Consider the following 144,179-nt stretch of genomic DNA (forward strand, 5'->3'; position numbering starts at 1 on the left):
ATTGATGTTCCATTTAAGAGAAATTAGATGCTGCTCATTTATGCCAGATTGAAATGTTAATAAAAGAGTAATATTTCACCACTTTTATTTGCTTTACCTCTCAGAAACAGTTTTTTCGCTGGTACAGGTATGCGCAAAACGTTTGAACTATCTCGTATTAGACGATTAACATTTTGGTTCCTGAGGAAATCCAGCTAACTGACGCATAGTGTGGATACAAGATAAATGAAACTAGCCAGTATATCTCTAAAAATGTAATTTGTGATGATCTTAAATTAGCATAAATTACTATTTTGCCGGCACGGACCAGAGGGCTGGGTACGGGTTTGAGGTGCGCAGTGTATAGTGGGATTTGAGTTTGTAATCGGTGACAGTTGGCGAGGTGAGACATTCTATGGCCCGCCTTTGCCGTGTTTAGGTTAAGTTTGGTTTTCTTTTAATAATATCATCAGTTGTAATCCACTGTTGTACGTTTATTTAGTTCTCTTATTGCTATTATATCGCTGTATAAAGCCTTAGGTTTATTATTCTACAGTACTGATGTTAACTAAGGATACCCTAAAACCCCGAGGGTTGCACCACTGCCTTGGTCGGGGGTACACGTTCCCAATTTTCTCCACTTGCTGGTTTTAGGGTTTTCGTGTCCGGCTTTGGTGCACTTAGCAATTGTCTTTTTATTCATAGTTTGTATTATATGCTGAGATGGAATAAACGGGACGATGGCTTGGCTGGCCAACGCACCCAATTTAATCACTGTCTAGTGTGTTCGGATGTGTAGTGGAGGCAAAATATTCTCTTTTTTGATAGCTTGTACTAAAAGTTGAATATGTAATTTCTACTCAACTGAGCAACTTCATTTACGAAACCTTACTAAGATAAACCAACGAAACTACTGCTCAGAAAGAGTTGAGTTCCATTCTTAATGGTAAAAAACAACACTAAAAACCAAAAAAAGAAAACCACAGCAAAAGGACACCCTCCTTGGCTGTTAATAAGCTGTTGGATACATACTTCAGCGTAACAAGAAGTTGGCGACATTGAATTTTAGAAGTTCTTTGGACGAATCTTCATTTCAGACCTCTTGAAAGATTCACTGTTCTTTTTCCAGTAATACCACACCATTCCTACACTATCGACCTTACCATTGAGGTACAAACCATTGAGGTTTGAGTAATGGCAGTAGTTGTACCACCAGCCACCTTTATAAGACAATGCACAGTTGCTGCTTGGGCTACCGTCGTTATCGCGGTCTTTGGTGCTAAATGCATTGCCACGATGATAGCCGAGAGAATCACCAGCCGTGCCTGACAAAAGAAAAGCCAAATGAACTCTTTGGATTTATTGGCGGGGGGTCGCTGCTTTCTGCATTTTCCTTCAACATAGTTGCCCAGGCAAACCAGTAAACATCTACTAAACTAATTTTAAAATCCAGTACATTTTGGCGAGGAGATCAGAACAAATACCACAGAGGTAAGTTCACCTGTATAACTTCCCAAAGTCAGCCGGTATTTCGCCCCCTCACTTCCCACACAAAACGAGCTGTATTCAGCAAATGCTGTTTTACCATGAATGTCTTCCAAGTAAACACGAAGCTTGTTACTGCTGCTCCTAGTCAGGCGGCGAATCTTGTCCTGTCCGAGCCAAAACTCGCCGTTCAGATTGCCGAAGCCTCGTTTGTAGTCATCCCAAGCTCGGAAGAAATCTACAGAGCCATCCCGTCTCTTCTGAAACACTGTCCATCCTCCACCCGCTGTTTTGTGATCACAGAAGACGTCAAATTCACCCAAACCATCAGGATTGATTTTGTACACTCCACTGATCTTGACTCCGGACTTGTAAATTTCGGCACAGTTCTTAAAAACTGTAAATCAAATAATACACTCAGGAAAAGTCGTTTGCAGATCTTGCTCTGCTGGATATATTTATAGATATACTAGAAGCGAAAGATGTGACTTCACCTCCGACAAACTGTGTGAAAGTGACAATAAAATTTGCTTGCAGACCTTTGCTTGAAGTGCTGAGTAAATCGAGGTTATTTGAAAGTTGCACAGTACAAAGCTACGCACATACGCTTATGGCGTGATTATTAATGACAGGAGAGACTAAATTTTAAATGAAACATATAAATTAATAGACTTCCATTGATGGTGATCTCTACAAAGAAATTATTTAACGCTTGAATCTTCGCTAACTTCCAATTTGAAAGAAAGCAATTTGACTACTGAACAGAAAACAATTCTCAGCTATAGGTAAAAATTGTGGGTAATTAATTTCCGTTACGGTAAATTAACAATGAGACTACGGGTGCGAAATTTTTATGAGCAAATAGTCATCGAGGCGTATCCGAGTTGACCGTCGCCCACGAAAACGAGGGCGAGTAGTCCAATTCTTTTGGTAGACACTCCAAAGGATAACAGCACTTAACCTACAATTTTGTGCATTTTTAAGTATGAAATTAAAAATAATTTTCAGTTTCAAGAGCAGCGCGCTCGCGGTCGTTGTCTATCAGCGATTATACAATAAGTATTCTTGCAATACAATGTAAGTATTCTTGCATTTTGATTGGTTCTCACCTATGATCTATTGGAGGACAGACGGATAGATGACGTCAATATAACAAACACTCTCCCTCTGTTTTTTAAAATGGCGGAAATTTTTAAAATTTAAATAATATTTTACGTGACTGGGCGAAAGAAAATGAAAAAAAATATTGTCGAGGCTGTAAAGAAAGTGTATTGACGTCGTCTGTGATCTATTACTGAACAAACGCACGGCAACATGGAATCTTTTTGTTAATTCTTAAAATCTGGATCATCGTAAAATGCAGTTCAAAAGTTTGGATTGGCTTAGCCATCATGGTATATCAGGCATTATACCATGCTCTACAAATATGGTCAGGTGTAAGCGTACTTTTTGAGTTTTTTTGTTATTATTTTTGCTATTATACCACTATTACGCGGAAATAGTGATACTATCAACCAATCAAAACTCCGAAATTTCTCGGCTTATGTTATAACAGGCATTAGTATCACCCAACTAGTGGACTAATGCAAATCCTGCATTTTGATTGGCTACGCTACTAGGGGACTATTAGTAATAGTCATCGAGTAGCGAAATTGGCGCCATCGAGCGTGACGCTTTCTTTCGTTTTATTACCAAATAAATATTTCTTCAACTTGCATTTGCTAACTTTATTATTACCTTTTCTGTCCGACTAGTTGGGTGATACTAAAACAATTAGACCCTTCGCCCTCAAGGGCCACGGGTCAATAGCCCATTCGGCTTCGCCTCATGGGCTATTGACCCGTAGCCCTTGCGGGCTACGGGTCTAATTGTTAATTATACAATGCTCTACAAAGATGGTCAGGCGTACGCCTATTTTTTTATATTTTGGAGGCGTTTTTAATGGAACAATCATTCCATTCGCGCTTATTGAATATCAGATGGTAATAGCCAACTCGGCGCTACGCACCTCCTAGGCTATCTACCATCTCATATCCAACGCGTGCTCGTGGAATAATTGTTAAATAGAAACGATTAGAGATCCAATCAGATTCGCTGATTTTCAACAGAACACGACTGAGTGGCTACTAATTAAAGTTAAACAGTGACATCACGTTACATTTTTGAACCACCTTTCAAGGAATTGCAAGTAGTTTTTAATTTTCTTTTTCAGCTGGGAAAGCAAAAATAGTCCCTCTGGAATTCTTTGTTAATTGGGTTACAATCAGTCTCTCACAAAATTCATTTCCCCACAAGCTCGGAAGATAACCCAAACCCTGGGCTGTGACGGCTTATCCAAGAGAGCAAGATCGGACTGTCTTAACTGCTCGGGGTTGACCGCTCTTTTCCGCAAGGAAATGGCCTTCTATGAAATAGTGCATAGTTACAGTGGTTTACTGAGAGCGATGCCGAGTTCTGAAAAAGCTGGCATTTCAACGAACAATCAATCAATCAACATATTTAACGTGGTCGGTACGCTTAGCTAAAAAGCTAGTTCACAGGTACGCCACGAAAAAAAACAGAAAAAAGAAATTATAAGAGCCTTATGAAGGTATATGAATTTAAATAAATTAAGATTTAGAACTAGCTAATATTAAAATATAAGAATTAATAATGTAGTCACAAGTAAAATGTATAAGAAAATATGATCATTAAAAGAACAACTGTCTGAATTACATAAATCAAGCTTTCACAGAAAAAGTACTGATATACTTTCGAGTCTATTTTCCTTGTCATGTAAGCAACGAGCTGCCTACGCAAATATCCTTTTCTCAATTAATAAGGATATCAGGAAGTTGTATAATCACCAGCGCATTTTTTGCCTTTTCCAGTGTATCCAGGTGTACATATGCACTTGCAAGATCCTCTGCTATTGTGACACACAGCATTGACATCACAGCTGTGGGACTTGGTAGAGCACTCGTTTATATCTAAAACACACAAAAAATAAATTAATATGGATTCAAACGAAAACCGGTTTTGCTGGAAATTTTTACAGAGAGTGACAGCCTTTGTCTTACCAGAATTAAACCAATTTTATAGCTGTACATGTATATATGGGCACCTTTTGTACGAGTAAGATTATGAATATGATTACGAATACGAGATTTAAAGACAATGACACAGTACGTGCGTGTGAAAAGTGTAATTTTGGTGAGAGGAACGACGAAGTAGCCGTCATCATATCATTGCGAGCTTCTACATAAATGTATAAGTGGTACAGACACGTTTCGGAAAGGTAAGTAAGCCGATGATGATGATGATGATGATGATGACGACGATGACGATGATGATGATGATGATGCTGATGATGATTATGACCTTTATCAACGCGCCAATGAATTTAGCTTAACAGAACTAATTGAAGACTCTCATGTTTTACAATCACGGAAAATATAACTATCTCTAACATACTAACCACGTTAACAATGTTGGAAACATGGTCAAATCTTGAAAGCTTCTGATGTATAACTTCACGGAATATTTCGATAAACCTGCGATTAAATCTCGCATAGTCGCTCGTAGTCGAATCCGTTCCTAGATCCAAAAGTGTGGAAAATACTTAAAGATTCCATTACAATAGTAATTTTTCTTGCGACACCCTACTGACTTTGGTCCACTTTTCCCCTTAAAACTCTCAAAACAGTTACTGTAGAGCATCTCTGGCACAGATTATATCCAATGCTAAATTCATCCGTCAAATGATACTAGATAAAATAATGACATTAGGGGCGCTTTCTTTTCATTTGACCAAATATTACAGTTTGGATTTCCGGAAATTTCCAGTAGCTAAGGGAACAGCATAGTCCACAATTTACGGAAAAAAGAATAACTCCCCGAGGTATAAACAAATTTTCGAAAATTCCGGAATTTCCGTTCCATTTGATTTTCCTGGAATTTTCGGTTGAATGATTCGCATTTCGGAAATTCAACAATATTCGTATTTTCCGGAAAGTCGAAACTCTCGTAAGGCATTTCCGTACCATTTTTCTCTGTTTCGAAAATTCGGAAATTTTTGGTTGAATGGAAAGCGCTTAAAGGATGGCTGACATTACCAGTGCATGTTTTGCCATTTTCAGTGTAACCGGTTTTACATGTACGTTTGTACGATCCTTTGGTATTGCGACACACGGCATTGACATCACAGCTATAGGTCTTGGAAGTACATTCATCTATATCTAATTAACAAATGGTGAACGCCATAGCGTGCACTATTGAGTTATGGATGCACGCGGGAGGTTGCTAAGCACGAAAGAAGCGTAAGAGTCGCACTCGGCTATCGCCTCGTGCGACTCTAGCTTCTTGGGTGCTTAGCAACCCTCCCAAGTTTGCATAACATAACATAATAACATAACATTGAGACATTGGAACAACAGAAGTCCTTTTATTGAGCTACATCACAAAAAAATGTTCGTGTACTCTTACATGACAAGAGAAAACAAGCGCGCGAAAATTCATTCATGACAACCGCCTTCACACCAGTAACTCGATAAAGTTTCATCTTCAGACAACTGTGAAGACAGTTTCGCATTTCTGGCAGAAGAAAGTCGGCCATTACTTTGGAAACAATGTCAGTCAAAAGATTTGCTTTGTAAACATTAGCACACACGTCAGCAGCGTACACCCATGGGCAAATAGTAGGCGCTAAATTAACCAATCAGAGCGCGCGCTTTGCTTTAGGAATCAGCTGATTAGTGTTTAACCATTTAGTTTTGCATTCTAAGTAATTATTTAACTACGAAGACTTAGAGCCGCGACTCTCCGAGTATCGATAGCTACCTGTACAGTTTCTCCCATTTCCAATGAATCCATTTTTGCAGGTGCAGTTATGGCCTCCCTCCGTGTTGTTACAAACAGCATTGACATCACAGCTGTGGGAGTTGGTACTACACTCGTCTATATCTAATGAAACAAAAGAAAAAAAGATGAAGTCAGTTTGATAAAATGTTTCGATATTTTCTAGTTGCTTGCATGTTTTACACCAGGGTTACTGAGGTGTAGCAAGGGGCACGTAACGGAAGCTCGAGTGGAGTGGTGACGCTTACGCCTTCAAACCCTAATCCTGTATAAGTTAAAAATCCATTGATTTAATTACTCCGTTTAAGACAAGCTAGATTTATGTTCTTGTGAATTCATTTTATTTAAACCGAAGTATCACTTCGCTGTTTTAAGAATACTGAAACTTACAAGCGTTTTGTGCAAATACCGCACAGTCTTGTAATACATTTCAGGTAATATAGTTTCCAGTAATTCAGAGACAGAAATAGTATAATATAAGCGAGCTGGAACCAAGTTATACAAGGAACGGAGGGATAATATCTCCGAATAATAATATATAAAAAAATAGGGAAAATTAATTCCTTGCTCAAGAGGAAAGACCCTGAAAACGCGGCACGACCTCTTTCATCCACATGATGACGTACCGTCCACGAGGCCAAATATTTCGTTACAAAACAGCACTTCAAGGAAAGTAGCGAATTACTTGTTTTTCAAGACTCGCTCTTTTGTTTTAACACTCTAATTGTTACTTTATTGCGATTTTTTTTCGATTGACATAATAGGACATTAAAAAGTTTTTTTGTTACCCAAACATTTTCTTCCATTTCCATAGAAACCAGCTTTTCAAGTACAATTGTATGATCCCACAGTATTCCGAGAAATTGCGTTGATATCACAGCTATTGTGATTAGTAGCACACTCGTCTATAACAAAGGAGAATAATAAAAATTAAATTTAACAATTAAAATTTATATAGCACAATTTTCCAATTACATAAAATGATTCAAAATAAATAAAATATACAAGTAATTAAGACTGATAAAATTACAAGGTGAAAAGTAACAATTTATAGAAAATTATAACAAATTAAAAGCCTGTTTAAAAAGATATGTTTTAAGACAGCACTTAAAACTTGAAAGAGAGTCAAGACTGGAAATGCTACTCAGTAAATTGTTCCAGAGCTTCGGAGCCACATAGCAGAATGCTTTTCCTCCAAGTGTTGCGAGTATCTTGCCGCTTGGAACCTCAACCGTAATCTTTTAATTGGATCTGAGCGAATATCTAGTTGATATCTCGTCCTATATTGTCCTCAGCAAAATATTTATACCTAATCGTAACCAGTTTAAAAATAAAGCCAAAATAGTTTTGCTACTGCGAGTTTGGTTGAGCCTCGGTTCGAATTTTGTGGAGACGCAGTCGAGCTAAAACTTGAAGAATACGTATTCCTACAGTGGACTTACGGGGAAGCTTTGCTCGAAATGTGTACTCTTGGAAGAGGTATATGGAAGGGCAGAGCTTTCTTCAGCGGAAGTAAAGAAAAGGGTTGGCAAAACTGTAGTTTAAGCATCTATAAGGTTAGTGTTTTTAAAAAAATTCGAAGAGGCAAAGCTAACTGCTGATTTATCGAAGTATTTTAAGGGATTACGTAATCCTGGAGTAGCAGTGTGTCTGCTGAAGGTGCATGAAAGGGATATCTCCTATCCGAGGAACTTCAGAGGATTTTAACCGTAGCAGAATACATTTTGTTATTATTAGACATTTCAGTCGGAAAATAGCCTTTATCCACGTTCCAGAATTCAAAACGATAACGTCTACCTGGAGAAGCTAGTGTATGTAGATAGCCTCCAAAACGGAAAACGAAAACAATTCCACTGGTTTTCATGACAATATTGTGAGGAAATAGAAAATATCACTACACAAAGTATACACAAGATTTGACTCCTACTAAGTTTACGAAGGACTATAAAAGGAAGCAAAATAAGATTTCTTAGACTCCGTCATTAACAGACTGTTGTTCTAAACCATGAAACTTCATATTAGGTTGGGATTTCGCTTAGACTGTCTTAACTTTGAAACAAGTGAAGTTGCAACAGTTATTGCACGACACGTCATCCCAGGTGTACCCTTCCTCCGCGCCAAGAGTGTGTACGCAGTCCTGATTTTTGTGATTGTTTGGCTGCTGTGGAGCCCAGAACTTAAACCTACTTATCTCTCTGTTTGTCAATACAAACGAGCCTTCTACGCTCCGATCATTCAGCCCTACCCAGGATCTCTTGCCGTTATGACGGTGTTGAATGTAGACGTTTTCCTCTTGGTTGTGAACCGTCACGAGATGCGTGCCCATCGTAGAACAATTTGATACAGCAGTTAGCCAAGAAGAGCATTCAGAGCTGGTGAAATAGCAATAACCATTGAAATAACCCCATCCAGGCTGGCATATCTCTGCAGGTGTAAGGAAAAGGTAATACTTATTAACTAGCTTGTGATTATAGCACTGTTTAATTGCAAAAGGCATTTAAGAGGTTGGTAAAGGAAGGCTATGAATTAAGTAAGCCAGCGCGGGGCGATTATCACTCTAGAGGGAGGAAGGAACGTCTCTGGTTGCTTTAAATTGTGATTCTGTGAATGTCACCCGGATAGTCAACCGATTATTTAATTTTCCTGTAAAACGGGATTTGAGCCACCTCTGGCACTTCACGTCCTTTTTCAGCTCTTCTTTCTAGGAAAAATGCCAGTTGTTAAGAGCTGACTGACAATCTCTGGAATACCACTCGTTTATTGATCTTTTGTACCAGTGATCACAACTACAGACTATGCGGGAGATTTTGCTCTTCAGCAAGCTTATAGTAAAGATGAACTCCAAGACATTTCTTGGAATGTGTGGTTGATGGAAAGAATTCCTAGCCCTCCGAAGGACCTTACTTAGATCCGAAGTACTGGAGCTAGAACCTTTGCCTTGTTTCGCGACTAAATACAAGATAAGAAAGAAATGCCCCGCGAGAGTTGAATTTCCTTGAAAGAGCTAAACTTGGTCTTCTTAAAGCTTGGTGATAGCGTCGATATTTTGGTTAAGAAGGAGTCTGCCTCAAAATGTTAATTTTTACCGCGTGCCTGCATATAAGGCTACGAAGATGCACTAAGCAAAATAACTGTTCAAATCTGACCAGAATTACGAGATACCAGAGAGACGAATTTCACTTCGGAATACTTGCTTCAGTTATAGCCACGTCTGTGGATTATCTTATTGTTTCTTTATTTGTTGAAAACATTCATAATTTCAAAATTCAAGTATGGTTTTAATGGGAGTAAGAAAAAGTAAAAATTAATTAACACTACTGTGTAAAATAATTCAGCTCCTACCAGACAAAACAGTGTAAGAAATGGACACAGGGTCGTATTTTGCTTCAAATAATTCTTTGAAACAAACGCGGAATCCAGTCTTGTTGATATACTGTCGAATGAAAAGAATTTACCAAGGATTACTTATGTAGGAAGAAGAAAACCAAAATGTAAATGTTTTTGCTGCGACGTTGTTTCGAATATAGTATGCATCATCACAAACACAACTGTAAATCAATGATCCTACCTCTATCCAAGCAGTTATGCCATTTTGAACTGGACTTAGATTCCCTCCTTTTGATGAATGATCAGCAGAAACAAACACGTTTGGAGGTCCATTGTAAAAGTTGCGGAAGCTAACGTCCTTAAAAAAGAACATCAGTTGCTAAAATTCTAAGCGTCGCGCATCCACACCCTTAGATTTACGCGATACCCTTCAAGTAGAATAATTCGTGGATCTTTTGTAATTAACTATATATCATTACCTTCTGATAAGTTTCTGCCAGGAAGATTCACTTTGGGGTGAGCCGCCCGAATTGTGGTAAGTGACTCATTGTTGTATAAACTTTCATCGCGTTTTCTATTAAAATTGTCAAGTTGCTTCGGCGAGATATCTTCAATAGGAATTGTAAAGTCTTCCTGATTTGAAATCATGCATGTTGTAAGACACTGAATTTTTTTTAAAAATTTCATTGTTTTAACTTCGCTTATTTCAATAACACTTCAGTTGCTTTGTCAAAGTTGTTGTAAGTTGTATATTGTCGAGAAACCTTTTTTATGATTTAAAAGTGAACAGGATTTGCTACAGTGACGCTCGCACGTGGTTTTGCAAGGTATGGAGATTTCCTCCTTTTGTTCGTTCAATTTCTTCATTTGGTTACGTGCTGGGCTGAATTTCTTTAAAAGTTATTGGTAGAAGACCGGTAAAGCTAAGGCCGATAAAGTGATTGCAAAGCCGTCGGCAAAAGTAATAGTGAAATTCCGGTTCAGGGCTGAATAATTATTAAACTTGAACACCACGAGTCTTTGAAATTATGTTCTCCGGCTTCTAAATGCATTTCTTTAAGTGATAACGAATCTTAAACAAACTTCTTTAACAATTCTTTCATTCGGCCATCCTTCGTTAAGACAGGATTTGCTACTTGATACCCATATGTACTGATATGCATATTCTGTTGATGAAGATTTCCTTGTTTTGTTTGTTCAATTCATTCGGTTTGGTGAAATGCTCATTGGCGAATTTCTTTAAAGGTTATTTTGTCGAGAAGATGATCAGTATTTTATGGGAGTTCGGTTTTTAGGCTTGGCTATATCTATATATTAGGATATAAATGCGTACAAATATTCAATAAAGTAACCAAGCCGTTCTTAAGGTTACTTCCCACCTTCAGAGGCCAAAAAAATCGTTTTTTCTTTTATTTGACAAAATTTAAGTTCGTCACTTTATCTAGTGTTTCCAATGGAAAAACATTAAAAATCTCAAAAAGCGGCCGAGTTATTTAGGAAAAACGTATTTTCAAATAAAGTTAATAAACTAGGAAGGTGTCATAATCTTATCAACGGGCGAGAACCCTGGGGATATTTTCGCGGCAAACGCTCATCGCTCGTTTTTCATGTCATTTGCATATTTTTATTTACATCACGCACTTGACAAAAATTCCCACGTGAAAGCTCTTTACGCTAACTCCTATGGAAAAACCAAAAGCAGAAAAAAGCCCTTGGGTACTAAAGAAAACGAAAAAAACCAGCCCAAAGAAGAAAGAAAAACCTCCATATTGTCAAGGAAAGAAAAAAAACCTTGCCGGAAGCGACAAAAGCTCTTGGTTTGGCCAAACGCCTTCGACAATCTCGGCATCTGCTGAAGATCCGGAGCGTTCAAATATCCTTGGAACAAGTAGCTTAAAAATCAAAGTCAACGTCAGTGCAGGCTGCGAACAAGATTCTTCGTCGGAATCTGGCGGAAGCGATGAAGAAAATGAAACCTACCCAGGGGAAGTCATTTCAGCAATAAGGGTATTTCTTAAGCTGTCCGTCGATTCCTCAACGTCTTGTTTTTCAGCGGCACATTTTCCGCCTTGAACATTTTTGGCGCGGGTTTTGCCTTTGCCTTTGCCTTTAGCGTCTTTGCCCATTATATTACGTAGCCGTCCTAAATTGAACTCCACTGAGCGAGACAAAAAAAAACATGTTGCAATGCGATGCTTTTCCCGGGAAATCTTGATCTATTGTCAGAGACACTAGGAGGTCCTGTTGTTCCATTGGTTTGCGGTTTTATTAGGCGTGATAATCTCCGGGCGTGGCGCGAGTTGTTTACGAACCTTTACAAGCTAAAATCTCGCATTTGATTTTTGGCGGAATACATCCACTTTGAGCGAATTTATAGGGTATGCAGATTTGACGGATTTTCGTGAAATTTCGCCAGAACATTCCAGAAATAATGACAAACCAAAGTGTGTCGGGAAATTTTGATATTTAACACATTTTTCCCGTGGCGTCCATTTACGCAACACGTGCTCTCATATTTTTAGCTACTCTAACTTTAGATGTGGATATCTAGACAACCAATCAGAATATCGAAAAAGCCCGACACACGTTTGTTGATTGATGCCTTGTGAATAAGACTGGGAATAAAACCGGAAGTTGCACCGAAACGAGGCTTAATAGCCCTCGCGGTAAATATTCAAAGCAACATGGCGAACGAAGAAGAGAAGTCAATCTCTCTTCTGATGATATTACCGGCGTCAGTGTGAGCGAAGGACAGATTGAAAAATTGACACACAGCCAATTGAAATTCTGGTTTAAAAGTCGCCGTATAAATTAAAGTGGCAAAATAAAGGAACTTTTGGAAAGATATGTTTGCCATCCTTCGATTGTCTCGATCTCTAATGTGCGAAAAAACAACATTTTCTCACCATTTTATTGCCTAAAAGAACTTTATTCATGGTCGGTTTAGGAAAAAGAACCTGAATGAAATGAAAATTTTAAAAATCTACGATCCTGACCCGAAGAATAGCTGTACTAAAGCTAAAGTAGCTTAAAGTGGTAAAATAAAAACAGAAGCAAGAGCTCGAAAGAACATACGGAAGTAAATTTAAAAATTGTTCCGGATATCGGGAATATTGCAACAGAACATCCCAACGTAAACAAATTTCCTACGGCTGATTCATTTTTCGCTGACGACTTCAGTCTTCTCAAGTTAGAGAAAATCCGATCTCTCTTAACGAATTAACAATCGGTGCGAGAGAGTAGGACAAATCCTTCAGTTCAAAAGATGCTAATCAGAGTATCAAACAAGACCACGATCTACTCGCCAAGAGTGGTACAAACAAGGGTTCGGTACAGTGACAGCATCAATGCGTTGCAGGGTAGGACGCAATCACAAAGCTGATTCATTAGTGAAATCACCAATAAAATTATCAAAGAAATGTACCGCAGTGTAGCAAGACTATCAGCCACATGCCATGAAAGATGGCCTAAAATATTAGCAAGTGGTAAAAGACAAGTACATTGAAATAATGCATCAACAGGGATAGACGAAGGTGTAAGTAACAAAATGCTTTCTTTTTGATCAAGAGAAAACGGAAATTTTGGGGACTTTCCAGCTGAGCTGGTTACAGACCCAAGTAAGAGCAATCGCCATGAAATCATTGAAGCAAAGAATGTCATTGTTATGGATGGTGAGACCCTGAAAGATTGCCTTATAAAGTCAATATGCAAAATGTTTGATACTGGTTTAAAAGTAAACAAGAGTCGTATTTACTTCAGTTTATGAAGTGCAATGTACATCAACTACTCCTTGTTGTGAACAGACTTCGGAATGTCCTGGCTATAAATTAGAAGTAACTGAGAATTTTTAAGGAGCAAATTACCTTGGACATAGAATGGTGGAAGGAGATGCTAAAGAATATTGAACAATTTATGATACATATATTATATATGAACTGGCTTACCTAATGCTTAGAGATGGCTGTACAAGGTGTGATTATTGCTAAAGCCTGAGAATAAATAATGTATATCAAAGTTCCAATAAGTTTGTCCAGCATTTAATATGAGAGAATTCAGCTTCTTCTAGTTTTCCTCTGGTAACGTTGAGCGAATATTTCAAAATAGTTCAAAACAACTGGGAATCTATAAAATCATACAATGTAGGAAATTCTCAATGATGTCAAATTCAATTGCACTTTTATGTTATTAGCAAATTATACACCAGACCATGTGTCCTTCTATGTTACACCCTGTGCCAGAAAATAGAACATGAAGCCACATAATGCACAATTTTAGTACGGTGGAAATCACTAAATATTTAATTGCCACTGATGAACAATATCATATCATGTACTCTGTTTTCATTCACTACCAAATGACAAATTAAACATTACGTGTCAGGAATTATTAGATAACTAATTTTCTCCCAGTTTACAAGCAAATAGCTCACTATCCAGGGTTGATTAAACCTCTACACAACCTTTGTGGAATTGCACCATCAAATATGTGCCATCCATTTATTCTCCGAATAGCCATTTCAGCTTGTATTCTTACATTTGCAGTTCTGGTTAATGGTTGAAAAACTGTCTTCCTTAGAAAATTATCGTCAGCTTTGATTTACTTGGTCGCATAGAAGAGATGAAGATTATAACCTTCTTGCTTGCCAGTAAATGCTGTCTATCAAATCCCTGACATTAGGGAAATTCCTACAAGGCCTTAAAATGTGTTTTCAGACTTTTATTAGTTCACTCTGATTCTCCAGGTCTTGGGTGTCTGACCTTTTATCTCTCTGTAGTCTATTTTGCACTTTATGTTTTCAAATTCAGCCTAAAAATCTTCAGGTAAATAAATACTGGGCAGGCTCCCCAACATCAAATACAGGAAATTGGCCCATGCAATAATTTATCTGACACTGCTAGTTCTGAAATATTAAACCTAAAAGCCAGATCTTGCTGAAATATTAAGCGAGTAGAAAAGATTCAAAATTCATCAATGGCTGTATTTAAATCACTAATGTCCTTTCACATTCAACATTGTTTTTGGGAAACTTTTTTGGTTTATCTCAGAGGCACGAAACTGATTAATTCCTAAGTTGATTGAAGCTGATGGGTATTCACACCTGTAACCCACCTGTATTCACTTCTTCTTTGCCAGACTCAGATGCCTCGCATCTTTTCGTTCTACACAGAGATTCTTCATCAACTTTTGTGCAGGGGAAAACCGAGGGTACGGCTCCCAGTTTCAATAAGTGTACTCAGTGTAAAATCACTTGGCAAGAAGTGCTCGGAACAACAGAAATTATTTCCTACCGAGGTAAAAATAGACATCTCCCCTTTTCATAAGTATTTCCCTCTTTTTCCTTCTTTGTTTATCTGGCTTGTCCGAAGGAAACTCAGTCGTGGAAATGATAAATCAGGTCGGTTTTTGAAAGCTGGAGGGCTTTAAGCTTCGCTTGCATGCAACTTCCGGTTTTTTTCTGGAATCGGTGTATTATTAGATGAGGTTGAGCAAAATATCGTACGGCCAACTGCCAAAAATTATACAAAATGCCCTATTTGTAACTAAAATGATCTTTCTGAGGTGATATCAAAACATCCATTGGCCTAAAACATTTTGTACATCAATAAAAGTAGGTAAAAACAGCAATACGAACAATGTAACTAGTCGCCAAGTAGGCATATTTCTTTGTCCTTATAGCGATGCCTGGATATGGTGACTATACAACCAAAACAACCAAAGTTAAATTGATCTTATATGAAACAATTAGCTTGAACTTTTCATCTTACTCATAGTTTTGAATTTCGCTTTTCTCGGTGTATGTCGACGTGGAAATGAATTCATTTCTTTCGTGAGTTTATTGTTTTGAAAGTGGTTTCTACATATGCGTTTTGCTATTATTTTCTTATGTATTTTATTATTTGGGCGCTTATTTACCACGAAAATGCTTATGTAAAGTATGCTTTAATGTTTGCATGAATACACCTGATTGAAAAAACGTTGTCCGAACAAAGGTATGAACTATAAACTATACGAGTTTATAGAATTATGGGAAGACCGAAAAAGCATGCGCATGAACAGGAATACATGCACATGTATTCAAGACTGTTTCCCCGTGGCATTCAATAATCACAGGTTAGCTGCCCAAATTGGTGATTTAGAAAAGCATAGAACCCCCCTATGCCTTCCTAAAGGTAGCTAAGCGAGAAAACACAAGAAAATTTGAACGCTAAGAGCTTCGAGGTATGCCTAAGTTTGCAACAGTCAGTGAACACGAGATCCGTTTTAATACATGTACACAATCCGTAAAAATGCAAATTAGAATAAGGTCGCAAGTTTCCCGAGAAACCACTGTGTTGTATCGTTTATGATTTATACTTTTTTCGTGAAAGCGTTTTTGCAATTATGTGTATATAATCTTACTTGGCAGAGTGCGTGGTTATCTTGACCGGATCGTGAGCTGGTGTTATTAAATACAACACTATTAGTCAAGGTAAAGTTCTCAAGCCTCAAATCGATAAATGCCATCCAGATAAAGAAGAATCAAGGCATAAAAAAAAACGAGAAAAAGGCAAATAGACATTTCATTTAAGCAAAGGCCCTCATCAGCAAACTTTTACCCCACCTAAACGACACTCACACAATAAGAAATCGTTGCCGTTCCGTTTTACAGCATGCCAAGTGTATTTTAATGCTTGAAATAGAGCGGTTTCAAATTGACCGAAGCTAAAACCACGATCAAACGTTAACCAACCACTTACCAATTAGACTACTCGGCCAGTCTCAAACTGTAGTAAAAAAAGAATCAAAGTAATTGCTTGATCACTTTCTACACTCAATTTAAAACTGCTCTAAATGAATTAAAAAATTAAACATAACTTAAATCACCATTTTTGCGGTAACGCAAAGCCAAGATTCTATTCACTGTAAATGTACTCACTACTTTAATGTTTTTGTGGGTCCCGTCGAGAATCTTGGTTTCTCTGAGGCAAATTTTGAAGCTGTCTTTGTGTACGTCTTCTCCCCACATGGCCATTGCATTCTGGGGTCTCCTGGGAAATTGATGACTTGCAGTCACAAACAGGGTTGGCGGAGTCTTGAAAGGTTGAAATATTAAAGGTCATTGATTTGTCTCAGTTCTCTCATCATATCAAGTAAAGCGTTTCTATGAGACAGCAAAAGCAGCAACAACAACAACAGCAGAAAAAAAAGATTAGTAATGTACCAAGAAATAAGATAAATACAAAAGTAACGTCGGGAACAGACGAAGAGACGAGTCAACAGACAGCCACAGAAACAGGGAGAAGAAAGGAAGAAAACACACAAAAGAAACCGACTGATGAAAAAAAAAATGATGGGAGTGGAAAAAAAGAAATCGACAATCAACCTAACAATTCGATAAAGAAACAAAAAGAAGCAAATAGAAAATTGAAATGAAAGAAACAAATGAATGTAGAAATGAGCAAAAGAGGTGAAAAAGAAGAAAGTCAGGAAGTGACGATTTAGCGAGCCATCCAACAAGATAGCAAACATACACAGAAGGAAAAGTAGAACAATGCAACTGATCAGTTTCAACAAGGAATGTGAAATAGAAATAAAAAGATAAAAAAAAAAGTGATGGGGGATAATTAGAGTGACAGAGATCGAAAGAAATAAGGAAGAAATTAAATAGAAGGAAAAGAGGGAAAAAGTGGGGAAAAAGAAAAGATGAATGAAGACAAAAAAAGTGGAAAACAAAAGGAACAAAACAAATAACAACGGACAATTAAAAAAACACATAGAACGGGGCAAGGACCTATTGAAACAAGACACATGCGAAAAATGGGATTGAATGAAAAATTAAACGTAAAGGTGATTAAAAACGAGGGACTAATATAAGGATAGTGAGCAAAAGAAACAACAACAACAAAAATTTGAAGGTTAAAGTAATAATAGAAAAGGAAGAGAAATGAAAGAACATAGACATAAAAAAAGAAATGCACCGAGAAATTAAAAACTATAATGATATGACAGGAAAATATGCAGAGAAAAAGACAGAACAGTATCTGAAGAAACATACAAACGCGAAATTGTAAAAAGCATTATACTAGTCTCCAATGAAACAAACAAAAATTTGATGAGAAGAGAAATGAAGAAATAAACAAATGAAAAATAATAAAAAAATCTGAAAAGATAAAGAAAAAATATAACAAATCTGTTGCAGAAAGATGAAGACAAAGAAATAATAAGAAAGACAGGAATTCCATAAAGGGAAACCGCAAATAAACAATTAAAGAAAGAAAAAAATCAAAAAGAAAGAAAGAACCAGAGATAAAGGAGTAAACAATACATACGAAAATTAGAACTGAACAAAGAATAGAAAAGGAAAATTGAGAAACCGTAGGAATGAGAGAAGAGGAAAGAGGAAAGAGAAAAGAGGGAGGAGGGAAGAGGAAAGAGGCAAGAGGGAAGGAGGAAGTTCGTTTCCCAAAATGTTTCGTTCCTTTTTCTCTTTGGTTCAAGTATCACTCCTTCAGACCATTTACCAATCAGATTTGCGACCTACTGGCGTGCTCTCTTTCAAACTTTGATGCAAAATTGGCAACTGATGATAAGGGCGAAACGACTACAAGTTGTTGGGGTTACACTTGCAAACCAAACAGAACAAAACCTAAGCGGAACTTCTACCGTATAATTTCTAAAGATACTTACAGAAAAAAGAGCAGTAATATAATGACGGATTTTGGTTACTTATATTTCCATCAAATCCGTAAAATCCGACTTTTCCGACCCCCAAGTAAAGACGTTTGAAGCCTGGGAACTTGCAGTATGATTTAACAGCAAGGGGAATATATAAAGCCAGGAGGAGTTCATTTGAGATGGCGGAAAAGACGGATTTTCCGGATTTCACGGAAATGTGAATATTAAACACCATTATTATATTACTCCTGTTATTTCTGTAAGTATCTTAATAATAATAATATTAATATAAGATACTTACAGGAATAAAGGGAAGTAATATAATAATGGTTTTTTTAAACAAACGTGAATAATAAAATATTCACGTTTCCGTGAAATCCGGAAAATCCGTCTTTTCCGCCATCTCAAATAAACTCCTCATGGCTTAATATATTCCCCTCACCGTTAAATCATACTGCAAGTTTCAGGGCTTCAAACTTCTTTACTTGGGGGTCGGAAAAGTCGGATTTTCCGGACTCATGAATTTCTCTGACTGAAATAGCTTCAAATAACTCAGAGATGTTTGTACAACAAATTGAAAGTATGAAACTTCAGTCTTTAAAGACTCTAACAAACAGTTTTGAACTTTTTGAAAGCAGTTGTTTATGTAGTGAATTTATGATAATCTGCTATTTTTTTATGTTCAACGTAAATTAGCCTGAATGACTTGAAAACTCTCCAGAGAACGCAATCTTTTAGGTTCAACTCCAAGAAGGAAAGCAATGTCCTGCCATGAAAGAGCTTATAAAGTTTTAAAAGACCACAAAAACCAACATATGCAGGACCTCGTTCTATCATCGTATCGGCATCGCTATAAACAAAAAGCCAGGAAAGTTGTTGACGATGATATCGACTTAATCAGTACACAATTGGAAGAGTGTGGCAACGAGAATGTAGTGCGAGTTACCATCATCAATAAGAAGTTTCAATCATCTTTGGCCAGCGCGATAGGACACCCTATCGAGGCAAAGTTACAAATTGGCAAGTTCGGATTCACAGCCTTGAACATCGCAGCGCAACCACTCAGCCCTATGGTGCAAAACAACGAGAAGAGGTTCTCAGATAAGTTGACAATCCTGGTAAACGACATTTCCATTGCAATGGAAAAGCTCAATTATGCCACTTACAGAGGAAAGGTCTACGAAAAGGAAAGCAGGGCAAAGTATACGTTTTCGTACAGATGTGAGGCCTGCGCGTTCGTGAATTAACTCTCGCCACCAATGAATTCTTCAAGCCTAGACTCATTCGAGAAATGAGAAAAGTGGTGGAGCTATTAGCCAACCCGTACTGCGAATTGTTTAGACCACTGGCAATTGACTATGACCTAATTGAAGTGAACCAAGGCGTCTGTTGATCACTAAAAGACAGGTCCTTCGTGAATGATGCCATCCAAGAAGATAAAATTGGAAAAGTGTCTCCCAGAGCGTTTTCTCCCTTTGACTTGACGCAAGAACCAGATCCAAAATACTTTCGCCAGATCCTCGAAAACAGCCTGAGTCCAGAAGAACAGTCAAACTTCTGCAAAGATCTCTTGAAGTTGCTTAGGTGCAACAAGAAGAAGCACAAAGATAAAGTGCCTTGTTTAGTCAGAGATGCTAACAGCGGTAAAACAAGTCTGCTTTTTCCAATCCTGAGCCTTGTGCACCACGGAAGCATTGCCACGGTGACTAAACAACGAGCATTCAACAAGTTTATTATCTCTAAGTTCACCGAAGTGATATTCATAGATGAAGCTACAGAATCTACACTTGACGTCGACGACTGGAAAACGTTGACGCAAGGAGGTTACTCAGCACACGATGTCAAATACCAGGCGGCAGAATCATTTAACAGATGCCCAATGATCATCACAAGTCAGCGGAAGCTCGACTCTGGTCCCTCCGACCAGCCTGCAATGGACAGATGATTGTCCACGTATGAATTCTGTAGCCTGCCAAACCCACAAAAGAGCACAGCCACATGGCTAAAGAACCACCCCATGGACTGTGTACTCTGGGCCACCGAAAAGGCCAAGACACGTAGAGATGATGGTGAAGAAGACCCAATTGAAACAGATGAAGAGCAATCTTTCCTCAAAGACAGAATCTTGCAGGAAAAGGAAAAGGACGAACTACGCGCTTTGTGTTTAGACCAGGGAGCGGACGACAACAGCAATCAATCTGTAAGGGAAGACGAAACCTCACAAGACGCCATGCCAGACACTGAAAGTGAGTCAGATTTGTGCAGCCAATCAGGCGATATCGTAGATATCTTGGAAAATCAGCTTGGAACGCTGAAGCCAGAGAGTCTTCAACATGGGATAATAACCCACATGCTGGAAACGGAGCAGGCAAAGCAACAAAGACGAGTCCTGTTTGAGCAGGAGCGCTATGCTCAGCGAAAAGCCTGGTTAAAGGACAAAGGCGTGTCTAGTCTGAACGCAGAGCTTCTTTCTGAGGAATCTGACGAACCAACGCCCTCGCTGATCGTGAGAGATCATGAGAGGTTTACACGCGCCCGAACGGTAGCTGAACAAGACATGCATTGCCAAGCTGCCCGGGAAAGCCTTCGAGGGTGCGTGGCTCAAGGAGACGGAAAAAGAGTTGTAGGACTATGTAAGGCGCTTGCCCTCTACCCAACATCCCCCGACGAGAAATTCATTGGAGGCATACCGAGAAGTATTGGAAGATAAGCTGAAGAACCAGCACAAACACCTTGGCATGTTTGGCTCTAAAGAGGCCTTGGAGGAGCGGAGGCGCACATGCATCTCCCTTGGTCTACTAGACAAGGGACACCAGCATTTGGTAAATGCATCTTTGAGGCCTTGCCAACCAAAGAAGAACTCGGACCTTTGCCTACAGGCTCACAACAGGAGACACCATCTCCAGTAGATGACAACGAGAAGAACAGCGACGACGAGGCTCACCTTTTCATCACATAAGTGCCAGCCTCACCTGCGCCAACTTCGCAGGTCAGAAACACGGCTTTAGTATGTTTGTGCTCAGCCTCTCAGAGGAAGAAGAAGAGAAGTTCCACTGGTAACGTGGAAAATCCAGAAAAGAAACCTCGTTATTCCATTATTCCACAAACCTGAGTAACTTACCGAAAGCCTGATTGTGCACTGTATCTAAGAGTTAAGAGTTCGATTGTGTATGTAAGAGTTAAGAGTTCGGTTAAGAGTTCGATTCAGGGTCCGGTTTTATGCTACATCAGTCCAATAGTAAGCAGACTGATTTGTCTGTCAAGAATTGCCTTCTTTTCCTTCGTGGATTGCATAATAGCTCATAGGTTGATTACTACCTGAGTTGAGAAAATTTTGCAAGAGGCTATGTAAGTGAAACCCGAATTAAAAGGATGTCTTTTTAGGTGCAACCGTGCTTAGAGTTTCTTATCTCATTTATTAAAGTTTGTTAAGGTGGATCGAAATAGGGTCTCTTTAACCTCTTTCCCCGTTGCCATGGCATCCAATGTTGAGACCATGGCTATCTGAATTTATCATTGTTTTGGTTTTTGTTTAGAGATGTGTACTCAATGTTGTTTTCCTGATCAATTCTGGTGTAATTGAGATCCAATACCAAAGATATGTCACGATGGAGATGTTTAAACTGTTTCGATCCACCTTAAGCTAGGGCCATTTTCATTCCAGCCCTTTTCTTTAGGGAGTCCGCTGTTCTTCCATCTTGAAATTGGAAATCATCATCTCTAAAAATAGCAGTCCACTGTCCAAATCCGTGCTTAGTTATCCCTTCCTTTAGAAAATTGTCCTCCTCTTTTGTGAATTTCAAAACATGACGAATGTTCCTCTAAGAGCGCAAGTTTCTTTTAGGTAGGGAGTCCTTTTTGGGGGAGGAGCTGATATTTTGCACTCTTTCAACTGAAGGCCTGGCGTCGGAAGTTGAATCTCTGAGTCTTGCATGGACGTCCTCGTCCACTTCTGAACCATTGGCACCTTGAAGTTTTTGTAGGCACTTGAGACCCTTCAAAGCAACTTCACGGGATCGTTGCTTTTGATAGTGATCTTTGGCAACAGCAGAGCTGTGTTTTTGGTCCTCCGACAAAATCCTCTGCTTCTCGCTAGTGAGCTCATTCAGGCTCTGCGTTTCAACAATTTGGCGATAACGCGTGAGATGGATGTACTTTCCAATTGAATCAAACCCCAGTTTGCTCAAGATCTCCCCCAATTTACCATGTCGACCTCCATTTCTGTTGACGAGAACAAAATCGCATTGGGGTTTAAGCAAAGGTCTGACGTACGAGATGTAGCCATTGAGAACTTGCATGTTTGCATCGGTCAGAATCAAAGAATCAAATCCATACTTTCCAGCAGTCTTGAACGTTTTCTGATCAATGAATCCACCTTTTTCCTTAGCTGTGGCAATCATGTCCACCGTCAAATTTTGATAAGTCATGGGACGTGACCCTTTCACTTTGATGAACAGATACACGGCAACGAATTTCGTGGCAAATGTCAAGTCTAAAGGGTTAACTTGAGCTGGACTCAATTTGCAAATCTTCACGGTATTTTCGTACAAGGCAGATGAAATTTCACCACCTCCAACAGCTCCTCCATTGTTGCCCAGTGGCCTCTTGCTTCCAGTGTCTCAATGTCAAAATCTTGCATCCACTGCAATCTCATCATTTTTGCAACCGTCTTTTGCGCTCTTTTGTGGTACAACTCTGTTGCAGAGAACTTTCGAGGAACTGCCTCCGGCGCGCCATGAAGTTTTCTGAAGACAATCATTTCAGAAATGACATCTATGTAGCCTAAACTCCCACCATGTCCAAGCTTGCATTTGTCTTGTAAGAAGTCGATAAACTTCAACAACAAATTTGGAGAACACAGACTAAAGTCCACCACGTCAAAAGTCAACTCCTCCTCCTCTTCACAACAAAATCTAAATCTCGGGAATACTTCGCCAATGTCACACGACAAGGAAAATGAGGGAGGTAACGTTCTGGCATGTTTTGTAGTCTCAATTGTCTGATCTTGAATTGTGTTCACCATTGAAACATTTCTTGCTACCTTTAGCAAATCTGTGATTTCTTTCAAATTGGGCTTTTCATCGAAATAAAAGAACCAACTTTGCTTGGTATTAACATGTTTTCTGCACCCTCTTTGACTTTGAAATCCATCGTGGTCACACTCTTGTATTGGGCAGTGATACAAGCTGTCGGTTTCTTCCTTTTCCAAGTGAAGCTGTTTTGGTTTGGGTTATGCTACATCGATATCCAACCAATCGACTTTGCACTTCTTGCTCATTTTGCCTTTTGAAGAGCATTTGGGCAACACGATCTCCTTTAAATCTGAACCTTAACCAAGGAGTCGATGACTAATAAAGGAACTGCATATATGTTTGTATTTGCCAAGTCATGCCCTTACTTGCCCGCCCTCATTACTATTGTGCAAACTTCATGACAGTGAGATGCAACCAACCTTGCCCAAGCAGGTCTGAGTGCACCCTATTGTTTGCCTTATTCACAAAGGACACCTTAATTTGGGAACAAAATCAGAATGCGTAAAAAAATGACCCGAAATCTGTTCCCAAATGACCAATTTGGGGACAATATGTTCCATTTACAGATAGGAACTCGGAACAAAACAGTCCTAAAATTTGGTAATAAATGGCCAATTTGGGAACAAAGTGTTCCATTCAAAGATGGGAATTCGGAACAAAGCGGTCCTAAAAATATCAATTTAGGAACGATGTGTTCCATTGGCATATGATAATTCGGAACAAAACAGTCCTAATTTACCAATTTGGGAACGAATTGTTCCGTTTACAGAGAGGAACTCGGAACAAAACAGTCCTAATTTACCAATTTGGGAACAACGTGTTCCATCAACAGATAGAAACTCGGAACAAAACAGTCCTAAATGACCAATTTGGGAACAACGTGTTCCATTTACAGATAGGAACTCGGAACAAAACAGTCCTAAATGACCAATTTGGGAACAGTGTGTTCTATTTACAGATAGGAACACGGAACAAAACAGTCCCAAACGACCAATTTGGGAACAATGTGTTCCATTTACAGAGGGGACCTAGGAACAAAACAGTCCTAATTTATCAATTTCGGAAATGTTTTCCATGCACAGATAGGAACCCAGAACAAAAAAGTCCTAATTTATCAATTTGAGAACAATCTGTACCATTTACAGTTGGAAACTTGGAATGAAATGTTCTTTTACACTAGTGTGAACGTTTTGTTCCTACCTTGTAAAAAATCTGGTCCTCTTATGGTCAATAGGAACACAAAAACGAGGAACAGTCGATACTAGAGGAACATTCGTTTTGGACTATAGGAAAAGCCAACGAAACTTAAAATCAGCGAAAAAACAAGGCAAAGACTAAAGAAAAACTCAAAAAAGCGTAGGTCAAATGCTTAGGTGAAATGGAAACAACATTTAAAATCTGGTGAAGTTTGTTTCACTCAAACGTAGCAAAACACGCAAATGACAAATTTTGGGGAAATGTGGAAGAGGGAAGAGAGAAGAGGAAAGCACGAAGAGGGAAGAGGGAAGAGAGAAGAGGGAAAAGGGAAGAGAGAAGACAGAAGGGGGAAGAGGGAAGAGGAAAGAAGGGAAAAGGGAAGGGGGGAAGAGGGAAGAGGACAGGAGGAAGAGAAAAGAGGAAAGAGGGAAGAGAGAAGGGAGAAGAGGGAGAAGGAGAGAGGCAGGAGGGAGGAGGGAAGAGAGAAGGGGGAAGAGGGAGAAGGGAGGAGGGAGGAGGGAATAGGGAGGAGGGAGGAGGGAAGAGGGAGGAGGGAAGAGGGAGGAGGGAGGAGGGAAGAGGGAGGAAGAAAGAGGCAAGTGGGAAGAGGGAGGGAAGAGGCAAGAGGCAAGGGGGAGAAGGGAGAGGGAAAGAGGAAGGGGAAGAGGGAAGAGGCAAGAGGGAAGAGGGGAGAGGGAAGACAAAAACAAAGAAATAAAAATTGGAGAAGGGAAGAAAGGAATAACAATGGAAAAAAGAAACAGAAAAAAGGGAGCAAAACATATTTCCAAAATGTACACTTGGAAGAAGAACCTCCATATTTCACTGAGAAACCTATCTTGTGCACTTTTCGTATTTGTACGCCCTATTATTATTAGTTCACTCAAATTTCAATTCTACAACTATAGCCCTTTGCAGTTACGTTTTATACACAAAGAGGAGGGAGAACCGAAAAACAAAAAATGAGGAACGTCAGTATTTCATACCTTGGCTGGTTTGAACAACCAGAAAGACCATTAAGAAATTAAGGAAAAACTGCTTTAGCGGGAGATGATGATCGGAAGACATCTTGCTAAAACTGAGCGAACAATTTACTTGCTTGATGTCTTAAACCCCACGTCACTGTTACACGTTAATTTATGCTTACAAGTGCAGATAAATATTCATATCAGAGGGGAAAGGACGTGGGGTACTGAGTGGAAGATGTACATGACCCCGTTTTTCTTAAAGATTTGTTTCGATCAAACAGATAGCCAAAAAACGTAGACATGACCCTTTTAGCCATATACACTCTCTCTAAGCTTGACTTTACTCATATAAACACTCTTCAAACTTACCTCTAACTTTGACAGGCCAGTTCATTCACCTAACTCTAGTTCATATTTTCCCTTCTCAGCTGTACAGGTCCTGACGTGTTGTTGACTCACTCACCAAAGGTTTTAGATCAGTGGTGCATTGTTATAGAATGACATAACTTTCAAACAAGTCATCTTTGCGTCGGCTATTGGCATGGTAGTTATTGCGAAAAATTTCTGTCAATGAATTTATAATTTTTGATCAACATACTTCATGCAGAACTTAGTTCCTAAATTTACAGACTTTCTTGAATGTAAGGTCCAGTTAGGTAACCCTACTTTTTGGTGCCACAAAGGGCTTCGTAAGCCTAATGCTTCCGTACTTTGTAGGGATGGAATCCACCTTAATCATAAGGGTCAATATGCTCTCTATGGGAGTTACAGGGGTGCCATTTTATGCGCTCTGAGATCCATTTCACTGTCATTGCTTTCATTGTCATCCAGGGTGGATCAGTTGATCACGCCCCCAGCTTATTTTAGGTCACGGTTACTCCCCCTTTCTTCGGTTTAAGCCCGAGCTCGTGCATAAACAGATGGCTGTTCCCCTGGCCTCTCGAATCCCTGAAAAAATTCAGTCAAAAATTTGGGCAAACGAATATGTTGATTTTGGGACACTGTTACAGAGGTCATATGCGAATGATTTGAAGTACAATTTTGTTGTCCAGGCGTCGCCATCCGCGGATCGGCCGGTCATAAGTCTAGAGCCAGCACAAAAACCGAAATGTATAGCCACGGTAGTTTAATGGATCACAGCCTTTCAAACCTTTGTAGCGATTTATACTGTGCGGTTTCCGAACGACGCACCCGCCTTAATGAAACATAGCGAGACAGTGCGGGATCTGGCCGCTAAGAACGCTCACTCGCGCTATTATTATGAAAATTTCCGCTTCTTGCGACAAAAAACTCTTCACTGGGAATTGTGGTTGCAGGCGCACCACATGAACAGAACGGCCCCTGCAGTTTCCTAGGGAATCGCACCAAAAAAATTCTAGGCAGCCCTTTCCGTCTGGATTCTGCTGGAAATTTCACCGGGGGGGCAAGTGTTCAGGCTGCAACTTCAAACGCGAATGTTTCAAATGTGGGACTCAACATCCCGCGAACCACTGCACGTTTCCCAGCCGACAGCAATCAGATCCGCATAAAAATGTGTCCTGATCAGCAGGACCATTTGTATCTAACAAATCCACCGCTGCATCCCGCCCTGTCTCATCCACTATCAACACCAATTAAAGTTGATAAATTAGTTGTACCTCAAGGGATACCCCGCTCGCTCTCAGCAATACCTACTCAACGGCTTTCATTTTGGTTTTTCCATTGATTATGTTGGACCTCGTCAGAATTTTTCATCTAAAAATCTTTTATCCGCCATTACCAATCCTAAGGCCGTTGACAACAAACTTGACAAAGAGATCCAGCTGGGCAGAATAGTGGGTCCATTTGATACTCGGCCGTTTTCAGTGTTTCACATCTCTCCGTTACGATTAATTCCTAAAAAGTTACCCGGGGAATTCCGCCTAATTCATCACTTGTCTTTTCAAGAAGGGCACTTCATCAATTCTCATATTCCAAAAATTGCGTCTAGTGTTCATTATGCTAATATCGATGACGCGATTAGGTTAGTTCGGCGCACAGGTAGGGGCTGTGCGCTAGCGAAAACTGATATCAAACATGCTCTTCGATTGATTGCGGTCAGCCCTTCTGATTACAATTTGCTTGGGATTTGCTGGCACGATAAATTTTATGTTGATCGAAACCTTGCCATGGGGCTATCCAGTTCCTGCAAAATATTCGAATGTTTCAGCTCTGCTCTTGAATGGATAGCTCACTTCAAACTAAATATAGCGGGGATTCTTCACCTTTTAGACGACTTTCTTATCGTCAGCAAATCTCTTTCATCGTGTGCTACTAATTCTACTTCGTCATTGGTCAATGTCGCTAAGGAGTCACGTGAGATATGCACGCGAAACCAGAGCGGTCACTTGCAAGCGAACTTTAGAGTAGTTGCACGTAGAAATATTTATCATGGCGAAAACAAACCATCCAGAAGATCCTGACGAAATACCGAAGGAAAATCCCACCGAGGAAGTCGAAGACGACCTTCTAGAGGATCCTACACTCGACAATAGCGACTTGCTATTGAGAGTACTCACTAATTTGGATCGAAACATGGATCACATGGCGGGTTCATTGTCCGCCATGGGCGAAGCTTTCGCTGCTTTGTCGAAGCAGCGTCCAGCGAAGCGAGACGCTCACTCTGGGACTTTAGACCCTTTAAATGGGGAAACAAAGAAACCTAGAGTTGATGCCGGTGATGCTGTTGAAACTGGCGGTGAAAGCGATGATTCGGACGTTCAAAAGCTTCTTGCAACCAGCGCTGAGAATGACTCCGAAGGCGCCAAAACGTCGTCCGCCAAAACGCAGGACTCCTGCAACAATGAAGGCGAAGACGATCTTTTAAAGAAATTGGCCCTTGACTTCTCAAAAGATGACAAGGTGAGCAGCCCAACATCCAAGCAACTTGCAGATATTATCAATAAGAGATGGGCTTCGAACCTGAGTGAGAACAAGGTCAAAGAGACGGTCGAGAAATACGCTCGCCCTGAAAACTGCGAGAAGCTTGTTGCCCCCAAAGTGAACCCAGAGATTTGAGGAAAATTAACCCATCATGGGAAAAAGCAGGACCTCAGATTGTCCGCTATTCAGAACATGATAGTAAAGGTTGGAGCCATTATTGCTCAATCAACCCAGAAGCTCATGGATTTTCGAGGCCAGGGCACGCAAAGTGGCAAGCTCGACACAGGCGCCTTAGTCACAGCACAAATTGATGCCATTGCCCTGTTGGGTCACACCAATTACGAGCTCTCGCTTCGTAGACGGGAAGCTATCAAACCCAACCTTAACAAGGAATACGGCTCGCTGTGTTCTTCGCAAACGCCGGTTACCAACTTGTTATTTGGTGACGAGCTTCAGTCGCAGCTTACTGCAATTCGAGCCTCAAACCGAATTAGTCACATGGCAGTGCACAATAGCACTAATAAATCTTTCACCAAACCTCCTTATCGCCAGAAACAGGACCAGCCTTTTTTAGGCAAGGGCCATTTCCAGTCCAGGTGGAAGCCCCGGAAAACCTGGAAGAAAAAGGAGGAAACCAGCAAGAAATAAATACTGCCGATGACATCATGTCCAAGCTCCACATGTTACAGGTAACCCAATTTGAAGGCTTTATTCCTACACTCATAGCTTACCTTGTTGCCCAAACAAGTTGCTTCAAAAGCGGTAGGCTGGCACAATTTGTCCATTGTTGGCAAAGAATCACCTCAGACACTGAGATTCTTCAAATGGTGTCAGGACAATACATTGAATTTGACACTAAGCCTTGCCAAACACGCCCCCCTGCAGTGAAATGTTTTAGTGTAGAAGAAAATGCTATTATTTCCAAAGAGGTTGCAAGCTTGCTTCAGAAGGCAGTTGTTGTTGAAACCAGTCATGAACCAGGGGAGTTTATCTCTTCTGTTTTTGTGCGACCCAAAAAAGATGGCTCTCACCGAATGATCCTGAACCTTAAAAACCTGAATAAGCATGTGCAATACAACCACTTTAAAATGGATACCCTTCAAAGTGTAATAAGTCTTATTACCCCTAACTGCTATATGGCCTCTGTTGACCTCAAGGATACATATTACTGCGTACCTATTGCGGTTTCAGACCAGAAGTACCTTAAGTTTGAATGGGGTGGCAAATTGTATCAGTTTACCTGTTTTCCTAATGGTTTAGCTTTCTGCCCAAGGAAGTTTACTAAACTAATGAAGCCAGCCTACTCTGTTTTGAGACAACTTGGGCATATAAACTCACCGTATATTGATGACTCGTACCTACAAGGTGGAAGTTATGAAGAATGCCTAGCTAATGTTCTAGACACTGTGAAAATGTTCCTCTCATTGGGTTTCATTTTTCACCCTCAAAAGTCAGTTTTTATCCCTTCACAAAACTTATTATTTTGGGGGTTTGTCTTGGACTCAGTCCAGATGAAAATTTATTTGACCAATGAAAAAGTCGACAAGCTCAAATCAATTTGTACCAAGCTTATCAAGGCCAAAGAAACCACTATATGGGAGGTTTCAAGGGCCCTTGGGTATATGGTATCTAGTTTCCCAGGTGTCATGTATGGCCCGCTCTATTTCCGTCAGTTAGAGAGGGAGAAAACTCTTGCTTTAAGATATAGCAAGGGTGATTATGATGCTTGTATGGTAGTATCAGACAAAGCTGGTACAGAATTATTGTGGAACACACACCTTGAAGCCAGTTACAATGTCATTAGTCATGGTGAGCCTACTGTTGTCATGTCAACTGATGCCTCATCCACTGGCTGGGGCTGCGCCCTAAACGATACCAGTACAGGTGGACATTGGACTGCAGAGGAAGCCAGAAACCACATAAACTATTTAGAGCTCCTAGCCATATACTTGGCTCTTAAATCTTTTTCACCTATCATTAATGGGCAGCATGTGAAGGTCATGGTGGATAATATGACTGCCCTGTCTGATATTAACCATATGGGTACTAGTAGCTCTGAAAAAAGAAATGACCTAGCCAAAGAAATTTGGTTATGGTGTGCCCAAAGAAATATTTGGCTGACAGCTGTCCATATCCCTGGTGTAGAGAATGTGGAAGCTGATAGACAATCTAGATGGTCTCACTCGCAACTTGAGTGGACACTAGACAGAACTATTTTCAGGGACTGCATCAATGCAGCAAAGGTTGAGCCCAACATTGACTTATTTGCTTCCAGAATAAACCACCAGCTTCAGCCCTATGTATCCTGGCATCCTGACCCAGGGGCTGTGGCAATTGATGCATTTCATTTATCATGGAAGCAATATGTGCCTTACATGTTCCCTCCATTTTCTCTTATCTCCAGAGTATTGCAGAAGTTCCAACAGGAGAAAGTTCAAGGAATTATCATTGTGCCAAAATGGCCAACCCAAACGTGGTGGCCTGTCTTGATGAGAATGCTGATCGACAATCCAGTACTACTACCCAAAAGAAAGAAACTGCTGTTTCTTCCGAGCAGTCCAGAAAAGACTCACCCTCTGTATCCAAAACTGGAGCTGCTGATGTGCCACTTGTCTGGAGATCCCTTGAAAGCCAAGGAATTTCGACAGCAGCTTCCAGAATCATTATGCAGTCCTGGAGACCGGGCACCACAACCCAGTACCAAACTTACTACAAGAAGTGGGAATCATTCTGCTGTCGACGGAAAATTAATCCCCTTCAGGCCACTTTACAGGATGGCATAAATTTCCTTGGAGATCTCTTTGCTACTGGTGTTGGATACAGCTGTGTTAACACTGCACGTAGTGCCCTGTCCTCTATTATTGTGCTTCCTGGGAGTGTTCATTTTGGCAGCCATCCGCTCGTTACCAGGTTTGTGAAAGGCGTTTTCGAAAGTAGGCCTTCCCTCCCACGATACAAAGAAATATGGGATGTCAACTCTGTCCTAAAGGTACTTGCCACCTGGACTCTTGGAGTGGATTTAAGTCTGAGAGATCTGTCCTGGAAGCTTACCATGTTGCTTGCCCTCTTGTCTGGCCAGAGAGTACAGACGCTGAAGGCGCTTAATCTGACCTCAATGAATTTAACTGCAAACACATGTGTATTTACCATTGAAACACCACTGAAGACCACTCGGCCGGGCAAGCACCTAGGTCGAATTGAGTTTTTGGCATACGAGGCTGACTGGAACCTGTGTGTTGTACAACATTTGCACGCCTATATCGATAGAACATCTCACTTACAAGGAGAAACTGACCAGTTGCTGATTGGCTATCAGAAGCCTCACAAGCCTGTGTCAACTGACACTATCGCTCGCTGGATCAAGAATGTCATGGCCAAAGCAGGAATTGACACTAGTGTATATAAAGCACATAGCACAAGAGCAGCCGCCACATCAGCTGCAAAAGGGAAACAGGTCCCTATTGACACTATCTTGTCTGCGGCAGGTTGGAGTAGTGTGAGCACCTTTGCTCGGTTTTATGATAAGCCTATCCAAGACACTGCCGCAAACTTCGGACATGAACTGCTGCATAGTCACCGTTAAATGCTTTTTACACAGCTGTTTCAACCAGAATTGTTTACCATATTGTTACTGTTACTGTAAGGTTACTTGAAGAGACATGACATTTTGATGTGGTGTGTACCTTGTTACAGCACCCTGTTGTCATCTATATTGCATTAAATAGATTGATGTTCATGGTTTTGCTCATGATCATGACGCTTTAAAGTCTCACGTGACTCCTTAGCGACATTGACCAATGACGAAGTAGAATTGTAAAATTAAACGAAACTTACCTAAGTTGAAGTTTGATTGAGATTCTACGAAGTCATTGGTCTGGAGCTAGGGAGTCAGGTGCCCTCACATCTGGGCTACCCACCCTACTGATTTACAACAGTCCTGATCATTCGCCTTTAAAGTGTGACCGTTCTGGTTTCGCACGCATATCTCACCTGACTCCCTAGCTCCAGACCAATGACTTCGTAGAATCTCAATCAAACTTCAACTTAGGTAAGTTTCGTTTAATTTTACAATTAAACACACGTTTGTAATCACATTTCTAGCGTGACAATCTTCAAGAACGAGGATTTTACACACATTTGTGATCGCATTTCTAGCGCCACACGCTTAAAGAACATGAGTTATGCTCCACACGCTTAAAGAAGGAAGATCATACACCAGGCACTTAAACAACGGGCAGCACACATTTGTGATGATTATGGTTTTTATCAAATATCATGATAATGTCAAAAATATCACAGGCTTAAAGAACGTGAGTTATGCTTCCCACGCTTAAAGAACGAGGATCATACATCAAGCCCTTAAAGAACGAGGCAGCACACATTTGTGATAATTATGGTTTTTATATCAAATATCATGATAATATCAAAATCACTGTGAGATGGCAAACCAAAGATACAGCAACAATCATTTGATAATATCAAATAATATCATAATAATATCAATGTCTGAAATTCTCAAAATCTCACAGTTAATTTGATATTCTGATATATCAAAATATCATGATAATATCAAAATATTACCGTGAGTTGGCATACAAAAGATACATCAACAATCATTTGATAATATCAAAATAGTATCATGATAATATCAACGTCTCAAATTCTCAAAATCTTACAGTTAATTTGATATTTGATATATCAAAATATCATCATTATATCAAAATATTACCGTGAGATGGCATACAAAAGATATATCAACAATCATTTGATAATATCAAAATAGCATCATGATAATATCAACATTGCAAAATCTCGGAATCTCACAGTTAGTTTGATATTTTGATATATCAAAATATCACCGTGAGATGGCATACAAAAGATTTATCAACAATTATCTGATAATATCAAAATAACATCATGATAATATCAACGTCTCAAAATCTCAGTTATAATATCAAAATATCATGATAATATCTACATCGCAAAATCTTGGAATCTCACAGTTAATTTGATATTTTGATATATCAAAATCATTTGATAATTTCAAAATATTATTATGATAATATGAACGTCTCAAAATCTCAAAATGTCACAGTTAATTTGATATTTTGATATAGTTATCACGATAATATCAAAATCTCAAAATCTCAAAATCTCAGTTAATTTGATATTTTGGTATTCTGCAATCCTGCACCTCAGTGCTCACTGCGTACCGCGTACAGCGTAGCCAGCTACTAAGACAACTTCCTCTCTTGTATATGTCACTCACTGCGTACCGTGTAGCCAGCTACTAAGACAACTTAATCTCTTGTATTCTGCAGTTACTACCGTTGTGGAAACAACAAGTTTGCTATTCCTTTCCAAGTTTTGAAAACTGTAAAAACTGAGTTTGGAAAAACTGAGAAGGACCCCGTAAAGCCAGTTAATTTTGAACCCGGGCATTCATCTTCTGATGCTAGTGCAATGAAGGACGTGAAGGACTTCAGGAAGTGTATCCCCAAGCTTTGCCAGAGTCTCTAGTAGCTTAAAACATATAGCTGATAATAACAATGTTGAAAGGTATGAATCTGTAGAAAATGTAACCTTGTACACCCTAACAGAGTATGCAGATATCTTTGCTCTGATGAGAGAGTGCAGACATTTATGGACTCTTTGTCTATTGATGAGAAGCAGTGCAATATCATTTGTGCATAAACTGTCCAACAGGCAAATGGTCAGTTCTGGTTTGATAGATAGATAGATAGAAACTTTATTAAGAATGTCATCAACCACCTAGCTGGGGAAAAACTCCCCTACTAATACGGGGACATAACAAAAACGAGTTAAATTAGAAGAAAATACTAAAAAAAAACAAAAAAAAAACCTATAGCTATTTACAATAGTAAAATTTAAATCCAAGATAAAAGATGTTATGGGACTATGTACAGTGGATTTTATAATACAATAATACACACTTAAAAAAGTTCTTTAGGAGGAGCAGAGGGGACAGCCTCTGCAGCCATCATCTAGTAATGCATCAAGATTGTTGAGATTTCTGATGTTCGTCTTAAAAGTGCTGAGAGATGTGGCCTCTCTCATGCTCTTTGGTAATTTCGACCACAATTTGGGTCCTAGATATCTGATCGAGTGCTTACCATATTTCACCAAGTTAAACCTTGGCATTGTAAAGTCAGATTGTCTTAAGTTATACATACTAGGGTTATTGCTGAAAAAATCACAGAGATAATAGGGGCATAACTTATGTTTAACTTTATACATCAAAGTAGAGAGGTCTTGAAGTCGTCTATTAAGTAATGTGGCCAGACCGGCCCTCGCGAGCAGTTGATTATAGCTTGAGCTGTTGTCCTTAAAAACTGCTCTGAGGCCTCTTTCTTGTATTCTCTCCAGTTTTCTAGTATCGCTAGCTTTACAAAAGTGCCATACTAAGTGACAGTAGGTAACGTAGGGTAAAATGGCGCATTTGAACAATGTTAGTTTTGACTGCGTAGGAATTAGGTTTCTTAATCTCATTAAAACGCCTATTCTTTGACTAGCTTTTTTACAGCTAAGATTTATGTGGTCGGAGAAACTAAGATCGGAGTCTAGTGTCACGCCTAAAAGCTGAAGATTATCCGTGGTCTTGATTTCCTCTCTGTTTACATGGATGTTACCATTGCTCTGACTAAAGCCAATGTTCATGGCTTGGTACTTCTTGATATTCCCGGCTAAGAGATTTGAGCCGTATCAATTTGTAGCAAAATTAGCACTTTCCTTGAGTTGCGATGTAACGGCTCTCTGGTCGTCCCCGATATGATAAATTTGGTGATCATCTGCGTACATCGACAATTTCGCATTGAGGCCATAGGGTAGATCATTTTGAAAAATGTTCCATAGCAGCGGGCCAAGGGCGGAGCCTTGTGGACAGCCGCGGTTTACCAGTCGACTCGAACTGACGTGCCGACTGATCTTAACTCGATATTTCCGGTCTGTGAGGTAGCTATTTAGCAGTTGTACGGTATTCTCTCGAAAACCGTATGCCCGAAACTTGCTCAATAGTAGCGGTGGGTGGAGAGAATCAAACGCCTTAGACATGTCTGTTGATAATATACTGACTACTTTTCCTTGATCCCTAGCAAGTCTCCAGTTTTCTACTAAATTGATCAGTGTTGTTTCGCAACTATGCGCTTTACGATAGGCGGAAGAATGCAGATATATACGATCATGGAAGCAGAAGTTCACTTGCACCCCTACTAGTTTCTCTAGGACTTTACTTGCGGATGGTAACAGTGTGATTGGCCTGTAATTTTCTCTCACCATTTTGTCATCCTTTTTATGTATTGGAACCCAATCTCCACTCTTCCACTCAGTAGGCCATACACTTTTGTTTATACAGGAGTTGAACAGAGTAGTCAAAGAACTTGATAACTCCTCAGCGCCAGATTTTAAGACCTTTGTTGGGATACCATCGTTACCAGTGGCTTTGTTCACGTCAAGTGATTCGAGGACCCGAAGGACTTCTTTCTGCGTGACTGGTTTGATTTCTAGAGCTCCTTCAGAACTCCTGTGTTCTTGTTGTATCCTTTGAACAGAAGAGTGCTTCGTAAAGTCGTCAATAGATCTTAGATCAGCCGCTTGGCCTCCAATACCGTCTGCAACGGTAGCGAAATACTCCACCAGTTCCTCAGCCACTTGTTGTTGATCAGTGATCGTGGTACCGTTAACGTTCAAGTGGATATCGTTTTTTTCTGCACAGCCCTTGGAGCCTAAGAAAGGCTTAAAAGTATTGAAAAACGCCTTGGGATTGTTCTTAAGATCCTCTGACTTTTTACCCCAGAAAGATTTAATTGCTATTCTTCTTTGTTTAGTTGCCTCGTCCCTTGCAATGCGCCGTAATTCCCAATTTTCAGCGGTTTTATTTTTCAGGTATTTGTTATTGGCTTTACGTTTAGCCCTGATTGCGTTTTTCCAAAAAGTTTTTCAAAAAGTTGGCAAACTCGTACCTTCACACTTCAAACTCGCATCAAATCACAACACACGGTAATTTACAACATGGCCCACTTAGTGCAGTGGCACTCACGTAGAACAGTGAAACAGAAGAGAAGAAAAGACACAGAAAGCAGTGGAGAAAAAGAAAGGTTTGGACGAAACCCAGCTTGTCCGCTAGCTCCTCCATTTTTTTTTGTTTGTTTTTAGGTATCTTTGTAGACTACAGATGAAACGCCCCACACAGCCCGACAATTGTGAACGTCTTCAATAAATTCAAAAGTGGCCTCATGTTTATCTTGAATTGCGTCCGCCATTTTGTGAAGTGTCACGTAGATAAATCACGTGAATAGAGCCCGTGTTTTGATTGGTCAACAGTCAACAACACGTTTACCAATCGTTCACATGTCACAAACAAGTCTACTAACACGAAAAAGGTGGTAAAAAAGTTGGCGAGAATAAAGACAAGTTCTATTTGTCGCCAACGGTTTGCCAACATATTTACCGACTGTTTTTGTGCCGTTCACACACACCAACTTGAGTTTGCCAACTTTAGTTTGCCATGTGAAGGCCGCTTTACACAAGCAAGGGTATCCTGATTGTCCCAATGGAATTCATTGAGCAGTTTTGTCTTCGAATAATGGATAACAGTGCACTTGTTTTTCGTAAAGTTCATGGTGCCTGAACTTCTTTCTGGAATCATTTTCCGTGGTCTCAATCCTTAGATGAATGTTGTATACTGAAATAAGTGTATATGTTGTAGGTCAAAATAAAGATCAGTGTTAGAATGATTTTACCCAAGTTTGTGTTTATTTCCCTTTGTTTTTTATTTTATGACAATGAAATATGGAGAAAAGGGAATGTAAAAACAAACCTAGTTGAAATCATTTTTGTATGACCTACAGTTGGCAACAAAATTATTGACACATTCACACTTTTAATCCCCTATTTCGTCACTGTGATCCCTTTTTGCCCTCCTAGCTTCTCCTTTCAACCCCCTCACCCCCAAACAACGTTGTGTGGCAACTGCTGTGAACTTGAGCCACAAACAAGCAACATTGAAAGGGGGAGCAGGGTCTTTTTCACAGTTTATTGTATGGTAAAAAGAGTCATGTTATTTGGCGCACTAAAAGTACTATTGAAAGACAATGTCTGAACTAATTATGTCGCCGATTGTAGCTTCACTTCAATCTGTAAGATATCTATTCTCTGGGAGGGATCTCAGGTTCAAAGGCTTGTAGAGGTGTAATAGAAACTTGTTCATTATGGAAAACAAGGTTGGGAAGTAGTAATTAACCCATTGACTCCCGCACTGCCCATAACTGCCCGTGACGAGCCTTGGCATTTGTTCCACTTCTGACGTCATCACCTTTGACCAAAGTTGGCATCATCTATACTAAACTTCCGCAGGAAGAAAAGATGTTTCCAATGATACCCAGATCAGAGTGATTGGCTCAATGGAGCCTGAAATATGCATGAAAATCCTCAGAAATTGGAGTGAAAAACTCGGAGCAAAATTTCCTGTCACTACACGTTTCTACTCCAGGGTAAAAATTGCCCGTCTTAATGATGCTTTCTCAGACTTTTTTGAACTGGAAGCAAGCCCAGTAGAAGGTCAATCACTGCAGCAAAAAGATAACAAAAGGAGAAAAAGGAGAGGCGAGAAAAAAATTTTAAAAAAAACCGAAAAGCCTAAAGACGTAGGTCACTTTCTCGTCCAAAAACTATCTGGAAATTTTGATTTCTGTGCATGCCCGAGCAAACATGTCATAAAACGCAATGCTAGTGGAAAGAAAAGCATGCTGTCATGTTCCAAATGCATTTTTGAGTAGATTGGAGCTAATTTGGCCCATATCTAGCCTGAAAATCTCCAAAATGTCCAAAAAATGCGTTTTTGGCAAAAAGCTCTGGGAGTCAATGGGTTAAGTAACTCTATGAAAGTTTATGATTGTTTATAATATGATCACCATCGTCATTAATTTTATCCCTAATCCTATTACTATATCCTTATTTAGTGAGGCATGTAATTGAATTCCTAACTTATGGGATTTTGGTACACAGTGCCTCGCAAAGAGTTTTAAGATTGAGAATGGCCATATGGCTGTCCTTTTGGTACCAAACCTTCAAAGCTTAATTATTTCTCACTTTTAGAGGAAATGACTTCAGACCTGATTAAAGGAACTTCGCGTACTTGCTTCCCTAAACTTGGTAATCTGTTTTGCCAATGTACTCAGGAAGGGAAATGATTATGAAGGTTATGTTAACATTCTGCGACCAGTTGCCACATCTCTACTGGAATACGGTACTAATTACCATTAACATTAATTCATCTGCCTCAAAAGGCTTATAAGCTGTTTGCAAACATCCTTAAAGAAAAGCAACATGGCCCAGAAGAGGGACCTTTTATACCTGAAAATTGATTATTTGAGCAGTTTTATGCTCCAGAGACAGTAAGAATGAAAGATACAATTTTGAGGCGACTTTTTGGCCCAGAGAGCAAATAAATGGAGAGTTGTTTTTGTCACTATGGCCCTTGGATGGGGTAGAAAGGTTTCATCTGTAAGAGAAGACATCCGCATTGGTCCACCAATCAGTGCGTGAGTACTACCAAGAGGCGGGCTTTGCAGAGAGAGACAACCAACAGTCCCAGGTACGGAGCCCACTTAGTGCCATGAAGAGTTTTCGCACTAATTTTAGTTTCTCCACTTTTTTCCCCGACTTTTCTCCCTTATCCCGACTTTTTTCCTTACTGTTCCCGACATTTTCCCGACTTATTTCACTACTTTTTTTCCCGCCTTTCATTTATACCGCGGGCTCAGAACCAAAATGGCGGAAGAGTTGGCGGAAGACTCCTCCTCTGTTCTCACTGCATCAATAATTAGCGCATGGTGGAACTGATATAATCCCTCAAAGTCCGCCAGGCTTTTATGCCCCAGGGCGGGCATGATGCTTTGCGGTCTCTTTGTTTAAATTGTCGGGTTTTGCCCTGATCACGGTCATTTTGTTGGCGGTGTATGACATTTGCAGCTGCAGACTGCAGACTACAGTTGGGCTTAAATAGCTTTCTGGTTGGCCTGAATAGAACGCAGGTTAGCCTGTTTACGGTTAGCTCTCGGTAATGGAAATGGGAATACTTGAGAATACGATGGGTTAAAAAGTCCGCATTCTGCGGTCTGCAGATGTCACACATCGTTTTTGCCGGCGGTACGGTGGAGGAAGCTTTTGTCGCTGTGTTTGGGCCAGTCCATTCAACATCCGCACCCGCCTATTGAGGAAGTTTATATTTTATCCCCTCCCCTCCCCGAAAAGCAAACTTCCCCCCTTCAAGAAAGGAAGATCAAAGTGCCGACACACTTCCCTCGTCAAAATTTATTAAAAGATCAAAGGCACCGCCATAGTTGCCCCCCAAGGAAACGACCTTTTAAGACTCTTCCTCCCTCAGATTTCCTAGTACCTCAATAGGGGGGGGGGGGGGGGGAATATAAAATGGAATGGTTCTACACTACCGTCAACCGGCATCAGCCTCAATGTCGACGATGGTCTTTATTCTCGTGACTGATTTTCCAGGCAATGTATTGATGTTCCATTTAAGAGAAATTAGATGCTGCTCATTTATGCCAGATTGAAATGTTAATAAAAGAGTAATATTTCACCACTTTTATTTGCTTTACCTCTCAGAAACAGTTTTTTCGCTGGTACAGGTATGCGCAAAACGTTTGAACTATCTCGTATTAGACGATTAACATTTTGGTTCCTGAGGAAATCCAGCTAACTGACGCATAGTGTGGATACAAGATAAATGAAACTAGCCAGTATATCTCTAAAAATGTAATTTGTGATGATCTTAAATTAGCATAAATTACTATTTTGCCGGCACGGACCAGAGGGCTGGGTACGGGTTTGAGGTGCGCAGTGTATAGTGGGATTTGAGTTTGTAATCGGTGACAGTTGGCGAGGTGAGACATTCTATGGCCCGCCTTTGCCGTGTTTAGGTTAAGTTTGGTTTTCTTTTAATAATATCATCAGTTGTAATCCACTGTTGTACGTTTATTTAGTTCTCTTATTGCTATTATATCGCTGTATAAAGCCTTAGGTTTATTATTCTACAGTACTGATGTTAACTAAGGATACCCTAAAACCCCGAGGGTTGCACCACTGCCTTGGTCGGGGGTACACGTTCCCAATTTTCTCCACTTGCTGGTTTTAGGGTTTTCGTGTCCGGCTTTGGTGCACTTAGCAATTGTCTTTTTATTCATAGTTTGTATTATATGCTGAGATGGAATAAACGGGACGATGGCTTGGCTGGCCAACGCACCCAATTTAATCACTGTCTAGTGTGCTCGGATGTGTAGTGGAGGCAAAATATTCTCTTTTTTGATAGCTTGTACTAAAAGTTGAATATGTAATTTCTACTCAACTGAGCAACTTCATTTACGAAACCTTACTAAGATAAACCAACGAAACTACTGCTCAGAAAGAGTTGAGTTCCATTCTTAATGGTAAAAAACAACACTAAAAACCAAAAAAAGAAAACCACAGCAAAAGGACACCCTCCTTGGCTGTTAATAAGCTGTTGGATACATACTTCAGCGTAACAAGAAGTTGGCGACATTGAATTTTAGAAGTTCTTTGGACGAATCTTCATTTCAGACCTCTTGAAAGATTCACTGTTCTTTTTCCAGTAATACCACACCATTCCTACACTATCGACCTTACCATTGAGGTACAAACCATTGAGGTTTGAGTAATGGCAGTAGTTGTACCACCAGCCACCTTTATAAGACAATGCACAGTTGCTGCTTGGGCTACCGTCGTTATCGCGGTCTTTGGTGCTAAATGCATTGCCACGATGATAGCCGAGAGAATCACCAGCCGTGCCTGACAAAAGAAAAGCCAAATGAACTCTTTGGATTTATTGGCGGGGGGTCGCTGCTTTCTGCATTTTCCTTCAACATAGTTGCCCAGGCAAACCAGTAAACATCTACTAAACTAATTTTAAAATCCAGTACATTTTGGCGAGGAGATCAGAACAAATACCACAGAGGTAAGTTCACCTGTATAACTTCCCAAAGTCAGCCGGTATTTCGCCCCCTCACTTCCCACACAAAACGAGCTGTATTCAGCAAATGCTGTTTTACCATGAATGTCTTCCAAGTAAACACGAAGCTTGTTACTGCTGCTCCTAGTCAGGCGGCGAATCTTGTCCTGTCCGAGCCAAAACTCGCCGTTCAGATTGCCGAAGCCTCGTTTGTAGTCATCCCAAGCTCGGAAGAAATCTACAGAGCCATCCCGTCTCTTCTGAAACACTGTCCATCCTCCACCCGCTGTTTTGTGATCACAGAAGACGTCAAATTCACCCAAACCATCAGGATTGATTTTGTACACTCCACTGATCTTGACTCCGGACTTGTAAATTTCGGCACAGTTCTTAAAAACTGTAAATCAAATAATACACTCAGGAAAAGTCGTTTGCAGATCTTGCTCTGCTGGATATATTTATAGATATACTAGAAGCGAAAGATGTGACTTCACCTCCGACAAACTGTGTGAAAGTGACAATAAAATTTGCTTGCAGACCTTTGCTTGAAGTGCTGAGTAAATCGAGGTTATTTGAAAGTTGCACAGTACAAAGCTACGCACATACGCTTATGGCGTGATTATTAATGACAGGAGAGACTAAATTTTAAATGAAACATATAAATTAATAGACTTCCATTGATGGTGATCTCTACAAAGAAATTATTTAACGCTTGAATCTTCGCTAACTTCCAATTTGAAAGAAAGCAATTTGACTACTGAACAGAAAACAATTCTCAGCTATAGGTAAAAATTGTGGGTAATTAATTTCCGTTACGGTAAATTAACAATGAGACTACGGGTGCGAAATTTTTATGAGCAAATAGTCATCGAGGCGTATCCGAGTTGACCGTCGCCCACGAAAACGAGGGCGAGTAGTCCAATTCTTTTGGTAGACACTCCAAAGGATAACAGCACTTAACCTACAATTTTGTGCATTTTTAAGTATGAAATTAAAAATAATTTTCAGTTTCAAGAGCAGCGCGCTCGCGGTCGTTGTCTATCAGCGATTATACAATAAGTATTCTTGCAATACAATGTAAGTATTCTTGCATTTTGATTGGTTCTCACCTATGATCTATTGGAGGACAGACGGATAGATGACGTCAATATAACAAACACTCTCCCTCTGTTTTTTAAAATGGCGGAAATTTTTAAAATTTAAATAATATTTTACGTGACTGGGCGAAAGAAAATGAAAAAAAATATTGTCGAGGCTGTAAAGAAAGTGTATTGACGTCGTCTGTGATCTATTACTGAACAAACGCACGGCAACATGGAATCTTTTTGTTAATTCTTAAAATCTGGATCATCGTAAAATGCAGTTCAAAAGTTTGGATTGGCTTAGCCATCATGGTATATCAGGCATTATACCATGCTCTACAAATATGGTCAGGTGTAAGCGTACTTTTTGAGTTTTTTTGTTATTATTTTTGCTATTATACCACTATTACGCGGAAATAGTGATACTATCAACCAATCAAAACTCCGAAATTTCTCGGCTTATGTTATAACAGGCATTAGTATCACCCAACTAGTGGACTAATGCAAATCCTGCATTTTGATTGGCTACGCTACTAGGGGACTATTAGTAATAGTCATCGAGTAGCGAAATTGGCGCCATCGAGCGTGACGCTTTCTTTCGTTTTATTACCAAATAAATATTTCTTCAACTTGCATTTGCTAACTTTATTATTACCTTTTCTGTCCGACTAGTTGGGTGATACTAAAACAATTAGACCCTTCGCCCTCAAGGGCCACGGGTCAATAGCCCATTCGGCTTCGCCTCATGGGCTATTGACCCGTAGCCCTTGCGGGCTACGGGTCTAATTGTTAATTATACAATGCTCTACAAAGATGGTCAGGCGTACGCCTATTTTTTTATATTTTGGAGGCGTTTTTAATGGAACAATCATTCCATTCGCGCTTATTGAATATCAGATGGTAATAGCCAACTCGGCGCTACGCACCTCCTAGGCTATCTACCATCTCATATCCAACGCGTGCTCGTGGAATAATTGTTAAATAGAAACGATTAGAGATCCAATCAGATTCGCTGATTTTCAACAGAACACGACTGAGTGGCTACTAATTAAAGTTAAACAGTGACATCACGTTACATTTTTGAACCACCTTTCAAGGAATTGCAAGTAGTTTTTAATTTTCTTTTTCAGCTGGGAAAGCAAAAATAGTCCCTCTGGAATTCTTTGTTAATTGGGTTACAATCAGTCTCTCACAAAATTCATTTCCCCACAAGCTCGGAAGATAACCCAAACCCTGGGCTGTGACGGCTTATCCAAGAGAGCAAGATCGGACTGTCTTAACTGCTCGGGGTTGACCGCTCTTTTCCGCAAGGAAATGGCCTTCTATGAAATAGTGCATAGTTACAGTGGTTTACTGAGAGCGATGCCGAGTTCTGAAAAAGCTGGCATTTCAACGAACAATCAATCAATCAACATATTTAACGTGGTCGGTACGCTTAGCTAAAAAGCTAGTTCACAGGTACGCCACGAAAAAAAACAGAAAAAAGAAATTATAAGAGCCTTATGAAGGTATATGAATTTAAATAAATTAAGATTTAGAACTAGCTAATATTAAAATATAAGAATTAATAATGTAGTCACAAGTAAAATGTATAAGAAAATATGATCATTAAAAGAACAACTGTCTGAATTACATAAATCAAGCTTTCACAGAAAAAGTACTGATATACTTTCGAGTCTATTTTCCTTGTCATGTAAGCAACGAGCTGCCTACGCAAATATCCTTTTCTCAATTAATAAGGATATCAGGAAGTTGTATAATCACCAGCGCATTTTTTGCCTTTTCCAGTGTATCCAGGTGTACATATGCACTTGCAAGATCCTCTGCTATTGTGACACACAGCATTGACATCACAGCTGTGGGACTTGGTAGAGCACTCGTTTATATCTAAAACACACAAAAAATAAATTAATATGGATTCAAACGAAAACCGGTTTTGCTGGAAATTTTTACAGAGAGTGACAGCCTTTGTCTTACCAGAATTAAACCAATTTTATAGCTGTACATGTATATATGGGCACCTTTTGTACGAGTAAGATTATGAATATGATTACGAATACGAGATTTAAAGACAATGACACAGTACGTGCGTGTGAAAAGTGTAATTTTGGTGAGAGGAACGACGAAGTAGCCGTCATCATATCATTGCGAGCTTCTACATAAATGTATAAGTGGTACAGACACGTTTCGGAAAGGTAAGTAAGCCGATGATGATGATGATGATGATGATGACGACGATGACGATGATGATGATGATGATGCTGATGATGATTATGACCTTTATCAACGCGCCAATGAATTTAGCTTAACAGAACTAATTGAAGACTCTCATGTTTTACAATCACGGAAAATATAACTATCTCTAACATACTAACCACGTTAACAATGTTGGAAACATGGTCAAATCTTGAAAGCTTCTGATGTATAACTTCACGGAATATTTCGATAAACCTGCGATTAAATCTCGCATAGTCGCTCGTAGTCGAATCCGTTCCTAGATCCAAAAGTGTGGAAAATACTTAAAGATTCCATTACAATAGTAATTTTTCTTGCGACACCCTACTGACTTTGGTCCACTTTTCCCCTTAAAACTCTCAAAACAGTTACTGTAGAGCATCTCTGGCACAGATTATATCCAATGCTAAATTCATCCGTCAAATGATACTAGATAAAATAATGACATTAGGGGCGCTTTCTTTTCATTTGACCAAATATTACAGTTTGGATTTCCGGAAATTTCCAGTAGCTAAGGGAACAGCATAGTCCACAATTTACGGAAAAAAGAATAACTCCCCGAGGTATAAACAAATTTTCGAAAATTCCGGAATTTCCGTTCCATTTGATTTTCCTGGAATTTTCGGTTGAATGATTCGCATTTCGGAAATTCAACAATATTCGTATTTTCCGGAAAGTCGAAACTCTCGTAAGGCATTTCCGTACCATTTTTCTCTGTTTCGAAAATTCGGAAATTTTTGGTTGAATGGAAAGCGCTTAAAGGATGGCTGACATTACCAGTGCATGTTTTGCCATTTTCAGTGTAACCGGTTTTACATGTACGTTTGTACGATCCTTTGGTATTGCGACACACGGCATTGACATCACAGCTATAGGTCTTGGAAGTACATTCATCTATATCTAATTAACAAATGGTGAACGCCATAGCGTGCACTATTGAGTTATGGATGCACGCGGGAGGTTGCTAAGCACGAAAGAAGCGTAAGAGTCGCACTCGGCTATCGCCTCGTGCGACTCTAGCTTCTTGGGTGCTTAGCAACCCTCCCAAGTTTGCATAACATAACATAATAACATAACATTGAGACATTGGAACAACAGAAGTCCTTTTATTGAGCTACATCACAAAAAAATGTTCGTGTACTCTTACATGACAAGAGAAAACAAGCGCGCGAAAATTCATTCATGACAACCGCCTTCACACCAGTAACTCGATAAAGTTTCATCTTCAGACAACTGTGAAGACAGTTTCGCATTTCTGGCAGAAGAAAGTCGGCCATTACTTTGGAAACAATGTCAGTCAAAAGATTTGCTTTGTAAACATTAGCACACACGTCAGCAGCGTACACCCATGGGCAAATAGTAGGCGCTAAATTAACCAATCAGAGCGCGCGCTTTGCTTTAGGAATCAGCTGATTAGTGTTTAACCATTTAGTTTTGCATTCTAAGTAATTATTTAACTACGAAGACTTAGAGCCGCGACTCTCCGAGTATCGATAGCTACCTGTACAGTTTCTCCCATTTCCAATGAATCCATTTTTGCAGGTGCAGTTATGGCCTCCCTCCGTGTTGTTACAAACAGCATTGACATCACAGCTGTGGGAGTTGGTACTACACTCGTCTATATCTAATGAAACAAAAGAAAAAAAGATGAAGTCAGTTTGATAAAATGTTTCGATATTTTCTAGTTGCTTGCATGTTTTACACCAGGGTTACTGAGGTGTAGCAAGGGGCACGTAACGGAAGCTCGAGTGGAGTGGTGACGCTTACGCCTTCAAACCCTAATCCTGTATAAGTTAAAAATCCATTGATTTAATTACTCCGTTTAAGACAAGCTAGATTTATGTTCTTGTGAATTCATTTTATTTAAACCGAAGTATCACTTCGCTGTTTTAAGAATACTGAAACTTACAAGCGTTTTGTGCAAATACCGCACAGTCTTGTAATACATTTCAGGTAATATAGTTTCCAGTAATTCAGAGACAGAAATAGTATAATATAAGCGAGCTGGAACCAAGTTATACAAGGAACGGAGGGATAATATCTCCGAATAATAATATATAAAAAAATAGGGAAAATTAATTCCTTGCTCAAGAGGAAAGACCCTGAAAACGCGGCACGACCTCTTTCATCCACATGATGACGTACCGTCCACGAGGCCAAATATTTCGTTACAAAACAGCACTTCAAGGAAAGTAGCGAATTACTTGTTTTTCAAGACTCGCTCTTTTGTTTTAACACTCTAATTGTTACTTTATTGCGATTTTTTTTCGATTGACATAATAGGACATTAAAAAGTTTTTTTGTTACCCAAACATTTTCTTCCATTTCCATAGAAACCAGCTTTTCAAGTACAATTGTATGATCCCACAGTATTCCGAGAAATTGCGTTGATATCACAGCTATTGTGATTAGTAGCACACTCGTCTATAACAAAGGAGAATAATAAAAATTAAATTTAACAATTAAAATTTATATAGCACAATTTTCCAATTACATAAAATGATTCAAAATAAATAAAATATACAAGTAATTAAGACTGATAAAATTACAAGGTGAAAAGTAACAATTTATAGAAAATTATAACAAATTAAAAGCCTGTTTAAAAAGATATGTTTTAAGACAGCACTTAAAACTTGAAAGAGAGTCAAGACTGGAAATGCTACTCAGTAAATTGTTCCAGAGCTTCGGAGCCACATAGCAGAATGCTTTTCCTCCAAGTGTTGCGAGTATCTTGCCGCTTGGAACCTCAACCGTAATCTTTTAATTGGATCTGAGCGAATATCTAGTTGATATCTCGTCCTATATTGTCCTCAGCAAAATATTTATACCTAATCGTAACCAGTTTAAAAATAAAGCCAAAATAGTTTTGCTACTGCGAGTTTGGTTGAGCCTCGGTTCGAATTTTGTGGAGACGCAGTCGAGCTAAAACTTGAAGAATACGTATTCCTACAGTGGACTTACGGGGAAGCTTTGCTCGAAATGTGTACTCTCGGAAGAGGTATATGGAAGGGCAGAGCTTTCTTCAGCGGAAGTAAAGAAAAGGGTTGGCAAAACTGTAGTTTAAGCATCTATAAGGTTAGTGTTTTTAAAAAAATTCGAAGAGGCAAAGCTAACTGCTGATTTATCGAAGTATTTTAAGGGATTACGTAATCCTGGAGTAGCAGTGTGTCTGCTGAAGGTGCATGAAAGGGATATCTCCTATCCGAGGAACTTCAGAGGATTTTAACCGTAGCAGAATACATTTTGTTATTATTAGACATTTCAGTCGGAAAATAGCCTTTATCCACGTTCCAGAATTCAAAACGATAACGTCTACCTGGAGAAGCTAGTGTATGTAGATAGCCTCCAAAACGGAAAACGAAAACAATTCCACTGGTTTTCATGACAATATTGTGAGGAAATAGAAAATATCACTACACAAAGTATACACAAGATTTGACTCCTACTAAGTTTACGAAGGACTATAAAAGGAAGCAAAATAAGATTTCTTAGACTCCGTCATTAACAGACTGTTGTTCTAAACCATGAAACTTCATATTAGGTTGGGATTTCGCTTAGACTGTCTTAACTTTGAAACAAGTGAAGTTGCAACAGTTATTGCACGACACGTCATCCCAGGTGTACCCTTCCTCCGCGCCAAGAGTGTGTACGCAGTCCTGATTTTTGTGATTGTTTGGCTGCTGTGGAGCCCAGAACTTAAACCTACTTATCTCTCTGTTTGTCAATACAAACGAGCCTTCTACGCTCCGATCATTCAGCCCTACCCAGGATCTCTTGCCGTTATGACGGTGTTGAATGTAGACGTTTTCCTCTTGGTTGTGAACCGTCACGAGATGCGTGCCCATCGTAGAACAATTTGATACAGCAGTTAGCCAAGAAGAGCATTCAGAGCTGGTGAAATAGCAATAACCATTGAAATAACCCCATCCAGGCTGGCATATCTCTGCAGGTGTAAGGAAAAGGTAATACTTATTAACTAGCTTGTGATTATAGCACTGTTTAATTGCAAAAGGCATTTAAGAGGTTGGTAAAGGAAGGCTATGAATTAAGTAAGCCAGCGCGGGGCGATTATCACTCTAGAGGGAGGAAGGAACGTCTCTGGTTGCTTTAAATTGTGATTCTGTGAATGTCACCCGGATAGTCAACCGATTATTTAATTTTCCTGTAAAACGGGATTTGAGCCACCTCTGGCACTTCACGTCCTTTTTCAGCTCTTCTTTCTAGGAAAAATGCCAGTTGTTAAGAGCTGACTGACAATCTCTGGAATACCACTCGTTTATTGATCTTTTGTACCAGTGATCACAACTACAGACTATGCGGGAGATTTTGCTCTTCAGCAAGCTTATAGTAAAGATGAACTCCAAGACATTTCTTGGAATGTGTGGTTGATGGAAAGAATTCCTAGCCCTCCGAAGGACCTTACTTAGATCCGAAGTACTGGAGCTAGAACCTTTGCCTTGTTTCGCGACTAAATACAAGATAAGAAAGAAATGCCCCGCGAGAGTTGAATTTCCTTGAAAGAGCTAAACTTGGTCTTCTTAAAGCTTGGTGATAGCGTCGATATTTTGGTTAAGAAGGAGTCTGCCTCAAAATGTTAATTTTTACCGCGTGCCTGCATATAAGGCTACGAAGATGCACTAAGCAAAATAACTGTTCAAATCTGACCAGAATTACGAGATACCAGAGAGACGAATTTCACTTCGGAATACTTGCTTCAGTTATAGCCACGTCTGTGGATTATCTTATTGTTTCTTTATTTGTTGAAAACATTCATAATTTCAAAATTCAAGTATGGTTTTAATGGGAGTAAGAAAAAGTAAAAATTAATTAACACTACTGTGTAAAATAATTCAGCTCCTACCAGACAAAACAGTGTAAGAAATGGACACAGGGTCGTATTTTGCTTCAAATAATTCTTTGAAACAAACGCGGAATCCAGTCTTGTTGATATACTGTCGAATGAAAAGAATTTACCAAGGATTACTTATGTAGGAAGAAGAAAACCAAAATGTAAATGTTTTTGCTGCGACGTTGTTTCGAATATAGTATGCATCATCACAAACACAACTGTAAATCAATGATCCTACCTCTATCCAAGCAGTTATGCCATTTTGAACTGGACTTAGATTCCCTCCTTTTGATGAATGATCAGCAGAAACAAACACGTTTGGAGGTCCATTGTAAAAGTTGCGGAAGCTAACGTCCTTAAAAAAGAACATCAGTTGCTAAAATTCTAAGCGTCGCGCATCCACACCCTTAGATTTACGCGATACCCTTCAAGTAGAATAATTCGTGGATCTTTTGTAATTAACTATATATCATTACCTTCTGATAAGTTTCTGCCAGGAAGATTCACTTTGGGGTGAGCCGCCCGAATTGTGGTAAGTGACTCATTGTTGTATAAACTTTCATCGCGTTTTCTATTAAAATTGTCAAGTTGCTTCGGCGAGATATCTTCAATAGGAATTGTAAAGTCTTCCTGATTTGAAATCATGCATGTTGTAAGACACTGAATTTTTTTTAAAAATTTCATTGTTTTAACTTCGCTTATTTCAATAACACTTCAGTTGCTTTGTCAAAGTTGTTGTAAGTTGTATATTGTCGAGAAACCTTTTTTATGATTTAAAAGTGAACAGGATTTGCTACAGTGACGCTCGCACGTGGTTTTGCAAGGTATGGAGATTTCCTCCTTTTGTTCGTTCAATTTCTTCATTTGGTTACGTGCTGGGCTGAATTTCTTTAAAAGTTATTGGTAGAAGACCGGTAAAGCTAAGGCCGATAAAGTGATTGCAAAGCCGTCGGCAAAAGTAATAGTGAAATTCCGGTTCAGGGCTGAATAATTATTAAACTTGAACACCACGAGTCTTTGAAATTATGTTCTCCGGCTTCTAAATGCATTTCTTTAAGTGATAACGAATCTTAAACAAACTTCTTTAACAATTCTTTCATTCGGCCATCCTTCGTTAAGACAGGATTTGCTACTTGATACCCATATGTACTGATATGCATATTCTGTTGATGAAGATTTCCTTGTTTTGTTTGTTCAATTCATTCGGTTTGGTGAAATGCTCATTGGCGAATTTCTTTAAAGGTTATTTTGTCGAGAAGATGATCAGTATTTTATGGGAGTTCGGTTTTTAGGCTTGGCTATATCTATATATTAGGATATAAATGCGTACAAATATTCAATAAAGTAACCAAGCCGTTCTTAAGGTTACTTCCCACCTTCAGAGGCCAAAAAAATCGTTTTTTCTTTTATTTGACAAAATTTAAGTTCGTCACTTTATCTAGTGTTTCCAATGGAAAAACATTAAAAATCTCAAAAAGCGGCCGAGTTATTTAGGAAAAACGTATTTTCAAATAAAGTTAATAAACTAGGAAGGTGTCATAATCTTATCAACGGGCGAGAACCCTGGGGATATTTTCGCGGCAAACGCTCATCGCTCGTTTTTCATGTCATTTGCATATTTTTATTTACATCACGCACTTGACAAAAATTCCCACGTGAAAGCTCTTTACGCTAACTCCTATGGAAAAACCAAAAGCAGAAAAAAGCCCTTGGGTACTAAAGAAAACGAAAAAAACCAGCCCAAAGAAGAAAGAAAAACCTCCATATTGTCAAGGAAAGAAAAAAAACCTTGCCGGAAGCGACAAAAGCTCTTGGTTTGGCCAAACGCCTTCGACAATCTCGGCATCTGCTGAAGATCCGGAGCGTTCAAATATCCTTGGAACAAGTAGCTTAAAAATCAAAGTCAACGTCAGTGCAGGCTGCGAACAAGATTCTTCGTCGGAATCTGGCGGAAGCGATGAAGAAAATGAAACCTACCCAGGGGAAGTCATTTCAGCAATAAGGGTATTTCTTAAGCTGTCCGTCGATTCCTCAACGTCTTGTTTTTCAGCGGCACATTTTCCGCCTTGAACATTTTTGGCGCGGGTTTTGCCTTTGCCTTTGCCTTTAGCGTCTTTGCCCATTATATTACGTAGCCGTCCTAAATTGAACTCCACTGAGCGAGACAAAAAAAAACATGTTGCAATGCGATGCTTTTCCCGGGAAATCTTGATCTATTGTCAGAGACACTAGGAGGTCCTGTTGTTCCATTGGTTTGCGGTTTTATTAGGCGTGATAATCTCCGGGCGTGGCGCGAGTTGTTTACGAACCTTTACAAGCTAAAATCTCGCATTTGATTTTTGGCGGAATACATCCACTTTGAGCGAATTTATAGGGTATGCAGATTTGACGGATTTTCGTGAAATTTCGCCAGAACATTCCAGAAATAATGACAAACCAAAGTGTGTCGGGAAATTTTGATATTTAACACATTTTTCCCGTGGCGTCCATTTACGCAACACGTGCTCTCATATTTTTAGCTACTCTAACTTTAGATGTGGATATCTAGACAACCAATCAGAATATCGAAAAAGCCCGACACACGTTTGTTGATTGATGCCTTGTGAATAAGACTGGGAATAAAACCGGAAGTTGCACCGAAACGAGGCTTAATAGCCCTCGCGGTAAATATTCAAAGCAACATGGCGAACGAAGAAGAGAAGTCAATCTCTCTTCTGATGATATTACCGGCGTCAGTGTGAGCGAAGGACAGATTGAAAAATTGACACACAGCCAATTGAAATTCTGGTTTAAAAGTCGCCGTATAAATTAAAGTGGCAAAATAAAGGAACTTTTGGAAAGATATGTTTGCCATCCTTCGATTGTCTCGATCTCTAATGTGCGAAAAAACAACATTTTCTCACCATTTTATTGCCTAAAAGAACTTTATTCATGGTCGGTTTAGGAAAAAGAACCTGAATGAAATGAAAATTTTAAAAATCTACGATCCTGACCCGAAGAATAGCTGTACTAAAGCTAAAGTAGCTTAAAGTGGTAAAATAAAAACAGAAGCAAGAGCTCGAAAGAACATACGGAAGTAAATTTAAAAATTGTTCCGGATATCGGGAATATTGCAACAGAACATCCCAACGTAAACAAATTTCCTACGGCTGATTCATTTTTCGCTGACGACTTCAGTCTTCTCAAGTTAGAGAACATCCGATCTCTCTTAACGAATTAACAATCGGTGCGAGAGAGTAGGACAAATCCTTCAGTTCAAAAGATGCTAATCAGAGTATCAAACAAGACCACGATCTACTCGCCAAGAGTGGTACAAACAAGGGTTCGGTACAGTGACAGCATCAATGCGTTACAGGGTAGGACGCAATCACAAAGCTGATTCATTAGTGAAATCACCAATAAAATTATCAAAGAAATGTACCGCAGTGTAGCAAGACTATCAGCCACATGCCATGAAAGATGGCCTAAAATATTAGCAAGTGGTAAAAGACAAGTACATTGAAATAATGCATCAACAGGGATAGACGAAGGTGTAAGTAACAAAATGCTTTCTTTTTGATCAAGAGAAAACGGAAATTTTGGGGACTTTCCAGCTGAGCTGGTTACAGACCCAAGTAAGAGCAATCGCCATGAAATCATTGAAGCAAAGAATGTCATTGTTATGGATGGTGAGACCCTGAAAGATTGCCTTATAAAGTCAATATGCAAAATGTTTGATACTGGTTTAAAAGTAAACAAGAGTCGTATTTACTTCAGTTTATGAAGTGCAATGTACATCAACTACTCCTTGTTGTGAACAGACTTCGGAATGTCCTGGCTATAAATTAGAAGTAACTGAGAATTTTTAAGGAGCAAATTACCTTGGACATAGAATGGTGGAAGGAGATGCTAAAGAATATTGAACAATTTATGATACATATATTATATATGAACTGGCTTACCTAATGCTTAGAGATGGCTGTACAAGGTGTGATTATTGCTAAAGCCTGAGAATAAATAATGTATATCAAAGTTCCAATAAGTTTGTCCAGCATTTAATATGAGAGAATTCAGCTTCTTCTAGTTTTCCTCTGGTAACGTTGAGCGAATATTTCAAAATAGTTCAAAACAACTGGGAATCTATAAAATCATACAATGTAGGAAATTCTCAATGATGTCAAATTCAATTGCACTTTTATGTTATTAGCAAATTATACACCAGACCATGTGTCCTTCTATGTTACACCCTGTGCCAGAAAATAGAACATGAAGCCACATAATGCACAATTTTAGTACGGTGGAAATCACTAAATATTTAATTGCCACTGATGAACAATATCATATCATGTACTCTGTTTTCATTCACTACCAAATGACAAATTAAACATTACGTGTCAGGAATTATTAGATAACTAATTTTCTCCCAGTTTACAAGCAAATAGCTCACTATCCAGGGTTGATTAAACCTCTACACAACCTTTGTGGAATTGCACCATCAAATATGTGCCATCCATTTATTCTCCGAATAGCCATTTCAGCTTGTATTCTTACATTTGCAGTTCTGGTTAATGGTTGAAAAACTGTCTTCCTTAGAAAATTATCGTCAGCTTTGATTTACTTGGTCGCATAGAAGAGATGAAGATTATAACCTTCTTGCTTGCCAGTAAATGCTGTCTATCAAATCCCTGACATTAGGGAAATTCCTACAAGGCCTTAAAATGTGTTTTCAGACTTTTATTAGTTCACTCTGATTCTCCAGGTCTTGGGTGTCTGACCTTTTATCTCTCTGTAGTCTATTTTGCACTTTATGTTTTCAAATTCAGCCTAAAAATCTTCAGGTAAATAAATACTGGGCAGGCTCCCCAACATCAAATACAGGAAATTGGCCCATGCAATAATTTATCTGACACTGCTAGTTCTGAAATATTAAACCTAAAAGCCAGATCTTGCTGAAATATTAAGCGAGTAGAAAAGATTCAAAATTCATCAATGGCTGTATTTAAATCACTAATGTCCTTTCACATTCAACATTGTTTTTGGGAAACTTTTTTGGTTTATCTCAGAGGCACGAAACTGATTAATTCCTAAGTTGATTGAAGCTGATGGGTATTCACACCTGTAACCCACCTGTATTCACTTCTTCTTTGCCAGACTCAGATGCCTCGCATCTTTTCGTTCTACACAGAGATTCTTCATCAACTTTTGTGCAGGGGAAAACCGAGGGTACGGCTCCCAGTTTCAATAAGTGTACTCAGTTTAAAATCACTTGGCAAGAAGTGCTCGGAACAACAGAAATTATTTCCTACCGAGGTAAAAATAGACATCTCCCCTTTTCATAAGTATTTCCCTCTTTTTCCTTCTTTGTTTATCTGGCTTGTCCGAAGGAAACTCAGTCGTGGAAATGATAAATCAGGTCGGTTTTTGAAAGCTGGAGGGCTTTAAGCTTCGCTTGCATGCAACTTCCGGTTTTTTTCTGGAATCGGTGTATTATTAGATGAGGTTGAGCAAAATATCGTACGGCCAACTGCCAAAAATTATACAAAATGCCCTATTTGTAACTAAAATGATCTTTCTGAGGTGATATCAAAACATCCATTGGCCTAAAACATTTTGTACATCAATAAAAGTAGGTAAAAACAGCAATACGAACAATGTAACTAGTCGCCAAGTAGGCATATTTCTTTGTCCTTATAGCGATGCCTGGATATGGTGACTATACAACCAAAACAACCAAAGTTAAATTGATCTTATATGAAACAATTAGCTTGAACTTTTCATCTTACTCATAGTTTTGAATTTCGCTTTTCTCGGTGTATGTCGACGTGGAAATGAATTCATTTCTTTCGTGAGTTTATTGTTTTGAAAGTGGTTTCTACATATGCGTTTTGCTATTATTTTCTTATGTATTTTATTATTTGGGCGCTTATTTACCACGAAAATGCTTATGTAAAGTATGCTTTAATGTTTGCATGAATACACCTGATTGAAAAAACGTTGTCCGAACAAAGGTATGAACTATAAACTATACGAGTTTATAGAATTATGGGAAGACCGAAAAAGCATGCGCATGAACAGGAATACATGCACATGTATTCAAGACTGTTTCCCCGTGGCATTCAATAATCACAGGTTAGCTGCCCAAATTGGTGATTTAGAAAAGCATAGAACCCCCCTATGCCTTCCTAAAGGTAGCTAAGCGAGAAAACACAAGAAAATTTGAACGCTAAGAGCTTCGAGGTATGCCTAAGTTTGCAACAGTCAGTGAACACGAGATCCGTTTTAATACATGTACACAATCCGTAAAAATGCAAATTAGAATAAGGTCGCAAGTTTCCCGAGAAACCACTGTGTTGTATCGTTTATGATTTATACTTTTTTCGTGAAAGCGTTTTTGCAATTATGTGTATATAATCTTACTTGGCAGAGTGCGTGGTTATCTTGACCGGATCGTGAGCTGGTGTTATTAAATACAACACTATTAGTCAAGGTAAAGTTCTCAAGCCTCAAATCGATAAATGCCATCCAGATAAAGAAGAATCAAGGCATAAAAAAAAACGAGAAAAAGGCAAATAGACATTTCATTTAAGCAAAGGCCCTCATCAGCAAACTTTTACCCCACCTAAACGACACTCACACAATAAGAAATCGTTGCCGTTCCGTTTTACAGCATGCCAAGTGTATTTTAATGCTTGAAATAGAGCGGTTTCAAATTGACCGAAGCTAAAACCACGATCAAACGTTAACCAACCACTTACCAATTAGACTACTCGGCCAGTCTCAAACTGTAGTAAAAAAAGAATCAAAGTAATTGCTTGATCACTTTCTACACTCAATTTAAAACTGCTCTAAATGAATTAAAAAATTAAACATAACTTAAATCACCATTTTTGCGGTAACGCAAAGCCAAGATTCTATTCACTGTAAATGTACTCACTACTTTAATGTTTTTGTGGGTCCCGTCGAGAATCTTGGTTTCTCTGAGGCAAATTTTGAAGCTGTCTTTGTGTACGTCTTCTCCCCACATGGCCATTGCATTCTGGGGTCTCCTGGGAAATTGATGACTTGCAGTCACAAACAGGGTTGGCGGAGTCTTGAAAGGTTGAAATATTAAAGGTCATTGATTTGTCTCAGTTCTCTCATCATATCAAGTAAAGCGTTTCTATGAGACAGCAAAAGCAGCAACAACAACAACAGCAGAAAAAAAAGATTAGTAATGTACCAAGAAATAAGATAAATACAAAAGTAACGTCGGGAACAGACGAAGAGACGAGTCAACAGACAGCCACAGAAACAGGGAGAAGAAAGGAAGAAAACACACAAAAGAAACCGACTGATGAAAAAAAAAATGATGGGAGTGGAAAAAAAGAAATCGACAATCAACCTAACAATTCGATAAAGAAACAAAAAGAAGCAAATAGAAAATTGAAATGAAAGAAACAAATGAATGTAGAAATGAGCAAAAGAGGTGAAAAAGAAGAAAGTCAGGAAGTGACGATTTAGCGAGCCATCCAACAAGATAGCAAACATACACAGAAGGAAAAGTAGAACAATGCAACTGATCAGTTTCAACAAGGAATGTGAAATAGAAATAAAAAGATAAAAAAAAAAGTGATGGGGGATAATTAGAGTGACAGAGATCGAAAGAAATAAGGAAGAAATTAAATAGAAGGAAAAGAGGGAAAAAGTGGGGAAAAAGAAAAGATGAATGAAGACAAAAAAAGTGGAAAACAAAAGGAACAAAACAAATAACAACGGACAATTAAAAAAACACATAGAACGGGGCAAGGACCTATTGAAACAAGACACATGCGAAAAATGGGATTGAATGAAAAATTAAACGTAAAGGTGATTAAAAACGAGGGACTAATATAAGGATAGTGAGCAAAAGAAACAACAACAACAAAAATTTGAAGGTTAAAGTAATAATAGAAAAGGAAGAGAAATGAAAGAACATAGACATAAAAAAAGAAATGCACCGAGAAATTAAAAACTATAATGATATGACAGGAAAATATGCAGAGAAAAAGACAGAACAGTATCTGAAGAAACATACAAACGCGAAATTGTAAAAAGCATTATACTAGTCTCCAATGAAACAAACAAAAATTTGATGAGAAGAGAAATGAAGAAATAAACAAATGAAAAATAATAAAAAAATCTGAAAAGATAAAGAAAAAATATAACAAATCTGTTGCAGAAAGATGAAGACAAAGAAATAATAAGAAAGACAGGAATTCCATAAAGGGAAACCGCAAATAAACAATTAAAGAAAGAAAAAAATCAAAAAGAAAGAAAGAACCAGAGATAAAGGAGTAAACAATACATACGAAAATTAGAACTGAACAAAGAATAGAAAAGGAAAATTGAGAAACCGTAGGAATGAGAGAAGAGGAAAGAGGAAAGAGAAAAGAGGGAGGAGGGAAGAGGAAAGAGGCAAGAGGGAAGGAGGAAGTTCGTTTCCCAAAATGTTTCGTTCCTTTTTCTCTTTGGTTCAAGTATCACTCCTTCAGACCATTTACCAATCAGATTTGCGACCTACTGGCGTGCTCTCTTTCAAACTTTGATGCAAAATTGGCAACTGATGATAAGGGCGAAACGACTACAAGTTGTTGGGGTTACACTTGCAAACCAAACAGAACAAAACCTAAGCGGAACTTCTACCGTATAATTTCTAAAGATACTTACAGAAAAAAGAGCAGTAATATAATGACGGATTTTGGTTACTTATATTTCCATCAAATCCGTAAAATCCGACTTTTCCGACCCCCAAGTAAAGACGTTTGAAGCCTGGGAACTTGCAGTATGATTTAACAGCAAGGGGAATATATAAAGCCAGGAGGAGTTCATTTGAGATGGCGGAAAAGACGGATTTTCCGGATTTCACGGAAATGTGAATATTAAACACCATTATTATATTACTCCTGTTATTTCTGTAAGTATCTTAATAATAATAATATTAATATAAGATACTTACAGGAATAAAGGGAAGTAATATAATAATGGTTTTTTTAAACAAACGTGAATAATAAAATATTCACGTTTCCGTGAAATCCGGAAAATCCGTCTTTTCCGCCATCTCAAATAAACTCCTCATGGCTTAATATATTCCCCTCACCGTTAAATCATACTGCAAGTTTCAGGGCTTCAAACTTCTTTACTTGGGGGTCGGAAAAGTCGGATTTTCCGGACTCATGAATTTCTCTGACTGAAATAGCTTCAAATAACTCAGAGATGTTTGTACAACAAATTGAAAGTATGAAACTTCAGTCTTTAAAGACTCTAACAAACAGTTTTGAACTTTTTGAAAGCAGTTGTTTATGTAGTGAATTTATGATAATCTGCTATTTTTTTATGTTCAACGTAAATTAGCCTGAATGACTTGAAAACTCTCCAGAGAACGCAATCTTTTAGGTTCAACTCCAAGAAGGAAAGCAATGTCCTGCCATGAAAGAGCTTATAAAGTTTTAAAAGACCACAAAAACCAACATATGCAGGACCTCGTTCTATCATCGTATCGGCATCGCTATAAACAAAAAGCCAGGAAAGTTGTTGACGATGATATCGACTTAATCAGTACACAATTGGAAGAGTGTGGCAACGAGAATGTAGTGCGAGTTACCATCATCAATAAGAAGTTTCAATCATCTTTGGCCAGCGCGATAGGACACCCTATCGAGGCAAAGTTACAAATTGGCAAGTTCGGATTCACAGCCTTGAACATCGCAGCGCAACCACTCAGCCCTATGGTGCAAAACAACGAGAAGAGGTTCTCAGATAAGTTGACAATCCTGGTAAACGACATTTCCATTGCAATGGAAAAGCTCAATTATGCCACTTACAGAGGAAAGGTCTACGAAAAGGAAAGCAGGGCAAAGTATACGTTTTCGTACAGATGTGAGGCCTGCGCGTTCGTGAATTAACTCTCGCCACCAATGAATTCTTCAAGCCTAGACTCATTCGAGAAATGAGAAAAGTGGTGGAGCTATTAGCCAACCCGTACTGCGAATTGTTTAGACCACTGGCAATTGACTATGACCTAATTGAAGTGAACCAAGGCGTCTGTTGATCACTAAAAGACAGGTCCTTCGTGAATGATGCCATCCAAGAAGATAAAATTGGAAAAGTGTCTCCCAGAGCGTTTTCTCCCTTTGACTTGACGCAAGAACCAGATCCAAAATACTTTCGCCAGATCCTCGAAAACAGCCTGAGTCCAGAAGAACAGTCAAACTTCTGCAAAGATCTCTTGAAGTTGCTTAGGTGCAACAAGAAGAAGCACAAAGATAAAGTGCCTTGTTTAGTCAGAGATGCTAACAGCGGTAAAACAAGTCTGCTTTTTCCAATCCTGAGCCTTGTGCACCACGGAAGCATTGCCACGGTGACTAAACAACGAGCATTCAACAAGTTTATTATCTCTAAGTTCACCGAAGTGATATTCATAGATGAAGCTACAGAATCTACACTTGACGTCGACGACTGGAAAACGTTGACGCAAGGAGGTTACTCAGCACACGATGTCAAATACCAGGCGGCAGAATCATTTAACAGATGCCCAATGATCATCACAAGTCAGCGGAAGCTCGACTCTGGTCCCTCCGACCAGCCTGCAATGGACAGATGATTGTCCACGTATGAATTCTGTAGCCTGCCAAACCCACAAAAGAGCACAGCCACATGGCTAAAGAACCACCCCATGGACTGTGTACTCTGGGCCACCGAAAAGGCCAAGACACGTAGAGATGATGGTGAAGAAGACCCAATTGAAACAGATGAAGAGCAATCTTTCCTCAAAGACAGAATCTTGCAGGAAAAGGAAAAGGACGAACTACGCGCTTTGTGTTTAGACCAGGGAGCGGACGACAACAGCAATCAATCTGTAAGGGAAGACGAAACCTCACAAGACGCCATGCCAGACACTGAAAGTGAGTCAGATTTGTGCAGCCAATCAGGCGATATCGTAGATATCTTGGAAAATCAGCTTGGAACGCTGAAGCCAGAGAGTCTTCAACATGGGATAATAACCCACATGCTGGAAACGGAGCAGGCAAAGCAACAAAGACGAGTCCTGTTTGAGCAGGAGCGCTATGCTCAGCGAAAAGCCTGGTTAAAGGACAAAGGCGTGTCTAGTCTGAACGCAGAGCTTCTTTCTGAGGAATCTGACGAACCAACGCCCTCGCTGATCGTGAGAGATCATGAGAGGTTTACACGCGCCCGAACGGTAGCTGAACAAGACATGCATTGCCAAGCTGCCCGGGAAAGCCTTCGAGGGTGCGTGGCTCAAGGAGACGGAAAAAGAGTTGTAGGACTATGTAAGGCGCTTGCCCTCTACCCAACATCCCCCGACGAGAAATTCATTGGAGGCATACCGAGAAGTATTGGAAGATAAGCTGAAGAACCAGCACAAACACCTTGGCATGTTTGGCTCTAAAGAGGCCTTGGAGGAGCGGAGGCGCACATGCATCTCCCTTGGTCTACTAGACAAGGGACACCAGCATTTGGTAAATGCATCTTTGAGGCCTTGCCAACCAAAGAAGAACTCGGACCTTTGCCTACAGGCTCACAACAGGAGACACCATCTCCAGTAGATGACAACGAGAAGAACAGCGACGACGAGGCTCACCTTTTCATCACATAAGTGCCAGCCTCACCTGCGCCAACTTCGCAGGTCAGAAACACGGCTTTAGTATGTTTGTGCTCAGCCTCTCAGAGGAAGAAGAAGAGAAGTTCCACTGGTAACGTGGAAAATCCAGAAAAGAAACCTCGTTATTCCATTATTCCACAAACCTGAGTAACTTACCGAAAGCCTGATTGTGCACTGTATCTAAGAGTTAAGAGTTCGATTGTGTATGTAAGAGTTAAGAGTTCGGTTAAGAGTTCGATTCAGGGTCCGGTTTTATGCTACATCAGTCCAATAGTAAGCAGACTGATTTGTCTGTCAAGAATTGCCTTCTTTTCCTTCGTGGATTGCATAATAGCTCATAGGTTGATTACTACCTGAGTTGAGAAAATTTTGCAAGAGGCTATGTAAGTGAAACCCGAATTAAAAGGATGTCTTTTTAGGTGCAACCGTGCTTAGAGTTTCTTATCTCATTTATTAAAGTTTGTTAAGGTGGATCGAAATAGGGTCTCTTTAACCTCTTTCCCCGTTGCCATGGCATCCAATGTTGAGACCATGGCTATCTGAATTTATCATTGTTTTGGTTTTTGTTTAGAGATGTGTACTCAATGTTGTTTTCCTGATCAATTCTGGTGTAATTGAGATCCAATACCAAAGATATGTCACGATGGAGATGTTTAAACTGTTTCGATCCACCTTAAGCTAGGGCCATTTTCATTCCAGCCCTTTTCTTTAGGGAGTCCGCTGTTCTTCCATCTTGAAATTGGAAATCATCATCTCTAAAAATAGCAGTCCACTGTCCAAATCCGTGCTTAGTTATCCCTTCCTTTAGAAAATTGTCCTCCTCTTTTGTGAATTTCAAAACATGACGAATGTTCCTCTAAGAGCGCAAGTTTCTTTTAGGTAGGGAGTCCTTTTTGGGGGAGGAGCTGATATTTTGCACTCTTTCAACTGAAGGCCTGGCGTCGGAAGTTGAATCTCTGAGTCTTGCATGGACGTCCTCGTCCACTTCTGAACCATTGGCACCTTGAAGTTTTTGTAGGCACTTGAGACCCTTCAAAGCAACTTCACGGGATCGTTGCTTTTGATAGTGATCTTTGGCAACAGCAGAGCTGTGTTTTTGGTCCTCCGACAAAATCCTCTGCTTCTCGCTAGTGAGCTCATTCAGGCTCTGCGTTTCAACAATTTGGCGATAACGCGTGAGATGGATGTACTTTCCAATTGAATCAAACCCCAGTTTGCTCAAGATCTCCCCCAATTTACCATGTCGACCTCCATTTCTGTTGACGAGAACAAAATCGCATTGGGGTTTAAGCAAAGGTCTGACGTACGAGATGTAGCCATTGAGAACTTGCATGTTTGCATCGGTCAGAATCAAAGAATCAAATCCATACTTTCCAGCAGTCTTGAACGTTTTCTGATCAATGAATCCACCTTTTTCCTTAGCTGTGGCAATCATGTCCACCGTCAAATTTTGATAAGTCATGGGACGTGACCCTTTCACTTTGATGAACAGATACACGGCAACGAATTTCGTGGCAAATGTCAAGTCTAAAGGGTTAACTTGAGCTGGACTCAATTTGCAAATCTTCACGGTATTTTCGTACAAGGCAGATGAAATTTCACCACCTCCAACAGCTCCTCCATTGTTGCCCAGTGGCCTCTTGCTTCCAGTGTCTCAATGTCAAAATCTTGCATCCACTGCAATCTCATCATTTTTGCAACCGTCTTTTGCGCTCTTTTGTGGTACAACTCTGTTGCAGAGAACTTTCGAGGAACTGCCTCCGGCGCGCCATGAAGTTTTCTGAAGACAATCATTTCAGAAATGACATCTATGTAGCCTAAACTCCCACCATGTCCAAGCTTGCATTTGTCTTGTAAGAAGTCGATAAACTTCAACAACAAATTTGGAGAACACAGACTAAAGTCCACCACGTCAAAAGTCAACTCCTCCTCCTCTTCACAACAAAATCTAAATCTCGGGAATACTTCGCCAATGTCACACGACAAGGAAAATGAGGGAGGTAACGTTCTGGCATGTTTTGTAGTCTCAATTGTCTGATCTTGAATTGTGTTCACCATTGAAACATTTCTTGCTACCTTTAGCAAATCTGTGATTTCTTTCAAATTGGGCTTTTCATCGAAATAAAAGAACCAACTTTGCTTGGTATTAACATGTTTTCTGCACCCTCTTTGACTTTGAAATCCATCGTGGTCACACTCTTGTATTGGGCAGTGATACAAGCTGTCGGTTTCTTCCTTTTCCAAGTGAAGCTGTTTTGGTTTGGGTTATGCTACATCGATATCCAACCAATCGACTTTGCACTTCTTGCTCATTTTGCCTTTTGAAGAGCATTTGGGCAACACGATCTCCTTTAAATCTGAACCTTAACCAAGGAGTCGATGACTAATAAAGGAACTGCATATATGTTTGTATTTGCCAAGTCATGCCCTTACTTGCCCGCCCTCATTACTATTGTGCAAACTTCATGACAGTGAGATGCAACCAACCTTGCCCAAGCAGGTCTGAGTGCACCCTATTGTTTGCCTTATTCACAAAGGACACCTTAATTTGGGAACAAAATCAGAATGCGTAAAAAAATGACCCGAAATCTGTTCCCAAATGACCAATTTGGGGACAATATGTTCCATTTACAGATAGGAACTCGGAACAAAACAGTCCTAAAATTTGGTAATAAATGGCCAATTTGGGAACAAAGTGTTCCATTCAAAGATGGGAATTCGGAACAAAGCGGTCCTAAAAATATCAATTTAGGAACGATGTGTTCCATTGGCATATGATAATTCGGAACAAAACAGTCCTAATTTACCAATTTGGGAACGAATTGTTCCGTTTACAGAGAGGAACTCGGAACAAAACAGTCCTAATTTACCAATTTGGGAACAACGTGTTCCATCAACAGATAGAAACTCGGAACAAAACAGTCCTAAATGACCAATTTGGGAACAACGTGTTCCATTTACAGATAGGAACTCGGAACAAAACAGTCCTAAATGACCAATTTGGGAACAGTGTGTTCTATTTACAGATAGGAACACGGAACAAAACAGTCCCAAACGACCAATTTGGGAACAATGTGTTCCATTTACAGAGGGGACCTAGGAACAAAACAGTCCTAATTTATCAATTTCGGAAATGTTTTCCATGCACAGATAGGAACCCAGAACAAAAAAGTCCTAATTTATCAATTTGAGAACAATCTGTACCATTTACAGTTGGAAACTTGGAATGAAATGTTCTTTTACACTAGTGTGAACGTTTTGTTCCTACCTTGTAAAAAATCTGGTCCTCTTATGGTCAATAGGAACACAAAAACGAGGAACAGTCGATACTAGAGGAACATTCGTTTTGGACTATAGGAAAAGCCAACGAAACTTAAAATCAGCGAAAAAACAAGGCAAAGACTAAAGAAAAACTCAAAAAAGCGTAGGTCAAATGCTTAGGTGAAATGGAAACAACATTTAAAATCTGGTGAAGTTTGTTTCACTCAAACGTAGCAAAACACGCAAATGACAAATTTTGGGGAAATGTGGAAGAGGGAAGAGAGAAGAGGAAAGCACGAAGAGGGAAGAGGGAAGAGAGAAGAGGGAAAAGGGAAGAGAGAAGACAGAAGGGGGAAGAGGGAAGAGGAAAGAAGGGAAAAGGGAAGGGGGGAAGAGGGAAGAGGACAGGAGGAAGAGAAAAGAGGAAAGAGGGAAGAGAGAAGGGAGAAGAGGGAGAAGGAGAGAGGCAGGAGGGAGGAGGGAAGAGAGAAGGGGGAAGAGGGAGAAGGGAGGAGGGAGGAGGGAATAGGGAGGAGGGAGGAGGGAAGAGGGAGGAGGGAAGAGGGAGGAGGGAGGAGGGAAGAGGGAGGAAGAAAGAGGCAAGTGGGAAGAGGGAGGGAAGAGGCAAGAGGCAAGGGGGAGAAGGGAGAGGGAAAGAGGAAGGGGAAGAGGGAAGAGGCAAGAGGGAAGAGGGGAGAGGGAAGACAAAAACAAAGAAATAAAAATTGGAGAAGGGAAGAAAGGAATAACAATGGAAAAAAGAAACAGAAAAAAGGGAGCAAAACATATTTCCAAAATGTACACTTGGAAGAAGAACCTCCATATTTCACTGAGAAACCTATCTTGTGCACTTTTCGTATTTGTACGCCCTATTATTATTAGTTCACTCAAATTTCAATTCTACAACTATAGCCCTTTGCAGTTACGTTTTATACACAAAGAGGAGGGAGAACCGAAAAACAAAAAATGAGGAACGTCAGTATTTCATACCTTGGCTGGTTTGAACAACCAGAAAGACCATTAAGAAATTAAGGAAAAACTGCTTTAGCGGGAGATGATGATCGGAAGACATCTTGCTAAAACTGAGCGAACAATTTACTTGCTTGATGTCTTAAACCCCACGTCACTGTTACACGTTAATTTATGCTTACAAGTGCAGATAAATATTCATATCAGAGGGGAAAGGACGTGGGGTACTGAGTGGAAGATGTACATGACCCCGTTTTTCTTAAAGATTTGTTTCGATCAAACAGATAGCCAAAAAACGTAGACATGACCCTTTTAGCCATATACACTCTCTCTAAGCTTGACTTTACTCATATAAACACTCTTCAAACTTACCTCTAACTTTGACAGGCCAGTTCATTCACCTAACTCTAGTTCATATTTTCCCTTCTCAGCTGTACAGGTCCTGACGTGTTGTTGACTCACTCACCAAAGGTTTTAGATCAGTGGTGCATTGTTATAGAATGACATAACTTTCAAACAAGTCATCTTTGCGTCGGCTATTGGCATGGTAGTTATTGCGAAAAATTTCTGTCAATGAATTTATAATTTTTGATCAACATACTTCATGCAGAACTTAGTTCCTAAATTTACAGACTTTCTTGAATGTAAGGTCCAGTTAGGTAACCCTACTTTTTGGTGCCACAAAGGGCTTCGTAAGCCTAATGCTTCCGTACTTTGTAGGGATGGAATCCACCTTAATCATAAGGGTCAATATGCTCTCTATGGGAGTTACAGGGGTGCCATTTTATGCGCTCTGAGATCCATTTCACTGTCATTGCTTTCATTGTCATCCAGGGTGGATCAGTTGATCACGCCCCCAGCTTATTTTAGGTCACGGTTACTCCCCCTTTCTTCGGTTTAAGCCCGAGCTCGTGCATAAACAGATGGCTGTTCCGCTGGCCTCTCGAATCCCTGAAAAAATTCAGTCAAAAATTTGGGCAAACGAATATGTTGATTTTGGGACACTGTTACAGAGGTCATATGCGAATGATTTGAAGTACAATTTTGTTGTCCAGGCGTCGCCATCCGCGGATCGGCCGGTCATAAGTCTAGAGCCAGCACAAAAACCGAAATGTATAGCCACGGTAGTTTAATGGATCACAGCCTTTCAAACCTTTGTAGCGATTTATACTGTGCGGTTTCCGAACGACGCACCCGCCTTAATGAAACATAGCGAGACAGTGCGGGACAGACGGGAAGCTATCAAACCCAACCTTAACAAGGAATACGGCTCGCTGTGTTCTTCGCAAACGCCGGTTACCAACTTGTTATTTGGTGACGAGCTTCAGTCGCAGCTTACTGCAATTCGAGCCTCAAACCGAATTAGTCACATGGCAGTGCACAATAGCACTAATAAATCTTTCACCAAACCTCCTTATCGCCAGAAACAGGACCAGCCTTTTTTAGGCAAGGGCCATTTCCAGTCCAGGTGGAAGCCCCGGAAAACCTGGAAGAAAAAGGAGGAAACCAGCAAGAAATAAATACTGCCGATGACATCATGTCCAAGCTCCACATGTTACAGGTAACCCAATTTGAAGGCTTTATTCCTACACTCATAGCTTACCTTGTTGCCCAAACAAGTTGCTTCAAAAGCGGTAGGCTGGCACAATTTGTCCATTGTTGGCAAAGAATCACCTCAGACACTGAGATTCTTCAAATGGTGTCAGGACAATACATTGAATTTGACACTAAGCCTTGCCAAACACGCCCCCCTGCAGTGAAATGTTTTAGTGTAGAAGAAAATGCTATTATTTCCAAAGAGGTTGCAAGCTTGCTTCAGAAGGCAGTTGTTGTTGAAACCAGTCATGAACCAGGGGAGTTTATCTCTTCTGTTTTTGTGCGACCCAAAAAAGATGGCTCTCACCGAATGATCCTGAACCTTAAAAACCTGAATAAGCATGTGCAATACAACCACTTTAAAATGGATACCCTTCAAAGTGTAATAAGTCTTATTACCCCTAACTGCTATATGGCCTCTGTTGACCTCAAGGATACATATTACTGCGTACCTATTGCGGTTTCAGACCAGAAGTACCTTAAGTTTGAATGGGGTGGCAAATTGTATCAGTTTACCTGTTTTCCTAATGGTTTAGCTTTCTGCCCAAGGAAGTTTACTAAACTAATGAAGCCAGCCTACTCTGTTTTGAGACAACTTGGGCATATAAACTCACCGTATATTGATGACTCGTACCTACAAGGTGGAAGTTATGAAGAATGCCTAGCTAATGTTCTAGACACTGTGAAAATGTTCCTCTCATTGGGTTTCATTTTTCACCCTCAAAAGTCAGTTTTTATCCCTTCACAAAACTTATTATTTTGGGGGTTTGTCTTGGACTCAGTCCAGATGAAAATTTATTTGACCAATGAAAAAGTCGACAAGCTCAAATCAATTTGTACCAAGCTTATCAAGGCCAAAGAAACCACTATATGGGAGGTTTCAAGGGCCCTTGGGTATATGGTATCTAGTTTCCCAGGTGTCATGTATGGCCCGCTCTATTTCCGTCAGTTAGAGAGGGAGAAAACTCTTGCTTTAAGATATAGCAAGGGTGATTATGATGCTTGTATGGTAGTATCAGACAAAGCTGGTACAGAATTATTGTGGTGGAACACACACCTTGAAGCCAGTTACAATGTCATTAGTCATGGTGAGCCTACTGTTGTCATGTCAACTGATGCCTCATCCACTGGCTGGGGCTGCGCCCTAAACGATACCAGTACAGGTGGACATTGGACTGCAGAGGAAGCCAGAAACCACATAAACTATTTAGAGCTCCTAGCCATATACTTGGCTCTTAAATCTTTTTCACCTATCATTAATGGGCAGCATGTGAAGGTCATGGTGGATAATATGACTGCCCTGTCTGATATTAACCATATGGGTACTAGTAGCTCTGAAAAAAGAAATGACCTAGCCAAAGAAATTTGGTTATGGTGTGCCCAAAGAAATATTTGGCTGACAGCTGTCCATATCCCTGGTGTAGAGAATGTGGAAGCTGATAGACAATCTAGATGGTCTCACTCGCAACTTGAGTGGACACTAGACAGAACTATTTTCAGGGACTGCATCAATGCAGCAAAGGTTGAGCCCAACATTGACTTATTTGCTTCCAGAATAAACCACCAGCTTCAGCCCTATGTATCCTGGCATCCTGACCCAGGGGCTGTGGCAATTGATGCATTTCATTTATCATGGAAGCAATATGTGCCTTACATGTTCCCTCCATTTTCTCTTATCTCCAGAGTATTGCAGAAGTTCCAACAGGAGAAAGTTCAAGGAATTATCATTGTGCCAAAATGGCCAACCCAAACGTGGTGGCCTGTCTTGATGAGAATGCTGATCGACAATCCAGTACTACTACCCAAAAGAAAGAAACTGCTGTTTCTTCCGAGCAGTCCAGAAAAGACTCACCCTCTGTATCCAAAACTGGAGCTGCTGATGTGCCACTTGTCTGGAGATCCCTTGAAAGCCAAGGAATTTCGACAGCAGCTTCCAGAATCATTATGCAGTCCTGGAGACCGGGCACCACAACCCAGTACCAAACTTACTACAAGAAGTGGGAATCATTCTGCTGTCGACGGAAAATTAATCCCCTTCAGGCCACTTTACAGGATGGCATAAATTTCCTTGGAGACCTCTTTGCTACTGGTGTTGGATACAGCTGTATTAACACTGCACGTAGTGCCCTGTCCTCTATTATTGTGCTTCCTGGGAGTGTTCATTTTGGCAGCCATCCGCTCGTTACCAGGTTTGTGAAAGGCGTTTTCGAAAGTAGGCCTTCCCTCCCACGATACAAAGAAATATGGGATGTCAACTCTGTCCTAAAGGTACTTGCCACCTGGACTCTTGGAGTGGATTTAAGTCTGAGAGATCTGTCCTGGAAGCTTACCATGTTGCTTGCCCTCTTGTCTGGCCAGAGAGTACAGACGCTGAAGGCGCTTAATCTGACCTCAATGAATTTAACTGCAAACACATGTGTATTTACCATTGAAACACCACTGAAGACCACTCGGCCGGGCAAGCACCTAGGTCGAATTGAGTTTTTGGCATACGAGGCTGACTGGAACCTGTGTGTTGTACAACATTTGCACGCCTATATCGATAGAACATCTCACTTACAAGGAGAAACTGACCAGTTGCTGATTGGCTATCAGAAGCCTCACAAGCCTGTGTCAACTGACACTATCGCTCGCTGGATCAAGAATGTCATGGCCAAAGCAGGAATTGACACTAGTGTATATAAAGCACATAGCACAAGAGCAGCCGCCACATCAGCTGCAAAAGGGAAACAGGTCCCTATTGACACTATCTTGTCTGCGGCAGGTTGGAGTAGTGTGAGCACCTTTGCTCGGTTTTATGATAAGCCTATCCAAGACACTGCCGCAAACTTCGGACATGAACTGCTGCATAGTCACCGTTAAATGCTTTTTACACAGCTGTTTCAACCAGAATTGTTTACCATATTGTTACTGTTACTGTAAGGTTACTTGAAGAGACATGACATTTTGATGTGGTGTGTACCTTGTTACAGCACCCTGTTGTCATCTATATTGCATTAAATAGATTGATGTTCATGGTTTTGCTCATGATCATGACGCTTTAAAGTCTCACGTGACTCCTTAGCGACATTGACCAATGACGAAGTAGAATTGTAAAATTAAACGAAACTTACCTAAGTTGAAGTTTGATTGAGATTCTACGAAGTCATTGGTCTGGAGCTAGGGAGTCAGGTGCCCTCACATCTGGGCTACCCACCCTACTGATTTACAACAGTCCTGATCATTCGCCTTTAAAGTGTGACCGTTCTGGTTTCGCACGCATATCTCACCTGACTCCCTAGCTCCAGACCAATGACTTCGTAGAATCTCAATCAAACTTCAACTTAGGTAAGTTTCGTTTAATTTTACAATTAAACACACGTTTGTAATCACATTTCTAGCGTGACAATCTTCAAGAACGAGGATTTTACACACATTTGTGATCGCATTTCTAGCGCCACACGCTTAAAGAACATGAGTTATGCTCCACACGCTTAAAGAAGGAAGATCATACACCAGGCACTTAAACAACGGGCAGCACACATTTGTGATGATTATGGTTTTTATCAAATATCATGATAATGTCAAAAATATCACAGGCTTAAAGAACGTGAGTTATGCTTCCCACGCTTAAAGAACGAGGATCATACATCAAGCCCTTAAAGAACGAGGCAGCACACATTTGTGATAATTATGGTTTTTATATCAAATATCATGATAATATCAAAATCACTGTGAGATGGCAAACCAAAGATACAGCAACAATCATTTGATAATATCAAATAATATCATAATAATATCAATGTCTGAAATTCTCAAAATCTCACAGTTAATTTGATATTCTGATATATCAAAATATCATGATAATATCAAAATATTACCGTGAGTTGGCATACAAAAGATACATCAACAATCATTTGATAATATCAAAATAGTATCATGATAATATCAACGTCTCAAATTCTCAAAATCTTACAGTTAATTTGATATTTGATATATCAAAATATCATCATTATATCAAAATATTACCGTGAGATGGCATACAAAAGATATATCAACAATCATTTGATAATATCAAAATAGCATCATGATAATATCAACATTGCAAAATCTCGGAATCTCACAGTTAGTTTGATATTTTGATATATCAAAATATCACCGTGAGATGGCATACAAAAGATTTATCAACAATTATCTGATAATATCAAAATAACATCATGATAATATCAACGTCTCAAAATCTCAGTTATAATATCAAAATATCATGATAATATCTACATCGCAAAATCTTGGAATCTCACAGTTAATTTGATATTTTGATATATCAAAATCATTTGATAATTTCAAAATATTATTATGATAATATGAACGTCTCAAAATCTCAAAATGTCACAGTTAATTTGATATTTTGATATAGTTATCACGATAATATCAAAATCTCAAAATCTCAAAATCTCAGTTAATTTGATATTTTGGTATTCTGCAATCCTGCACCTCAGTGCTCACTGCGTACCGCGTACAGCGTAGCCAGCTACTAAGACAACTTCCTCTCTTGTATATGTCACTCACTGCGTACCGTGTAGCCAGCTACTAAGACAACTTAATCTCTTGTATTCTGCAGTTACTACCGTTGTGGAAACAACAAGTTTGCTATTCCTTTCCAAGTTTTGAAAACTGTAAAAACTGAGTTTGGAAAAACTGAGAAGGACCCCGTAAAGCCAGTTAATTTTGAACCCGGGCATTCATCTTCTGATGCTAGTGCAATGAAGGACGTGAAGGACTTCAGGAAGTGTATCCCCAAGCTTTGCCAGAGTCTCTAGTAGCTTAAAACATATAGCTGATAATAACAATGTTGAAAGGTATGAATCTGTAGAAAATGTAACCTTGTACACCCTAACAGAGTATGCAGATATCTTTGCTCTGATGAGAGAGTGCAGACATTTATGGACTCTTTGTCTATTGATGAGAAGCAGTGCAATATCATTTGTGCATAAACTGTCCAACAGGCAAATGGTCAGTTCTGGTTTGATAGATAGATAGATAGAAACTTTATTAAGAATGTCATCAACCACCTAGCTGGGGAAAAACTCCCCTACTAATACGGGGACATAACAAAAACGAGTTAAATTAGAAGAAAATACTAAAAAAAAACAAAAAAAAAACCTATAGCTATTTACAATAGTAAAATTTAAATCCAAGATAAAAGATGTTATGGGACTATGTACAGTGGATTTTATAATACAATAATACACACTTAAAAAAGTTCTTTAGGAGGAGCAGAGGGGACAGCCTCTGCAGCCATCATCTAGTAATGCATCAAGATTGTTGAGATTTCTGATGTTCGTCTTAAAAGTGCTGAGAGATGTGGCCTCTCTCATGCTCTTTGGTAATTTCGACCACAATTTGGGTCCTAGATATCTGATCGAGTGCTTACCATATTTCACCAAGTTAAACCTTGGCATTGTAAAGTCAGATTGTCTTAAGTTATACATACTAGGGTTATTGCTGAAAAAATCACAGAGATAATAGGGGCATAACTTATGTTTAACTTTATACATCAAAGTAGAGAGGTCTTGAAGTCGTCTATTAAGTAATGTGGCCAGACCGGCCCTCGCGAGCAGTTGATTATAGCTTGAGCTGTTGTCCTTAAAAACTGCTCTGAGGCCTCTTTCTTGTATTCTCTCCAGTTTTCTAGTATCGCTAGCTTTACAAAAGTGCCATACTAAGTGACAGTAGGTAACGTAGGGTAAAATGGCGCATTTGAACAATGTTAGTTTTGACTGCGTAGGAATTAGGTTTCTTAATCTCATTAAAACGCCTATTCTTTGACTAGCTTTTTTACAGCTAAGATTTATGTGGTCGGAGAAACTAAGATCGGAGTCTAGTGTCACGCCTAAAAGCTGAAGATTATCCGTGGTCTTGATTTCCTCTCTGTTTACATGGATGTTACCATTGCTCTGACTAAAGCCAATGTTCATGGCTTGGTACTTCTTGATATTCCCGGCTAAGAGATTTGAGCCGTATCAATTTGTAGCAAAATTAGCACTTTCCTTGAGTTGCGATGTAACGGCTCTCTGGTCGTCCCCGATATGATAAATTTGGTGATCATCTGCGTACATCGACAATTTCGCATTGAGGCCATAGGGTAGATCATTTTGAAAAATGTTCCATAGCAGCGGGCCAAGGGCGGAGCCTTGTGGACAGCCGCGGTTTACCAGTCGACTCGAACTGACGTGCCGACTGATCTTAACTCGATATTTCCAGTCTGTGAGGTAGCTATTTAGCAGTTGTACGGTATTCTCTCGAAAACCGTATGCCCGAAACTTGCTCAATAGTAGCGGTGGGTGGAGAGAATCAAACGCCTTAGACATGTCTGTTGATAATATACTGACTACTTTTCCTTGATCCCTAGCAAGTCTCCAGTTTTCTACTAAATTGATCAGTGTTGTTTCGCAACTATGCGCTTTACGATAGGCGGAAGAATGCAGATATATACGATCATGGAAGCAGAAGTTCACTTGCACCCCTACTAGTTTCTCTAGGACTTTACTTGCGGATGGTAACAGTGTGATTGGCCTGTAATTTTCTCTCACCATTTTGTCATCCTTTTTATGTATTGGAACCCAATCTCCACTCTTCCACTCAGTAGGCCATACACTTTTGTTTATACAGGAGTTGAACAGAGTAGTCAAAGAACTTGATAACTCCTCAGCGCCAGATTTTAAGACCTTTGTTGGGATACCATCGTTACCAGTGGCTTTGTTCACGTCAAGTGATTCGAGGACCCGAAGGACTTCTTTCTGCGTGACTGGTTTGATTTCTAGAGCTCCTTCAGAACTCCTGTGTTCTTGTTGTATCCTTTGAACAGAAGAGTGCTTCGTAAAGTCGTCAATAGATCTTAGATCAGCCGCTTGGCCTCCAATACCGTCTGCAACGGTAGCGAAATACTCCACCAGTTCCTCAGCCACTTGTTGTTGATCAGTGATCGTGGTACCGTTAACGTTCAAGTGGATATCGTTTTTTTCTGCACAGCCCTTGGAGCCTAAGAAAGGCTTAAAAGTATTGAAAAACGCCTTGGGATTGTTCTTAAGATCCTCTGACTTTTTACCCCAGAAAGATTTAATTGCTATTCTTCTTTGTTTAGTTGCCTCGTCCCTTGCAATGCGCCGTAATTCCCAATTTTCAGCGGTTTTATTTTTCAGGTATTTGTTATTGGCTTTACGTTTAGCCCTGATTGCGTTTTTCCAAAAAGTTTTTCAAAAAGTTGGCAAACTCGTACCTTCACACTTCAAACTCGCATCAAATCACAACACACGGTAATTTACAACATGGCCCACTTAGTGCAGTGGCACTCACGTAGAACAGTGAAACAGAAGAGAAGAAAAGACACAGAAAGCAGTGGAGAAAAAGAAAGGTTTGGACGAAACCCAGCTTGTCCGCTAGCTCCTCCATTTTTTTTTGTTTGTTTTTAGGTATCTTTGTAGACTACAGATGAAACGCCCCACACAGCCCGACAATTGTGAACGTCTTCAATAAATTCAAAAGTGGCCTCATGTTTATCTTGAATTGCGTCCGCCGTTTTGTGAAGTGTCACGTAGATAAATCACGTGAATAGAGCCCGTGTTTTGATTGGTCAACAGTCAACAACACGTTTACCAATCGTTCACATGTCACAAACAAGTCTACTAACACGAAAAAGGTGGTAAAAAAGTTGGCGAGAATAAAGACAAGTTCTATTTGTCGCCAACGGTTTGCCAACATATTTACCGACTGTTTTTGTGCCGTTCACACACACCAACTTGAGTTTGCCAACTTTAGTTTGCCATGTGAAGGCCGCTTTACACAAGCAAGGGTATCCTGATTGTCCCAATGGAATTCATTGAGCAGTTTTGTCTTCGAATAATGGATAACAGTGCACTTGTTTTTCGTAAAGTTCATGGTGCCTGAACTTCTTTCTGGAATCATTTTCCGTGGTCTCAATCCTTAGATGAATGTTGTATACTGAAATAAGTGTATATGTTGTAGGTCAAAATAAAGATCAGTGTTAGAATGATTTTACCCAAGTTTGTGTTTATTTCCCTTTGTTTTTTATTTTATGACAATGAAATATGGAGAAAAGGGAATGTAAAAACAAACCTAGTTGAAATCATTTTTGTATGACCTACAGTTGGCAACAAAATTATTGACACATTCACACTTTTAATCCCCTATTTCGTCACTGTGATCCCTTTTTGCCCTCCTAGCTTCTCCTTTCAACCCCCTCACCCCCAAACAACGTTGTGTGGCAACTGCTGTGAACTTGAGCCACAAACAAGCAACATTGAAAGGGGGAGCAGGGTCTTTTTCACAGTTTATTGTATGGTAAAAAGAGTCATGTTATTTGGCGCACTAAAAGTACTATTGAAAGACAATGTCTGAACTAATTATGTCGCCGATTGTAGCTTCACTTCAATCTGTAAGATATCTATTCTCTGGGAGGGATCTCAGGTTCAAAGGCTTGTAGAGGTGTAATAGAAACTTGTTCATTATGGAAAACAAGGTTGGGAAGTAGTAATTAACCCATTGACTCCCGCACTGCCCATAACTGCCCGTGACGAGCCTTGGCATTTGTTCCACTTCTGACGTCATCACCTTTGACCAAAGTTGGCATCATCTATACTAAACTTCCGCAGGAAGAAAAGATGTTTCCAATGATACCCAGATCAGAGTGATTGGCTCAATGGAGCCTGAAATATGCATGAAAATCCTCAGAAATTGGAGTGAAAAACTCGGAGCAAAATTTCCTGTCACTACACGTTTCTACTCCAGGGTAAAAATTGCCCGTCTTAATGATGCTTTCTCAGACTTTTTTGAACTGGAAGCAAGCCCAGTAGAAGGTCAATCACTGCAGCAAAAAGATAACAAAAGGAGAAAAAGGAGAGGCGAGAAAAAAATTTTAAAAAAAACCGAAAAGCCTAAAGACGTAGGTCACTTTCTCGTCCAAAAACTATCTGGAAATTTTGATTTCTGTGCATGCCCGAGCAAACATGTCATAAAACGCAATGCTAGTGGAAAGAAAAGCATGCTGTCATGTTCCAAATGCATTTTTGAGTAGATTGGAGCTAATTTGGCCCATATCTAGCCTGAAAATCTCCAAAATGTCCAAAAAATGCGTTTTTGGCAAAAAGCTCTGGGAGTCAATGGGTTAAGTAACTCTATGAAAGTTTATGATTGTTTATAATATGATCACCATCGTCATTAATTTTATCCCTAATCCTATTACTATATCCTTATTTAGTGAGGCATGAAAACAAGAAAAATACTGAAGATCATTGGAAGCAGTTTTTCCTTTTTCTCCACAAATCCAAATTGCAACAGAAGGTCCAGCTACAGATTTTCCCACTTAGCACTTTTTCAATGTTTTTTTTTTTGTTTCAATTCCAAACGTTTCAGTGGAAAATGTTTGGGCGTTGGACTCTGACAGGCCATTCTCTGAACAATCCAGAAAGACACAGTGAAGAAGCAATCGTCAAATGTTAGCACAGCTTTAACAAAACAGTGGTGAAATCCGGATGACATAGTCACTTTAACAACCAGTCTGGTTTACACTACGTATGTTTTATGAATGATATTGAAATCATAAGAATTTAAACTAAGTAATAGCAGTGTGAATACCGTGTACAATGATATTTATCTTGCCAAGGGCTTACGCAAGTTACAAAGTCCTCCACAAACAATCAACATCTTATTAGCCAGTTTTGTCAAGGTAGGAGGCAGATTTCCCTGGAAGACCTTGAAGTCTTCTAATCTCTCTATGGCCCTCTCAACATGAATACGTACTCTTGCAATCTGGCTCGTGGACTTTGTTGTTCACATGAAAGTTGTTTTCCTGAAAAATTTAAAGTATATTGTCCAGGAATTTAACATTTACCTTTATTTTATTTATTTATCTATTGTCACTAGACACAGGTAGCTTTTCTGTGTGTTAAACAGTATTGATCATTCCGCTGCCAGGGCCACACTGTTATGCAATTGAGTTCATTAATTTTGTTTATTTGAGTGAAATCCTAGAGAATACGTATTTGTTCATAAACTGTGAATTTCTTTGTGCACTCACATAAGTAAAAGGGATGCAAAAGAAAATCTTAATTTATTTATTGATTGATTGCAAAAGGAAATCTTACCTTTTTTGAAAAAGGGAGGTATGTTAAGATAGACCTTCTTCTTTGTTAACATGTGCTGCATATTGAAACCTCTGTCAGCCATTACAGAGTCCCCTTCCTAGAGCAGATCACTAACTGACTTTCTTGAGCAATTTCGCTATCACTGGTGCTCCCAGTCTAAAATTTAGGTAGAAAACTGACGTATCCAGAGGGGGTATTCCAACTAAGGCTTTGATAGTGTTATGTTCTTTAAACTCACTCCAAGTTGCTCTCTCAGCATATGGTGAGGTTGGCTTCTCTATGAACACCTCAGTGCAGTCAATAATTATCCGTGTTTAGATACTTCTTGAAGGAGTGAGGAAGATTTTTCTTAACCGCTTCTTTACTAGGCCAAACTACTAGGGTATCCTTGAACAGAGTTGCAAGGAAGCAAACCATGCAAGTGGTAGAAAAATGCCTGACTTGAGCCTTGGAGACAGAATATATATCACCAAGTTGTCTCCCCATCAGACCAAGCCTCAGCCTTACAAGACATACCAGAAGTTCCTCAAGGACACTAACACTTCTTTTTGGCCCAGGTTTAGTGTCATGGAATGCTTAATTACATCCCATAGGAACAGCCTGTTTAGAATCATATTTATTCCGTAACACTCGATTGTGTGATTTGTATTCTTTCATTACGTAACCAGTTCTGTTCAATACTTTTGTAATTAGTCCTTAACCAATAGTTTTCTTTTCCTTTCCTTGATTGTAACACCTTGCGTTTGCATATTTAGGGTTTTTTGGGGTGATACGTGTCGAGAGGTTTTTCTGTGTGTAGAAGAAGATTAAGTGTATTGAAGTATTTAGATTGTTTATTATATTCTTGTAAATAAATTAAGGTTAATTATTTAGCTTATTCTATTATTGTTAGTTACCCTATTCAAAGTATAATGTTATTTTAGTGTAATTGTTATAATAAATGCTTGTAGACTTAGGTAGTTGTTGCATGTTTTCTCGGGTTCGTTTATGCTTAGTTTTTTTTTGTTAGAGAGAGCCCACCTTTGTGGCGCGGTTTCGTCACATTTAGTAACAGGTGAAGTTTAGTATTTCAATTTTTCATCTGTGTTTTTATCCCAATATTTAAGCTTATCAGCCTCTGGTGTAGTCAAATTCACCAACATATTAAGGCACCCTAATGTTCATATCCCAGTATAAAACTTGACAGAATCATTATTTTTCATGACATCCTCCAAGAAGAGCTCTTTGTTCAATCTTGATTTGTCTGATTTGAACCTTTTTAGCTGCTCTTCAAGCTCTTCAATGCGACACATGGTAATGTCAGTTTGACAGCTGACTGAATTTCCTTTTTTTAGGTTTAGTATCCTTAAGATCTCTATCAGATCTTGATCAGTTTTATCATTTTCTGCAACTAAACGGTATGAATGATCATGCTGAATGTCCTGGACATTGGCACCACTCCAAGCTACAACTAATTCAACCTCTTTCACAGGAGAATACTCTTTATTGATGTCCACACGAAGGCTCGGCTCAGATGTTTTCACATCATCATTCAGCCGGGGTTTCTTTCTCACTGATATGTAGCGAACATCTCTTGGACTTCTTTCCTTGACTGGTTTGAAAATTGTTGGTAGAGCTGACTTGAGAATTTTACACCTTCCATTCAATGTCCTTTTGTATGATTCCAGTACAAAATATGCACTACAAATCCTCAAGTTGTTTGGCTTCCCCGCCTTCACTTTAATAGCTTCAATTGCAACCTTCCTGTCTGCTCTGCGGCAGAATTTTAACCATTTTAAGCCTCACGTTGGACGAAAAAACTCCCGAGCCCAGTGTCTACTCCTTACTTTCAACACTCCAAGAACCCTGAGGTGAGACTAATAATAAACTGATTAGCTAAGTGATTAACTACATTATTTCCTTTTATGTTAATGTAATTGTGCTGCCTTTCGCACCGATTTTAAGCTGTTTGAAGCTGTTCATAAATGCACTCAGTCCTTAGCCTTTTTCGAATTGTTTTGCAATGTTTTTACTTTTCAAAATGAGTTCTTTCACAGAGATTCAATCCGTCGCTGATTTAGAGTCAAAACCGGCAGACATTAAGATTACTTGGGATGAGATAGCCCCGCGAAATATCCAAGACTGGCTAGATATTTTCAACAAGAGCCATGGCACAATGCGCGATTTGCTGCTTACTGGAACGTTGCCGTAACTTTTTGATTGTTGGAAAGAAAATGGTACTTTGTTTTTTGGTGGCCTTGCCAAATCCATCCTTGGAGACCCAGGAACAGTTAGCGGGGGTGGGGAAAAGGCTAAACAGGTGAGAAAAAAATTAGGGTGAAGAAAAGTGAAGAAGGAGAGGAAGCGCCACTGGGGCCAAGGTTTTACCAGACGAGTTCCAAACAGTCAGAGTAGTTCTGGCTTCTGATTAGTGCCAGAAAGCCTTTGTTTTTTTCTGCCCAATCACAGAGCAGCAAGACTAGGAGTTGTTTCGTATTTTCTTACACGAAGACATATCAGGCCAGTTGCTCGCCATATTTGTCTGCATTGTTCGCCGAGGGTTTACTCTAGGAGAAAAGTTCCAATCACAGCAGAAAATGTGGGGGAGATCGTTAGGCATGTCCCAAAGAAACTCGCCAGAGATATGCTGGACCTTTCGCAGGTATCGTAACATTGACGTATTTAAAAGATTGTGAAATTTTGTAGACTCACTGATGTTGATAATTTTTTTCGCATTTCGGAATTTCACTTTCTTAGACGAAATGGGACTTTTTTTCCCTATAAAAAATTTCTTACATCACTTGCTGTGACTGAAACTTTTCCAATCTTGAGTAATCTTTCGTTGCACAGGCCAGGCAGGTATTGTCAAGCATCAAATCAGCAGCTTCACGTACGCTTGCAGCACGACTTTCTTTGCGTGTCAAAATACAAACTCATGGAACGCTATATCACACTTTGCACTCTTTTGAGTTCACAATGAGTAATAGTAAAGAGAAAGAGAAATCTTGATGGCAAGTTTCTGAAAAAATTTGAAAAAGTGTATAATCAAAATATTCGGGCAGATGATGGCCTTCCTCGTGCAGTGTGCGACACTTGCCACTACAGAGTTAAAACAATGTTGAAGAAGGCTTCAGTTGTCATTTCGGGCCAACATCTTTTGAAGAGGAGACATCCTCTTTCCCCTAAAATCTAGTCAAGTCGATGAGCAAACAGCTTTCCAAATAAACAAGAAGGCTTTCGCATCCCTTTTGAAAATGTGCCAATTAGGCCAAGGCCACTAGCATTGGTGATGTCAAGCAAAAAGGCAAACATTTGGAATGAGAAAGGCACCCAAACAAGAAATTCTGGTTGTCACTGCTTTCCAGTTTCTTCAAAGGGAACATGTGTCAAGATATGCACAGTTGCCGAGTGTACAACTAAGCAAGATACATGTCCATGTAGAAACCATCCTTAGACACTTTGGGAACTTGTTGTTATTTAGATGTGCACCCATACTTACATTTTCAATGTGAGTCATCTCATTCTCTATTAAATAAGAATGTTTTTTTTAATAGTGGCCAATTGCCCACATCTTGTTTCTTTATAGTTGAAAGACATGCTTCAAAATCTCCTTGAATATCTTTGAAGACCGCTTCAAGATTTAAAGAACAAAATTGCAAGATCAAAAGTGGACTCATGCACTGTGTTTCAGTGGGAACCCTCTCACACCCAAAGTTCTGGTGGATGCACAAATGAAGAGTTAGAGTGGAAAATAAGAGATATTCTAAAGTTGACTCCTTTTTCAGGAGAGTGTTATATACGGGGAGCTTTGCATGGTCGTGGCATTTTCATTCAAAGATGGAAGATTATGGAAGTTTTGCCGGCTATAAGAAGAAGATCATCCATTGAGTGTCAGCTTTACAACGTCAAAAAACCCAACCACTTGTGGCACCTGGATTCCAACCACAAGACCATTCACTGGAGATTTGTTTTCCATGGCTGTATTGATGGATTCAGTAGAGCTATTGTGTATTTGAAATGTTTTACCAATAATCTTGCAAATACAGTTTTGCAATGCTTTACTCTTGGTACACAAAAATTTGGGCTTCCTTTTCTTCTTAGAGGTGACAGAGGTGTAGAAAATGTGGACGCTGCTCTCTTTATGATTCAGAGGGCTTAACAGAGGAAGTTTTATTGCTGGACATGGTGTTCATAACCAGAGAATTGAACATCCATGAGCAGAAAGAAACAGAGTGGTATCTGCCTTTTATGGAGACTTCTTTGTTTTTATGGAAGAGGATGGCATTCTTGATTTGCACAACGAACAGCATACAATTATTTGCTCTTCATGATGTTTATCTGCCAGCCATACGGGTTTCTTCAGATGAATTTATCTTGCAATGGAACCACCATGGTTTGCAAACAATCAATAGGTGTTCTCTGCTGGCACTCTGGCATTTAGAAATTGTTCACACTGGTGTTGATAATTTTGATGTAGGTGATGAGTCCTTGTTTGGCATTGACCCTGATGGTCCAGTTGGTGAAAACAGATAACTATGTTGTTGTACCAGAAAGTACCATTCCGTTAACAGAATACCAGCTAAATGAGATCCGCCAACTTATCCCAGATCCTCTTGTTGATTATGGTAATTACAAAATATGGCATTACCTTACCATATGCAATTATCTGAGAGAACATTCTCCACCCTAATGAGTCTTGTTAGAACTAACAGATGGCCTCTTAAAGAGTGTTATGTAGAGGTGAGATGTAAGGGACCCAAAACTTCCTTGAATGATAATTGTGATACATGTGTCCAATACTCTAAATTCTAACTTGAACTCAAGTTCTAACTAAGACTTAAACACAAAACTCAAAATGTAACACCCCATGTAAGATTATAAAAGCTTTTTGCGGTAGAAACCGGTCTCAGGTTACTGGAAATTTCTGTGGGAGGTGGGGCAGGGGGTCTTGCAGGCCAAAGATGATGCTATGATGGAACGTCAAGAGAAGTTAGAGTTCAAATAAAAATACTTCCTCTTTAGGGAGGTATGAATATTTTGTAAAAAAAACAATGTCCTCGTGTGCTCTACTGCGGTTTCTATGACAAAAAGATATAACACATTCTTCATTGTTCCTAGGACATGTCATTTTGCAACCTTGTTCCTAGAGTTTCTCTTCTTCCCATCCCCTTGGGAGTCAGACAAAATTTTAAGTACAATTTTGTACCTTAAGTATTTTGCTGATTTATTGTGTTTCCAAAGTTTTCTGTTAGAGTGCACAGATAGTAATGGCAAACATATTCCGTTGGTATGAAGCAATGAACTGAGACGATTCCCAAGATCAAACGAAAATACTCAAGGACTGAGAATTCTGGCTCTTCTTCCCTTGTGGTAGGCATTCATGAACTCACAAATCCATCAGTTGAGAGAGGTCAGTCAAGGTTTTGTTGTCCTGTTCTTCCATTACCATGTTTTACTTCATCAAAATAATGGTGTATGTGTTCCAAACACGTACATGCATCTGTCAATTAAGACTGACAAAAGCTAACAGGAATAAAGCATCTTATCGGTCAAGTTTAAATCACAGAGTTGTGTAGTAGTCTTACGCCAAGACCTTATTAAAAGAGTTTATTTTCCCATTTCATCTCTAAACTCAAAACATCAACTCTCCTTGCTTTCTGCATGCTCCTATTTTCTGTTCAAGAGCTGAGACATTCTTATGCTATACTGGCAAGACTATAGTGTAGAAGTGAGCAAATGAATGCCTTTAGGTGACAACCAAATTCCAACACCTTAAACTGAACAATTTTGTTTAATAGTAACAAATATATAATACTACTGAAATTCACTAAGAGGTGGACCATTATGTCTCTGGGTACAATTTTTCCGAGCAGGATTTCTTCCCACTTCAGGTTGTGCAAGATTTTTTTGCACATGTTTAATGTAAGTATGTTTTGCAGGAATATTTTGTGGCTATTGCCCACCCCATCTCACACAGAAATAAAATGTTCCATCCCTAAACTTTTTGATTCTTAAAATTTTAATACTGTTAATAAAATCTGATGCTCTGATTGAACGATCAAGATAATACAGTGGATTAGAAGGGTCATCAAAAGTATTTCGTCATTTTTTGTTGCCACACTTACTAACTGGCCATCGACACTGATAACTGTCGGAAAGGTTAACTGTCTATCACTACTTACAACTGTCGATCGACACTTATAACTGTCGATCTGCATTTATAACTGTCAATCGCCACTTATAACTGTCGATTGACACTTATAACTGTCGATCGACACTTACACATGTAACTGTTGATTGACATCAGGCCCTGCGCAACAAACATGTGGTTTTCAAGATGGCCGACATGAATGAGGTAGGATTTTAATTAGGATTGAAATTAATTTTTAAAGGCCTAAAATCTGTGTTTCAATGTCACATTTGTATTGCCATTTGTTTAATGTACATAGAAGCTATTCAATATGTAGTTTCAAAGAATGGAAGAACTTTCCACAATGAACAGAGCACGGACTATTCTGTGTTGTTCATGGGCAGGGACAGAAGTTGCACTGGATCAACTCGAATCACTGATTTAAATAAGAATGGCATCAATTGAGTTGATCCAGTCTGTACCTGCCTGTTTTTGACCATGTTCCATGCTTATTCCTCATAGGTAACTTATTATGAACAAGTATGTTTTTGGTAAAGATCAGAGTAGTTAGACATCAATTGGCAGCATTCATGTTTCTGCATTTTCTTCTCTTTCAGGTTTGTAAATTCCCCACTAAACAGAGAGTTCACAATGAAGTAATCAGTGAAGTACACGAGGAAAAGGTTATTGTAATAGTTTTTTACAAATGGCTATTTAAAGAATCTGACCCACCCAGTATGCATTGCACACTCACATAGTCAATCCACCATTATTGGGGCACCCGAAAGAAGGCAGAGTTACCATCTGAGAATTTCCATCCGTTTGCATTGAGTGTTTTCTGCTTTAAACAGGTCACGTCTTTACATAAATATTCTCTCCACTTCTTATACTTATTTTTGGCTGACTGGGCGAAAGGAGGCCCTTGGTGTTCAAGGAATTACCAATAGCAAGTTTGCTGAGATATTGCTCCATCAAAACCTCGGCATTGCTACGGATCGAGATTACAATAGATCAAGTGAGCTTGTGCTCCCAGGGACTACAACATCGACACAAGGTAAGACTTCTCAAGATAACTTCAAGAATGAATTTAAATTTTGTGTGTCTTTCACACTATTTAAGCAAGCTTTCTTTCCTGTTTTAATTCAAGTCATCGTAAGAGCAAGCATTTCCAGTTTGTCTTGGGGAAATATTTATAATGTAAATGTGTGACAAATGACTGATGCTGCTTTATTTTTGACTTTCACAGGAAGAAGGCAGTTGTTTTTTCAGTTGACCCCAATGGAAACAGCTGGTACCATCAGTGAAATACCAGTTTCCTCTGTACTGTTCAGCAGTGCTGCAGACAACACATCTGTTAGCAAGTAAGTGTTTGTCTTGAACTTTGAACATACTAATGGTTGCATGCATGTTTGAATGTTCATCGCATACAAAGACAGTGCAATGATTTTCGGAAATCACACATGAGAAGTAAAAATCATTTCGTTATTTTACCGTATGTTCAGCAGTGAAGTCGACATAACTGTTACCTCAACACTTAGATCCCAGGATCAAGAAGAACCAACAGGGCACCAGACTCTCCTGGATAAAATGATGACATGGAATCCTGGCTTTTCTTCCATGGAAGGAAATTTGCACTCAGAAGCGGTCAACGAAGAGGAGTAAGGGAGTTTCCTCACTATTGTTACTTGTGTTATATTGGACTGTATCTGTTATCATCTTAGTTGTACCCTTTTTGTTCTTAGGCTTGAGCAAACATATCTATCAGTGTGTTTTTGCTAAAGCTAATGCTTGAAAGCCAGATAGTGTGTTGGCATACAATATTCTTTACTCCCCTCATTTCAATTTGAATTTCAAATGATTTATTAATGATATTCAGAACTGTTGATCATATGAAAGTGTGTGCTTTTTTATATTTCATATTTTCTACCTGTTTTGCCTTGATCGCTCACACACTGTAATATTTGTAGCTCCTGGGAGTACAATAAGTTGTAATTTCCAGTGTAAAAGATATATTCCAAAGTTTAGAGGTCCACTGCGAACTGTTCTGGCAAAACCCAATTTGAATCCAAACCACTCGAATTAGAGTCCAGCAAACTAAACCATAAGGCACTATAGTTCCATGTAGGTTTGCTGTTGCCATTGAAGTACTGGTAAACATGAATCTATTCTCGTCCCTGATAAAAATGATATATTTACTTTTAGCATTGCAGTTAATTCACCACTTTGGTAAAACAAAATGCAGATTTTGTAATTGTTGTATCTTCTGTTGTTCACAAACATTTTGTTGTTTCAGATCTGATGGTGAGTACGCTATTGATTTGAGTAGCGGTGAAGATTCAGACGATGTCAGTGAAGTAGAGGCTGGGTTGGATAGTGAGGTGGATGGGGATTAAAGTGACTCAGAAGATGGTTCAAGTGAAGAGGATTCGAGTCTTGATTCCTTCCAACTGGATCATACACAGTAAGTTATCACACTGTAGTTTTTTCGTGTTGTCAATCTCACTGACCTTTGGTAAAATGTAATAAATATATTAACATTCATAGTTCATATAGATCTTTCGCAGTAATAGCAGTTGTTAAAACTGAATGACAACTCTGATTGTTTGTTACTTGTTATTTGCAAGTTCTTGAAAACACAAATCGAACAGAATGACGCCACAAAACACAAGTTTCTACTTACTGTTCCCTGGGAAAAGAGATTAACAGTATAAATACATGTACTGGTATATTGTTATCATTTTAATTCTTGTTACAGGTTTTCATCTGCAATGGATGGTGGTTCATTGACAGCCCTTGAAATAGATCCTGAACTTGAGCCAGAACCGGAACCCTTGCCAGAGTTAGACACTAAACCCTCCACAAGCCTCCCAGAGTTTGGCTCAATGACTTCTGATGACTACCAAAACAACAGGAAAAGGAGAGTAAGCACTGGCATAGAAGAGCTTCTATTTGTTAACGAAAATATGCAGAAATTCCTCGAATATGTTCAGGCACACAAAGTCATTGTTGGGGTTGAGAAAATCATGGAACTCTTTGAGGGACAGTGTAGTGAAGTTGGTTGCGATGGAATGTGGAAAGTTGTTGTTGAATATTACAACCATTAATATGAATCTAGACATGACAACACTCATTAGTTTCACAGCTGGGTTCAGGCAAAGGCCACAGCCTTTTTTAGTCGATTGAGTAACTTTATTGCAAAGTCACGAGACTATAGCAAACCAGTAAAATTCCACCACGTACTTTAGAGTAAAATAACTGTGGTATTGCTCAATACCTAGTATGTAACCTAGTTTCGGATCTAGTGTACATCAGCATCATTCTAGCAATAGTGCAATAGCTATCTATTATTCGCACTTTTCAAGTTACCAGCATTAGCTTTCCCGCCCACCCACTTCCATGGCAGTAATGATTTTCGTTGTGTTTATAATCTTTGTAATTTATGTATTTATAATTATCTTGTATAGGCTCTCGATGGGCCTTTAGTTTTATCGTAGTTTATTTGAAGATTGTAATCAGCAGAATCATTTTCCATGTTGCTTGTATGTGTAGGATTAAAATAACTGCCTGATCCCAATCATGTGGTTCGAGAGTGAGTTTCCGTGTTTAGGAGAAAAATTAGAGGCTGGGGTGTTGCTTATTACACATAGGTGTAGTGAGGGGCATAATGGTATTTGGAGTTCTTCGGCTGTGTTGGGTGAAAAACGGGGTCAAGAAATTTGTGTCATCAGTATATTGTTGGCTTCTTCAGTTCTAATTACAGGAAACAATTTTCAAAAAGGTTTCTCTTCTAGCCAAAAAGTAAGAATTTGCATTATGTGACCTCTAAAACCTTCAAGAGGATTCAAAATTTGTATGCTCTGCCTAGCATCAGAGAGCTTTGGGACAAAATGAAGGAGGATATTTGGAAGGTGTTTGAAAATGATATTCTTGTAGCTTGCGGTGATGGGAGAATGCATTCCCCAGGGTTCAGTGCCAAGTACTGCGTGTACACTGTGATGGAGTACTATCTGAATGTTATTGTGGATATTGAGGTTATTGACACGCGTGAAGCAGGGGGCTCCTCGAGACTGATGGAGAAGATGGGTTGTAAAAGGCTTTTGGAACAAATGATGCACAGCCTCAACCTTGGAGAGCTTGTAACAGACGCCTCGAAAGTGATCATGAAGATGGTCAGAGAACTGAAAGGTACAATTATACAAAATTATTATCTCACTGTTATCAGGTAAAATTCTGTGTGTATGTATATTTTGTTGAGTTTTTCTTCGTTGGTGTCCCTTATCTTAAATAGTTTATACCTTTTTGTCCAAGAACTAAATATGGGAAGAAACAACCAAGAACAGTTTCTCGGTATCAGACTTATCTGAAGTTTATCATTGTTATTGTCCCTGCAATGTCCTTATTCCGTGTTTTTTACTTTGAGTGTTTTATCAAATGCAGGGCTCTAAAAAGGGGAAGGGGATTAAAGGGGTATGTAAATTGTGTTTTATTGACAACAGTTTAGTTACATATTTGAACACAGTATTTAGTATCATTATTGTATTTTCCTCCAGAGGCAAACTGTGAAGTCCTAGCAAACTTTTCCACTCCCTTGATATATGGCATAAATCCATTAAGCTGACTGCCAAGATATTTGCCGTAAGTGTTTAGACTGTTGTTGTAAATATTGATACATGACTGATATGTTAAACTGAATGAGTGAGAGGTGCAGTGGCCTTATGCTTAGTTGCTGGACTCTGATTTGAGAGGTTTGGATTCAAGCACTGGCTAGGGTATTTTTTTTCTTGGACAAGTCACTTCACTATCATAGTGCCTTTCCTCACCCAGGTTTTTAAATGGGTACCAGCAAGTTTTTTATATATAGATTAGAAAAGCTTTGCTGGACTAGTATCCCCCTCAAGGAGGAGTAGCAATACCTCTAGTTGCTTCATGCTTAGGAAACAAGAATAAGCTCCAAACTGCTGGGCAACTTGGCCCAAATGCAGACTTAACTTTGTTTGTGAGGTAAAACTATGATTTTAAAACGATTCCTTAGGTTCGTCAAAATTTGGAATATTTTGCCAAGCAATGACTTAGAACTCTGGCACAATTTTGTTTTGGCATGCTCCTATTTATGCTCATCAGTAATAACAGACGCTGAAGCAATGTTGGCTCATTCATACCTTTTATAGTTTTGCAAGGGTTTTCAAGGGTTGTATGGGAAGGAAATGGTAACTCCAAATATGCATCTGCATACGCATCCTCTAAACTGTGTCCTAGACTTTGGACCTGTGTATGCCTTTTAGTTGTTAAGCTCTAAACGCTACAATGGCATTCTTGGGGACTATAGCACAAATCAATGGGCAATTGAGATACAGTTGATGAGGGAATTTACTACAAATCAGTTTATGAAAGACATTCCCCTTCCAATTGTCTTTCGAGAAGTTATCCACCCACTGATAGCAAGACTAACCTCAGAGCAATCAGGAGGTCTACAAGAGCAAACTATATTGTTGAACGTGATAACATATTTTCACAACTCATCCATGTTAGTCTCCTCCCTATTGGACCCTTGCAAAAAGGTGGCCACTGGGCCTGTGCTGACTCTCTATACACATGCTATGGACCCTTTTCTCAAGATTGTTTAGATGCCGATACCCTTGTTCATCTCAAGAAATGTTACGGTGCTATTTTTGATGAAATAGGTGAAGAGTCTGTTACAACGATTTGCTTCCTGTAGATTTAATGGAGACCTATTTGGATCAAGTAAATCTAGAGGTGATAGATCTTAGCACGATAGTGCAAAACCTGGGGACAAAATTGATGACTCTGGAAGTGACTTACGACCTGGAATTGTTGACTTTTATATGAAGCGGAATATACGAGTTAAGGGTTGTTATGTGCCCTGCATACTGGCTTTGGTGCATTGGTTTCAAGCACATCCTGCAAGAAATTCATTAGGGGCTCCAATCGAGGTCTGGTGCAAAGATCTCTTTAAACCTGAAGGAGATGCAAGTTTCATCCCTGTTTAGAGAATTTATGGCTAGTTTATTCCAGCACTTGACATTGTTTCAGACGAAAATGTCCTTGTGGTTTGCACTCTTTCACGGAAGCTGCACTGCTAAATAATGTGATATTTTCATTACCATTGTCTTGTTTTACTATTAATCATATCTATAACAAAATTTTCGATTGTGATTGGTTCTCCGTGTGCCTATTTGTCACGTAATCGGCGCGCGATCATGTGGGTGTCCAATTACAGGTATCCAATTTGAACTTTTTCTAATTGGAAACCCACGTGACTTGCACGTCAATTACACACATGTTAATGGCTTCCTTTACACGGTTTCCTACAGTTTCAAAACTTATGAAAAGCGTTACAGACATTTTCGCTCAAAAGAAGTTTCAAAAGCCATTTTTAATTCCGAAATTTGTTATAGCTACAATTGATCAGTAATTGGATCTCATGTCATACAATTCAGGGAGTAATCGTGCTCATAATTTCAAACAGGCCTCATGCTTTATGGTCATCCGATTTTGAAATTACCCGCACGATTACTGTAACGGCACCCGTGTGCCTTTTGTGTCACGTCTGTCTCGTTTGCGTGACGATTCGAGTTTGCGTCATTACTTACGTCATTACTTCCCAGCATGTCAGCTTTGTTAGTTTTAGTAGTTTCGACCACGCGGTACCCTTGTAGCCCGGAAAGGCTTAAGTTTTCTGTCATTTCTCCCGTTGTATTTTCTCCCTTTTGTTCTCTACCGCTGATGGCGGTATGTTACTTCAGTTTTGACAGTTTTACTCTGGAATTAAAGTTGTTCAAGCCACATGGGCCTTTGTTGTTTCTTTCACAAGCACTCAGGCCAGTACAATTACTCCCTGAATTGTACTCCACTCGGTGCAGTTACTATTACTAATTGTAACAATAACAAAACTCCTGATCATAACTGGTTCTCCATGCACTTATTTGTCACATAATCATTGCATGATTGCGTGGGTGTTCAAATAAAGGTGTCTAATTTGAACTTTTTTAATTGGACACCTGTAATTGGATACAAACTTTTTTGCTTAAATGAAGTTCTCGAAAGACATTTTTATTTCCAAACTTTGTTATAGATGACACAATTACTCTGATTTGTTCTCCACTTGGTCCAATTACCATTACTCAACAGGCAACTTCCATGAATTAAAGAACAATTAATACATGTGTATTGGTAACTTTTTAGCATACATGTGAGAGACAAACAGTCTCAAGTCAGCTCTTACTGTGTTTATTTGTACATGTATGTAGGTTGCATGAAAAATAATATTGGCACTGATACAATTCTTATACAAAATGTCTGTTTATACATTTGGACTAATTTTTGGGGAATAAAAATAAGCAGGCCAAAACATGATCAGCTGGTGGAAAATAGACTTCTTCCAGAGGTTAGTCAGCAACTGCAAGTTTTACAGAGATTCTTCCATTAAAAAATTGAATGGTATCAGATGAATTTTTGTATGTGCCACAAAGGAACAGCAAGAGCTAGAATGACCAAAAAACCTGATTAAAGGTTATCAAGAAATATGTGGAAATACCATTATCCTTACTTATGCATCCCTGGCTTTTCTGTGCTGCATGTACAATTTCTACTTTTCCTAGCAGAAAGATGAAAGTGGAGTCTTTAGATTTGAGATCTTTTAATTAAGAGTCTAAACTTTCACCTGCAGAGAGTATTAGTTGATAAGTTAAGCTGAACATCTGGATTCACACCTGCTATTGAAGTGATGTAGATCGTTAGTTTATTATCAATCAATTTCACGAATTTGTCAGGTTGTTGGAGTACAAGTACTGGGGAGCTCTCCATTCGACCAAAAATTCCGAGATTTCCGGTCCGAAATTGAATGGAACGGTAAAAATTCCGGGAAAAGTTTTTGAAAATTTAGGAATACCTTTTGAGTGCACCCTCTTAGATGGAATTTCCGGAATTATGGAAAATTTTGTTTCATTCGCAAGAGATATCGGGTTTAGTCTCCCTACTGAGCGTGAGCTCACGTGGACACTTGAAAGAGCAATAATGGCGGGCGGAGCAGCGTATCAATGCTCAGCGTGTGGCTTTGTGTCAAACGATTTCAGTCTTTTTCTACAGCATCAATGCAGCAATTTGTTGCCAGTTGGAATCCACCCAGTGTGCATTATTTCTTGTGTCAATAACTGACACGTTTCCTTAGTTATCCGGAAATGGTTTTCGAACTCCCCCGACAAATACGCTGGAGTAGTTACTTCAAAGTACCCATTTACACGAGTTAATTCCCTCCGCATAAAGCAGGCAACTGCAGCCAGAAGTATTACGTCGTCGTTGCTATCGAGAATGGTATAACTTATTGTTTCACAGTCATCCTGCTCTAAAGCTGCAAAAATGTTCAAAAAGTCCGCCATTTTAAAACACCACAAATTTTCACCCAGCATCCCCTGCATTGCAGAGCACGTGACTTCGAATTCTGGGAAGCGGTTGGACGCGTTCCATTCGACCGGCAAAAATTCCGAAAACTTGAACCGGTGACTTTTGTTGAATGGAAAGCGCCCCTGGTATACGAATCCAGGAGCACGATTTAATTTTATTCTCCTTTAACTTCATGTGGATAATAGGTGGATTTTTTTTCTTTTTTCTTAGTTATATTTCACCTTTTTTGGCCTTGTAATTGGCATGAACATAGGAATGGATCAGAGCTACAGAAATAAAAGTTTTTATTGCATAGTTCCAGAAAATATCCCCACCCCCACCCCTCTAGAAATTACAAGTACGCTTCTTAAATATCTTTAAATGTCTTGGTCTTGAGGACCCCCACCCCACCCCATCCCCTGTAGTGGAATCATGGGACACAAATAAGGTCACGTGACAGAGCACATGGAACAAAGTCGAGATCGAGCGAGGGGAACCGAGATCTTCTTCATGCATTTCGCGAGTATCGAGTATTGTCGGAACTTCCTGTTTCTTGTTCAGAATATAAGTTGCGTTTCTACATTTTGTCTACATGTCAGCTAATTCCCCCAACAATGTCTACAAGTGGTGGAGAATCCAAATCTCGTAGAATTCATGCCAACAATCGAAGAACTTCAAGGAGTCGCAGCTGGACTCATCAGCGTTGTGAAAGACCTAACTGCAAATGTTTCTCAAGTCACTCAAACAGTCGGCAACATGGCGGAAGCAGCTCCTGCAGCGCCTCATCACGACCATAATCAAGGCCTTTGCATACCTTCCATGCAACTTCCATCATTTCGTCGAGATTCTGTGGTTCAAGACGACATATCCGAATTCCTGGAGCGATTCACCCAGCAAACATTGCATCTCCATGTTGAAAAACGCTTGTCGTTTCTGGAACAACGTTTTTGCGACTGGCCAAGGTCAGTGTTGTCAATTGCCAAAACTACAGAAGGCTATGCAGAAAAAGCGGCAGAGGAATTCGGTGAATCCAAAGAAGACAAGTGCTGCCGATTAGCAGTCGAGTAGAGCGCTATCCAGCAAGAGCGTGGCGAATCAGTGGAGCAATTCGCGTTCAAATACAAGAAATTGTTGCATCAACTGGAGAAACTTGGTGAAAAGATTGTGAAAGATTGCCCCACCTTTGTGATTTCTGTTTTATTTGTTTTTTGCGTTTTGCTGACAGCAGCCAGCTGTTCCAGTTCTTTTTCTAGTGAGGCAATTTTTTCTTCTAACTCATGCTGTTTATGCAAAGTTTTATGCTTTTTGGCAGCAGCGAAGCCAAGATATTTCTCCTGAGTTTTAAGTTTCATCATATCCTAAAGAAGCGCGGGCTTTATTGACTCATCGTTTTTCGTATTTGTTCTGTGTTTCATGGATAGTTAACCATCAATGTAATCCTTATTGGCCAGAAGGGATGTGTTGAGTTTCCAAAAACCAGGCCCTCTTGGGTTTGAGTGAAGAGATATATTTAATGTGATCATTGAGTGGTCGGTCTTAAAGCCCGGTAGAATATTTGCAGAGATAACGCTACCCAGCAAACTCTGACTTGTTAAGAAGAAATCTAGTCTACAGCGGACAGTAGGCTGTGTTTGGCGCCAAGTATACCTTTTTCTTCGGGGTTCAATATTCTCCAGGCATCAACAAGATCAAGGTTATCGCATATCTCAAGGATGGTTTTTCTGCGTTGTGATGTGTTTTGGGCAGGCCCCCTTTTTTATCTTTCTCTACATCAAGAACGAGATTGAAATTGCCTCCAATGATGATTTTGTCTCCTTCGAAATCTTGAAGGTGATCGAGGAGATTTTTAAAGAAAGCAGGATTATCTTCGTTTGGAGCGTAAATATTTGTTAACGCTATACTCTTTCCATTTGTTTTTAAGTCACACAAGATAAAGCGCCCTGAATCATCGATATAGGTTTTCATAATTTGAAGATCAAGGTTATTTAAAAAAGAATGCTTACGCCAGCTTTGCTGCTAGAAAAAGAGCTGAAAAGGCTTTTGTACCCCCATTCAGTAGCCCATAGGCGAGAATTTTCTTGCAAACAATGTACTTCTTGCAACATGTAAATCGAATATTTTTTAGATCCGAGCCAATTAAAAGTTTCTCTTCTTTTAGCGTTATTCCCAAGGCCCCGTACATTGAGAGAAGCTACAGTGATAGTATTGTTATCTGTTTTGTATTGAAATAGTAGGAGATACAATGGATATCTGCCCTGCTTGATTATTCGACAATAACAGCGTTATGGCCGGATGAAAATGTTTTGCATACAGTTCACAAGTTGCATTTTTTAAGCTTTGAAAGAAATTGTAAGCGCAAAATGCAGAAATATTTTTAGCGAGGTAGTTTATATCACAATGCATACTGGAGTTGACAAAACAGCATTGTAATAATACGAAGAGCAAGCTGGTGACATGAAAACACAAACAGTTACATATAAACATACTAAAGCGCGAGTATTAAGCAAGTAAAAAAAATAAAGCATAAACAAAAATATAAAAAATCCTAATCATTTTGGGCTTCAAGTGACTAGCGGGCACAAAAGGTGAAAACCAGATCGAGTAATTATTGTTGGACAGCTAAGCCGCCTGCCACCCAAGATTTATAAATAGAGAAAGTAAAGTTCTGAGGTATAATTATTAAACACAGTTACCCATCTGCCTCTTCTGCTGCATCTAGACGTTTACCCGGAGGCCAGAATTTGCCATTGATAAACAACTTGTCAGGCTGGCTCTTGCTGAAAGATGCCCTCATGCCTTGTCATTGTGCTTCTTTGAAAACTGCCATTTGATCTTTCCGGCGCTTGATGATTTTCAATGGAAGATCGCAGAACATTTGGATATCAGTCTCTTCTAGTCGTCGGCCTAAAGAGAAAATTTCCTCAACATCTTTATATCGAAGAGGTCTGGCAATTATAGGACATGAAGCTGTGTCGCTATTCCGTTGGGTTGTTAGACGGTGTACACGTTGGATTTCAATGCTGCGGGCATTGCGGTAGCCAAGGTCTCATTCCATAAAATTTCTTAACACTTCTTTGGTATCTTCTTCTTGTACTTCTGGGACATTAAAAAATTTGATATTCTCTCTCCTGAAATAAGCTTCAAGGTATAGGTTCTTGGAGGTGATGTCGTTTATTTGGTCGGTGAGCTTTCTCTTGCTCTCAGTCAGAGAGGTTATTCTTTTATTTTGCTCCTCCATCTGTTTCTTTAATGCATCTCGATGTTCCTTACACTTGTTGCCATTGAAACTGCAAGACTTCTTTAATTCTGCTATATCGTTTTTACCCATTCCTTCAAACTCTTCAAGCTTGGCTGTTCTTGCTTTGAGGTTCGCCAAATTGGCTTCAACATTTCTGACGGAGCTTTCAATTGAATCAAGCTTACTCAGTCTTGCGATGATGGAGTTTAGTTGTTCTCCAAATTGTTCAATTTTGCTGAGAGTCTCGATGATTTCATTGTTTGCCTCGTAGTCCCTGTTTGTGTTCTCGTCTGCTGTTTCTGCAAGATCTCTGAGTTTTTTTGCTTCATGCAAAGGTGAAATCTCGTCTCCAGAACTTGTAGACGATCTATTTCTGCGTTTTCTGATAAGATTAGACAATTTTTCGGCCATAAAAATCTTTTGGAAGGCGGACGGTTTTAGCATGCTCCTACTCCGCCATCACTCAGTCCTAGTCCACTGCAAAGACTTCAAGAAGCTTCGCGTGGAGCAGACTTCAGTTCGTTTGTTCAAAGGGTCTCTGTGTTAACTGCCTCCTTCCTGGCCATTTTGTGAGAGAGTGCCTCAAGTCAAGTTTCTGTAAGATTTCCGGATGTCAATCCAAGCACTCCACATATCTCGAGAACCTGAGGAGACATCGCGTCGAGAGAATACTAATGAGCATGAGGTTTCAGCACCAGACAGCAATGCTGTAGGCAACGCCCAAAGCAACTTCATCAGCGCCGATGGTCAGTGTCCTTCAATTGGGGCCGGCAAATCAGCTACTGCCTTACCAATAGTTCCTGTAAGGGTTAAGGCTAAAGGATCAAATAGATCAACTGTAACCTACGCCGTTCTCGATAGCGGCTTTAATACCACATTCTGTTCCAACAAGCTCGTGGAGACTTTGGGCATTGAAGGGGACAAGACGCGACTTTCCCTTACTACCCTCGGCAAGCAGAACTGCATAACGAGCTGCAATCTCTTCAGTCTGGAAGTATTTGATCTGGATGAGAATTACTTTGTTGATCTTCCGTCCGTGTTTTCAGTACCGAGCCTACCCGTGAGTAATGACAGTATTCCGACTCGAGGATGTGATCAGCTTCCCTTACCTCGGAGATCTTCAAATCCGAACGATTGATTTGGATATTGGCTTGCTTATTGGATGTGACGTTTCAAAGGCCCTGGAACCTCATTAAACTCGTGTTAGTCAAGGCCAAGGCCCATTTGCCACTCGAATGATATTTGGTTGGACAGTGAATGGTCCCTTGGTGAAAATGGGCCAGCCTCAGCCAGCGTGCAACTTTGTAAAGGCCGACGAAGAACTTAGCCAGCAGTTTCGCACGTTCTGCGGCTGGGAATTCTCGGATTCCATTTGCGTCAGCAAACCAGCAATGTCTAAAGAAGACAAGCGTGCACTATCAATCACGAAGGAGTCGATCTGTTTGAAGGAGGGTCACTACCAGATAGATTTACCCTGGAAAGACGATGTGCTCTGTTTACCAAACAATCAAGCAATGGCAGAACACCGTTTGAAGTTACTGCGCAGAAGGTTATTTAAGAACCCAGACCTGCGTTCGAATGGTACCCCAGACTCCACTGGAACACACCACCAGTGTAACATGGTACTTACCTCACCACCCTGTCGTGAACCCAAACAAGCCAGACAAGGTTCGTGTAGTGTTTACTGTGCCGCACGATACAACAGGGTGTCCCTTAACTCTCAGCTTATGCAGGGTCCAGACCTAACCAACACCTTGGTGGGAGTTCTGATTCGCTTTCATGTAGAGCCCATTGCCATAATGTCTGACATCAAAGGAATGTTCCACCAGGTGCGTGTCAGCCCCAAGGATTGTGATGCTCTCCGCTTCCTATAGTGGCCGGAAAACGATTTCAGTAAGGATCCAGAAGATTACCAAATGTTGGTTCATTTATTTGGTGCCACCTCGTCCCCAAGTTGCGCTAATTTTGGCTTAAAGCAGACGGCAGATGATAATCAAGAAATGTTCAGCAAAGAGGCAGTGAGAACTCTAAGGCGCAATTTCTATGTGGATGATTGTTTGAAGTCCATCAAAGGCGAAACCAAGGCAATATCACTGGTATCAGAACTTCGCACACTGCTTTCCAAAGGGGGATTTCGGTTAACCAAATGGATTTCTAACTCCAGAAAAGTCATTGAGTCTGTACCTACATCAGAAAGAGCAGTCTCGGTGAAGGATCATCTCCTCAACCAATAGCGTCTTGCACTATTACTAAAAATAGATTTTGTCACGTGAGATCCCATGAGACCCCCCACACAGACTCAGACAAACATTTCGATCTGCCAAAGGCATATGTATGTGCGAGGGCTGCAAGAGTGAAACAAAAATGAAGAAAATTTGGTGAAATCATGGAGTTAATAATTAGAGGGACAAAAAATGGTTTCTACCAAACACTGCTGTTGGGGTGAGTTTAAAACAGACTCGAGGTATCCCGACAAATGGACAAAATCTCTCAAAGAGTTACAAGCATCAGGCAAGAAAGTCTTCATACCGTTCCCAAAACCGTCGCAAGACATCGCTAAGTGCAAGCGTTGGCTAGTAGCTTGTTCTCGGGAATTATTTACAGAGAAAAATATTATCAGAAATACTTATATTTGTGCTCTTCACTGGCCCGGAGAAAAAGGTCCCACGGCTGAATTTCCTGATCCGCTGAAAGCGAATCTAACACGAGAACAAGCGAGTCAAGCATGTGCTCCAAAGAGAAAAGCTCCGAGATCAAGAGCGGAACCAGTCACAAAGAAAGAAAAGTTACACAACAAAAACTGTGGTGAACAATTACTGGACTACTGTATACCGACTGTCGATCGCAAGTCACTAGAATCTGGATCAACGGTCGATGCCATCCTAAACAAACTCAACGAATCTCTAACCAATGAAGAATGTAATGCGACGCCACATGTGTATGAGCACTCTACAGGAAAGCTGGTTTCTGATCAAGGCTCTCAGACCTTGTATTCTAAATACGAGTTATCCGCAAAGGTCGAGACCATGATTTTGAAGAATGATGTTGCCACGAGGAAACCTCAGGCTCCCACAATAGTAAGTACTCTATCTTATGAAAACATCGTGCAAGATGCAAGTCTTATGAAACACTTCATTGGCCTCTCACCTCCACAGTTTGAGATTTTGCATAATTTTCTAGACGGCGTTTGTCCTTTGGAGACCATAAACTATTGGACTAGTAAAGATTGCCCTGCAACGGAAAATGCAAGAACTGGCCCAAGAAGTGATTTTTCATCAAGGGAGAAGCTTTTTATTTGCCTTCTGAGACTTAGGAGAGGATTTACTCTCAAGACTCTAGCAGCTCTTCTCAGTACACCAGAAAGAAAAATTGATCCATCCTATGTACGCAAAATTTTCACCACCTTTCTTCAGCTGATGTATGTAACGTTTAGAGACATGCAACACTTCATGTTTCCTCAGAGAGCCCAACTCAGCAGGTTCCTCCCCAAAGTTTTCAAAACCATGAGGAAAATATGGTGTATTGTTGACTGTACTGAGTTTAGAGTAGAATGCTCCAGGAGTTTTGCTAGGCAAGGGAACACTTTCTCTTCATACAAGCACACAAACACATTTAAGTGTCTCATTGCTGTAACTCCCAATGGCGGAGCATGCTTTGTGTCAGATTTGTTTGAAGGGGATATTGATGATGTTGCAATCTTCAAAGAAAGTGGGCTTATGAAACACCTGAAACCATATGATTTAGTATTGGCTGATCGGGGTTTTACTGTGCGGGAGCTGCTAAATCCACTCCAAGTGGAGTTAAAAATTCCATCATTTCTGAAAGGAAGAAAAACTCTTAGTGCTGCAGAGGAACTGGAGACGCATCGTATTGCTAAGGCTAGGATTCATGTAGAACGTTTTAATGAACGCCTTAAGCAGTTCAAACTTGTTGGTCGGAAAATTCCTTTGTCTCTGGCCCCTCTTGCAACTCAAATGGTAATAGTTGCTTCATGCCTTGTCAATTTTCAGAACACTCTTTGTAAATAGAGTTTTAATACAGAATAGTTGTGTGAAGACTGATTGAAATTTGTACTAGTGCAAGACCACAAGATTAAACTCACTCTGTATTGAGCACTGATGACTGTATATTGAGCATTTATTTTTATAAATCTTGAAAAAGTTATAGTAAGAAAGTTCAAAGAATATCCATACCCTCCCCATGGAATGTATGATGCTAAACAGGAATAATATTCAGGTTAAAATGATTCTAACCTAGTTTGATTCTCAATTTTCTCGGTCTTCTAACCCTAATTATTCATTATCCATGAATAATTAGGGTTAAGAGACAAAGGAATTTCATTTTAACCTGAATTTCATTTTGACCTGCATCATATACAAGGGGAGAGGCACTGTAAGAGTCGAGTGTCCTGCCCAAGAGAACAATACAATGTCCCCAACCAGGGCTTGAACATGGACCGCACAATCCGTAGACAAGCACATCAAACCATGATGCTACTGTGGCTCCCCAAGAGACATGGGTGGGTGGTTGGGGAGCAAAGCAAACAAAACTTTTCATTGGAGGTTAATTTGATATTTTCTGAAACAACACATTTTCTCCTTGTGATAATTCTTTTGCAAAAGAGGCTGCTGACCGGTAAGCAGATAGAAGCATTATAATGTAGTGGAAAAAAATTGCAGGCCTTGTATTTATTCAAAAGAACTCAAAAAAAACTCACCAGTTAATAGTAATATGCTGATGTCTCAGTTGTATTACATGTGGTTTAGACATTTTTTTCTTAGACAAGAAGCCTTAATTTAATGAAAAATCAAATTCCTATTTGTAAGGGACACAAAACAATATCTCATTATTCTCAATACAATTGAAAAGGGTGGCAGACAATTAACAATCCATTCAATTTGACATTAAATTATATTTTTTATACAAACAACATTTTGAAAAATAAAAGTTGTGTTCAGTATACAGTACTTATTTATCTGAATTTACAAGATACTTGTCAATGCTCTTTTCATCTATATACAAAAGATACTAATAGAACAACGCTCTATAAAAAAATCCATATGGAAAATTAAATTTCACAACTCGTAAGTTGTGGGTGTACAGCAATAATAATGTAATAGACCTCTCTCAATTCAAAATTCTTAAATTTTTGTGCCATGATTTAATTTAAATCTACCATTCTTGTCTTATAAGGTAAGTACCATGACTGTGCTACTTAAATATAGAGGAAATTAAGAACAACAAAATTTACAATCACCATTTACCCTTTTCATCAAACAATGTTCCTCACCAAGCCCTGTCCCCACCAACAGAACATCAACATGCTGCCACTGAACAATTATCAAATTGAAAATAGATGCTAAAATATGAATGGCAGCCCAGGAACAAAGCAAAAATATGTGTTAACAGCAATCCTCATACATTTTAACCATTAAAGCCCAACTATCCACATATAAATTCTCCTTACTGATGTACATACATTTTTTATGGTATTAGCCGTAATGGGTAATCATTTTATAAATTCTCATCAGCATCTCTTTGGATTAAGTATCATACTGTGAGAAGAACTTGTATGTTGGTCACTCTTGGCACTCAAAGAGTTTTAAGAACAAAGTTCTTAGTCTATAGTACTTATCTTTCCTTTAGTTAGAAAAATCGTTACATTACTCTTCTGCTGATAATGCACAAGTATTGCAGTTAAGATTTCAAAACTAAACAAACATAGCGAGTTGGTAGTACTAGTACACATGCTTTTTTACCTAATTTACAGTAGACCCAAAAAGAAATACTGTAAGCTCATGGGGAATTCTAAGTTTTTTTTCTTATATACAGTCATCATGGAATAGCTTAATATTCCATTATGGTTTGAGTTCATGAAAAGGAACATTTGGGATCATATTTTTCCATTTACCTAACTACAATATACTAAAAAGCTTAACGAAAATCCCACTGGCTCATGAAACATAGCTGGAGAAACCTGGATTCCCTTCCTGGAAGCCCTTCCTTGTAGATTCTTGCAGCCCATCATACATGTACCAGTTATTCTCAAAAAAAAAATACAGATATAGTGCCCTCCATTCCAAAGTGTTACTCCATACAGTTTAAAACTTTTCCCAAATACTGAAACTGAAAGTGGTGTAATTTGACAGTTTAAGATAACCTCCTCTGCTCAGTAGGTCAACAGAAAACACAAGAAATGATTTTAAATTCAACATCGAACGAGAGCTGCTCACCCTCACACCCTCACAATGCCATGACATGTTTGCATTGCCATTTTCATCTATTGTGACATCCTCGCTGAAGGGGGTTCCTTCTGAAGGCTGGCTTCCAAATTTCCTTCCACAGTTAGAATCTGGTGGTTGCAGCCAGTAATAAAGGGCATCCAGAAATGCATTGTTATTGATGTGCTGGGAGGGTTGTGGCAGTATTACTGACAAAGATTGGACTGTGTGTACTTGCAATGGGCAAGTATTTACGCAGCAAGTTGATGTGATGATGCTTGTCAGGTAGGGACGGAGGAGCATCAAGAAGAAATCCCCTTCATTACCATACAAATCCAGGGTACCAGCCACAACTGGAAATGTGAAAAGGAAAAATTGCCATATTGATTATTTATATCATATTATCCTTTTTTTGCTTATTATCATGACTATAAACATTTTAACATAATAAGACTTCTGAACAAACACCCATGTTTGTTGTTAAATAAATAATCCTTATAAAAAAATAGTGAGGCATACATACCTTGCTGTTGTTGTGGTAGAGACTGCAGTATTAACAATTTTGCATCTGCATACTGGCCATCATCTATGAGCTTCAGTGCTGTACCTATTGTATGACCTGATTCTGGAAGGTCCTCGAGCTTTACTTTGTTTGATTTAACTAGGGCTTGGAAAATAATTAGCCAATTATCCAAAGGACAAGTATTGGTAAGTGTCACTCCAGTACTTGTCAGTCCACCCCAGGGAAAAATAGTTAGCTCGTGATCTTGTTGACTAGCAGATTTAGGGTTACTGGCTGGACCAGTAACCGAAAGAAGGAGAGCTTCTGCAGCATTGATTTCTGCTTGGGTATATAAGCTGTCAGCAGGAAAGGGTTGTTCAGACTCTGTGACAGATACTGGCAAATCAGATGCTGTGGTTTCACACAGGCCAGATAGGGATGCAGGTGACACAGGTGTTACAAAGACTCTGCTCTTAGTCGCTGATACAGATGCAGGGGGTGCATTAGGTTCTACAGAGCCAACAAGTGATGCTGAAGAAGTACATGTGGTAGGGGTTTCACCCTCAAAGCATCTGTCAGGTGATGCAGGGGATGCATCAGGTTCCAGGGAGCAAACAGGTGATGCTGAAGAAGTACATGTGGTAGGGTCTCCAAATTCCAAGCAACTGTCAGGTGATGCAGGAAATGATTCAAAAGAATCCAAACAGTCAGCAGCCTCAGCTAAAACAAATGGCACTAGATCCCTGGAGACACGCATTTCAAAGATTTCTGGGGCAATAACATGTGTCCATAAGGCCGTGAGATTACCCAAAATCTCCTGAATGAGGGGTTCATCCCTTGGTATCCTTTCTACGGAATCAGGACCACTTGCAGCATGTAGAATAAAATCACAATACTTTCTGTCAGTGACGAGAAGGATTTGTTGACACTGATAGTAATAGGCATGTGAACGCTTCAGGATACACTTTCCATCCTCTACCTTAAAACGCTGCCTGCTGAGAACACTTTTCACAACTGGGGAGGTGGGAGTTGTCACTGTCTCAACACTGTACTGTTTCAAGAGTTTTAAAGATTTAATCTCAATAACAGTGTCACTGTCAACCAGACCATCAGGAGAACAGCCAAGGAATGGAAACTTGGGGTTGACCCAAAACCCTGATGGGTAGACTTTCACATTTCGGACCCTCTCGTACTTAAGTATGGCCTTTGGTTCACATTCAAGGCCATAACGCATCCAGTATGTCTGGATATGTTCTAACTCAAGTCTCCAAATATCAGAAAAAATAAATTTGCTTGCTTCTATGGCTGCATTTGGCTGACACTCAATGACAAGTTTTCCAACTTTGAAAGCAGAAAGACACTTAGATGCTGTCAATCTGCACCATCTTTGAAAGAACCATTTTTCAGATTTACTTTGTTCTTGTGTTCCTGGGATTTCCATCAAGGCTTTAGGCTTCAGATTTTTATGTAAGGCACTCACTTGCTCCAACAACACTCCTTTTCTCTCACAATCAAGGTTGTAGTCACCGTAGGTGTACTGGAGCTGAGTTTCCCACATTGAAACTCCTTTACCCTCAGCTTGTGAAAGCCATTGCAAGTTCCCCAGAAACTTGTTTATGTGGTGCACATTGACATTTCGATATTTAGCTGGCCTCGGATCGAAATCAATCACAGGCAAAATGGCTTGCTTTTTCTTTCCAGGGTATTTGGCATCGCTTAACCTCTTAGGATTTTTGTTCCTCTTCTTGCCTTTATTCCAAGAACATTCTTGGCTTGTGCATGGTTTTGTTAAAACCGTTCCGTGTTTCTGAACGTAGTCAAGTACATAAAATAAAACCGCTACAACATGACTACAACGTCCCAAAGACAAAGCCCGGCAAGGTTCACATGAGGCGTGAAGAACAGCGCCACTGTTCACAGATATAATCACAACAACATTGTGCGGTAGCTCTGTTCTCATCAAAGGCCAAACATGCGCTCTCACAAAATAGTGATCGGCGTTCTGCGTGTCCATCACATCGTGTACAAAGCCTGTATCCACGTACTTCCTTCCATTTTTCATTGGCTTATCGGTCATATGTCCCAGTCCGTCGTCGATGTCTGCTAGATCATTTGCAAGCGATTCTAACGCGTAGTAATATACCTGGCCGTAGTTAAAGAGAGAAGGAATGCAATGAGATGGAAAGTCCCGCCAGCCGGTCGACGGAATAAATGGCAGCGAAATCGAGCTTCCAGTTGCTTGTATCTGCGGACTTTCTTTAAGAACCTTGGCAGCGAACCATTTACCATTGTCAATGCTTGCATCGAGCGTGTGGTGATTCCCACACTTTATGCAGTCGCTCACATGTTTCACAAGGTCATCGCGTTTACCGCTCAGTTTTAAGCCCCTGCACTTTAACCACCGTTTTAGCTGGTCAACAGTGTATTCCTGTGGATCTCTGTCAAATTTAGAACCAGGAATGTTGTCATCCTCGGTTAAAACCGTTAAAGATTGAAGCAAACTGCTTGCCATTCACAAATTTTCCCTTAGGATTACTCAGGATTTGGGTCTTTGATTGTCTGAGTCTCGAGGGGGTCTGAAATTTCATGACGTCATTAGTGCAGAACGCTATTGCCTTGTGAACGTGCTCTGGGAATCCGATGGGATGTCGAGACGGACACCTTTGGCTTTAAGATATCCTTAAAGGACAAGCCTTCTACCAGAAGAGGAATTCTCTCCATCGTGAGTTCCATCTATGACCCTCTGGGTTTTGCTGCACCTTTCATCCTTTCAGCCAGTCATCTACTGCAGAACTTGTGTCGAAGAGGCTTAGGATGGGACGACATAGTGTCAAATGAAGACATTGCTATCTAGCAGAGTTGGCTCGGAGATCTCCCTAAGCTGGAGTCACTTTCAAGACGCCTGACTTCGGCGACATCACAACTTGTCAGATCCACCACTTTGCTGATGCCAGTCAGATCGCTTATGGCGCAGTGTCCTACCTTCGCATCACAAATGCGCAAGGCCTCATTCATTGTTCATTTGTCATTCGGAAATTCCGGTTGTCACCACTCAAGCTTCTTACTATTCCTCAATTAGAATTGAGCGCAGCTGTTGTCGCAGCCAGACTGGACAAGATCATCAGAACTGAAACCGACATAAAGGTTGATGAGTCTGTGTTTTGGACCGACAGCACTTGCGTTTTGGGATACCTCCGAAACGACAGCAAGCGCTTTCATACCTTTGTGGCCAATTGAATAGGTACAATACAGGAGGTCGCGGCTCCTTCCCAGGAGGCACGTTGACTCCTTGTAAAACCCAGCGCACAATGCATCGCGTGGGCTCTCCGCAGAGGCTCTGTTAAATAATAGTCGATGGCTCAGAGGCCCTGATTTCCTGTGGCGTCCAGAAGCTTCTTGGCCTGTTGCACCCAGTCCCGTCCTGGAGGTTTCACCAGCTGACCCATCAACAGCTGAGGTATACTCCAATACACAGAAATCAGAGAGGAACCGATGAACAAGATCGTTGAACGATTTTCCTCGTGATACGGCTTGAAGAAATTCATGGCTTGGATCCTTCGCTATCGTGATAATCTCCGATCAGCAGTTGAGCAACGTAGGAGTGGTTACACAGCAGTCACTAAGAAAGCAAAGATAGTCCCAATTACCCTTGAAGAGTTACGAAATGCAGAAAACGAAATTGTGAGACACGTTCAAGAAGAAAGTTTCGAAGAGGCATTGGCCATATTGAGAAAGGCATCATCCACGCCATCATCCTCACCCCCCCCTCAGGTGAACAGAACTCAAAGCGTCAGGTCAAGAAATCGAGCAAGATCGTCAAACTCGATCCGCGGATGACTGACGGCTTGTTGTGTGTTGGGGGGAGGATAGCCAATGGACCCTTCCAGCAGCGTGTAAAGCATCCAGTAGTTTTGCCAAAGTCTCACTGCATTGTTCCCCTCATCATTCGCCAGCATCATCATGTTTCTGGTAATTCAGGAGTGGAACATGTTCTTAGCCTGATTGGAGAGAAGTTCTGGATTGTTGGCACCAGAACAGCAGTGCGAAGATATCTAAATACCTGTGTTGCTTGCAAGAGAAGACAAGCCCATGTTGATGAACAGAAAATGGCGGATTTGCCACTAGACAGAATTACACCTGACAAACCTCCATTCACCTATGTGGGAGTCGACTGCTTTGGCCCGTTCCTGATTCGCCGTGGAAGAACAGAAGTTAAGCGTTACGGCGTGCTGTACGCCTGCCTGGTGGTATGTGCTGTTCACATAGAAGTGGCCCACAATCTGGACACCGATTCGTTTCTAAAGAGTTTCAGGCGATTTGTTGCAAGAAGGGGATCTCCGGAACTGATAAGATCCGACAACGGCAGCAATTTTGAATCAGGAGAACGCAAACTTAACCACTCTATCAAAGAATGGAACCAGGAAAAAATTGCCGATTTCCTACTTCAAAGAAACGTCCAGTGGGCATTCAACCCTCCATGTGGGTCCCACCAAGGCGGTCGATGGGAACGTTGCATAAGGACAGTGAGAAAGGTATTAAACGCACTGGTCAGGGAGCAAGTACTGGATGACAAAGGGCTGCCAACATTCATGTGCAAAGCGGAGTCAATCGTAAACAGCAGGCCCTTGACAAAGGTCTCAGACGAACCCCTCACGCCTAATCACCTTCTCTTTTGGTACAGCCAACCGTTTCCTCCTGGAATCTTTGCCAAGGAGGACATATACTCCAGACGCAGGAGGAGGCAAATCCAGTACTTATCGGATGTATTTTGGCGCAGATGGGTAAAGGAATATCTCCCGACTTTGCAACAAAGGCAGAAATGGTTCAGGCTGCGCCGAAATTTTAAAATCGGAGACATCGTACTGCTCACAGATAAGAAGTCACCAAGGGGTTTATGGCCACTTGCACGCACCGGCATTAACACAAACCGCTGTTAACACAAACCAGCGAGACCGTCTAGTGAGAAGCGTCACGCTGAAAACAAAATCAAGCACACTTGAACGTCCTATAAACAAGATCATCTTACTTGAAGGAGCAGCTGAAGTTGCGGAGGAAGCTTAGTTGTGGAACTTGTCTATCTGTCTCATCACCCAGTCATGCTGTACTAAGGAACAACTAATGTTAACATTGCATGGTAATCCTTTATGGCTAATGTAAATGCTTATGTAGTGCATTTAGGGACCGGGATGTAGGATTTCACGTGCAAATTTTTATTTTAGCTTGCCATTTACGTATGCAAATTAGGACTATTTAAACACTACGGTTTCCTAGCGTGCCAATCTTTTCAACGTTTTCTCTAGCTTCAAGTTAATATTGTTGCGGAATCTATTCTACTTAGCTTCACCGTCATCGCTACAGTCAGGAAACATTTGTAAGTCTTTATATTCTGTCCTGTATTTCTCATATTGCTCGGCTCTTGAGGCTGTGCAGGAAGAATGGAGTGGCCCGAAAGTGTGCATCTCAAATAACTTCCTCGATCTTAATTTCAAAGCTTTGTGGAAGAGAGTGTTAAATAGTTACAGTGACAGGTTCTTCAACATTCTGATGTTAGTTGCAATTCTCTTGATTGTACCTCTGTCAACATCTTGTTGTGAATGGGGTTTTTCTCTCATGGGAAAGATCAAATCAGATCGGTGGTCTTGTCTGTCTGTGGATACATTAGACTCCTTGATCCGGGTTAATACAGAAGGTCCTCCTGTTTCAGACTTTGACCCACTCCCTACACTGAAAACTTGGTGGAACAGTGGGCCAAGAGCAAGGCATCCCAATTTTAATGACTAATGAATAATTGAAGTGCTCAAGACAAAGCATTTGGTAAATTAAACTTTATTACATTCATTGATCATGGCTAGTAAAAAAAATACGCTTCCTTGTCTTCTGGAAAGGAAATTGTTACTGTGGAAAGTAAATTTCCAAGTGTACTCTCCATACTTGCAAGTTGAGGGAAAAGGAAGTGTCAACCCCTGAAAAGTATTTGCGAAATGTGACTTGGTCAGTGGTTACTAGCAAATTCCCATCCGTCAGTCGGATCAACATAAAACTGCATTTTGAACACACCTGGGACTGTATGAGTTTCTCAGGCTTCCCTTTGGATTGAAAACAGCACCAAACACCTTTCAGTGGATTTTGAACACTGTCTTTGCAGATCATTTGCACAAGTGGCTTGTTGTTTACATGGATGACATAATTCAGTGGGCAATGACAGACAAGGAAGCCCTTGCACAGTATTCATTGTTGTTTCAGAGACTGGTTAAAGTTGGCATGCAACTGAAACCTTCCGAGTGTACTTTCTTCGCAAAGGAAATCGAAATACTGGGACATCGTATCACTCAAGAAGGTCGAACACCAATAAGCAAAGGAGTAGAAGCAATCTCATCTATGCCCACACCAACGAAAAATTCTGCAGTCAAGCATTTTCTGGGACTCTGCGGATATTTTAGAGACTTTATTCCATGCATGTCTATCCGAACAGAAGCCTTTCATTCCCTCCTCAAAAAGGGTGTATCATCTCATTGGACAGAAGAAACAGGAAGAGAGTTTCAAGAGTTGAAGCAAGCAATCACTCGCCCAGATGTTATGTTGTTCCATCCTGATTGGAATGCTCAGTTTGAATCACACGTGGATGCTAGCAAGCTTGGATGCGGAGCCATGTTGGCTCAAGAGAAGGATGGTGTGCTTCACCCTGTGAGATTTGCATCCCGAGCATTCACACCAGCTGAATCATGTTGGACAACTATGCACCAGGAACTCTTTGCTGTGAAATGGGGACTTGAACAGTTTCGTTCTTAAATACTAGGCCGAAGAGTTAAAGTTGTATCTGATCATGCAAATCTGAAATGGTTGACTACTATGGCACCAAAACAGGCAAAAGTTGCAAGATCGTGTATGAGCATGGCTGAGTTTGACTTTTCCATCGAACACAGAAAAGGGGAAAGAAATGTTGTTCCTGATGTCCTTAGCCGTCACCCCGTCAAAGAAAACATTCCTAAAAACAATGTTGTTATACCTCCAGAGAACAGTGTTATCACGTTTCTGATCATCACAACCTCAGTTGACATTCCACACCATACCCCTGAACTTGTTCAGGGAACATTTAACAATACTATGGCTTGTTTACACAATACACGTCTTATACCTCAAGCTGATTGCTTCGACCCAGTTCATCTCACTACAGCTCCAAAAAGAACCAAATGTGCAAAGGAGCCTCAGCCCAAAAGTAAAGTCACAAGCCAGTCCAAGACTCCACAAGTTCCTAAAACTCAAGTCTGTCCTCAGAGTGCAACTTTCAAGACTTTGAAAATTTAGAGTCTCTAAACCACAATCCATCAAGTTTTTCAAAGAGACAGCTACAGGATTACTGGTGCAATCTGTTAATCAAGTTTCATAGCTCAAATCACGATATTTCTTCAATCAAGAACATTCCAAAGGAACACTTACAATGGGTCAAGCAAATGGCAAAGCACTCAGCTGTTATTTTGACAGTTTGCTAATGTATCGCAATGAATTTATGGAGGACCCAGATCACTACCATATTATGGTTCCCAATGATATTCAAATTTAGTGTCACCTGTTGCAAGTGTATCATGATTCACCTTTGGGAATGCATTGAGGACGCGAAGCTACTTATGGATCCCTTTCACATTACTTTTATTGGCGAAACATGGCTAAGCATGTATGGAACTGGATCAGGCGATGCCCTGCTTGCATCAAATTTAAGTCTACTGATCCCAAACATGGGCCGATGCAGATTCACATATATGACCGTCCCTTCAGCACCATTGGTATAGACTGTGTTAGACAATTGCCTAATACCCCAACTGGTAATAAATGGATTTTGACAGCTGTTTGTCCTTACTCTAATTTCTTGCATGCAATTCCAGTACCAGATAAACAAGCAACTACTGCAGCATGAGCTCTGTTTAATGATGTATTCCTGCAATATGGATTTCCAGCAGTCTTGCAAAGTGATCAAGGAGGAGAATGGCTTAATGCGGTATTACACCAGCTAACAAAACTTCTCTCAATTGAACACATTGTTACAACCAGTTACCGTCCATGCCTATATGGAAGTACAAAACGTGTTCAGAGATGGTTGAATGCAGCAATAGGAATTTATTGTGAGAAATATCAGGAACGTTGGGAAGAATTCTTGCAGCCAGCTGTGTATGCTCAAAATGTATCTCCAATTCCTGGTACAGGTCAAATTAGTCCATTCTTCTTGGTATTTGGATGCAACGCACCATCACCTGAAGTCATTACTCTTCACTTACCAGTAGAAAGCCTCTCAAGAAGTACAAAAACAGTTTAACAGCATCAAAGCAGATATGAAGAGAACTCAGAGAGAATATTATGACAAATCATCCAGGGAACTTAACATAGCTGAAGGAAAGCAAGTTTATGTTAGAAGACCACCTCCAAGTTCACAGCCAAAAGGATCGGCCACCCGGTTCATCCGCCGATTTGATGGTCCTCACACTGTTATAGGACATGTCCATGGTCTCTAGGATCTTTTACAACTTCGACATAAATTCACTCAGGATGAACTTAAAACAGTAAACATTGAGAAGATCATTGTCGTTCCAGATGATCTCTCGGAAGCAGCAGCTTATGATCTCAGAAATTATGGAGACCAAACATCTAACACAGAGACTGTTACCACTTCTGAATTACCCACCCAAAAGAGTACAGTGATTGATCCTGACTTGGCAAAATTAGCATTTGCGTTTGGAGAATATCTGAACACTTTACCAGGTGCAAGGACATATGCATCAGAGGCCTGCAAAGTAGTGTACCAGCAGATTCCAGATGCCAAGGAAATTTTGAAACGTTGCGGAAAACTAAAAGAACTGATTTCAAAGTGCCCTTATCTATCCATGTCTGGAGGCTCACATGGAGGGACTTGTCTGTTAAAACTTGACAAAGATATGTTTGCAACTTTAGTTTCAGAAAATTAAAATCCCTCTAAGAAGGGGTGGACTGTAGTGGACTCATGAGGATTTTAGAATGTTAAGATTTTCTTGTTAGCTTTGTTTCAATTTTTCATCATGTAAGCTTTTGTCGTAAGTTTACTCCCTTTAAGAAGGGGTGGACTGTACTGGATTCACGGGACACAAACAAGGTCACGTGACAGAGCACATGGAACGAACTCAAGATCGAGCGAGGGGAACCGAGATCTTCTTCATGCGTTTCACAACTATCAAGTATTGTCAGAACTTCCTGTTTATCGTTCAGAATATAAGTTGCGTTGCTACATTTTGTCTACATGTCAGCTAATTTCCCAGGGGTTTCATTAAATCCACGTTTTAGAAATATTTTTTACTCAGCTCGATTAGCTTTATAGTTATCCTGAGTAAACATTACCTCTTTTTTGTATTAATATATTCTATCCCATCATCCTCAGTGTAGGATCCCATGAGATTGCACCATCCAATCCCAGAATTCAATGTACGTCCTTTCCCGCTTAGAGAGAAAACGTGCACGAATTTAACTCTTCAAAACATTAGCAAAAATTGGGAAATTTTGCTCAACGGACACTTAGAAAGCACAAAATCTGACCTCGGCTATCACAGGGTTCACAGAAAACCACGGTTTTCTCCTGTTTTCCTTCGTTCGAAGACAAACACACAGTATTGTGTACAGCTCCATGTGGAGGGTTCAAAATGGCGGATGAGAACAAACACAATGTTTTTCGTTCAGAAGATTTGGAGGATTTAACCTCTGCTGAATTGCTTGACCCACTGGGTGAGCTGCAGAGGGAAAAAACTGTACCCAGACCACAGGTTTCAAAAGGGAGCAGTTCCAAACAAAAGGCCACATTGCCGAACGTTTCTGCTACAAGCAAACCACGTGCTCATTCGCACACTCAACATGAGGCCGTCATGGAAGGCTTTAAAACACTCCAAGAACAACAAACAGCATCTCTAGCCTCATTAGGGACAGCGATTACCAATATGGTATCGACTGTGAAAGAATTTATGCACTCCTCTGGGAGCAGTACATCCTGGAAGAGGAAAAGAGATGAGCTCAGCGAATCAGATGCTGATGAGCACGAGATTGATGACAAGATTGAGTCAGTCAACATGGACGAGGCGTACAAAAAGCTTGTCAGTGAGGACAAGACACCAGAAAAACCAGCAGAAGATGAGGATGTTCTTGCTGCACTGTCAAAGATTTCTGACTCGGAAGGAGCTGTGAGTAGATCCAGTTAGTTCACAGTTAGCAAATCTTGTTGACAAAATGGTCAAAACGATGTTGTCCGAGGACAACGCTAAAGAAAAGCTGGGGAAATACAACAGACCTCAGAATTGTGAAAACTTAGTAGGTACAAGAGTCAACCCTGAAATTTGGGCTAAAATGAGATCCAGCTCAAAATCAAGAGACTTAAAAATGCAAAAGACCGAAACTAGCATGCTCAAGAGCATGCATCTGATCATTAGTTTGACAGACAAACTCTTGGCTTTGAAAAGTAAACTTCAAAATATCAGCAAGGAAGATGTATCATGTTTCCTCCAGTTTACTTTGGATTCATTGACTCTTATTTCACATTCTGTTTATGAAGCCAACCTTATCACACGGGAGCTGATCAGACCAGATCTTAATGAACACTATAAACAACTTTGCAGTTCTCAAACTCCAATATCAAAATTTTTATTTGGAGATGACCTGCCCAAGGCAGTCAAGGAAATAAGCAAAACCAACAAGGTCAGCCAGCAAGTATCTTATTCAAAGCATAGCACATTTTCCAAACATGGATCCAATAATTTTAAGAGACGAGGATCATATCTGAATCGTCAAAATCATTTTTGGCCCAAGGCCAAGGACGACGGAGGAAACCACCTTCAAAATTCAAAGCACACAAAGGAGCCCGTGTGGAACACACAAAGTAGCTCCTGATCAATTGGGAAGCCAGGTGGGCATCCCACTCTATACATTCAATCCATGCAGGACAGGTAGATTGAAAAATTTTCTTTCCAAATGGCAAACCATCACCTCAGATCAAAGGATCCTCAATGCTATTGGAGGGGTCACAATTGACTTTAATGAGCAACCCACTCAGTTTGTTATACCCAGCCAGTACAATTTCAATCCATTGGAGGTGGAGATCATTGATCAACAAATTGAATGTTTTCTTGAAAGGTGGATCATTGAGAAGACCACACACTCAACTGGAGAGTACATTTCTAATGTTTTCATACACCCAAAGAAAGATGGCTCTCATCGCCTTATTCTGAATCTCAAACAACTGAATCAATCAGTAAAATATCACCATTTCAAAATGGAGAATCTTAAGAATGCTATCACTCTAATAACCCCAAATTGGTTTATGGCTACCATTGACTTAAAAGATGCTTATTATTCAGTGCCAGTCAATGTAAATCACCGGAAATATCTGAGATTCATTTGGAAAAACCAACTTTTCCAATATACCTGCCTTCCAAATGGTTTAAGTAGTGCACCTAGGATATTTGCTAAAATACTTAAACTTGTTTATGCTACGCTACGATCCCAAGGATTTGAAAATGTGGGTTACATTGATGACTCGTACCTTCAAGGGGGCACCTTTGCAGATTGTGACACTAATGTTGCTGCCACAACCAACCTTTGTGGAGATCTTGGGTTCATTTTGAACCAAGAGAAATCTGTTTTTGAACCAAGACAGATAATCACTTTCCTGGGTTTTGTTTTGAATTCAGTTGCCATGACTGTTGCCTTGACACCAGGCAAGGCTACAAAATTAGTCACAAAAGCTAAAACAATACTTGGAAAACAATCACCCTCAATTAGGGAAGTGTCTGAACTGATTGGCTTAATGGTCTCCAGTTTTCCAGGTGTCACGCATGGTCCACTATTTTATAGACAGAGCTTGACAAAACAATGGCCTTAAAAGCCAACAATGGTAATTTTGATGCCCTCATGACTCTTTCAGACACATCAAAGTCTGATCTAAACTGGTGGATAACACGCACACATACCACTTTCAATCGGGTATCCCACGGCAGCCCCAGTGTCACTATTTACTCTGATGTATCCTTGACTGGCAGGGTGGGGTCATGAATGATGTGTCTACTGGAGGTCTTTTTTCAGAGGAAGAACAGACAAACCACATTAATTATCTTGAGATTTTGGCTTGTTTTTCACACTTAAAACTTTCTGTCCTAGTCTAAGAAATTGTCATAACAATACAATCGCAATTTCTTACATTAATAACATGGGCGGAAGAACTATTTCATGCAATCGGCTAACAAGAAATTTGTGGCTGTAGTGTATTGAAAGAAACTTGTGGATTACCACAGCCCACATCCCGGGAAAACTTAATGTCATAGCTAATAGCGAATCAAGGAAAATCTACCAAGACATTGAATGGAAACTTGACCCACTTGTTTTTAACAAGATTTCTTCTTTCTGGGGTAAACCCTCAATAGCCCTTTTTGCATCAAGACTCAATTTTCAGTTTAGACCTTTTGTCTCATGGAAACCAGACCCAGAAGCCTTTGCAATTGATGCTTTTTCAATTACCTGGAAGGAGTAAAATTTTTATGCATTTCCTCCTTTTGCCGTAATCAACAGGGTACTACAGAAAGCAGAGCAGGATCAATCACATGGTATAATCATTGTCCCACTTTGGACCACGCAGATCTGGTTTCCTTGTTTGCTGCGGATGTTAGTAGATCATCCAGTTCTTCTACCATGTTCCCCTCATTTACTGACACTTCCAACAAATCGTCATCTGAGACACCCACTCTACAACAAGCTAAAACTAATGGCATGCAGGTTGTCCGGGATTCTTTGCGAACAAATGGAGTTTCAGAGAAAGCTTCACCAGTTACCCTCAACTCCTGGAGAGTAACCACTCAAAAACAATACCAGGTCTACCTTAAAAAGTGATACAGTTTTTGCAGTAAAAGGTGTTTTGATCCCTGCTCAGTTTCTTCCGTAAAGGCTCTGGATTTCTTAGCTGAGTTGTTTGAACAGGACTCAGGCTACAATGTGCTCAACATTGCCACATCTGCATTATCTCAAGTATTACCTCCTCAAGCTGGAGTTCCTTTTGGAGAACTACCCCTTACCAAACAGTTCATGAAAGGGGCTTTTCAAGAGAAACCCTCTCTTCCACGATACACAGTTACCTGGGATCCAGTTTTGCTGCTCAGTTTTCTCAGAAGCCAATCTCCAGACGGAAAACTGGACCTTAAAATGTTAACTTTTAAAACTGACTTTGTTAACCCTCTTATCAGCCCAGAGGATATAAACTGTTCACTTACTCAATATTCATAATATGTCTATTACTGATTCCATTGTTAAAGTTTCTATAGGAGACAAGTTGAAACAAACTAGACCAGGTTATCATCTTCATGAACTTGAATTTCCTGCTTATTCTCCCAATCAACGGCTTTGTCCAGTTTCAGTTGTTAAGCAGTATTTAACTCGGACAAACCTCTTTGGGGCGACATTACAAACCTATTTATCAGTTTTGTGAGACCCTATAGGTCAGTTAGTAAAAGTACAATTTCACGTTGGGTTAAAACCACTTTCGGTCTCACAGGGGTTGACCCGACTTGTTTTAAACCGCACAGCATTAGGGCAGCATCTAGCTCTGCTGCATCTCAGGCAAATGTTTCCCTGGCAACCATTCTTCACACAGCAGGCTGGTCCAGTGAATGTACCTTTGTGCAGTATTATCAGAAAGAGGTGCAAAAACAGGGCACTTATGCTACTATTTTAAATAGTTCATTGTGAACACTGTAGTTTCTATGTCATGCATGACCATACAGTCTTTACTGTTTGATAGTTCTCTTTGTCATTAAACTTGTTGAGTTTGAATATCTGGGTTCACAAATGCTGTCTCTCAACATCTCATGGGATCCCTACACTGAGGATGATGGGATAGAATTGGAAAATTAAATGAGACTTACCTGTAAGTTGAAGTTTGATATGGATTCTATCCCATCATCATGAAGTGTAAGGGGATCACATGCCCACCCTGTATATTTTCTGTCTGGACCCACCCAGGGCTTTATGACCAATTATGTGTCGCATTTGTTCACTCTCTCAATTTTGAATTCTGGGATTGGATGGTGCAATCTCATGTGAGCCCCTTACACTTCGTGATGATGGGATAGAATCCATATTAAACTTCAACTTACAGGTAAGTCTCGTTTAATTTTCCAATTATATTGTAAAGTTTAACTTTTTTTCTATTTGGTGATAAAGCTTGCTGTTGTTAGAACCGGTTTGACATCGGATATTGGCAGAACTTGATGCCCTGAATAATACCTGGTAGTTAGTAAAGTCGAATTGCGGTATAGATTTTGAGTTAAGGGGATGCTATTATTCTGTGCATGTCCACAGGATACCCAAGTCTGATTTTTAGAAAATCAATTTTCAAACGCTCTAAAATACACTAAAAATACGGAAAACATTGAATGCTCAAAGATATTTATCTATATCACTTCTTGGAATATTGGACTAAAGCATTAAGCCTCCAACATGTGTACTGCACATGTCCCAACTGGTGATTTAGGTAAATATTACCTAATTTTAGACTCAGGTACATTAAGAACTGGCTCTTTACAAAAAATTAAATAAAATCGAAAAAATAATGAATTAAATCAATCCCACCAGCTAAAAACATTCCATGCTGATCATTAAACAGAATGTGAAAAGAGGTTCTTTTGACAGGTGTCATTCTCATGGTAACTTATGACATCATCAGACACAAGGTGTTTACAAAGCGACTAGATTGTAAGCCCTGGCAGCCCTACTAAACGAGCGAAAATCTGCAGTTGTGGTTTTTCATATAAATGCACAATAGTGGCAATTAATTAAACAAACTGGAAAGTGTGTCCTTGAAGGGGCCTTCAGGAGTCAAGGCCTTCACCAAACGATAACACACTCGAAATGCAACTATCGAACCCTTTAAAGAAATAATACTGACAGAAGGCCATGATTTCCAGTTTAAAATGCAAGGGGCTACTTGTGAAGTTTATCATTATACATGAACTACATAAAAAGGTGACTTTCACGGGGTCTGCAAGCCAGTGGTTTAGTGCAAACGTAGGAAAGATCTTTAGCACCATTTTTTTTATAACAGTGTAACTTACGAACAGCAGTGACCGACTTTATAACGGTTGTCATAACAACACAATGCCAACAATGGAGAAATCAAAATGGCAGCCAAAGTAAGCAATTTCTCTGGAGTGTTATTTTTCTATTTTCCAAAGAATATAATGCGTTAACAGGGAAAAAAATAACCTTTAACAATGTAAAAGAAAACAGAGGAGTCAAGAAGTGGTATTTCCAATGAATAAGTACGAAAAAGAAGTGAAAGTAGTCACTTTATACAACTGCATGTCTGCAATAAACAAGAATTTTAGAACTGCATCTTCTTTTGCTTTACTCTTAACTGCCAGCAGATGTATCGTAAAGGCGGGCCTTTGTAATTATGGTGAAATCCGACACTAGGATTGAAGGAATAACGTAGTAGATTTCTACAAAAGCACGCTCATTTTCAAAAAAGGGCACTCCAACCACACAAAGATGCCAAGTGCTAGCTGTAGTGAAAAGGTTGCTGCCACCTTTCTATTTCCACGTTCTTGTGGATTTGCAGAGTTGCTGCTCTTGTATTAGGAAGACAAGTTTCTGCTGAGCTATCGAAAGAAGACAAAGACGGTCAGGCAAAATTTTCAGTGCGTAAACTTCAAGAGCACTACAAACGATGCACTGAATTCTTCAAAGATCAAGAAGATGCGTTTCAAATCGACTTCACAAAATTTTGTAACAAACTCTCCCAACTAAGGGATTTTTTTCAAATCCTGGAACCCACAGCAGAAGGTGAAAAAGAGAAATATGTCAACCATTTTTCACCTGAAAGTTGGAGTCAACTGCCGCCAGACAGGAAGAAGGAACATCATCTTCCTGATTGCAAGGGATGTCAGAAACGAGATGCAGAGTTCCAGACCTTATTTCCAGTGAGATCCACGCAGTTCAAGGGAAAAGCAAATATAGAGAATATCTTTTCCAAAAGCAACAACATCAAAATCCCATCAGTTCCACTAAAGCATTGGCAGCCATACTCACAGACCGACATCAAGAAAATTGCAAAGGATCTTTATGACAGGGTTAACTCAGCATTTGAAAAGATTTCCGAAGTTTTGTTTGCTACAGCCATGACAAAGGTTCCTGAAATTGAGCTTTACAAGAAGAAACCCCCAAAGAACGGCGCAAGGCTCGTCCTGACAGATACAGGAAAGTAAAATCTAACATTGAAGATTCTTGGAAAACAGATTCACTAGAAAGGTAAGTTTGGACTAAAAATAGCATCTGTTTACATAATATGTAATCTCTCCTACCCCAAGGCCCAAGCCTACCTACATGCCTGGTTCTACATGCTGTGAAAATGGCGTGTTGGCAAGTGTATAACATAGTGATTACGTACAATTGCATTTATTTATCGGAATTGTGGTGTTTTGGGGTTTTGGATCAAGTCAACCATTTAGCATTCCTTCTGAAATAACCAGGTGAGTTTCATAGCTAACATTTTGTCGAGCTGTGATGCTATTTCAGCAGATTAATGGTTTCTTTCGTACACAATGACTGGAAAGGTGATTTGTATATTCCACTTAGCGAACTGTGTTTTCAAAACACTCTTGGCCTATTGATAAACAATAGATCAAATTTTTGGGAGGAGCGCATTATCATTTGAAAAATCACAGCGACTTTTTGGCAGGAGCGAATTATTGCTCGAAAATTCACAGTGAATCATCACGCAACGCGAATTAGCGTTCAAAAAATTGCACGGATCAAAACAATAGGTGTCACGAAAACGTGGGGAAATTTCATGGAAATATCGTTTCAAGCGAAATTTCTTCAAAAAGCCCCGAAAAGCAGGAATTTCATTGAAATTCATTTGCATTACTTTTGCACAATACTGTAACAGCTCTGAGGTTATGTGGAGAGGGTACAGGGGAGGGGAGGGAGGAGGAAATAACATAAGGAGAAGGATTAAAAGTGCCCAGCAGGGGCAATCAGCAAACAGAGTCTCCATTGATCTTGTGGGAAAAAAATCAAGAACTTTTACGAACAGGAAATAAAACAATTTGCCCTTTTGAGAATATATCCCTAGAGCTCTGAAATTTATTGCAGAAAATGTGTCAAATTACTGACTAGGCTGTACACAAATCAATTGTTTTGTAAATAGGCAAGAAACTCTACAATACAAAACTAAATGAGATTCATAACTAATACACTCTTCACACAAATTTTATATTATAAAGGGGTCCCACATAAACATCATTGAAGGTAGGAGGTGAGGGGAAGTTCTCTGAAATTAGCATATGCATTAAGGTGCATGCAGTCTCAGACTGTGCACAGCACATAATTTATAACAATAAACCGTACATGATTCATATTTTCCTCTGTTCTAGTTTGAAAAGGAAATTAGGTTTAAATTTGGACTCTGAGCTGAACATTCCTAGCCTATTGATGTACATGTAATTCCAATGAGAACCTCCCCAACCTCCAGCGAAAAGTACTCAATAAATACTACTATAAATTCATCAAAAATATATTTTCTTGTCATTTGCACAGATGTTTGGGAGAATGACAGTTGTTTGCGGCAAGGCAACAGGAAAGGCTTGCATCATCCTTTGAATCTGTGGAGGCTGCAAGAAAAAGAGAGAATTGTGAAATTGAGGAAGAAAGATTGGGGAAAAGGCAAAAGAAAACTCACTCTGGAAATTTCGACAGAATGACATGGGACAAGGAAACGCTAAAGAAAGAAGTTGAAAGCAAAAAGGATGGCAAGAAATCAACTGGTCAGAGGTTGCTCGCCAATACCATGTAACCAACAAGAGGGGAGAAATTGCTAGGAATGGCTGGTGAATCAGAGAGTAATGTTTCACCGTTTCAACCCTCAAGGATTGCCAAAACAAGTTAAGGGCAAGACGAAAAAAGAAGAGAGGACAAGGTGGTGAAATAAGCATTCGGTCCCAGAGACAAATGATGAGCTCAAGGAAAACCTAAATGAAGATAACCTCTGGTGAATATACCGTGGGAGAGCTTATTGTACCAAGGAAGGTAATCTCACTGCTCACTTGACCATTATTTGGGAAGCAAGAAGGCTGAAATCCTTCAAATAAAAAACATAAGCTTAGCTAATTACTTGTTCATTATTTTCTGTATGTGACCCTCCACAGGAAAACAGGGATAAAGGTGATAGCACGCTCACAACACACTTCCACTTGGAAAAAAAAGAATTTGACTTTAGCACGCTCAAAGCGTGTTCAGGAGCACACTTCATTAGTGAACTCTTTTGTTTGGTTGGACACACTAAGAACAATAAGCATGCACACACTAACAATGCAGTCAAACAAAGAAGCGTGTTAAACTTCGAAAACAAAAGATGGCGTGCCAGAACACGCTTTAGTGTGCGAAATAGCACAACATGCTTAAAGGGCAATACTTTCAAATACTGTGCTGAAAGAGTTTTGGGCAAAGAGAACACTGATGAACATTGCGGTTGCTCATCGATCAACACAATTACTTACCACAATCGCAATTGAAATGAAGTGTGTCAGTCAAGTATGTGTAAAAAATAACAGTACTGTAATTTCCCAGATTTGATTGTAACTCGTCCTTGTATCTGTTGTTGTGTTGTCCTTTCGACAGAAGGTGAGATTCAGTTGTCATGTTTGTCTGTCTTGTGAAGCACTGTTCTTGCTGCCGCTTCAATTAAAAAGAAAATTATAAATATTGAACAGTAAATCTGCCCTCTCATGAGAAAAACCGTTCATTTGCCGTGTGTTATCTGTTCAAGATAGGATGCTGTTCGAACGGTTGCTGCTATCTGTTCACGACAAAAATTCAGCCATTCAAACGCAAGGGGAATCCGATCAGATTTTTTCAGCTTTTCGTGACGCTTTACATTTGCACAATGTTCAGATCAAAACAAACAATTCCACATACAAAGGTCACAGTTTTGTCACAGAACCTTTCTTTGTTGGCGTTATTGCTTGGCAGATGTCAAGATGTTTGTTGTTTTTTTCACGTTTGCTACACAGAAATCGACAAACAAGATGCCAAAACAAAACAACTTACTTTTACGCACTTTGGGACTCCGGGACGTCAATACACGCCATTTTGCAGTCTGCTTCGCTTCCATCTAGCCAAAAAGGGAAAATTGATTGCAAACCCCCAGTTTCTATGAATTCAGAACTAACTGAAAAAAGTTAACGTTACAAAACGGATGAAAATAATTTAAACCAACAAAACGCCAAAGGCATCCGTGTCTGTAAAGTTATTTTGTTCGCGAATGAAATTTGAGACGTTCCTAACTCGTTGCCTAGCATGTGACCAAAATCTTCCCACTAGCGGTAGTAAAATTGTTCTTCTCAAACAAACCAAACTAAACTATTCAAATATGACTACAACAGGGTTTAGTTTTTTTAGGGCTTACACTTTACATTGGAATACTTAACTTTAGTTGCATCATTTAACTTCCCAACACGTGTAACCAATGCCGTATGCGTACAGTAATGCGACAATTTATTGTTCTTCAGCACCGATGAGAATCTGAGACAGCAACTTTTTCTTTGTCTGTATTTCTTTCCAAAGGAAGGAGGTAATCAGTTTGTTTAAAAATGTTCTACTTGTGTTTGAGGTTATCCAGAATAATACTATCTTTTGTTCGTTGTCCAACACAGATGCCAAGTTTTTCTCCCGTTCTTTGTCGCTCTTTATTAATTGTCACTAATTTAGAAGCTTTTAGAGTAAAATAATAAAATTCCAACTTTTTGGAGAGCGAGATCGCAAACTTTCTGCCGTTCCTTTTAGCTCTAGCATGCTCTGGCATGTTCTAGCGTGCTAACTCACACACTAAGTGTGTTACGGTTAGCAGGCTAATCAAAACAAAAGGTTTAACGTGTTAACATCTTTGAAACAAATCGTTGTGTCCTTCATTGTGCTACAAATTAAATATGCGCACAAAGCATGTCTTATGACACACTAAGTGTGCTGTGTTAGCATGTTGTGAGCGTGCTATCACCTTTATCCCTGTTTTCCCGTGGAGGGTCACATATTTTGCAGTATGAAAAACTGGTCCTTGATAAAGATGGCAATATCAAAAAGGAAGAGTTTGTGGTCGAAGGAAGAAAACAATGATTGGAAGAAATTTGCAAGAAGACATTAAAGCTCCATGAAAAGTTCATGAGAGTCAAACCAGATGAATTGTACGATGAGATGCCCAGAGAGCAAGTGGTCTCCAGGTTAAAGAAGCTGAATGAGTATGATGAAAATGATGGTCTGATGAAAATGAGAAAAAACTGAAAAAAATGGAACAGACACGTCACCTGCAAGTATGGCATGACCATTCAACACTAGCTAATCATGGGCACATCCTTTTCATGGTGTCCGGCCTTTATGACCCAGCTGCGCATCTTACAAACCTGGAGTATAAATTGGAAACAGGGGAGGAGGTTGATGTTCAGATGGAAGTAGAGAAACCAGAAATTTACATTATTGGGAGATGCCGTAGCAGTGATACAGAACAACTTGCCTATGTAGAGAGCAGGTTGTGCTGCCTCCAGCACCTTCAAAAAATCCCCCCAATTGAGAAAGAAGGATGCACGGTAGAAATAAATGACAAGATGAGATTTTTCCATGGTGACTTGCCAGCCCAGAACTTTGAAAGTGGTCGGCAGAAGGGAGGTCATTATTATTGCTCTGGATGTGGTGTTTATGCGAGCCATGTATTTGAGCTGCACTACACTTTCAAGTGCAAGTTTGCATCATTGAAGGATCGCCAAGACCGTGTATTAAAGGATCTCATCAGCAGGAGGAACTCTGTCAATAAAAAATCAAAGCCATTAAGCAATTTAAAGAAACAAGATCTGATTCATGAGCTAGGGTCAAGAGGAATTTTTCAAGGAGACACAAAAAAGGAGCTGGAAGATAATCTTACTAATAAACTGTAAGGTGTTTGACGTGTACCAGCTTTACTGTTTGATAACAAACAAAAGATTTTAAAGCTATAAACATTGAAGATTACAAAATTCTTGTGTGTGAGCCATTGCACGATGTTTCAAAGTATATTGAGAATGTCCTCAAAGAACTGCCAAGTCACATAGCAAATGCTGAACACAAAAAGCTCATTGAAGAAACAATTGCATTAACTATTGGTGGCAAAGAAACCAAGCGAGCATTTGACTACCAATGTGCCATAATAAACGTTTTAAATCGAATCAAAGGAGTTGTTGATGCCAAAGTCCAGGCCTTAGTTGACACTCTTGTTGACATTCAAGAAGCTCTATATAAAGGTGATGACCAGAGATGTCCAAGAAATGTTCTCCGCTTTCACAACAGCACGTGGTATCATGCCATCTTATGTTGAGAAGTTCTTGTGTTTAAGTTAAATGAGATGACAACAAGGAAATTATATGGCACATACTTCCATGACTTGACAGCTCATGCTCCCCTACAGCTGAGGCTTGTCAGTGGTAAAAGACCAAATACAGAAGAGGAAGAATGCATGTTCAACACAGTCAAATCCATTACATCATCAACTTCAAATGGGCACCCTGACCACATCATCAGAAATTTGTTCATTTGCCTTCAGGCTGAAGAACAGCTTGGAAAGTCTAGAACATCAGTGGCAAAGCAGGAGTCACAGGTATCAAGGCTAGCAAAATCTCTTGGTCTTCGCACTAACACTATAATCCCTATACCAGTCATCAAGAAACATGCCGGGTCATGGCAAGCCCATCTTCAAAGAATAGCTGATTTTCTTCTCCCAGGAAAAGGTATTTAGTGGTGTCAGAATGAAGGGCGAATTGAGTTCTTTGATTCAGTGTGCTTTAAAGGACAGGTCAGAGGGTCCTATTCTTCATCATTACCATTCAAGCAATCTCAAAATTGAAGAGTCTTACCTTTGGACGTGTTGGAATGAACGCCTTGAGAAGAAGTTGTGCATTCCTAGTCATATCATCTGCACTGAAGATAACCATGATAAAGTTAAAAAAGAGGCCACTGGTTTCTTGAATGATGAGGGCATTGGTAGCCATGAAGTTGTAGACATCCCAGTATCAACTGCAACAGCCAACCTTCTTATTTCAGATGATCTGCAAGAGGAAGAGGATGAGAATGTTATCATGTTTAATCTTGTTCCAGATGATGAATCCATAATCTCATTCCCAGATCTCTTGTGGACGAAGCTGAAGGCGAGATCTGGCCAAATCCGATTTGCACCATGTGATCACCTGTCAGGAATGTGACAGGCGAAGCAAGAGCGCATGCCCAAAATAAATGCCCAAAATAAATTCCCAAAATGGCAGAACAGAAGGATTCAAAAGACTGACCCAGGTGTGTAGAATTTATAGGTTAAGCAACGTTGCAGTATTTTTAGCAGAGCTCCGGCGGCCCAAAGGGCCCCCAAGCAGAACCCCATACCCATATAGGGAAGAAAAGGAAACCCATGAGTTGATTTTCTCATGGTTATCATGGCTAGCGGTATTGCTCGTGGGCGCGTACGCACAACGGCGATGACGGCGACGGCAACGGCGACGACAGAGTCGCGCAAGATGGCAGCCATACTCCAGCTAATAGGTTGACAGAGACATGCACCCTTGGTTTGTAGAGGAAGAATGCCACTTTTCTTGGCGGGATATTTAAAGAAAAACGATAGCAGTGGTTGATCTAATGTTTTTAAGACAGGGTTGCACTGAAGCAAAAAACAGAAAGCAAGAATTAACAGCAAAGTAGCAAAGATCACGAAAAAGACTGAGCGGGCCAGCACTGGGGAAGGAGACGAAACAGTACTGAACAATGCCATGAATTATAGCGAGTCAAGGGCTAGAGAAAGGAGGTGAAATAACACTGAACAATGCCGTGAACCAAAGCTGATGAGGGCTATAGAAAGGAGGCGAAAGTACCCAACAAATTGATTCAGAAGACTGCAGAACTCCCTATGGCCAAGTTCAAAATTCGCACGAAGGTGATGCTGTCCAGCCGTGCAAGAAAATTCAAAAGTCACACGATTTGGTCAGGTGATGAACAAGAGAAATCAAATGTGTCAGAGTGTTTTAGAGAAATTACAAAACAGTAAACGCAGCGGAAAGAAGTGGTTGATTCATTAATCAATCGAAAATATTACTTCAGTTTAGTCTTCACAACTTTTGCTGCAAGTTTCTGCCTGGAAGATTTACACTGGTCAAATTGAATTGCCAACTTGCGGTAAGTGACTTTTGTTGTTGTGTTTGCTATGAAAATTAACAAGTTGCCTCTGCGATATAAGCTTATTTTCAATTGGAATCCATTAAAAGTCTTCCTTACTTGAAGCCATGCTGTAAGAGATTTTAAAAATTGCATCATTTTAATTTTGCTCGTCTCTAAACAATAACACGTGGGTCACTTTGGAGGTTGCTGTAAGTTGTAAACAAATTAAGTTTTCTGTCAATTTTCGTAGTCAACTTAAGCTTATAACCTCACGTCTAAAAATAAGCTTAACCAAAACCATACTTGTAAACACAGCTGGGCGAGTTTTGAAGTTTTCTCTGAGTTAGTTAGTACAGCCGCTTTGTAGACTGCTAAAATTTCTTCGGCTGTTGTTGAAAACCAACAAAGGTCAACAAACCATTTTAAGCCGAAACAGACAGGATTTCCTAAATTCACTTTTGTTCCTATGTGAATATTTGCATCTTGTGATTACAAAGTATGGAGATTTCCTCGTTTTGTTAGTTCGATTTATTCGGTTTGGTGAAATGCTTGGGTGAATTCCGAGGTTAATTTGGTTGAAGACTGGTAAAGCTACCACCAATAAAATGACCGCAAAGCTAAATTAAGCCATCGGCAAAAATACAGACTCTCAGTAATATTCAAATTTAAGCGTGAATAATTATTAGACTTTAACACTGCTATCTGCTGTATGAAGTTGATAGTATGAAGCTGGTCAAGGACATGCAAGTGAGTCACTTAAATCGCTTTATTTCTGCTATATTCTTATTTTGTATCTTTGTGTCATGGAAAACCGGTGTCGAAAAGAATTCACCAACAATAATTAATTACTCATTAGAGAGTTTAAACTCGAGCACCGTATTGTCGAACAAAGCAAAGTGATGACTCAAAACCAGTCCAGAATCAGGACAGCTCAAACCAAATGGAACAAACAAGGATACATGTGTTTATGGATTTCAGATGTTGCCCTACATCACGATATTGAGCCAAACCCGGGCCCGACCGCAAAGCCGAAGTGTTCTTCTTGCGACAAGACTGTCGGGAAGAATCAAGAAGCTATCACGGCAAGTGTGTGGGGCTACAAAGGGACGACACTAAAAAACTTCACAACTTTCAAGCAGACTGGAAATGTTTGACTTGTTCTCTACCACAGTTTAGCAATTCATTCTTCGATTCGTTTAATTCAAGCAAACTTTCAGATCATGGGCATTTAAACGATGCGAATAGCGACTTCTTCGACACTTTGCACGGATATGCAAATAAGAACTTTACTATCGGAAGTTTCAACATAAATGCTCTCGCCGGAAAATTCTGTGAACTTCAGCACTGGATCGAAGCGTTCGACATTTTGTGCCTACAAGAAACGAAGATAGATGCATCATTTCCAGATTCCCAGTTCGCGGTCAAAGGATATGAATGTTACCGTAAGGATCGCAACAAAGGCGGTGGAGTTATTTTATTGTATGTTTGCAAATCCATTCCTTCAAGCCAAGTGAGAATTAGAAGCAAAGAAGTGGAAGCAATACTCGTCAACATTCAGCTTGGACAGCGACTTATGTCTTTACTTAATGTTTACAAACCACCGTCAGTAAACAACCAGACGTTTACGAGCGACATATGCGAAATTTTAGATGCAGCAATTTCAAACTGAGCTAGTGTGTTATGTTTGGGAGATCTCAATTGCGATATTCTAAAACCACAAGACAGCAAGAAACAAGGTCGAGCTTTCTTAGATATCTGTGACATCTACGGCTTGGACAATCTCATAAATGAGCCAACAAGGATTTCAATTTCTAGAGAGTCTTGCTTAGACATTATAGCAACAAATTCTCTGACATTTGCATTAAAATCAGGAACAATGGAGACAGGCCTGAGTGATCCCAAACTGGTCTACACCATTCTTAACAAGAAATTATCCAAACCAGAGACCGTTTTTACGAAAGGCAGGTGTTTTAAAAGCTTCGATGCGAATGCTTTTAATAAGGACCTTGCATGTGTGCCGTTTAATGTGGCGTATGTGTTCAAAGACATCAATGACATCTGTTGGGCTTGGGAAAAGATGTATACTGATGTGCTTGACAATCATGCACCCATCTGAATGAGAAAGCATAAGGCGGCTTCAGGCCAATCCAAATTTATTACACCGGAGATAAGAAAGGCCATTCGGAAGCGAAACAGTCTAATATGAAAATTTAACAAAACAAGGAAAACAGACGACTGGGAAGCATACCGAGTGTTAAGAAATCATGTGGTCTCCATGAGGCGAAAGTCTGTTGTTAAACATTTCGATCATCTGTGCTGCTCACATGCTGGAAACTACAGGGTTTTTTGGCAGTCACTACGTCCTCTTTTACATGCAAAGAAACGTGCACAAAGCGATTTGATCATTTTAAAAGAAAATAGCAGAATGATTATCGATCAAGCTCAAGTAGCAGAGATTTTTAATGACTATTTTACAAATATCACCGATAGGTTAACAATCGATTCATACACTCCGTTCCAACATCAGTCACATGCCTCTCGCTTACCTATGAACAATACAGCCAGTAAGAGCTTTACTTTTCATTTTACAAATCACCACGAAGTAAGGCAAATACTCAACGACATCAAGGCAAACAAAGCCCAGGGATATGACTTAATTCCGCCACACGCAGTCAGAGCAGCGGCACCATCAGTGTCTGAACCGCTAAGTGATCTTATAAATACTATTATTGCAATGGCAGAAGTCCCCGAAGGGTGGAAGTATGGTCAGATTACACCTTTACACAAAAAGGACAGCATGTTGGACAAAGCAAACTTTAGACCTGTCACCGTGCTGCCCGCATTCGACAAAGTGTTTGAATGCATTGTCCATACTCAGATGAGTAGTTATTTTGATACTATTTTCCACGATTATACATTCGCGCATCGGAAATTGCATGGCTGCTCTGTGGCGTTATGAACACTTACCGCAGAGTGGAAAGAAAAACTTGATCAAAGCCACATTATTGGCGCTGCTACACTGGACCTTAGCAAGGCACTCGACTGTATCCCTCACAATCTTCTGTTGGAAAAGCTTAGATTTTAAAGACTGGATGAAAGATCATGGTCCCTCCTTCAGAGTTACCTCACATTGCTACCAACGAGTCAAACTGGGAAACAGTTTTTCATTGTGGAATGTCGTTCATAGTGGTGTACCCCAGGGGTCAATATTAGGACCGCTTCTTTTTAATATTTTTATGAACAATTTGGCCTATGCTATAAACGAGAGCAGCTTAAGCTTTGCAGACGACACCAATTTACATGCTTCAAATGAATGTCCCTGCGCAATAGAAAACATGACTAACCAAGATCTGTTCAATGCCACCTCTTGGTGTAAACAAAATGGAATGATCGCCAACCCGACAAAATATAACGCCATGGTGTTAGGAAATGCTAATCAGTGTAGCATTAGTATCGAATGTGCGGGTAAAGAGATTCCAGTATCCGAGGAGATAAAACTACTGGGCATAACTTTAGACGAAAAACTAAAATTTGATTCACACATTGCGGACATTTGTCGCAAGGTGGGGAGCCAAATAAATGCTCTAAGCAGGTTAAAGAACATTCTACCTTGCAAAACGAAGGAATCCTTGTATCGAGCTTTTATTTTACCATATTTTTCTTATTGTAGTCAGGTTTGGTATCACTGTGGAAGAAGGAATATAGAAAAACTGGAAAGAAAAAATGTGAGGGTCTTGAGATTTGTGTACAGCGACAAGATCTTGACGTACGAAGCGCTCTTAGGGCGTATCGGATCAACATCAACCTTAGAAAATCGTCACACTCAAGACATGTTACTGACTGTGAACAATATTATTCAAGACAAGGCTCCATCCAGCTTCAAAAATCTTATAACTGAGAAGAGAACAGCGTACAATCTTCGCGGAAATTTTAATCTTTCCATACCTAAAGTGAACACTACCAGATATGGTCTTAAGTCGTGGCGTTATGCAGCAGCAAAGTACTGGAATATGCTACCTCACGATATTCGTTCCATGGCAGGCTCAAAAGACTTTTTGAAAAAGATTCAGCAAACTGATTTTCATGTCTAATACACTTTGATTATATTTTATCGCTTTTAGCTCAGGTTTTTTTTTTGGTGATTTTTAAATTAGCTTGATGTAAATACCTTTTTTAAGCTCCTATAATGTTGTACTTTACTTAATTTAAATCGTGGAACACCTGGAAACTAGCGAACAGCTAAGTGTGTACTTGTCCATGTTAAATAATAAAGTATGTAAGTATGTAGTATTAGAACAAAATAACATGCAGTTACATGTAAAAGGACGAAGTCAGTTCTGTACCTGAAAAAGTCCATTTTGTATTGCCGTTTATTCATATTTATATCATTTGTTTGTAGAAAAGCGAGATAGAGAAGCCAAAGAATTCTGCTGATTGTAGTGATTTCAAGGAATAAGGTGAGAAATCTCGCTTACATCTTACCTGTAACAGACTCTGAGAAAAATATTTGATCAAGTACTTTATCATTTCATAAGGTGCACATTTGTTCATAATTTTTGTTAAATTACAGTGCTTTAATTCTTACAGATACATCTTTATAGAGAAACATTGAGAGAGAATTGACAGAAAGCGATCCCAAGCATTTGCCATTCATTGTGTAGAGGTGAGAAAATTTCAGAATGCTTACCCATTTTATGAATTCACTTTTTGAAAAACCTGGAGTTTATTCTTGTGCCGTTGATTGTTTTTTGGAAATTACAAGATATTTGTTTCTTCCATTTTTGGCAAAACTATCTATTCAAAGCGAATTCCTTCAATTGCTGTTCAATAACCTATCACAATGTCATGAGAACAATCACAACATGAAATCTCTGTCACGCATTCATGAACCTGTTTGGTTGCATGTTACAGAAAATTGTAGTTCATTTCAAGCTAGAGATTGCAATGCCTGTTTTAGTCAGATATTCGAAGAAAAAACTTTTGGAAACTTAAATTTTGGAGGCCAGTCTGTTTGCAACACAGTGGGCATTTGATTCTTATTGTCAGACATGTGAAAAAGATGTGACATTCAACAGCAGAACTTTTTAACTTACGTGACACATTCTGGGTTAAAAAATTTGGTTTTGACGTTTGTTCTTGGCCACTGTATGTTGCAAATGTTCATACACAGCCCGGCAGGTTAATTTGTAAAGACTGCAAATCTCCAACAAATCAACTGAAGATGAAATTGTACCATTAGTTCAAGATTTGTTTTCATCGAATTTGCTCCTGAAATAATGGAAGGTCTGATTATGTATGAGAAAATTGAGATTGATAATTCTTTCTATGTATTGAAAGCGTTAGTGCGCAACCATGTTCATTTCACTTGTGCAATACACAATGACAAAAAATGGTTGTACTTGGATGACCTCTATAAAAATGTCAGAGAATTTGCCAGCATTGAACTGATGCAACAACAATTTCCAGGCGGATGGTTTTTTGCTGTGTTTGAATTGTTTTGTGACAATGTTGATGACAATAAAACAGCTTCAGCAACTCAAACAAAGAAAATTTCAGAGAATCAGGGAATTGACAATCAGCGTCTTTTAAATGAGCTAATTGATGTTGGTAGCTGCAATGATGTTTGGCAAACTAGTGAAGTGGAATTGCAAATTGAGGACAAAGATCAAATTCCTGCATCAATTTCATGTCAACCCAACATGGATACACATCGTAGTAAAAAGGTAAACCCAGCCAATCCAAAGAGTCATTCAAAGGGTAAAAAAAGAAAGCTAACAGAGTATGTTAAAACTAACAAAAAGTCACAACAGTCTTCAAATATCCCAAATAGTAAAGTGATTGACAGTGAAGACAATTTCACAAACAAAAAAGGAAAGAAAGGAAAAACTGCATGTAGTGAAAAAAAGTGCGCAAAACTTCAAAACAATGGCAAAAAAGTCATTTTATGAATTCAGTTTTTGAGAAACCTGGAGTTTATTCTTGTGCTGTTGATTGTTTTTTGGAAGTTTCAACATATTTGTTTCTTCCATCCTTGGCAAAACTATCTATTCAAAGCGAATTCCTTCAATTGCTGTTCAATAACCTATCAAAATGAGAAATAAATGGGAATCGATAATAATCAACAACAATCAATGACAATTAAAAAAAAGTTTTTGGTAATTGATTTCCGATATCAATCGATTGATTGTTCTGGATTGCTGTTGATTATTATTAATCAATTTCATCAATTAATCAGGCGGGGATAATTATTTCCTTGAAAAAAGTTGTTTGTGAAGAGTAAAAGAAACAACCAAGGAACACATGGGTAGTTTTAAACTAAAGGTTTCTTACTTCAGCATTTCAACAACCAGAGTAGATGACACCATTCATACTTCCTGACATCTCATGCCATTTTCTCAGTTTTCCTGCATAAAATGCTAAATGCAGAAACCGCGACATTGAAAATACCCTTAAAACATTATGGAATTTCCCTATACACTTACGTCCCACGAGCTATTTCATTTCAACACAATCCAAAATCTTTGAAATTATTTCCAGCGTTCAGTTATTGACAGAAAATACAAACCAATATATAAATATCACCAAGTTCAAAACAGCGGGGGCAGTTTTAGTGTCAACTATTCCTAGTTTAGATAGAACCATAAACTTAACAGCACAGATGCAAACAGCAGCAAAAACTCTTATGCCATTAATTAATGTTGTTGTTCTATAGCTACAGATTCAAACTCAATCTAAATGCTTGTCATTTTCAAACAAATGGTAAGCTATGATCGAAATTTTGGTCATCTTCACAACTGAATAACTGCCCCAAGTTTTCAGCTGAGGAACTGCTTACCAGAAATGGTATTAAAGACTTGCTGAACAGGGATGCCGATGCTCCTATCTTTACAAGGCTTGGTTTAAACTATGGAAAAGCAGTTTGCTTTAAATTGGAAATGTCCGAGCTTTTTCCCCAGCGAAAGATCGTCCCTGGAAAAAATGAGAAACCAACCAATGTGAAGCCACGAATGGAAGACATAGCCTTTTTTTCTCCCAAACAAAAGAGTACTTATCTTCTCAAGTAAGTTCATCTGGAATGCTTTGCTCAGCTAATATTAATATAGATTTAGGCCAGCCTAAAAGCGTAGCTCCTGGGCCGGGTTGTTCAAAGCCCGATTAAGCTAACCCAGAAAAAGGTAGAATTTTGATTTGAGTTTTGTAACTTTGCGGTGAGGTTTCTGTATATTGTTTGGCCTTCTGTTTTGAGTTTTAATAATCACCATATACACAAAACAAAACAGCAAAACACATTTGTATAGAAGAAAAAGTTATAATTCGATTAACTTTTAATCCTGGGTTAGCGTAAACTGGCTTCCGAGCAATCCTGCCCTGTTTCCAACAAGCTAACCCAATATGAGCCCGCGATCCAATCAATAACCAGCACTTGGTCAGCGGTCAACTTCAAGAAAACACGTGACCTTGAGGAGCTGTAAACCTGAGCCCGTGATATGGTCACGTGATAATGGTCAGCGGATACCTTGTATTGACAGGTGTCAATTGATCATAACATGGATGTCCAATATCAAGGAAGTACACGGTAAACCAAGGCTGCATGTCTCTGTCAACCTATTATTTGGAGTATGGCCGCCATGTTGGGCAACTCCGCCGTCGCCGTCGTCGTGCGTACACGCCCACGAGCAATACCACTAGCCATGATAACCATGAGAAAATCAACTCATGGGTTTCCTTTTCTTTCCCATATGAGTATGGGGCTCCACTTGGCGGCCCTTTGGGCCGCCGGAGCTCCGCTTTAAATTAGTCTGAGCCAAGCACATTTTTTTCTTGGTTAATTGCAGATGCAAAAGGGTTTGAGTATTAGCAGCAACAAAAAGGAAAGGTATCCCAAAGTTCAATAGCCCAACTATGAAGGCAGAGTTGGTAAGTTTTGCTGCAGAAGTTGCACCATAGTGTGCAATGCCTGAAGTTGGATTCAATGAAGGTATCATGAAGCATATGCAAGCACACTTTAATGAACAAAGAAGATACAGGAGCCACAAGTCAGATTCCAAGGTAACATTCCTGGTAAATAAATTTTGTTTTCTCACTATTCCTAGAATGTATTCCATGCACCTGCACTACTGCCCTTCCCTGGGCTCTTTGCTGTACACTTGGGAAGTGTCATTTTGCAGCTACAAGTAAATGAACCTTTTAAGGGTGGGTAATTTTAACTCAGAATAATTTTCACAACAATATACCCTATTATTTCAGAAAAAGAACTTTTGTCAATCCAATCCTCACCATTAAAATGCCTCCTTTTCTCTTGTCTGCGTGGTTTTTGGGAAGGGGGTTGAATTAATTTGGGGAAGTGATAAAGTTTAAATTTTATTATCAATTAATACATCCCTCATTTTCAATATAGGGAAAATGTAGTTTGACAGATGACTCCAACCTTTCTGAACTTCCAACTGCCAAGGTAACTAACAGTGTTTGATTGTATAAAACAAATAGAGAATAATTATACATGGATATACAGTAATTGGTAAAATGTGATTTTTCAGAAGTGTTCAGCTGTATACTTCCAATTAAGCAGCCTGAATACATGCTTTTGTTTCATTGTCTATGTACATTTCCTTTCTGTCAGGTAAGGTAAAGTTGACTAATAGTATTTTTTTTTAATTCCAGTCAGACAGTGAAAACAGTGATATCACTTTCAAGTCCCAACGATTTAAAGCTAGCCAAAAGGTGCATTGTTAATGATCATTTATATTGTACTTTTAGCAATGTGTTCTAAGAATTTTCAGGATCAATGAAATTGCATGGTCATGCTCTTAGAGAATATTATACATGGATATAATTGGTAAATTGTTATTTTTTTTTTTGCAAGTGTTTGGCTGTGCAGAGACAGTTTCATAAGCAGCCTGAATGCATACTTTTGTTTCAATGTCTCTGTACATTTTCCTTCTGTCAGGTAAAGTAACATAGGTACACAAGGCATGCAAGAGTTATTTTTTTGTGTGAAGTGTCGGAGATAGGAGCATTCATGGTACAGTAATGATTTGGTTAATTTGACAAGTTTTTTTGGTTGCGATGTTACAGCGGTCATGGTAAGATAGCTAAATAGTAAGCCATAAAATGGTTGACTGAAAAAACTACAGTAATCTGTTAGTCTCCAGATTAATGTAGATACCATGTTATTTTCTAACAGGCAATTTGATTCGTTCTTTGATACAACCCGCACTGTGATTGGTGTGACACGCACACATGACACATGCATAACTCCCTCACTTGCCGATCACAAAACCCTTCCAACCCCCAAGAGGAAGTTTTGCTCAAGTTAATTTAGAGACTTTTTCGCACTTTAAACGAGTCGTAAGTTTACCTTTCTACACAACACAACACAACACAACTTCACCGAAAATAGGAAGAAAGAGAAAAAAACCTGACACGTTGAAAGTCTGATTTAGTTACATTGCACTTTAACTTGGTGCCATGCAGTCTTCAAAGAACATTTGAACAGTTTTCATATCTCCAACAATGAACTCTTTAAATTGACAGAACAGGAGGACATGAGTATTGTTCTTACACGGAAACAATGGAGTTGGGTTGGCCATGCGCTCTGCAGAGAATCTACCAGCATTTCTAAAGTTGCTCTCAGATGGGCACCAGAAGGTAAAAGAAAAAGAGGCCATCCAAAATCCACCTGGAGAAGAACTGCAGAAGCAGAACTTCAGGCTTTAAACCTTACCTGGGGGCAAGCTTCATGGCTTGCAAAGGACCGACAGCAATGGAGACGACTTGTTGATGCCCTATGCGCCACTGGGCGTTTAAAGGACTGATCTCTCTCTTAAGTGTGAGAAATTTACAATTTTTCACTTCTGGGATAAAAGCGGACCAAGTTACTTTGGGAGTGAACTGATTCAGTAAAAACCCATATTTCAGTTGTGCCAGCTTCAACTTAAGAGATGGGGTTTACGTGGCCCATATTAATCCCATTAATGGGATTTTTAAACCCAGATTTACCCCAAAAATGTGATTTCATTGCTCCAGTTAAATACCAATGTTGGAATAAAAGTGGCCCTATTATTACCCAATATTTGGGATAAAAGTGCCCTATTATAACCCAATATTTGGGATAAAAGTGTCCCTTTTGTAATGAAACTGATATCGTGATTGCACGAGCTATGACACGCGTGCTAAGATGTATAACGGTTGCATTTGAATGTATACTTGCAAGAGTTCTAAGACTAAGAGATGGTTATATGGCGAGTTCGGGATGCGCAATGTACTCGTAATACAGCATATATAAGGGACTCACGTTATGGAGTGGCCTGTGTGTGTTAGTAGACTTGCCATGTACAAGTAAGCTAAACGTTGAGAGTCTAGTAATTAAACCGTTGGCTGTTGGACTCCTTGACTGGAAGTTGTTGTCGCCCACGCGTGTTACATTTTGGTGTCAGAAGTGGGATTCGAATCACGACCAAAGTCAGCTGAAGTTCAGGTCAGATCGTTTTGTTTTGGTGTAGATAGTTGTCCTGTGAACGGCTGTTGTGTGGTGGTGTAGTAAAGCTGCACGACAAGATATTTTGACTTGTAGTGGCGTACTGGTTGCTACGAAGCACTCTATGTGGTAGTTGCCGTTGTTTTGGTCGTTAAAAATATATTTTAGGACATTGTTTATTGGTTGCCGTAGTTAGTTGTGGTTGCCGTTAGTTGGTGGCGTGATCCAGGCAACCGTTAAAGTTTAGTTTAGTAGCGTTGTTTGAACATTGAGCTCTTTTAGGATGGCAGCGGCTGATCAGAGTTACTGCGAAGTCCAGTTGGATGCAGAAGAAAATTATTGTGGAGAATTCCATGTGGAACAGGACGTTGTGCAGAATTCGACTCCGAACGAAAATGGTTGCTATTCCTTCGGTCAAGAATCACCAGCTTCGTTTATGTCAGCTCTCCAGGAATTGGGCAACAGAATTTTGAGTACCAGTGAAGACATGGAGCAACGAATGGCCGACAGATTTCAAGAACAAATTGTCCGGCTCGATGAAAAATATGGTGGCTAGATAATGCGGCCCGTGTGGGACCTGGCGGCGAACCGGAACACGATTTGCATGCTCGAGAACAGGAAGTTCTTCTAGGAAATGCACGAGAACCGGAAATTGGCCGTAGGAACGTGGAAAACCGCCCTCTCTTGGCAAAACCACTAATTATGCCCTCGCCGTATGATGGAAAGACATCTTATGAGACTGTCAAGTTCAATTCGAACTGATTGCAGAATTAAATGGCTGGAATACGTCTACAATCGCCATTTACCTCGCCGCGAGTTTGTCAGGGTGTGCACAGGCCGTGCTGGCTGATTTAGACGTAAACTCGAGAAGAAATTATCAGGCCCTCAGGGAAGTGTTGTCGCTGCGGTTCGGTAACAGTGGAAAGATGGAAGTGTTTAGATCACAACTGAAAAGCTGCACCAGAGGAAAGGACGAGTCACTTCCAGAACTTGCACAGGTGATCCAGCGACTCGTAAGGCAAGCATATCCGGAAGCACCCCTATCTGTGCGGGAAGTTCTAGAAAAGGACTACTTTGTCGAAGCAACAGCCGATACGGATATCCGCTGGAAAATACTTCAAACTAGACCAGGAACGATACAAGAAGCCCCCGCCATAGCTACCGAAGTGGAGGCATTTCAACCAAAAGAATGCGCAAACCAAGAGCAAGATCAGCAGCGATCTCTGCCCGTAGAGCTGGAGGAATTGCTGCATAGAAGTACGGATGGCTTGAATGATGAACAAATCGGAGTGTTGACTGACTTGCTGAACGAATATCAAGATGTGTTTGCCACCTCTACAAACCCTTTCGGCCGCACCAGCATAACCCAGCACAAGATTATCACAGGGGAGTCCAAACCTATCAAGCAAGCACTGAGGCGACTTCCCCTACAATTGAAAGAGAAAGCGAAGGAAGAAGTAGAGAAGATGTTGGCCAAAGGTATTATTGAGCCGTCGTCGAGTCCATGGTCTTCTCCCGTAGTCCTGGTGAAGAAGAAAGATGGAACAATACACTTTTGCATAGATTACCGAAAGGTGAACGGGGTCACTGTTAAAGACTCTTATCCACTTCCGAGGATCAAAGATTGTTTGGCTGCACTGTCCGGGTCGCAGTGGTTTTGTACATTGGATTTAGCTAGTGGTTATTGGCAGGTAGAGATGGCAGAAAAGGACAAGGAGAAGACAGCATTTTCCACAGGTTCTGACCTGTATCAGTTCAATGTGATGCCCTTTGGTCTTTGCAATGCTCCGGCCACATTTGAGAGGTTGATGGAGAGGGTTCTCGTGGGCTTACCTTGGCAAATACTGCTGATTTTCCTGGACGATGTCATTGTGCATGCTAAGTCATTTGAAGAGGTCATGAGGTGCCTACAACTCGTTTTTGAACGGCTACAATCTGCTAACCTAAAGCTCAGCCCAAAGAAATGTGTTTTGTTCCAGAGGAAAGGTACCTTTTTGGGCCATGTAGTAGGTGGAGATGGAGTGAGTACTGACCCGAGTAAGACAGAAGCTGTCAGTGCCTGGCCAGTTCCACGCTCAGTCGCAGAAGTTAGGAGTTTTCTTGGCCTCACATCCTGTTATCGCCGTTTCATCTATGAATATGCCCACATTGCTAAGCCACTACACGAGCTGACTGAGAGTGGAAAGGAATTCTCATGGACGGAGGCCTGTGATAAGGCTTTCTGCACTTTACAGCAGAATCTTGCCTCAGCTCCAGTCCTGGCATACCCAACCCTTGATGACATGTTTATCCTAGATACTGACGCAAGTGGGGTGGCAATCGGAGCTGTCCTTTCACAAGTTCAAAATGGCACTGAAAAAGTGATTGCATACTTCAGCAGAGCATTGAGAAAAGCGAAAAGAAATTGTGTCACACAGCATGAGTTACTTGCTGTGGTAGATGGGATACGCCATTTCCACCATTACTTGTACGGAAGAAAATTCACTGTCTGAACTGATCATGGAGCTTTGCAGTAGCTGATGAGCTTCAAAGTTTTAGAAGGACAAATGGCACGATGGTTAGAAATCCTGGGTACTTATGACTATGAAGTGGTGTACCATCCGGGAGCCAAGCATGGGAATGCAGATGCATTGTCGAGGAAACCATGCAGTCGTGGTGAGTGTGGATTTTGTGACAGAATCGAGGCAAGGCACAAGCCTGATGATGATTCGCTCTGTGGTGCAGTTACAAGGAATGGAGGTCGGGAACGTAATTTAGGACCAGGTTCCTCTCAAGAAATGGAACTATGGATTGATGGAATAACGAGAGAGGAACTACAAAATGAGCAACGATGCAACCCCATTTTATCACCTGTAATAAGCTGGCTGGAATCTGGACAGGGGCTACCTAAGATGGAGCAAATTTCTTCTCTTTCTCCAGAGCTTAAGGGCTATTGCGCACAGTTTGAGAGACTTATCCTGAAGGAAGGGATTCTGTACTGCAAGTGGGAGGTCGCAAGTCTCCGGCAAGAGCAAAGCTTAAAATTGGTCATTCCTAAGAGTCTTCAAGAAAAAGTGTTGTTGTCTCTCCATGACTCAGTGACAGCTGGTCATCTGGGAGTGAAGAAGACCCTGCAGCGTGTCAAGCAGCGGTACTATTGGTGTGGAAGCAGCCGTGATGTAAAGGCTTGGTGCTGAAACTGCCTTAAGTGCTCATCTCGAAGAAAGCCGCAGAAAAAGTTTCGAGCTCCACTTCAAGTTTACAATGTGGGGGCACCCCTTGAGAGGCTCGCCATTGATGTATTAGGCCCTCTGCCGGAAACAGACCAGGGAAATCAGTACATTTTGTGGTTATGGATTACTTCTCGAAATGGGTGGAGGCACTTGCCATGCCTGAACAATCCGCAGCGACTGTGGCACATCTCTTGGTCACTGAGGTTATTTGCAGGTTTGGTGTTCCCTTGCAAATTCACACTGACCAAGGACGTAACTTCGAATCGGTGCTGTTTAAGGAAGTTTGCAGGCTTCTGAATATCAAGAAGACTCGGACAACACCCTTGCACCCACAATCAGACGGGATGGTGGAACGACTAAATCATACGTTGGAGGCTATGTTATCCAAATTTGCCCAAGAAAACCAGCGGAACTGGGATCAGCTACTACCTCTTATGGCCATGGCTTATCGGTCTGCGATACATGTAAGCACTGGCTGTACACCAAACGAGCTAATGTTTGGACGTGGTGTCAGGCTACCTGTAGATCTAATGTTCAGTTCTCCTCCGTTTCCAGTCACACCACCAGATTCCACTGACTTTGCCTGGAACCTGAGGGAAAAGGTCAGAAAAATACACCAGCTTGCCCATGACAATTTGGACATTGCGAGCCGACGACAGAAGCGATTACATGACCAGCGATCTCAAGCAAATTCTTATCAGAAGGGAGAGGTGTGGTTGTACAATCCTCAGAGCAAGAAAGGCAGAAGCCCCAAGCTGCAAACTCCATGGGAGGGTCCCTTGAAGTTACCAAACAAGTTACAGACGTAGTTTATCGAACCCAGAGGACCCCCAAGGGGAAGCCCAAGTTTGTACACCATGACCGCCTGAAACCATTTCACAAAAGGCACATGTTGAGCTAATGAATTTGGAAGTTGGCCCTGAGAATGCTATTTGTCAAGAGTTACCATTTCAGTCTGATCAAGACATTTGGAATGGTTCATAGTTACATTTAAGTTCCATTTAAGTTTAAGTAAAACATTTCAACAGTTCAAAATTACATTAGAGTTTTCGGGAAAGATCTTTTTCAAGTTAATGCTTTCTCCGTTGTCGTTTTTTTTGATTATGTAAAATACCGTTGTTGGCTTTAGGATGACCCTTGATGCGAGGACGCATCTCTTTTATTGGAAGGGGGGAAATGTAATGAAACTGATATAGTGATTGCACGAGCTATGATGCGCATGCTAAGATGTATAACGGTTCTATTTGAATGTATACTCACAAGAGTTCTAAGACTAAGAGACGGTTATATGGCAAGTACGGGATGCGCAATGTACTCGTAATACAGCATATATAAGGGACTCACGTTATGGAGTGGCCTGTGTGTGTTAGTAGACTTGCCATGTACAAGTAAGCTAAACGCTGAGAGTCGAGTAATTAAACTGTTGGCTGTCGGACTCCTTGACTGGAAGTTGTTGTCGCCCGCGCGCGTTACACTTTTATAACCCAATGGGGAGGCGTGGTGGCCTCATGGTTAGTGCGCTCGTCTCTGGATCGAGTGGTCCAGGTTCAAGCCCTGGCCTGGGACATTGTGTTGTGTTCTTGGGCAAGGCACTTTACTCTCACAGTGCCTCTCTCCACCCAGGTGTATCAATGGGTACCGGCGAACTTAATGTTGGGGGTAACCCTGCGATGGACTAGCATCCCATCCAGGGGGGGAGCAGAAATACTCCTAGTCGCTTCATGCTACAGAAACTGGGATAAGCTCTGGCCTGATGGGCCACTTGGCTCGCATGCAGACTTTACCTTTTTTATTATAACCCAATATTTGGGATAAAAGTGACCCTATTTTAATCCAATGTTTGTGATAAAAGTGGCCCAATATTATCCCACTATTGGGATTTGACTGGAACAATAAAATCACATTATTGGAATTTATGTGGGTTGACAAAATCCCATTGATGGGATCAATATGGGTCGGGTACACCCCGTTCTTTGGGTTAAGGCTGGCACAATATGATCCCAATACAGGGCTTTTATTGGGTTTAATTCAACCCAAACTTGGTTCTGGTAGCTTTTTCCCAAACTGGGAAATAACAATAAAATAACAACAAAACCCCACACGTTTCCCACTTTTTTCCCAGTTTGGGAACTGCAAAAAGTTTCCTGTGCATGTTGTGTATTGTTAATTACTAAGTGTTCATTGAGATAGTTCAGAAGAGAGCCATTTGTGTGTTTATAAAAAATAGCACATTTGTTACTTCTACTCTGTTCATAAAAAAGGTATCCATCTCATCCCATCCATTTTGACACTTTTTAATCTTTTTTTATTTATTTAAGTGTTAAATGCATCCAATCTACTTTAAGAAAAGTTGGTGTGATATCTTGCAATTTTACCAACTTAATTAAATGTAGAAGTAGATCATCCTCTGGAGAAAGGCCTTGAAGAAAAATACTCTGTAGCGAGTTCATTGACTTTTCACTGTTACTATCTGGCTTCATATCCCTCCCAACACCCTGTCTTGCAGTTACACTATGAGGGCTCATCACTGGGCCCCAAGGGTTTTGTGCTAACTCTGGTTAGAGAGAAAAAGACAGTGATACTTGATACTTTTCAAAGTCCCTACACCCTTTCAATCCCTATATGTTGGTACAAAAACAAAAGTACAGAGAGCAATTGAAGCAGGCCAAACTGTGATAAAAATCCAAGTAGTGTGAAATTGACAGATAGCTACGACCAGCAGACTGCCCAACAGTATCAGCTGAGCGAAAGTCACAATAATCACAATGACTGAAGCTGATGTTTGAAGCCATTAAAGGTCCCTACATTCAATGACGAAAGTTCAAAGATTTCTGGGCCCTCTTCAGAAGTCTAATGGACAAGTCAACAGAGCCAGCAAATTGAAAAATGTCAAGGCTGTGACAATGTCTCACAAGGAATGTGTTGGAAGCCATCTGCAGTCTTGGAGTCACAATTCCAGAATACCGAGAGGCCAAAGAGATATTTAAAGCGAAATATGAACTAGATGCCACTAATTTCAAGTAACAATATTCATACCCTATGGAAGTTTGCAGACCTTGTGAGAATTACAGTGGTAAAGTTACAGGAGGAAGGAAACCATGGAGAGCTAAGAGATAGAATTCTCTTTAGCTTACTGATAAAGAAGTTGCCTGGTCATCAACCAGAGGGCTGGTTAAACAAACCCACATGGGTAAAATCAGTCACAGCTTTTAGAGGTCAGATTCCAAATAGAGGCAGTGGAAATGGTGAATGGGGTTGAATCAAAATCTGTCAAGTATTTTAGACCACAGAAAGCACCAAAGTACCCGGATTTGGGCAGAATGCAAAATTTTCATGCTGTTGTAATAGGAAATGGATCAAGAAACACAAGGTCTCCCTGTTCTCTCTTTCAGAGCCTCAATCAAGGTGTGCGGTTTTGTAAGCAGTTCTATGACAAAGGAGTGGACAACTGCTGGCAGTTTGTTAAAGAAAGAAAGCTTTGTTTTTGCTGCCTGGCCTCTGATCACAGGAAAAAAAGATTGCAGAAAAGCCTGCAGATGTAGAATAAATCAGGGCCGTCAAGAAGAGCTGTAGCTCTTAACACCTGTTACGGCTGAGTATGCTTGATGGACCCTCGATGTTATGGATGAACTGGCCTGTAGTTGATACAATTCACCCATAAAGTAACAAGTTTGCTACAGGTGTGAAGACCAAGGCTACTAGTGAATTAAAACTAAATGACAGCCCTGCAAATAGTTGCCTCGAAAACCATAACCGCCTTCTCCATGGAAGTGAACAGTTGTCAGAAACCGGACCAATGAGCATAGGGGCATTTTGTCTGCACATGCTCCAGAGAAGGCACTTTCAATCAGAGTAACCGCTGGTATGTGCCTCCTCCACACATAGGCATCTGTTTCCTGCCAATTTTTGAGTACCCGAAATGTAAGGCAGAAATAAATTGCGCAAAATCTTCCCGGAAGAATGGTAGTCTTTTTTCTCTTTGTGCTTTATGACTTAGTTGAAAGCTTTGAAAAATCGAAATATGGTTGCTCAGTGTGTAAAAAGACGTCACAACCAAGTCCATATCAGAGAGCCAAAACCTACACAAACAACTTAGAGTCTTGTTTCGGTATTCAATCAGCGATTGATGACGACAAGCTTATTTGTGAAAGATGCAGGATTTGTGAAGGATGCAGGAAAGCTGTCTCAGAGCACAGGCGGACTGGAAAGTCACTTCATCATGTTCATGCCATCTCAAGTTATTTTTGAACATTTTTTCTTTCCTTATCTGTACATGCTTTTCTTTGATATCGCTTCAACTTCACGCACAATGATGCCAGCAGCTTTAAGTTATTTTGTTAAAAATTTTATTTCAGAGAGATTTGTTTTATTTGTTTAAAAGTTTATTGACATGAATCTCAACCAGCGAGGACAAAGAGTGAAAAAGAAAACACAAATGTTGAGTAAAGGAAAGTCAGATAGTGGTAGAACTAGCGAGATGGTAGTTATACCCAGGGAGAACCTTTTAGAAATGAGGGAAAAATGAAAGACTTTATCAGAAGGTAAGTAAATTTTTCTGCAATCAGTACTTTCACCTGTGGGTCAGGGCCTCATCCCCCTGCAGTTCACACCTTGGGCTCTTTGACTCTGGACTGAGCTTTGCATTCAAAGGAATTCTCTTGATTTTTCTTTTTCTTCAGCAGTGCAGATTTATATTCTAAAATATTGAAAGGAAATTCTCGGCCAGTTTCACCCCCTCATCGAATTGTGTGCATTCATCGATGAACTCTTTTCAAAAATATATGTTATTGATCATTTTGAGCTGCAGTTTTAAAACACAGATAAACACAAACTTTATTTTTCACACTTTTCTGTAAAGTTATTTGGCATAGGACAATCTGTGTGTGTGATAAGTAGGTTCATGTTACCTGACCAATTAACAAACAAGTTGTAGGCCTGGTGGCATCAGTGAGGATGAAAATCAGCTAACTTAAAAAAAAAACAAACAAGCAAAAAAATTCAAGCAGGTTTTTGTTGACCTCCATGCAATAATATCATAATTTGTTCTAGAAACACTAAAGAAAATCATTCAGAGGCAACTCTTGGGTGTGGTCTTCATGCAACCCCAAATTATAACAAGATCTTTTACATCTTATAGCCACGCTTTTAAAAGTTAATTGTTTTCTTAACACTACAGTCGCAATGTAGTACACATTCCAAGGCAGTCCTTGATGATTCATTAATTACTGTAGACACCGAATCACTTGATCAACACAAACTTTATTATTGCACCATTGCTCTTAGGCTTTGAAATCTCTGATGATATAATGGCCCAAGAGAGAGTTGCAACATCAACACATTCCATGAATGACATAATTGCTTTTGGTGTATTCAATACTCGCTTCAAATCAAGCCCTTCAATAACACAAAAAGGCGACATATTCTTTACTAAATAAAGAGTAGAATATTCATAACATTTTCAGTACAGTAACATTTTAACAGCTTTTGGCGAACAAACATAAGTTGCGTGATTCGAAACTTGGCCGAGCGGAGGTCTGCATCTGGTCACTGACAAAGCAAAAAGTAAACCCCGGGTAGAACATGAACTGTGCTCAGCCCATGGCGGCGCAGTTAATAACAATTTCATATCTGTATGAAAATTTATTTCCCACTTACTGAAGGATCTGACTTGAAAAAGAAAATT

General features: G+C 39.8%; 7 protein-coding genes and 4 pseudogenes across 8 annotated transcripts in view; 8 read left to right on the forward strand and 3 right to left on the reverse strand.

Moving 5' to 3' along the window:
• Positions 1-407: 407 nt before the first annotated feature.
• LOC145497352 (uncharacterized) lies at positions 408-8,626 on the reverse strand. Its single transcript, XM_081477173.1, has 6 exons — positions 8,351-8,626; positions 7,089-7,205; positions 6,283-6,469; positions 4,311-4,433; positions 1,481-1,861; positions 408-1,304 (listed from the first exon to the last, which is right to left on the reverse strand). Exons 1-6 carry the CDS (start codon positions 8,624-8,626, stop codon positions 1,045-1,047), a joined length of 1,344 nt encoding a protein of 447 aa, XP_081333299.1. The 3' UTR covers positions 408-1,044.
• Positions 8,627-17,988: 9,362 nt separating this feature from the next.
• On the forward strand, positions 17,989-20,227 carry LOC145497353 (uncharacterized; annotated as a pseudogene).
• An 8,346-nt stretch (positions 20,228-28,573) lies between these two features.
• Positions 28,574-70,449, forward strand: LOC145497354 (uncharacterized). Its single transcript, XM_081477174.1, has 4 exons — positions 28,574-28,823; positions 28,934-30,681; positions 30,786-32,462; positions 70,136-70,449. Exons 1-3 carry the CDS (start codon positions 28,574-28,576, stop codon positions 31,962-31,964), a joined length of 3,177 nt encoding a protein of 1,058 aa, XP_081333300.1. The 3' UTR covers positions 31,965-32,462; positions 70,136-70,449.
• On the forward strand, positions 57,906-60,144 carry LOC145497355 (uncharacterized; annotated as a pseudogene).
• On the forward strand, positions 67,737-70,166 carry LOC145496927 (uncharacterized). The gene has a single exon (XM_081476696.1). It carries the CDS (start codon positions 68,623-68,625, stop codon positions 69,850-69,852), a length of 1,230 nt encoding a protein of 409 aa, XP_081332822.1. The 5' UTR covers positions 67,737-68,622; the 3' UTR covers positions 69,853-70,166.
• Positions 70,450-84,519: 14,070 nt separating the features above from the next.
• Positions 84,520-85,634, forward strand: LOC145497706 (uncharacterized). The gene is made up of 3 exons (XM_081477543.1): positions 84,520-84,602; positions 84,780-84,899; positions 85,535-85,634. Exons 1-3 carry the CDS (start codon positions 84,520-84,522, stop codon positions 85,632-85,634), a joined length of 303 nt encoding a protein of 100 aa, XP_081333669.1.
• Positions 85,635-87,128: 1,494 nt separating this feature from the next.
• LOC145497358 (uncharacterized) lies at positions 87,129-89,455 on the forward strand (annotated as a pseudogene).
• A 5,232-nt stretch (positions 89,456-94,687) lies between these two features.
• On the reverse strand, positions 94,688-95,323 carry LOC145497521 (uncharacterized). The gene has a single exon (XM_081477336.1). It carries the CDS (start codon positions 95,321-95,323, stop codon positions 94,688-94,690), a length of 636 nt encoding a protein of 211 aa, XP_081333462.1.
• A 1,970-nt stretch (positions 95,324-97,293) lies between these two features.
• On the forward strand, positions 97,294-98,907 carry LOC145497520 (uncharacterized). The gene has a single exon (XM_081477335.1). It carries the CDS (start codon positions 97,294-97,296, stop codon positions 98,905-98,907), a length of 1,614 nt encoding a protein of 537 aa, XP_081333461.1.
• A 1,709-nt stretch (positions 98,908-100,616) lies between these two features.
• Positions 100,617-105,336, reverse strand: LOC145497130 (uncharacterized). The gene is made up of 2 exons (XM_081476926.1): positions 101,624-105,336; positions 100,617-101,453 (listed from the first exon to the last, which is right to left on the reverse strand). The coding sequence occupies exons 1-2, from the start codon at positions 104,112-104,114 to the stop codon at positions 100,981-100,983; spliced, it is 2,964 nt and encodes a 987-aa protein (XP_081333052.1). The 5' UTR covers positions 104,115-105,336; the 3' UTR covers positions 100,617-100,980.
• Positions 105,337-131,045: 25,709 nt separating this feature from the next.
• Positions 131,046-144,179, forward strand: part of LOC145498766 (uncharacterized) — a 16,035-nt pseudogene continuing 2,901 nt past the window's right edge. Inside the window, exons 1-5 of the transcript XR_014050888.1 lie at positions 131,046-131,867; positions 132,643-132,856; positions 133,206-133,259; positions 133,469-134,924; positions 140,315-144,179. The exon at positions 140,315-144,179 is cut by the window's right edge and continues 2,901 nt beyond it. The product of XR_014050888.1 is annotated as an uncharacterized LOC145498766 (transcript). The remainder of the gene's footprint in view (positions 131,868-132,642; positions 132,857-133,205; positions 133,260-133,468; positions 134,925-140,314) is intronic.

This window comes from Orbicella franksi, chromosome 9 (assembly GCF_964199315.1).
Source record: "Orbicella franksi chromosome 9, jaOrbFran1.1, whole genome shotgun sequence".
Classification (NCBI taxonomy): domain Eukaryota; kingdom Metazoa; phylum Cnidaria; class Anthozoa; order Scleractinia; family Merulinidae; genus Orbicella; species Orbicella franksi.

Bases quoted from the DNA above. Each gene is read 5' to 3' on its own strand.
- LOC145497706 (XM_081477543.1), top strand. From the start codon at position 84,520: ATGGAAACAGCTGGTACCATCAGTGAAATACCAGTTTCCTCTGTACTG. The intron at 84,603-84,779 runs GTAAGTGTTTGT...CTCAACACTTAG, and splicing joins GACAACACATCTGTTAGCAA to ATCCCAGGATCAAGAAGAAC. The intron at 84,900-85,534 runs GTAAGGGAGTTT...TTGTTGTTTCAG, and splicing joins GAAGCGGTCAACGAAGAGGA to ATCTGATGGTGAGTACGCTA.
- LOC145497520 (XM_081477335.1), top strand. From the start codon at position 97,294: ATGGTTTCTACCAAACACTGCTGTTGGGGTGAGTTTAAAACAGACTCG.
- LOC145496927 (XM_081476696.1), top strand. From the start codon at position 68,623: ATGGAAGCAATATGTGCCTTACATGTTCCCTCCATTTTCTCTTATCTC.
- LOC145497521 (XM_081477336.1), bottom strand. From the start codon at position 95,323: ATGCTAAAACCGTCCGCCTTCCAAAAGATTTTTATGGCCGAAAAATTG.
- LOC145497352 (XM_081477173.1), bottom strand. From the start codon at position 8,626: ATGGGCACGCATCTCGTGACGGTTCACAACCAAGAGGAAAACGTCTAC. The intron at 6,470-7,088 runs GTAACAAAAAAA...AAAACATGCAAG, and splicing joins AAATGGAAGAAAATGTTTGG to CAACTAGAAAATATCGAAAC. The intron at 4,434-6,282 runs GTAGCTATCGAT...TGTGTGTTTTAG, and splicing joins AAATGGGAGAAACTGTACAG to ATATAAACGAGTGCTCTACC.
- LOC145497354 (XM_081477174.1), top strand. From the start codon at position 28,574: ATGATAGTAAAGGTTGGAGCCATTATTGCTCAATCAACCCAGAAGCTC. The intron at 28,824-28,933 runs GTGACGAGCTTC...CCTTATCGCCAG, and splicing joins GGTTACCAACTTGTTATTTG to AAACAGGACCAGCCTTTTTT. The intron at 30,682-30,785 runs GTATCCTGGCAT...TCTTATCTCCAG, and splicing joins ACCACCAGCTTCAGCCCTAT to AGTATTGCAGAAGTTCCAAC.
- LOC145497130 (XM_081476926.1), bottom strand. From the start codon at position 104,114: ATGGCAAGCAGTTTGCTTCAATCTTTAACGGTTTTAACCGAGGATGAC. The intron at 101,454-101,623 runs GTATGTATGCCT...TCACATTTCCAG, and splicing joins TCTACCACAACAACAGCAAG to TTGTGGCTGGTACCCTGGAT.